The sequence below is a fragment of the Panthera pardus genome, unplaced genomic scaffold (assembly GCF_024362965.1).
Source record: "Panthera pardus isolate Hobbes unplaced genomic scaffold, ASM2436296v1 HiC_scaffold_26, whole genome shotgun sequence".
Classification (NCBI taxonomy): Eukaryota; Metazoa; Chordata; class Mammalia; order Carnivora; family Felidae; genus Panthera; species Panthera pardus.
The window spans coordinates 28,833,947-28,976,851 of record NW_026526832.1 but is presented as its reverse complement, the minus strand read 5'-3'; the positions used below and the strand labels follow the sequence as shown (position 1 = coordinate 28,976,851).

General features: G+C 50.4%; 1 long non-coding RNA gene across 3 annotated transcripts; it reads left to right on the top strand.

The window, feature by feature from the left end:
* The first annotated feature begins 25,581 nt into the window (after positions 1-25,581).
* LOC109268288 (uncharacterized) lies at positions 25,582-78,006 on the top strand. 3 transcript variants are annotated; one of them, XR_008418099.1, is made up of 6 exons: positions 29,859-29,940; positions 30,796-31,022; positions 31,107-31,643; positions 31,937-32,089; positions 60,076-60,463; positions 77,808-78,006. It is a non-coding gene; the product is annotated as an uncharacterized LOC109268288 (long non-coding RNA). The 3 variants fall into 3 exon arrangements; XR_008418098.1 differs by lacking the exons at positions 29,859-29,940; positions 30,796-31,022; positions 31,107-31,643 and adding an exon at positions 25,582-28,560; XR_008418097.1 differs by lacking the exons at positions 29,859-29,940; positions 30,796-31,022; positions 31,107-31,643; positions 60,076-60,463; positions 77,808-78,006 and adding exons at positions 25,582-28,560; positions 53,419-53,604.
* Positions 78,007-142,905: the final 64,899 nt, after the last annotated feature.

Sequence of the window (142,905 nt, the reverse complement as noted above, 5' to 3'; positions counted from 1 at the left end):
AACAAGAAGGCAGAGACTCTCTGTGTTTTGCCTTGGCTGGGAACCCGGATGTGGGGTCACTCAAACTTGTCACTTTGTGCATGTCAGCGAATGACCATGAAAGTTCCTTGAGCATCGGTTTTGAGGTTACAGATACATTTTAGTGAGTAGGGAAATTTGCAAATAAGGAATCCGTAGAGGGTGTGCATGTGAATAATGTAGGACATCGCATTAGTAGCGATGATTTTCTGTTTTGTTTTGTTTTGTTTTTTAAGTTTATTTGTTTTGAGAAGAGAGAGGGAGAGAGAGAGAATCCCAAACGGGCTGCGTGCTAGTGGCACAGAGCCTGTCACGGGGCTCAACCCCACAAACCGTGACATCATGACCAGAGCTGAAACCAAGATTTGGATGCTTAGCTGACAGCCACCCAGGTGTCCTGATGCTTCTCTGTTTTAAAATTTTTGTTAATGTTATCCAGTTGGGTTTTGTCCCCTACATTTAAACATAAATACGCCTCAGAGAAAATGAACATGCAGCCTGCATGTCGCCTCCTAAACCCTCCCTCTCCACCTACTTTGTCTCCTCAGCTTGGTCAGCGGGCTCAGAGATGGTGGGAATGAGGTGTCAAGGTCAGTAGCTCCCAGCCTGGGCAATTCCACAGCGACTGAAGTTTCTGGAGTGGCAGTAAGGCCAGCCACAAATGCTTGTAACTGCTGTCCCGTGTAGCTGCCGTCCCGCCCTGACGCAGGACCCCTCACTAGAGAACAGCACTGGGCAGTTTCTCTCAGGTTGTGATCCTGTCCTCTCTCCGCGGCTCCCAGGAACACAGCCCCGTCAGAAACTCCCATTTTCCTGTGTTTTGACGCTGATTAAAGGTCTTCCTAAAACTTGGACTCTTTGGAAGAAGGATTGAATATTCCTTTGATTCAATATGTCTGTGATGGAAATATTTAGAATTATTGCTCTAAATTATGTAAAAGATACCCTTTTCTATTCCTTTTTGAAGTTATTTGTCAAGAAGCCAGCTTACCTGTTGACGGGACCTCGTGTGCTCCATTGGATTATTCTAGGGGTCCATTTGAAGGGAAAGATCCAGAAACATCTTCATCAATACTTGCAGGGGCTAGGAGCAGTATCGTCCTAATTCCTGACTAGGGGGGCAGGAAATTCCAGGCCACAAAGGTTGCTAACATTTTTACCTGATTTGCCTCCGGATTTAAAGGTACGTGAATGGCTTGTTTGTCTAACTCAGCTCTGCTCAAATCAATCTTTCATGGATCCCCCCCAGTAAAGATCACCTTGGGTCAAAGGTCACAGGTCATCATGGTTCTCAAATACCTACCCATTTTGTAAGAGTTCCAAAGTGGACAATTACTCGGAAATTAGTACAAAATAAAAGCAAGTATTTCCAAAAACTAATTGGGAAAAAAAGTGAGTACAGCAAGCACGGTGATGTTTCTGATGTTGTCTTTACGGCTCTTCCAATTAATTTCCAGTTTTTCTCCAACTTAACTTGCAATAACATAGAATATGATAGAAGGCACCTGCTGTTGATGTAGAGCTCCCTTGTGCTATGTCTGCTGCATGATTCTTGAGCTACGATCTTCACCCTTCCTGTGCCTGTGTGTGCTCGTACACACAAAGCATTCTTAAACACGTGTGAGCCCAGACAGCCTTCAATATTCTAACAGAGATTCCCCACAGTCGTTAATTCAGGGCTACCATTGAGAAAAAAAACCGAATCAAATCCAGCCAAACCAAACCTTAGAAGGACTTTCCAAAAATAACACAGTTTTGTAGCTCATTCTTAGGGTGCAAAGCTATTAATTTTGACTTAATAAAAAAGTCAAAGTGTTCCTAGAAACAAGCAAGAAATAAATAGGGGCATTAAGATTATATGGAGGGGAAGAAACTGAGAAGCGAGCGAGGGGTTGTGTGAATGGAGTGTACTAAGGCAGCGTGTGCAGAGTGAATAGCCCAGGTTGGTTAAATGATGCATTTTATTTTATTTTATTTTTAAAATTTTAGATTATTGATTTTTGATAGAGAGACAGAGTGAGAGCGAGGAAGGGGCAGAGAGGGAGGGAGACACAGAATCCGAAGCAGGCTCCAGGCTCCAAGCGGTCAGCACAGAGCCTGAGGCGGGGCTCGAACTCATGAACCGTGAGATCATGACCTGAGCCGAAGGTGGACGCTTAACTGACTGAGCCACCCAGGCGCCCCAATACATGCATTTTAAAAGGTAGGTGCTCATGCCCACAACTCGTGGCCTTTGGAGAATCAAGGAGTTGGGTTTGGATGAAAGGAAGTAATTTTTTTTCCATGGGGAATGAGAAGGATTTTAAACTGTTGCTTCTTTGAAGGGAGACCTTCAAATCTTAGCATTGAGATGCCTCATATTTGCCTCATGGTATGCTTTAAAATTAATTAATTAAAAGAAATTTTAACATTTCTATTATAAATTTTTAGGGCAAGAATTAAAAAGAAATCCATCTGTTGATATTTATTTTTCTTGTCTTTTGTTAACCAAAGATTTTTTGGAATGTTCCAGCGTAAAGTTACGACTTTTATCCATCTTGGATAGGGACAGCTTCTGCAACTTGGGTCGTCCTGCTAGGGGAAAGGACACTTTAGGAGGGGCAGAACTTGGTGACCTTGCCCAGTGACCCTGTCTCTTCTTCATTCAGCAGAGGGAGTTTCCAAAAAGTATGGGCATGGCTCCAAGGTGCCAAATGGATTCACTCAAATGGTTGTTTATTCCCTTGGCATTGAAGGTGCGAGAAGTACGTTTCGAAGCACCCACTGTGTGCCAAACCCCGATCTGGATGCCTTGTCAATCTTGTGTAATCTTTTTTTTTTTCAATATTTTATTTATTTATTTATTTATTTATTTATTTATTTTTAATTTTTTTTAACATTTATTTATTTTTGAGACAGAGAGAGACAGAGCATGAACAGGGGAGGGTCAGAGAGAGGGAGACACAGAAACTGAAACAGGCTCCAGGCTCTGAGCTGTCAGCACAGAGCCCGACGCGGGGCTCGAACTCATGGACCATGAGATCATGACCTGAGCCGAAGTCGGCCGCCCAACCGACTGAGCCACCCAGGCGCCCCCAATATTTTTTTTAAAGTTTATTTATTTATTTTGAGAGAGAGAGAGAGAGGGAGAGAGAGAGAATCCCAAAGAGGCCCCACACCCAGCACAGAGCCCGACACAGGGCTTGAGCTCATGAATGTGAAATCATGACCTGAGCTGAAACCAAGAGTCAGACACTTAACCGACTGAGCCACCTGGGTGCCCCTCTCCTATAATCTTTAAGTGATGTTGCAAAGTGGACATGAAGAATTTCCCTGTTTATGGGGCACTTGGGTGGCTTCGTCGGTTAAGCATCTGACTGCAGCTCAGGTCAAGAGCTCACGGTTCGTGGGTTTGGGCCCCGAGTCGGGCTCTGTGCTGACAGCTCGAGCCTGGAGCCTGCTTCAGATTCTGTCTCTCCCTCTCTCTCTGGCCCTCCCCTGCTTGTGCTCTCTCTCTTTCTCTCTCAAAAATAAATAAAGTTTTAAAGAATAATAAACAAACAAATAAATGCAAGAAGCTCCCTGTTCCAATGAGACGGCACAAGAGAAGTTGTAACTTACCAGCTACGTGGCTGAGCTGGTATTAAACCGGGTGTGTCAGTCTTTGTGGCTTTCCGTTGGGTCACACTTCTCAGAAGCTCTGGCATCACCATGCAGGGGAGATGGTGCCCCTGAAAGCCCACCAAGGAGGGAGGGGGATTAAGGCTGGTCCGGTCAAGCTAGGGCAGAGGTGGCGGTGCCCCAGCGGTCTCGGGTCAAATGAAGCCTGATCCTTTCGTAGCTTGATTTGGCCTCGAACTGGGAAACAGATGGGTCTGGGCTGCCTGAGGGTCTGGGGGAGGCTGAGCAGACAAATGGGTCCTGGCTGCAATTGCTCCTGCCCTGAGGGTCCGGGGCTGGGGGCTGCTTTGGGAAGGGGACTCCAGTGCCTATGTACCTTTTGACTTGTAAAACCTTAGATAGCAATTCATCTGTGAGGCTGCAAGGCTAGAGAGCTCACCCCTTCTGAGGGCAGCCGACTGGGAGACCTGGGGCAAGTTCAGGGAGGTAAGCAGATGTCAACAGGTGTGTTAAAAACAAGGTGGCTGGTTGCTCAAAAAGAAGACCCCAAGGGCCACGGAAAGATGCCTAATGGACTTCATGCTCTTTCAACCGCAAAGACTCATCCTTTTGCAATGCCGGTTAGTGGGGTTGTTTCGAAGAGATGTGGGGTTGCTTACCCGTGGGAATGCCCTGAAATTGGATAAGCAGGGACCCAGCTCACAAGCGTGGAATGAATGAATCGATGAATGGAAACTTGGACACTGATTCACTCACTACTCACTTATCAATAGGAAGGCCAACCATCTGGTTTGCCTAGGACCCAGTTGTTTCCTGGGACGTGGGACTTTCCGTCCTAAAATGAGGAACGTCCTGGGCACACGAGAACTAGATGGTTCCCTAGGTACTGAGAACTGATGATGGGCCAGACCCTGGGCCCTGACGGGGCATATGGGGCTAAATCGGACGCAGTCCCTGCTCTCAAGGAGTCCACGTGTAGTCAGGAGAGATAAATATGACACGATAGGGTCATGTTCAAGAGCAAGGCTGTGGAGTCAGAAGCACCATGATGGCTTTTAAGAGGAGGAGCAGGTGCCAGAGGCGAGTCTTGTTGGGGGAGGAGCCCAACAGATCTCTGGAGAAGCTTGGGAAGGGCTTTGGGACTCAGGGACAGCTGGGACAAAGGCCTAGGGTCTACAACAATGTGTTGCCGTAAGAAGCAGGGGGCACCATGTGTATGCGTTTTTGTGTGTGTCGGGGACAAATGGGGGAACACAGGGGTGATGGTGAGGTTGGAGAGGTCTCGGAGGGGCCAGGGGACAAGTTGTAGACCGTGTGAAGAAAAATGAAATTTGTACTGTAGGCAATAGGGAGCTACTGAAGGCGTTTTAAGCCGGAGAGATAGAATCCGATATTACAAAACGTTTCATCCATTCAACAAATGTTTGCTAAGCGCCTACTGGGTGTTAGGCATTGTGCTAGGGGAGTGAATGCATGCTTGCAGGCATGGCTGTCTGCCAAAAAGTTTCTTTTTAATTTTCCAGTTGCCGAGAGGGTCCTTGAAATCCAGGGCCTGGCTGATAGGACGTTCGGGCCTGTTGGCCTCTGTCAGAAAAATTGTTCCGCAGTGAGCAAATCTAAGGAGGAGACCGCCGGCACCAGCTCCAACCTCCGCCCCCTTATCTGTTTTTCTTTTTCCAAAAGACCTTGAGGACTGCAGCGGATTCCACTACAAAACGGTTACACAATTTCCCCCCAGAGAAAGCGAGCTTCCACCTTAGGGGATGAATAAGCCCTTTCTTTTCTGGAGAGCCGGCCAATGGAGGCCCCGGGCTGGGTACTGCAGGAGGCACGGTGCGGGGGCACAGCAGGCCTCGCTCTACTTTGGGGGTGCCAGTGTTGTCATTAAACAGAGTCTGCACGGCAGAGGCGGGGGCTGCAGGCGCCCCGGGGAGGCCGACACGGCGGGTAACGGGGGTCAGCCTGCAGCGGGCGGCCCCCCAATTCCGCGCGGCCCAAGCATCCATTTTTCCGGGGCTGCGGGTCCTATAAATGGTGCCTTTGAGGAGAGCTGCCCTGGTGACAGCAGGTCCCTCCCTGCAGCACCCACTCGGCCACGGGATTCTGAAAGCTGATTGTCCCTCCTCAAGCCCTGCCCTCCTGCGACATTGCTCACGCTGACCATTGTCCGCAGAAAGAGGCCATTGTCTGGGGCTTACATACCTGCTGACGGAGGCACATGAAACCAGCAGAGCTTTGGGGAGACAGAAATCCACCCAAAACAACAAAAAAACCTGAGCCTAGCCGGAGGGCAGAGTTTAGACGGGGCTTGTTGAATTTCCTGATCTGCTGGTGTTCTTTCCAAGAGGAAATGCCCCCCATTATGGGAGGATCAGAGTTTTATCTCTGGGCTGGAATGACACCATTTGTGCCTTTGTGTCAACAGCACAGAGGGGCATTGTTTAGGGTTATGTGGCCGGCGCTGGGAAGGGCTTGTTTGAAGAGAAAAAAAGAGAAAACCCAGAACAATGTTTACCCAGCAGGCAGCTCCTGCCAAAGCAGCCGCCACCCCGTGCACTGGGATGTCAGCTGGGCCGCCCGGGCCCCCTCGGCTGTGCCTCGGCCTCGAGTGCAGCCGCGCGGGCAGCTGGCGGGGACAGGTACGCGGTGCCAGCGCCTAAAACACCAATACCCAGCACCGCCCCCGAACCAGAGCCGAAGGTCAGTGCCGGGAGAGCAGAACCGCCGCTCCGGGGTGCAGGCAGGACCCTGAGGTCTGTCGAATCGCTTTGGGGATTCAGCCTCAAGAGAGTTGCTACTCCAAGTGTGGTCCCCGCGCCAGCGGTCTCTGTCTTACCAGGAGCTTGTTGGAAACGTAGGCTCTCGGGGCGCCTGGGTGGCTCAGTCCGTTAAGCGTCTGACTCTTGGTTTTAGCTCAGGTCGCGATCTCACGGTGTGGTGAGTTCGAGCCCCGCGTGGAGCTCTCTGCGCTGACCGTGTGCAGCCTGCTTGGGGTTCTCTGTCTCCCTCTCTCTGCCCCTCCCCCGCTCACGCTCTCTCTGTCTCTCTCAAAATAAAATAGCGTAGGCTCTCGGGCCCCACCTCAGATCTGTCCCAGCTGAAGCTGCATTTTATTTATTTTTGAAAAAAAAAATGTTCATGTTTATTTAGACATGTTTATTTTTAATGTCTATTTAGACAGAGACAGAGCACAAGTGGGGGAGGGGCAGAGAGAGAGGGAGACACAGAATCCGAAGCGGGATCCGGGCTCTGAGCGGTCAGCACAGAGCCCGACGCGGGGACTGAACTCACTAATGGTAAGATCACGACCTGAGCCGAAGCCAACCGTTGGACATTTAACTGACTGAGCCACCCAGGGGTCCCTTGAAACTACATTTTAACAAGATCCCCTGGATGAATTTACACCTTAAGCTTGAGAAGCATTGGTCTAAAGCAGGGGTTCTCAAACATGACTGCACGTTGACATCACCCGGAGAGCTTTTACAAGTTCCAATGAGCCGCAGCATCTCAGGCCATTAATGTCAGGATCCCTAAGGGAGGAAGGACCATCAGTATTTTCTAAGACCCCCCAAGGGATTCCAAAGTATCTCCAAGTTTGAGGCACAGGAGTGAGGACAGTGCCCTCTTTCTCTGTCCCAGCACTGAGTCTGCACTGGTTATGATGTGGCAGTTCCTGAGCATTTTCTTTTTTTTTTTTTTTTTTTTAATGTTTATTTATTTATTTATTTTGAGAGAGAGAGCACTTGTGTGCGAGAGCAGGGGAGGGGCAGGGAGAGAGAGAGAGAGAGAGAGAGAGAGAGAGAGACGAGAGAGAGACACGAGAGAGAGAGAGAGAGAGAGAGAGAGAGAATCCCAAGCAGGCTCCACACTCAGCTCAAAGCCCACAGGTCTTGAACTCACGAACCGTGAAATCATGACCTAAGTCAAAAGCGAGAGTCAGATGCTTTACCGACCGAGCCACCCAGAAGCCCCTCCTGAGCATTTTCTGTGTCAGAAATGCTGAGGCTTCATCGATGAAGATGGTATGTGTTCATGACTACAGTGCCTTTCTGGCCAAAAGAACTCCTATTCATCCTTCAAAACCCAGTTAAAAAGCCTCCTCCTCCGTGATGCATTCCTAGATCTCCTGAGGCAGGGAAAAATGCTTCTTCCTCTGAACTCCCATGGCCCTCTGCATCTCTGTATTGTTGCACTTGTCACATTAAGGTTTAGTGATCTATTTACTTGTCACTAGACTGGGAGCCCTGGCTTCAGGGACTGCATCGTATTTATCTTTGTATCCCTGGGCCTGGGGCGGGGCCTGGGCATGCAGTTGGCGCTCAATAAATGCTGTTGACTGACAACATGAATATGAAGACAAATACCTGAATGAACTCAAGCCTGAGTGAAGACACCTGCCCTGCCTTTAAAAAAACAAAATTCTAGGGGCTCCTTGGTGGCTCAGTGGGTTAAGCGTCCGACTCTCGGTTTCGGCTCAAGTCATGATCTCATGGTTTTGTGAGTTTGAGCCCCACATCGGGCTCTGTGCTGACAGCTCAGAGCCTGCTTGGGACTCTCTCTCCCCTTCTCTCTCTGCCCCTCCCCTGCTCACGCTGTCTCTCTGTCTCTCAAAAATAAATAAACTTAAAAAAGAAAGAAAGAAAGAAAGACCTAAAATTCTAGCAGAATAGATCACCTTGAACAGTTAATGAGACGTTGACTTCTGATGGGTGTTGTGACTGAGGTCTGACCAGGGTCCTGTGGGTGTGCAGAGCAGGGGAGAGGGGCTTTCTTAACCACCCCGCTCCAGGCTTGCCTGGAAGACGGTGGCCCACAGTCTGCTCAGTGCTGCATCTCTAGTCCGGACCCCAGAGATCGCACTCAAGGGGTCCCCTTAGGCCCCTTCCCTTATCGTATTTGGGAACAGGAAGATCCTCCAACGGATGGAAGCTAAAGATTCTGTTTTCGTTTCTGGACAATGCTGGTGTCGTTACCTTGTGCCTCCAGGACCCAAAACACGAGCCCGGAGAGCGTCCAGGGGAGTCTAATGGGTCTAGGTGACTGCTAAGCGGATGGTGTGGCCGCCTTGGCTGCTGTGTGTCTGTGGCAGCTTGGCTTGCAGGCCAGCAGATGACTGCAAAGGTCAGGGTTCAACCGGCTGCCGCCTTCCACGGTCGGAAGCAGAATAGACTGCCCAGGCTGCCCGTGCTCCAGGCTGGAGCCCGCTCCCTCACTGCCGAGGACTCACCAAGCCAGGGGTCCTCGGGGATGGGCAGACGTCGGCCGATCGGATAAATGGGTACAAAAGAAGCCGAGGCAGGTGGTGGGAGTTGGCAGGCAGAGGCCAGGGGTCAGAGGGCCCAAGGTTTGAGACAAGAGACGGGAGGCCGAGACAGGCAAAGTGGAGCGGTCTGGCTGCAGAGCCAGGAGAGGGGTCCGACTTGCCACTGAGTTTTAGACCCCCTCCCCCCACCCCAGTGGCCTGATGATGAAGAGTAGTGGGCCCGTGTGGTTCATTTGCTGGGAGGACGGGAGGGGAAGCCGGTGGGCTGCCGCCAGCCGTTACGTGCCATTAGGTGCCACATCAGGTTCCCGAGGGCGTCCTCTGAAGGTCTCTCCCGGAGCTCAGCAGGGACACCATTCTAGAGCCACGTCGTGGCTCTGTGGGGACGTTTGAGAGGGAGATTTCCCTCTGTCTTTTCTCATGTCCCTGCCCAGGCCGGGGCTCCTTCTCTGTGTCAAGGAAATCAGTTCTACTCTTCACCAGAGTGCATCTCCCTATTCCCTGCATGCCTCACGCCGGCACCTCGTGTGTCAGGGGGTCAAGACCTGCTCAGGTGAAAGTGACCCTTGAAGTCGTCAAATCCCCACACGTGCAATCCCCAAAGGTTCCTTCGGGAAGATAGCCTCAAGAACGGAAGGACAGGAAGTACCAGACAGACCAGCGAGGGCTCGACTTCCAGGAGAGGAAGAAAGCCTGGGGTGGGTGCAGTGGGTGTGGGGGGGTGGTGGTTCTTCTCATCTCGGGTTCTGTCCTTTCCAGTCCCTCCGATGCCGATGCCAGGCAGCTCCCAGGCCTGAGCAGGGCGGGGCACCGGGAGAGGCCGGAGCCCGTGAATTCCAGCGGGGTCCCCAGGTGATCATGAGGGTCAAAGTCCGTGTGCCTCATTCAGGGAGGTCATAGGGCTGGAGACGGAAGAGCTGCCGGGTAGTGGACCGCGTGTAGACGTTTTGCGCTGAGCTGGGAGCCGGCACCAAGGCTGAATGGGGGCCAGGGCGCCCGGTATGAAGTCTCCTTCAACGGGCAGAGGAAGCCCAGGGCGTCCTTTTATTGGCTACTGGGTAAGAAATGTGGGAACGTGGGACTCAGTTCAGGAACTCGACAGCTGAGTTCTCCTCCAGGAAGACTCCTTGATAACCGTCGAAGGAAATGACCACACCTAGGGGTTTACCCTGCACCTTGACTTTCCCCGTGGTTCCAGATATGTGTCTCCAGGCCCTACCATCCACAGGCCCAGGGCCTTCTCCGGGGCTGGTCCAGTCTTGCCCTCTCTCTGGTCTCCTGGGTGCCCAGCTTGGGACCTGGCCTGGCCTAGTACCGGGCGAGCATTTCCTATGCGGAATGACTTGCCTTTTGCAAGGGTGCACTGTCTTGGGGTTTGGTAGCAGGGGCACAGAAGAGTCTAGAATGCTGCTCAGAGCACCTGGCTTCTTAGATTTCTCGCCTGCTAGGTGGCCCTTCCCCCCACCCCCACACACAGGGTGCTCCAAGGAGCACGTAAGAACCTGAACGTCACACGTGAGAAGGCCACCAGTGATCTTACGTGAGAGGTGGCATCGAGTGATGGTCCGGGCCTAAACTCTGTCACCAGGCTCCCAGGGAGTAAATCTGGCTCTGCTGCTGGAGAGATGTGTGACCCGGGGCTGGAGGCTGGCTAGCCTTCCCTGTGCCGTGGATTCCTCATCTGTAACATCACTGGTCACGAGGATTCCGTGGGTGAGTTTATGTAAAGCCCCCGGAACAGTGCCTGGAGGTTGGAGATGGATGGAGGCGGGGGTGATCTGTGTTGCGAATTTGGCACCCCTTTCCTGATTTCAGCTTTCCTACATTACCAGCCTTTAAGACATAGAGCATTCTGTGCTCTATGAGCAGTCTTGATCTCACAGAGGAACAAAGATGGGAATAGGGCAGCACAGCCTCCAGGAGGGAGTTGGGTTGACCTAGATCTGGCTCCTTGGAGCTCCAGGTCAATCATTCTTCGAGCAGACTGTTTTCTTTGTATTGGGAAGTCAGGCCTAAGCACGTGTCCTTTGGGTGAAAGCATCCACTTCTCTGGCATCGCAGGCCTTTTGTCATTTCTCCTCGGGTCTTTTCTGATCGTATTCCTCGCCCTTCCCCTACACATTCTATAGTTGCTTGGAGTCCAGAATGGAGCAGGACGTGGCCCGTACCCATGTGAAAAAAGGAAGGTGGACATTGAACACATAATTACCGGGGTGCCATGTACTATCAGAACGTGCAGAATGTAAGGACAGCACACCGCAGGGCTTCACCACCTGAGGACGGGGGCCAGAGAGGCCTCCAGAGTTAGCCAGGAAAAGCAGGGGTGGAGAGTGTTCCACATAGAAGTGCAGCATGTACAAAGGCCCGGTGCACACCAAGAACTGAATGACCCTACTCACGGCCTGAGTTCTGTAGTCTGGTCTTGGGATGCTCGTGTGCTTGTCTGGTGTTTGCTCACCGTATCCATCTCACCATTTGCGGGGTCCTCCTTTCTCTCTATTCGTGGCCCCTGCCATGGGCTTTTAGTCTGAAACAGGGTTGATAAAGTCTTTCTAGAAAGGACCACTTGGTAAATACCTTAAGCCTTACGGGCCACACAGTCTCCACTGCAACTCCGGAAGCCGCCATTGTAGTGTGTGTGGAAGCCGCCATTATACTGTGGAAGCCGCCACGGGCGCTCTGCCAGTGAATGAGTGCGGCTGTGTGTCGATAAGACTTTATTTACAAAAACAGACGGTGAGCTGGATTTGGCTCATGGGCCACATTTTGCCAACCTCTTGTCTGGAAGGGAAGACAGGCATGGACCAAATCATTGTAACCAGGTGGTATTGCATGGGCATTTTTCTCCCACGGTGGTCAATGTGGAGATTCTATAGAACTCCGTGCAGAGGCTTGAGTCACGCACAGTCCTCAGTTCATGAGACATCTCTCACCGGTCCCTGCCAGGCTCCTCTTCCCACTGATGTGGTCAGCCCTCCTCGTTCCCATCCCCCTCTCTGCACAGACGACTGTCTCAGTGCATCTGCTTTGCACCCCTGAAATCATAGGCGCATCTCTGAAGCACGTTGCCCTGTGTGACGTATGTCTAAGTTATATAAATGACACTCCGCTATCCGTTCTTTGGCTTCTTACTTCTTCTGCCCGTTTGGCACTGCATTTATTTTATTTTCATTTTATTTTTTTAATTCGGCTTCACGCCCCACGCAGAGCCCAGTGTGGGGCTTGAACTCGCAACCCTGACATCAAGACCTGAGCTGAGGTCAAGAGTCAGACGCTGAATCGACGAGCCACCCAGGCGCCCCTCAGCACTGCATTTTTAAAATCTAATGCCGTGCCTACACCTAGTTCTTTGCTTCTAAATGCTGCAAAAATTTTCACATTGTACATCACCGAATTCTCCTTATTCATCTCCCGGGTGATGATCACTGTGTTTGGTGCTAGTTCTTTATCCCCACAAACAAGGTCACATCTTCCCCGAGTGGAGGTGCTCAGACCTGCTTTTCCCGTCCTGTCATAGCTCTTGTCCTTTGGATATCTGCCTCCACCCCGGACTGTGAGGTCTTGAGGTCTGTTGTCAGACGCATATCTTCACCCCAGAGTCCAGTCGAGATGCCTGGTACTTTGGAGAGCCAAATGTGTTTGGTGAACGAATCCGTCTTTGAGGAGAGAACTCTGTCAGGCATCTTTGGGACTTCCCTACAGTCTAGTAGAGCGCCTGGCATCTCCTGGCTGTTCTCCAGCAGCAGGCTGGTCATAGCTCTCATCCCAGTGGCACCTTTGCTCGTGGGACCCTACCCATACGCCCACAGAGCACCTTCCCACGATTGTTTCCTGTTTGGTTACATGTTGACCGTCTGAGGGGCTGATTTCATTTCGTGGTGTAAACTCAGGGAGTATGATGATTACTTCCTGTGTCACCTTGGCTAGGCTATGGTACCCAGTTTTTGGTCAGACACCAGTCTCGATGGCATTGGGAAGATATATCTTAGAGGTGATTAGCGTTGAATCCAAGACATTGCATAAAACAGATTAGCCTCTGTAGTGTGGGTGGCCCTCATCCACTCAGTTGAAGGCATTGACAAAAAGAATGAGGTCCCCCAAAGAGGAAGGAAGTCTATGTTAAGATGCCCTTTGGACTCGAGATGGGAGCGTCTAGTCTTTCCTGCACCTTCAGCCTTCTGACTTGCCCTGCAGATTTCGGACTTGTTGGCACCCGTGATCACGGGGTGATCCACTTTTCAATGAGCCAATTCCTTGTCCTCTCTCTTTTTCTCCCCTCTATACGTCTGTTCTTCCGGAGAACGCTACTAATACAGGGAGGGTCAGGGTAAATCTATTCTGGAGGAAGATCTTTTTCATGACTTTTGAAGCCTCAGGAGGATTTCAGGAGACTCTATCTGTGACCGTGTCTAGGAGTCCTCGCGGCAGACTGACACCACACACAAGCTCAGACACCAGATGATGATCCTGACGTTTGGGTTGAATCAGTAACATTCAACAAAGACCCACCTTAATTCCTTGCTATGTCTGGCTGTAGACGGTGCGAAACATCTAGTTGATCTGGGGACTGATTCTCATCTCAGCCTTGAGCATTATTAACCGCCCATCAAACCCAACTTAGCCATGATACAAGAACCACAACGGGCAGCCTCAGGAGGCTTTAGTGCACACCCCTGAGAGCAGAGAGCACCAGAAGATGGTGAGAAGGGAAGATCTACCAGCCGGTCCCTAGTGTTTTCTAAGTTTATGGCCCATCAGTTACTGGGGTGCCGACACTCGGTTATTTTCACGACGCTGCAAGGGGGGCCTGATTAGCCCCATTTTACAGATGAAGAATGGAGCCCGGAAGTGCTGAGTCTCTGTCGGGAGTGGTAAGGTAGTCAGCAGTGGATCTGGATTCAAGCTTGAGTTTGTATTGTGAGACCAAAGCCTGTGCTCATCCCATTGTGTCCTGAGTTTCACTCACTCACTCATCAATTCATTCAAGCACCCGAGATGGGGCTCGAACTCGCAACCCCAAGATCCTGAGTTGCATACGCCAGGCACCCCGAGTGTCTGGTGGTTTAAATGGGAGAGTGTGTGGCAGGGCTTCTAGCTCCTAGCGCACGAGGGAGGTTGTGCTGGTGCTGGAGGAGGAGAAGCCGGCCAGGAGGAGTGAGGATCCCAGAGGAAACAAGGATGTTGAGGGAGAGCATGTCCAAGGGCCAGGCCGAGACCCGGCCATCAGGGAGGGGTGCAGTAGGTAGGGGTGCAGACGCGGTGCCTATGGCTGAGGCCATCGGCAGTGTGAAGAGTGGAGGCGCTTGATGCGGGAGATGCGGGCAAGACCTTGGAAGGTGGTGCTGAGCTGTTGGGCTTGGGGTCACCTGGGGCTTTTGTTCAGACCCAAGACTAGGGCGAGGAGAGTGAGGAACTCATCCAGGGTGCAAAATCTAAGGAGGGCCAAGCAGCCCAGACACCGAGATAGAGAACATCAGAAATTAGCGTAAGCATATCCATGATGGACAACGGAGCAAACCTATAAATAAAGAATCGGACCCTGCACTTGCGTGACCCACGTCTCACCCCACCCCAATCCTGGCTCAGTTTCTGTTAAAAATCCAGGTTCCTGGTTCCCCCTTGGACCTACCTTCTCAGACTCTGCAGGAGGAGCCTTATTATTTCCCAGTGTCCGGCGGGGGGGGGGGGGGGGGGGCGGGGCTTTTATGGTGTGTTTCTTCTTTTTAAACTTGTCCATGGCCAATCACCACCTGTGGGCACTTGGTAAATACACAGCTTTGCACCTCACTCCCGGACCTTCTACATCCAAACAGGCAGCACGGGGACCTTGTAGCAAAGGGCCCCTAGGAGCTCCGCACCACCCAGGCAAGAAGGCAAATAGTGGTGATGGCAAGGAGGGTTTTATGCCAACGGGTCCCAGCTTTGGGGAGGGCGCGTCTGGCAGGCCCAGGTGCTAAGGCGCTGTTTCGGATGAGGTTTTCCAGTTTCCAGTTTCCAGATGGGGAAATACCCTGACTGTTCAACGCTGCACATATATTACCTCCCTGCAGCAGCTACTCCGGGAGGCTTTGGAAGAAAACCCTAAGTCCTGGCCAGAGAGCCAAGGCCCTCCACACCTGGTCCCTCCCTCTGCCTCCAAGCTCCTATCCCTGGCGTGTTCCTCCTGAAGCAGGGAGACGCTGCAGAGAGTTCATGGGCTTCAGAGTCCGCAGCCTTGGCTCCAGAGCTCAGCTCCACCTCGTCTGGGCACGGGTCACCTTGGAGAAGTCTGGTGCCCTTTGGGTTCTTGGGACATAATACAGTTCTTTCGGCGGGGGGTGGGGTGGGGGTGGGGGTGAGGGCCAGAGGAGACCATGTAAAATGCAAGGTGGGAAAAGCATTGTTATTATTCATAAACCACACAGGGAGGGCTTCTCCTCTGGCTGCCTGTGAACCAGTCCCCAGTGAGCCATAAGCCACAGACAGACTGAGTGCAGACCAGCCTCCCAGCCATCACCTCCTGCTTCTTCAGCAGCTGGCCACGGACGTGATGCTAGCTGTCCACTCCTCCCACGAGGGGGGCAAACCTAGGGTGGCGGTGCTCTGAAGAAGGTTATTTATCCCTTCCTTTATTCTAAAATAAGAAATTTTACAAGGATTGAAGGTGAGGTAGGGAAAGGTTTTTTTTTTAATTATTTTCAATGTGTATTTATTTTTGAGAGAGAGAAACAGAGTGTGAGCAGGGGAGGGGCAGCGAGAGAGGGAGACCCAGAATCCGAAGCCAGCTCCAGGCTCCGAGCTGTCAGCGCAGAGCCCGACGCGGGGCTCGCACCCACGAACTGCGAGATCGTGACCTGAGCCGAAGTCGGATGCTCAACGGACTGGGCCCCCCACGTGCCCTGGAGAAGGTTTCTTAAATTTTTAGCCTTCGAGGAGAGTCTGGGAAATGTGCTTTTACAGAAGGCACTGGGGGTGGGGGTGCTTTCTCAATCGCCGTGCAATCTTTCAAGGAGACGAGGGCCTCTCTCTCGGAGCACTCTTTTAGGAGGAGCAAATGCTGTCGGAGCGGCAGCCTGCAGCAGGGATGCGGGTGGGGTCAGGGGGCCCAGGCTGGAATGGGGGAGCCGTCTCCCAGATACGCCGGCTCTCCGGAGTGTTCCGGTGCCGGATGTTGGTGTGAGCTGAGCAGATTTGGCTGGAGGTTTCATCTGGGCAAAGACAGAGTCAGGAGGGGCTTGTTTCTTTGTGTTTCTACCCTGCTGATGAGCATGGCTGGAAAACTCAATTATCAGTGAGGTTAGGGGCAGGGCGGGAGGTCAGGGCCTAACGGCCGGCTCTTCCTCTGGGCGCTGAGAGATTTGATCTCCTCTCTGCTGCCCCAGGAGGAGGATGCATTGATCAGAGTCAAAGGTCATGTGTCATCAAAGGCGGTCCAGGAATAAAAGGAGCCCTTCCCAAGGATTCTAGAAGGGCCCCCCAGACCCAAAGCGATTCACTCCTTTCGTAAGCTCAGATGTGCCTTGTAGTCAAAAAGTCTAGAATTCTCGTTGCAAAATTTGCAAGAAAACGTTGCTTGATCCGAGGGTAGCTTTCAAAGATTTAGGATTTGAAGGGGGAGGGGCTGGAAGCATCCTCTTTCTATCCTCCTCAGCCAAGAATTCAGAACCCTCTGGGGGAGAGACTGCACATGTCTTCCTTTTTTTTTTTTTTTTTTTTTCAGGAAAAACAATTCATTAAAAAGTTCTTTGTATGAGTCTGGACACCTCAAAGATAGGACCCTAGCCACCCTCGTTTCACACTTATCTTTTCCCATGGGAATATTTCCTTTCTAGACAGGGAAAACCACACACACGCACACACACAGAGTAATTTGAAAGTTGAAAGTTAAATTTAAACCATCACATGGCCAGTGGATTGTGTAGAAAAACCATAAAGAGAGAAAAAAAAAAAAGTCTACCAAAAGACAGACAAATGGAAAGAAATGCAGAGGGACAAGGAGAAAGAAAGTTCATGCCTGAAACCGGAAGGTAAAAGAGTACCGTAGGGGCAGACGTGGCCCTCAATTATCATCAGGTGACTTAAAATATGACAAAATATCCCCAAATGCAAGATTCTGAACTATAGGGGAGGAAAGAGTTTCCCAGCAGATGTACCTATATATTTTCCTTAATAATTTCAGCAAAGTGTGGATAATGAACAAAAGGTCCGATGGCTCATCTAACTTTCCAGTTGTCAAAGCCAATTGGATGCAGAGAGGACGGAGTTGATGACACACGAGAACAGGTTTGCATTTCAAGAGCAGGTCTGAGTCCTGGCTGAGATTTGGGGCTGAGTTAGAGGCATCACCAAAACCAGCCATTGGGATCCACCTGCATAAATACTATTGTATATTGTATTACATGTAGATGTACATGTCGATGCTTGCCTCTGTCCATGCATATCCAGGTGTTAGCAGGAATGTGACCATATGTAAGAGGTCTAGATTACCTGCCTGAGAAAGTTGGCGGGTGTCCCACAAATGGGCCCCAGAGCTCATTTCTAGATGACAGAAAAATGAACACAAGGATAATGTGTGTAAGGCACTGTGTTCGTGGACCTCTCTGCATTTTATTGAGTGTAGGTTATTACTAACAACGTAGATGCAAATGCCATCTCACCTAGGCCATGACTCCTCTGCAGATGGGCTCTGTCTGGGGCTACAGGTCTGGCCAGTTCTTGATAAACTCTTGCTCAAGTCTCATCTGCCCATCGAGCTGGGAGGCTCCTGGGAAGGGATCACCGTGTTGAGGTGCGGCCGTGCTGGGCCATGTTAGGTCCCCTGTGAAGCCCCGTGGGCTAATTAGAATAGCGGCCCCACCTGGATAGCAATAATTCTGAATCAAACCCACTTCCTAGGTCCCAGTTTATCTCATAAGTAGGATAAGAATGTCGTTGGAATCATGTTGTTTAGTCATGGAAGGGCTAACACAGCACCACTGCTCATTCAGCATATTGTCTAATCCAGCTGTTTTGTTTTGTTTTGCTTTTTTCACAGCAAGACTTTCTCAATGAAGGGGGCAGGGCATCGGTTTACATTCTAGCGCGAGCTCCTTATTTTGTGCTCGTCTGGTGGCTTTACTCCAAGGTGCCCTGACCAAGGGCACCGTCTTCATTTTACAGACGCGGACTCAGAGGTCGAGAGAGAGGGAGTAACGTGTCCACGGTTTCACAGCAAGAGATAGAGCTGGCAGCCGGGCCTGGGCCTGCGGTCACCAAGGTCTGTGACAATAACGAAACAATAGTGCGGTAACGCCTGTAATTCTCGCACAAGATCACACAGCATCTGTGGCATGATGCTGAGAATGGGACGTGACGGGATTCAGTCTCCGCACGGGAGGAAACGGAAGCACAGGGACGACAGAGACGAGGCCTGAGGCAGAGAGGAGGATGCTGGCGAAAGACGGGATGCTAGTCTGTTCCTGCCTCAGGCCCAGCCCTCGTCCCGACACGTCCGGCTTCAGATGAGCGAACGTGGCCCTTCGTCCCCCAGAAATGGCCAAGAAGCATGGGGACAGGCCGAACTTCCAGGCCTCGTTAAGATAACCGCAGGATGACGGGGCTACGTTCCGGAAAAGTCTCAGCCACGGAAAGGCTCCAAGTGCTTGGAGGCCCCGTCTGTGATAGAGCTTAACCTCAGTGAGGCCTTACACCTGTGTCTTGTACGAGCCAAGCCTGCTGGTTGACTCGAAGCATCTCGGGAACAGACTATGGTGAAGATACACATGTCCATCATAATTTAATCTCCACGCGTGCTGGTAGCAAAGCAGAGTCTCTGACATGAAGCGCTTTGTAAACTGTGGCCCTGAAGCAAACGGTGGGTATTATTCTTATTTCTGAGCCTAAAACAACCAGCTGTTTGACATTTTCCAATTAAAAGTATGGGCCTGGGATACTTGCCCGTTAAAAATGTAACACCACCCATAAAATCTCAGCTTTTTTTCATTTTCGTTTTTTAAGAACACAAATTAGGCCAATTAAATAGTTTAAATGACTTTCTTTTTTCTTCTTTTAAGCAGAGGAAGCCATACACAGGAACCAATAGGTCCCTCACAAAGATTTGCTGTTTCCCCTGGAGCAGACACCCACAGAAGGGACAGCCACAAATAAATCTCCTTGCAGTTTTTACAACCGAGGGTCGGTCAAACTTTCACAGGCCTCACATAAACCTCTGCTTGCACGTGGTGATCCTGGGAACGCTTTATTTCTACTCCAACTTCCCGTCTGGATGCTAGTGCCCAGTGGGCCAGGGATGGGGGTCTGCGGCCTCGGGGTCCCCTGGGTGCCCACGGCTGCCTCATGAGGCCTTGTCTGTTGTATTGAAGTGAGCTGACCTGGCCGATAGGCCGATAGTTCCTTTCCTCTTCTCCCAGGAGAATTAGGGACTTCTGCGGAATGAAGTCTGGGCTTCGCAGAAGGACACTAACCTGCGTGTAGAGAAGGATGGGGAAGAATCTCTCTCTCTAGATGTTTTCTGATTTTTTCTGACTTACGTGCCCAACAAATAGAACTGCTCTAAGAGTATGCCTTTGATGTGTGGTCAGAGCTGCTGCGGAAAGCCGAGAATTCCGTGGTGGAAAATCCCTATTCTAATTTGAACGCTGCTTTGCAAAGTCAACTCCGAAGTTTTCAGAAAGATTTCATGGTCCACTGCCTCTGGGATAAAGTTGAAACTCCTGGGCCAGCCCTGGGTGGAGCCGGAGGAGGGTCAGGGCCTCTCGAGTGGCTGGAACTTGGTCCAAACTTGACTAGTTACTTCCCGGTTGAGCCTCATTTGCTCTTTTCTGAGATGAGGTTAACGATAACATCTAAACCCTTAAGGTTTTTGTGAAGATTGAAGGAGGTCATGAAAGTAGAGGGTCTGACCTCCCCAAACTCTGAAGTCCTCACTCTCTCTCCCCCCTTCTTACCACCTTTCCTCTGGACTTGTTAGGTCATACTCAGAGGCAGGCCCCGGCGTAAACATGGAGTCGTGAATTCCACGAGGTTCCAGTCTTCAAGGAGCACATCACACCTGCTAGAACGCACAGCCAAGGAGATTGGTAATGATGTGGCACCGGCTGTGCTGATGGAGTCAGAGAGGGAAGGTCTAATCCGGACAGTTTCCACTGTCCCTCTGGGTCTGAGCAGCACCTTCCCCAGCTTTTATGAATACAGCTGTTTTCATAGCCATTGCGCCTCTGCCCAGGAGCGTCCTTCAGCGTGTGGGGGAGGGGGTGTGCACAACAGAAGAGAGAGAGAGCCCACCAGGGGCTCGTGGCCTCCACGGAGAATCCAAGGGGATTCAGGCAGCCACTGGTCTGCTCCTGGTCCACCATCCATGAGGGAAGCGCTAAAGGGGGAGAAGATGGCTACCGTCCAGAGATGGGGACAAGGGGCCTTATGGGTGACCATCTCCAGCTCCGGCTCAGGGAAGACAGGCCTGCAGGAGAGTGCTTCTCATATGTGGGTCACTTCACAGTCAAGTTGTCAGAAGGGACGATAAGCTGAGTTTGTCTGGAGGCAGAATATTTGAATAGGGTGGGGTCTGTTGAAGATTCCACCTCTCCGATGGGGCCTCGAAAGGCCCTGGGGGTGGCTATCTGGGTGTTGGGCAGGCAGGGTTCCTCGGTGGTGGGGGCAGTGGCCAAGAATCAAAGGGCCTCCGTCCACCCAACTCACGGAGTCTTGGAGGGCACGAGTGCGGGCCCAGCAGGCCCTGTCCAGTGGATGCAGCCTGTCAAGTGCCCCCCGGCCCCCGTCTCTCTCCTGAGCACAAAAGCCTGTTGTCTGGGGAGCTCAGAGAGTGGGCACAGACCATCCTCTTTTCTCTGTGTCATTAATGTAATCTATTTGATCTTGAGGGTGGTTTTGTTCCAGTCTGTCAAGGGAGTGGGGGGAGGGAAGGAGGCATGTCTTCTGACTTTAGAGACTAGAAACACTTAAACGTGACGATTAAGGCCAAGAGGAAACACGTCTTGGTTCCTCTTTTCCTGGTCAGGAAAGAGCTAATACTCAACGTCTCTTGGACAGTCCCCTCTTCTTTGGAATGCAACTGTGTTTCGTATCATTATTGCTAACAACAGGACAGGTGTTTACATTTATTTATGCACCCCTAGCCTCTCTTTCGAGAGGGTTTTGACATACCAGTAAAATAGGTTTACAATGAATACATGAAGGAATCATGGCTAAGAGAAAAGAAAAATAGAAGAGACAAGACAATAACAGAGAAAAGGTAAGAAGACAAAATTGTCCCTCTGGAGGTCTGGGCAGTAGCTGGATGTGGGCCAGGACTCAATTCTGAGCTTCCTGGTAACCACGGTAATGAGGGAAACACTCATATACATGGTGTGCGTCATCAACAGGAAACGCGGCTGCCTCAAAAGCAGGCTCTTTATGATATATTAAGAAATAATATCAATAAAATTCTCTAAAAGATCTAGATATTGGGAGATAGGCTCCTTCGGGAACTCTTAAGTTCATAAATATCTTTAGGGCAGCACTTTCTGAATTGTGTTCCGTGAAACACTGATTCTGGGGTGCATCAAGAGGTGTCCCCCCCCAAAGAAGAAGTGTTCCCCCAAATCAGACACTGTGGCCAGATGAACATAATTAATATTCACACTTAATTTCCCTCTTGGAGATTTGCAATGCTTCCATTCTCCTGAGGACTTGAAAGAGTCTGAGGAAAAGAAATGGGGTAAATTTGGTTCAAATAATTATTTCCCAGAGTTTTTTGGTGACAGTACCAGAATTTGGAGGAAACTCTGGTTTTCCTGGGGCCCTTTTGTGGGAACTGGGGTACTTTCTCTGCAGAAGCATTTTTCCACAAAAAAAAGCCAGGCTCTGTGTCTTTAGGAGAGTTAGTGTGTGCATAAGATTCCTTCCTGGGCTTCCTCCACCTTCTGCCCTGACCTGGGTGGAGGGGGGCGACTGGGCTCCCTCAGCAAGAGCATCACAGGGACCATCAGGGTCTGATCCCAGCTCCTGCCGGCATCTGGGGGCCCTTGCAAGGCCTTCGGAGTTAAATGTCTACATGACGAACGAAACCCCCCTTGCCGATGTTGACCCGTCTTGTTTCATGAGACTTCTGCTGACAAGCTTCAGTCTCCATTTCACCTAAGACTCCCCAGGCGCCCCGGGGGCGTGGTGGGGAAAAGCAGGGCAGAAGGTGGGAGAACGCCGTCTTGCCACATCGAGGCAGCAAGATTAATAAATGATACATATCTGTGGGATCTCAACAGGGGCAGGAGGCTGGCAGTTCCGGGTCGGCTTCTTGGAGGAAGTGACACTTTAACAAAGATTTAAAAGATTGGCAGGAGTCATACAAAGGAGAAGGTATGGGGTCCCATTTGGGGCCTGGCTGGAACAAATGGTCAGAATTGGCTCTGGGGGGAACAAATGGCAGGGACCAGGCTGCTGGAGAGGAGCAGGAGACGGAGGGCCTGGCTGACAAGCTTGGGCTTCCTGGTCTAGGGACCAAGGGGAGGCATTGAAGGACCCCCCAGGGGGGATGGCAGGGCTTTTCTGTTAGAAAGAGCCTCTTAGTGATGATGGACTGTGACACAGAAGGACACATACGGACTGAGTGGCTGAGGCCAGGGTCCCCAGCCACCCACCCAGGGCGACGGCTGCAGGAAAGGGGTGGGGCTCCAGCCTTCACCCTCGGTTCCAGTGGATAATGGGAGGACATGAGCTCTCCGTGCTCCCTGGAAGATTGGCTCTCTCTCTGGCTGGACGTCAGAACAAATTAAGGGCACTTGTCTCACAAGCCCCACCTGGCCGGCAGCATGGTCGGGCCAGGCTGGCAGGGGAGATGTGTCCCGGGCAGCATCTCGGACCTTGGCCACTGGCCTCGGAGCGAGAAAGGCTGTTCCTGCCCTGCCTGGTTAGTGAACGGTAGATAAAAGTACAAGAGATATGGCAGCCAAAGACCTGAGTCCGTGTCATGGTCCGAGGTATTCTGTGCTCATCAACGTGGCAAACAGAAGCCTCACGCCCTACCAGAGTCCCGGCTGGAGTACAGAAGCAGCCAGAGGCTGGGTGGGCAGGGGCTGGCCACCACATCCCGTATTTCCATCTTGCAAAGTGCGCTCACAAGAATGGTCTCATTTGATTTCTGTCTTAGTCAGTTCTGGCTGCTACAATAAAACTACCATAGACTTGGTGGGGGTTGGGAGGGCGCTTAAGCAACAGACATTTATCCTTCACGGCTCTAGAGACTGGGACCCCCAAGATCGAGGCACTGGCAGATTCGGTGTCTGGTGAGAGCCAGCTTCCTGGTCCACAGATGGCCTGTCTTCTTCATGTGTCCTCACAGGGCAGAAAAGAAGAGAAGGGACCTCTCTGAGGCTCCACCCTCGTGACCTAATTACCTCCCAAAGCCCACATCTCCTAGTCCCGTCACACTGGGGGTTAGGATTTCAACATAAGGCTTCAGGGAGGAATAAACGTGTGTGCTACAGCACACTGCATCCTGTCCTCTGACGCTGATCCTCCTTAAATCCCCATCACTACATCCCGTTATCCGGGCGGCCCTCCTGCATCTCCCCCTCTGGGCCAGTGCACCTGCTCTGTCCACTTACCGCCTCAGGTGACCCCTCTCGTGGCGTTTATGCCACATTCAGATCATGGCTTCATTTGTATTTTTCACTGCCTGTAGGCAGAGCCCTCCATCAGCTCTCAGAGGTATCCCTAGCACCTTGCCCCATGCCGGGCACACACAGGGCTTCACCAATATTCGATGAATGGATGAATGAATGAATGAATGAATGAATGAATGAAAAGCTTTACTTTCTCCTGGTTAAAAAAACCTTGATGCTCGGGCCTCGGGAAAGCTTGCTCCACTCTTGGGGCAGCTGGGCTGGTAGGTCTAACTATGGGTGAATCCGAGCATTGGATTCACTCGTGTTGCCCAGCCGAGGACCTCGGTGGTTTCTGGAGTCTGTCCACCGGTATAAGCTTGTCAGGACTTGGGGGCGAGCAGTTATTTTGGTGAATTATGGAGAGTCAGATATCAGCCAATGCCTGCTGATGCTTTGAGAGGGTGGGGATATGAGGGGAATTTTAAAAAATGACTTATTTTGAGGAAAGTAGTATGCTTGCTACAGAAATTTTATAAATGCAGATAAGCAAAATGGATTTAAAAAAATAAATGAATAAAACGATTATGCTATCATTTAGGGCTATTGAGCACCTGGCCGGGCTACTTGGGCATCGTCTGCCTTTTCATGGTCCCTCTTACACGGTGACTTCAGAGTAGCCCAACTGTTTACACAGCAGCCCAGGGCTCCAAAGGGCCGTGTCCCAAGAGACAGTCAGGCAGAAACTCTATTATCTCTTGTGACCTAGCCTCAGAAGTCACTCGGATTCCACCGGCTTGCATTGCTGGGGGCAGTCACGATTTTCCACTCAGGTTTGAGTAGAGGGAGCCTGGACACCGCCTCTCAGTGGAGGAATGTGACCATCCCACGGCAGGGAGAGCATCCGGGAAGGAGACGCGCTGATGTGGCCATCGTGGGGGAATATAACTTCTCACAATGAAATCTCAGTACGAACTGTTAAGATGGTCAATGAAGCTACAATTATTTCAGCTGGGAGTCCTTTATTGTTGCACTAAAGTAAAAAAAAAAAAAAGAAAAAGAAAAAATCTTGGCTACATGGTGCACAACCGTCTGACCCTGTATAGCGCTTCTCGGGTTTCAAAAGCCACTTTGTTCGCCGCTCACAATTTCCCGGTGGGGATCATCACCCCCGTTTTACAGCCATGGAAACTGAAGTCTAGAAGGGAATAAAGAATTTCTGCAGTGTCAGCACCTCGCGGACTGGGGAACAGATCTAAATATTCTGCTTCAATCCCAGAGGGCTGTCTTCTCCTCCACGACGCCTCTTGCTGCGATTACAACCCCCCAGGGGTCACATTCCACACCCAGAAAATTGTAACACTGACCCAAAAGGTAAGACTTCCTTTTTAATGTTTTAACTTTAGCGTGGCCTTCAGCCTTTGACTCTAGAATGGTGTGTACTGAGTAAACATTCCCTCAGAGCTGGATGACCGGGGTTTGATTAGCGGAAGGAATGCTCGGCAGAAGGAACTGGGAGAAAGGGTGGCCCGGCATTTGAAAATGGCACCCAATTCTTGAGTGAGCAAATATCTGAAAGTCTTTACCACTGTCTGGGCAGTCTAGGTGGGTGCCTACCTCTTGGTGAAAGTAATAGGACTGAGCAGACGATGATCTGGACCCTTCAAAGTCCTCTGGAGACCCTGGTTCTCTCACTCTCGGAGACCCCGCCCCACATCCTGTCGTATGTGACGCAACTCCTTCGTTCCATATTATGTATTATGGGGTTTTTGTTATTTTGCTATAAAAAGTTCAAAAGAACTGTGCAGTTTTGCTTTTAAAATTATTTAGCTATGGGTAACTTGATTAATTTACCATAAGGTCTTTTTCTTTTCTTTTTTTTTTTTTTTCCTTCTCAATCTATTTGGAAATTCATGCCACGTGCAAATATATAACCTCCACACTGTTTTCTAATGCAATGAAATGCTCACAAGTGATAAATTTAACAATTACGAAGTGGCATGGGACATAGTGTTAGCTTTTTCAGACAATTAATTAAACATTTACCTACTTTGATTTTGCTGTTTTTGTTTTGTGTTTCAGAACCAGTTTTTTTTTTTTTTTTTTTTGTCAGCTCTCAAATTTTTTTTGTGGGACCCTTTAAAAAGCTCACAAGCTGGATCCTGGAGCTATGGAGCCTGGCCGATAAGATGATTCTGATTGCACAGAGCCTAGTGCTTTCTCAATGAAAAGGGTCCCCTAAGTCCCTATGGTTGTGTCGTCAGAGCTGAAGCCATGAAGAGAAGCCATTCCTCATTATGAAGTGTTTTTTGGGCCAAGGGTACACACTTGTCCTGCTCTAAATGCTGTTGCTGGCGGGGACCTTTGCCACTCAGTCAACGGACTGAGTCCAGGAGGATGACCAAATAATCCGGGAAGCTCTGAATTCTCCATCGTTAATTCAGATGGTCCAATTCCGGTCATCAGTTCAGGTCGATCTGAAATACCAGTGGGCCAGAGAGTGTGATGAGGGAAAAACTCTTACGGAGAAGAAAATGGGCCAGGGAAATGGACTTGCTTGAGCCCAGTCGTGGAAGGAATTTGGGATAGAGAAGGCCACTCACGTCATTAAAAAGCCTATGGCGTGGCAGAGGCTCTGATGAATTTCATCTGGCCAGTCCAACATCTTTTCAAGGGGAGCTTGAACTCCATTTCATAGATTGGACCCCTTGGGCTGAAATAGGCCAATATTTGCCCAAAGTGACCCGGTGACAGGAACCCAGTGCTGCCTAATTCCAAGGCTCTGCTATGTCTTCCTGCCGTTGCGATGGAGAGACATGCTTACGATTTTTTGGAGGAAATTAGCAGCATGTTTTGAGGTTTGTGCTTGGAATACCAGCAGGCTTAAGGAGATTGCAGGAGCAATGTCTTTTAGGATTTTCCATTTGCAGAAGCCACAATCCTATAACAAACAGTCGGTATGAAAGAACTGGAGAGAAGTAAATTAAGGGCTTACAAGAAGCAATCAAGCCTTTGTCTAGAGTAGTGGAGCCAAGAACCCAGTTGGCTAACAAATCCTCGTGGAGCACCTACCTACTCCGTGCAGGGGTCCCTGAGGGATGATAACCTCTCAGGTTTGGGTCCTCCGGTGCAGACAGGCACGGAAGTGGATAGAAGGAGCTCTGGCCTACGAGTCAGAAGATCAGAATTTGCAAACTTCTCTTCCACTCCCTGGCCGTGTGGCCTCGGACAAATGAATGCACCTCTCTGAGCCTCGGTTACCATTTTGTAAGATGGAGATGCTAATTCTTGCTCAAGCCACCATCGGGCTCGACATTCCTGTGGATCCCCGCGGAACTCCGGTGTGTGGTAAACTACTATCCTCTTTATGACTGTCCCTTTGGCAGACCCAGTCTGCGGGGGAAGAGGTATGTCGTTTCTTTGTCCTCGGCACAGGGTCTGGCACATGGTGGCCAGGTACTGGGTGGGCCCGGGAGGAATAAAGCTGTAAATCTTTTACATCTTAGCTAAAATAACCTCTCCTAATGCACATGGACCTTAACTGGAATCTTTCTGCCCTGTTGATACTTTAAATAATAAAGACCATTTCTTGTCAAGGATCCAAACTCTTCTTGCGCTGACCAGGAGTCTATCAATCCACAAGATGCTGCATCGAAATCAACCTGTTTTGCAAAACAGCTTTATGGTCTTTGTCTGATGAAGCCAGATGAATCCTGCAGCCATCAACCCGGGGAGGGCGTTTCTCCTTTCCTGCAGCTCAATGTTCACAAATAATCTTCTTTTTTGATCCATGCCACCGATTAGGCAAGGGTCCTTTGTAACTCCCGGAATCGCAGCATCCGGGACTGTCAGCTCCAAAAGGGCCCTCGAGAGTTACATATTCCTACTGCCCTATTGTAGGGGAGAAGGTCTGCTGCAGAGTGTGAAGGAACTTGTTCAAGGTCATAGAGCAGAGCCAGTCTTGCAAGGAGTTGCGTCTCTTTTCCTTAACTCAATGGAAATGGGTACTGTCCAGGACGTCTCTGGATAAAGCCAGTTGTCCTCTCTGGATACGCCGTGTCACCAAGTTGAGCCACGAAGCGGTTTCATCATCTGATGGGTTCCCAGCTCTGTCAAGACTTTTGCCAAGTGCTCTCTGATGCGGCACTCCGTGCAGACCCTGCAGAGAGGGACACACGCTGTGGATGTTCTCATGGCCCAGCTCACGGTGGGAACATCCGAGGGCTGGAGTGGCCCTGGGGTGCTCTGCAGCATGGGTGGAGGGGACTCTCGTTCTCCCCGGCCATAAACTCACAGGGCCGTGGGAGAGGTGGGAGAGGACTGGTGTCCTGGAAGGCGGGCCTGAGAACAGTGGTGGGTTGGTGGCCACAAGAGCTGTCCCGAATGGCCTGTGCAGTACCTTGATCTGGAACATGCCGGGGGGTTGTTGGCTGCAGTCACAGATTAGTCAGATTCCCAGCTGGCGTCTCTGAGCAGGGAGCTGCGGTGAAAAGGCCTGAGTGACTTCCTTCCTCCTTCACTAAAGCAGGCCTGGAGAGTGAGGCCCTCGCACTGTAATTACATGTAGGCAGGAAACAAATAGCTAAGACCTGTCTCCAAGTGAGGAAGGAAGGAAGACATCCAGGGCTCTGGGGATTCTTTATCTTCTGTTCTTGAGGCGCTGGGAAAATAAGAACTGCTATCTACTTTTAAATCTTTGCCAACCCTGGCGAAGTGGGTATTATTAGCCTTAGTCCACAGAGAAACGATAGAGTGAGTTCCCCACGGCTGCGGTGCCAGTGGGTCGTGTCACGGAGCTGGGGCTGAATGACACTTCTGCCTGACTGCAGCCCCCGCCGGTCTCTCTGCCTCGGCTGTATGTGGCCTGGACACTTTCTCTTAGAGCTCAGGGTGGCCTCCTCGCGTCGCACAGGACGCCTGACCAAGCAGGCCGAAGTCCAGTACATGCTTTTGTCCATACCTCGTGCACCCCGGGCTCTCTTCTGCTTCTGCTTCTGCCCAGAGGGAAGGGGACCTCCTCTGCACAGACTCTATCTGCTCAGGAGCCTGCTCCCACGGGGCCACAGCCTCCCCCCAGGGGCACCGTTTTGGTACCACGCAAAGGTACTGTGATGGCCTTATGTTAGCTGCGGTCATTGTAACTTCCCCGGGCCTCAGCCTTTTCTCTTGAAAACTGGCGATCTTACTCCGACCATCTGCTGCGAGCCCCGGGCCAGGCACAGAAGGGTTAGGGCTGCACGATGCACTCACTGTTTGTATATGTGTAACCTGCCGGGTGGCGAGGCCATGTGACGCATCCCTTAAAGTCTTACTCGAGTGGTGTTTCCTACTGGCTGGTCCAGTTCCCGGGGTGGGTTTCGGTAAATGCAGGCTTCCCTGCTGGACCGTGTGGGTACAAAGTAGATGACCCTGGCCTTCCCCTCGGGGCTGCCTGTGACCAGCAGATGGGAGAAAGCTGTGTGTGTGTGTGTGTGGGGGTGTCTCTGGTTTAGATACAGGCCAGGGGGAGACGCGACAGCCAGCACCTCTTTCCCCTCTGTCAGGAGAGTGACAGAGCCCCGCCCCACCTCAAATCACCTGCACTGGTGCCCCCTGAATGCACAAGTCCTTTTAAGGCAAATGTATTCACTTCCCTCTGCTTTCCAGGCGGGTTTCTATTCTTTGTCAGGATGCACCCTCTCGCCTCTGGCAACATCCCTGGGCCGCAGCCTTGGGGCTGCTTCGCCCTCCCCCCCAACCCCAGAGCGTGAACCACAGTGCCGTGGGCACAGTAGGTGCTCTGGTTACGTTGCTTGAAGAAGTGCCTAAGTGAACGCCCTGGGCTGTTCTGACCTTGCTCTGGCATCCCAGGGCTTTGTGACCTTGACTTGCTCCCCCTTCCCCACAGGGCTTCGGCTCGCAGGGCCTGGGCCTGACCGGCTCCCCTTCTCCGCAGGCCCAGGCCCATTAAGCCGCCATCTTCTCTCACCTCATTATCGCCTTGGCCTGGGGAAGCCTCCGGGGAGGCAGGGAGCCCCTGAGAGCGCCGAGGTTTCCCCTCGACCCTCCCCCTAGAAGACAGAAAGCCAGCCCCGGAGGGAGTGTCTTCTCTGCGGTTTGAGAGAGGCCTTCTTTCCTCGAGCTCAGTAAACACACCCCAGAGCGGTGGGAGCCGGGGCCTTCGCCTTTGGCTTCCCAGAGCCCGGCCTTTATCTCCGGGGCAGATAAGAGCCCAGGGTGGGCTCTGTGCTGCGGGAAGGGGAGCAGGGGAGGGGAGCGGGAGCCATAAAGCAGGGCGGGGCCGACGGTTTAGGACGGGGTCCTGGGGAGCCAGAGCTTTGAACTCTGCCCTCTGAGGAGAGGAGGTCTTTATGGCAGGAATGAGGCCCCCAGCCGGGCCCTGGGCACCCTGACTGCCGCTGCCGGAAACGGGGCTCCGGGGCTTTATTGACTTGTAAACGACACCGTTAAGAGGAAACCCTCACCTTGGCTGGAAACAGCTGTGTGAGTGGCTGTAAATCTGGCCGGACCGCGCGTTCCCTGGGCGGGAGAGGGGTGGGGGGAGGGGGAGACAGGGGTGCGGTGGGACGGGCCCGTTGTGACTGTGCACGGGAAGGGGGCTGATGAGCGGGGCTGAAGACAGATCCCCCCCCAAAAGGGGAGAAAAGCATTCCCAGAAATATACGAGTCATCGTCGGCAATGTCAACCCAGAGAAAGGGACATCGCGAAGCCCGGGACAACAGAAAACCGTGTGCGTGCGGTGAGGGGAGGGACTGTGGGTCGAGCCCATCTTGGCTTCCGCAGACAAGTCCATGAGCAGCCCAGGCCTCCCATAAAAACGAAACATAATAATACCCTTCAAAGGGTATAATAATTCAGGGAGATGATAGGAGAGCACCTTGCCCATTGAGAGGCTAGAGAAATGAATCTTCTTTCTTCTCCCTTTGATAACAAAACAATATGGAGATTTGGGATCTTGGCTAGCTTTTTTATTGGGGGGGGGATCTTTGTCATTTTGTGGAATTAGGTAACTTTGCAAAACAAAAGACAAGACTGCTAGCTGCTTAAGGGCAGTGAAGGTCCTGCCTTATTCAGTTTTGTTTGCTTAGTTGCTAATAAGAAACTTGATATGGAATACTGAGAATGTGTTTGATAAATGATTTAAATAAGAGAGGGAAGGAAGGGAAGGAGAGAGGAGAGAAGGAAGGAAAGGGGGAAGGAAGGAAGGAAGGAAGGGAGGGAGGGAGGAAGACAGGAAGACAGGAAGTAGACAGGAAGGGAGCAAGGAAGAAGGAAGGGTGGGAGGAAGAAGGGAAGGGAGGGAGGGGGGAAACAAGGTCATTTTCTTCTGGATCCAGTCTAGTAGTTGGAACCCAGAGGAGCGAAGGAAGTAAGATTTGCTGATTTCAACGGCCAGCCAATGCATCATAAAACTCCGTTCTCACAGCCACCAGGAAGACCCTGAGAATAATTGCCCAAGTGGTGCCATTTACTTATTAACCAAGAAGTAAATTTGCGTTATGGGCACGTTATTTACTCTGTTGGAAAATACCTTCTCGGCGCCCCTGTTTTCTCCTTTCTGATGGTAAGATTTAAATGAGGTAATATGCGTGAAGCTGTTAACACAGCAATTGGAAAACAGTAAATGCTGGGTGTTATTACCCTTCAGGATGGAGAAGCTGGCCCAGAGCGGTTAAGTAACTTGGCTAACCCACGAGGCTGAACGATGTCACAGCCCGGATTCCCACCTGGCTCCTAACGCTCACACTCGGGATTCTGCGCTAGGTTCTGGTGCTGCGGAAACGCCGTGAGCCGTCGCGGTGCGAGGGATCCCCGCAGCCGGATGGTCTCGACATGAATTGTCAGCTGTAACTTCTTTGGAGATACAGCTCATCCGCTCAGCTCGTGAAAAGTTCACGGGCCCTTGGGATCCTTATCTCTGCCTGAGGAATACCTTCGTTCATTAACGAGCAAACTACCGAGTAAATAAATAAACACAAGCAAAGGGGAGGCCGAGATGTTGGGCAAACATTTGCAGAGCACGATGCCAGGCCTTTCCGGGGCTGGGAGCTGCCGAGATCTACCCCCGCTCAGATGCCCAGGGCTTGCCTGGAAGACAGAAAGTCTCCTTCAGGAAACCCCTGGGGGCTACCTGGACTCTGTACCCCAGAGACGCCTTCTATCTCTGGGCATCAGTTTCTCATCTGTATGACAAGGACGCAGGGTGACCTGTGGCATTTCACAGCATTTTGATTCCTTAATGATTCACAGTGAAAGAGATCTGAACCCAGGAATCGCCAGGGTGCCTCCGTGTCTGAGAGTCCAGTCTGATTTTTGCAGTGGCCTGAGTGTTTTCAATGATTTGGGGGGATTATCAAATGCAGACATAGCTCTTACTGCGTGCAAGGCACTGTTCGAAGTGCTTACAAATACTGATTTATTCGCTCCTCACCTCAGTGCCATGAGGAAATCACCTTTATTCTCATCCCCTTTTTACAGATGAGGAAGCGAGGCCCGGACTTTGGAGAATCCGAAGCTGAGCAGCCTGGGTCCTCCAGGCTGAGCAGTCTCCTCTCAAAACTGATGAAAGCAGAATGGGTTTCAATTTGCCACATGCCTTTCAATCTTCCAAGGAAGGATGGAATAAAGGAGGTAAAGGTGGGGGCAGAGAAGAAAGATGGCTGATGTGTAGAAAACGGAGATGCGTTCGAGAGAAAGTGGGTGGGAGGGTCTGGGGATCTGGGCTCTCTTTTTTGGGGGGGGCAGAAAGGAGGATGTCTGGGGGCACCTGGGTGGCTCAGTGTCGTGATCTCACGGGTCGTGGGTTCGAGCCCCACGTTGGGCTCTGTGCTGACAGCTCAGGGCCTGGAGCCTGCTTTGGATTCTGTGCCTCTCTCTCTCTCTCTGCCTCTCCCCTACTTGTGCTCTCTCTCTCTCTGTCAGAAATAAATAAACATTAAAAAAAATTAAAAAATAAAAGGAAAGAAGGACGTCTGGGCACCTGTGCTGGAATCGGTCCTCCAGAACTCACCCTCCCCCAATGACTTCCTGACCATCCATCTAACAATTCCGTGCACCCCTCCTTGATTCTTGGGACGTAGCTGGCAGAGACCAACGCCCTGGGACCGCGAGTCCTGTTCCGGGTCCCAGATTGGCAGAGAAAACTTGGAGGAGAGGCAGGGCTTCTGATGTCCTCGCCTGAGCCCTGGCGGCCATACCTGCCACATTCCATTCTTCAGACTTTAAAAGCCTCCTATTCTTTACAAATCACTGGTTCAGGCCTAAATTATCCAGATAATTGAGCCGCCTGGCCCGTCACTTTGTTGGCATAGACACCATTTATGTGTAATCTGAGAATATTCTATCTGCTGCGGAGTTTCTTCCAAAGGCATTATTTCTAACCTTCTTTAAGAACAAATTTCCTGTTGCCATGGAGATCATTTTTCGGCTAATTTTATCGGGTGCAGGAGCCTGGGCTGGGAGCCCCTTTTGCACATTTCCCAAGTTGTCTGCTCTGGAGAGTCCTGGCTTGTCTTTGTCAAAGAGGCTCTGGACCTCAGCGTCCTTTGAACCAGACCAGTCAGGTGATGGCCAACACTTTGGTTTTGAATTCTCAAAGCCTTGACATCATTTGTATAGGCACTTCCAATTTGTTTTAATGAGAAAAACCTTAGAGATTGGGGGGCTCAGTTTTATAAATACATGCTTTCTGAGACCTGCTTGTGAGCAAACTGTTAAAACGAGACATTCCTGAGCTAGAAAAGACTAGAAAATTCCAAAAGCCTAAAAGGCGTTTCTTGAGCACCAAACCTGCTGTCGCCGAGGTGCAAGAGGGGAAGCAGAGGAATAGGTCCTGAAATCTGTCCCCAGCAAGTTTGGGGTGAGAATTAAATCGCTTTAGAGCTGGGAGGGCCCCCAAGGATCATGCCTTAATATTCTCATTTTGCTAGTTGGGAAGTTAATCCACACTCCCGGAGCTGGTGCTCGGGAGAGTTGAAAACCAAGGTGTCTTGGCTCCCGGTCACTTGGGACAGAGTTGGTATGAGCTGGACCACACCTCTCCTCCAGGCTCCGCCCCCCCTTCCCACCCGACCTGCTGTACTCCCTACTGTCCTCACCTCCGTGCCTTGTACATTCAGGTACCGCTCTCTGGAACCCACTGTCGCCCTTTTGGACACTTTGGTATCCTTCAAGGCTCGTCTCAAATGTCACCTTCTCTGAAATTCTTTAGCCTGGCTTTCATGTGGAGCCCGCACTCTGCTAGAATTATTTGTGTGTGCGCGCCATCTTGTCCAGCGAACGTGGAACCACTTGAGCATGGTGTTCTATTAATCTCTGCGTTACGGTGTCTAGGACAGGACCTGGCATGGAGGGTGCCCTCGATGAGTGCCCGAAGAAATCAATGATCCTAAAAGCCAACATAGAAGAACTTACTATGCACCGGACCCTGTATTAATGCATGAACTCTGTTTTGGTCTGTTTGGGCTGCTGTAACACAATGCCACGGACTAGGTGGCTTATAAACAGCAGAAATAACTTGCTTAAAGCTCTGGAAGTCTGAGGTCACGCTGCCGGCACGGTCAGGTGAGGGCACTCTTCTGGGTTGCAGACTGCTGATCCCTGGCCATGTCCTGCCACGGTGGAAAGTCCCAGGGGGCTCTCTGGAGTCTCTTTTATAAGGGTGCTGGTCTCACTCAAGAGGCCTCCACCCTCATGATTGGAGCACCTCCCAAAGGCTCCGCCTCCTAATACGGAAACCTTTGGGAGTTAGGATTTCAACACATGAATTCTGGGCGGACACAGGCATTCAGATCATGGCAGCCTCACTTAATACTCTCACGGATCCTGGGCGGTCGGTACGATTATTACCCTGTTGGGCTGTGGAGGCCCGGGGGCACCGCAGAATCACCTGCCTAAGCCGCTCAGGTGGAGTGTGCTGGAGTGGGGGTCCAGTCCCGGGCGATCTTGCCTCCAGCAGCAGCTACTCTGGATGCTTTTTCAGTCAAGTTCAGTCCCGTGCCGCAGGTGTAAACCTCCTCGTGTAGCTGAGGAAATGGACGCTTAATGAACAATAAAATGACTCTTCCAAGGTCACACACACACACACACACACACATCCGGCCACGGAGCTGGGATTTGAAGCTGGGAAGTCTGGCTGTGAAGCTGCTGCTTTTCATCACGTCAGCAGACCGAGCTTAAGGTTGGGCGTAAAACAACATGGTGCTGACCATAAATAATTTAGAGGCAGTTTCTCTCATGAGACTTTCTAATTTTCTCTTATAATCCCTACTTTAAATACGTCAATTGAGAGCTAGTTCCTACTCTGTAGCGCAGAAAACCCCAAGGCTTTTCTATTCTTTGTGTGTCTGAGCCACATAATAAGCGTGGGTACAGGGTGTGTGTGTGTTGGGGGGCGGGGGAGGGAATCAGCTCTCTCCATCAGAGGAAAGCGTCCCTGGTACTGAGAATGTGAACACATAGCTCTTGATTCTGTTGCTGCTATTTAAATAATATCTTTAACTTGAGATCCTTGACCGTGAACTTTTCAGTCAAAGGAATACATGGAAAGGAACCAAATTATCTCCCCTGGAGAAAGGAAGACGCTGACCCCCCGTCTGTGTAGGGGACCCCCAGGAAGGCCAGCTGCTTGCAGTGTGCCCGGGTGACGTGTGACGCTCGTTTACATTGCCCTTTTCCCCCACTAGTGGATCGGGAACGTCCTCTAGCCTAGATGTGGAAGGCTGACGGCAGGAACCGTGAGTCCTGGTCTTGTCGCTGGTGCCACCTTCTCCTGGGGACTCGGCTCGTCCAGGCCAGGCTGGTCACCACATGGGGCAGTAGTGGTTTCAGAAGGGAACTGGCTGTCGGGCTCCTCCTGTGCTGTTACCCTCACTGTGTATATGAATGGCTGCAAAACTAAGGGAATCAACACGCTGATGGCCTTGGCCGCAAGAGCTCAGACCTCGCCTGCCAGGGAGTCTTCCTGGTAAGCCCTTGCTTTGTCCTGATGGTCACATGCCTGCCCTTTTGCCCCAGCCTTTAGCTCTTACTGGGCTCCTGGAAGCACATTAATGTATTACTTCGAATCATCATGTTCACCACCAGACCCGCCTGCAGGGGTTGCGGTAGGACTCTAGTGAAAGCCCGCAAGTCCTTCTAGAGCAAATGTCCCTGATCCACGCTCTTGCGTCGTATGGACGGGTTTGCAGGAGCTGGTCTGGGCCCCGCCGAGTCAGGAGACAGCTAGTGGTCAGGATGATAGGTTATCGGGGCGTTCCTGCAGACCACACAGGCAGCTGCCCAGAATTTCCCTGCCGTCTGCTTTCTCCCCAGTCAGTCACCATGACCTCCTCCCAGCTGTTCTGACATTCCATTCTCAAGGCCTAAGGCGTACTCGGTGGCCAAGCTAGCTGTCCCATCACTCCCTGGATTCTTAGTGCAGGAAATGAAACAGCCCACCATGGCGGAGTCTCCATTTCAGGGATCCGGAGGACATAGTCATGTTTGAGGCAGGACCGGCATTGGCGAAGGAGGCAGGGCACGGTCAGCGTGGGAGCAGGGAGGACGCTCTGGAGCGTAGAGGAGGCACATGTTTAGAGGCAGCTCCTTGCAATAGTCAGGAACTCTGTAATTGTCATTTCCCTGACTCTTTCAGGAACCCGGTTTGGGAGACGTTCTCATTCCCAGCTAACAGGTAGGTAAAGTGAGGCCCAGGCCGACTGCCACCTGGCTACAAGAGACAGAACTGGCTGAGTCTGGTTGCAAAGCCCGGCTTCTATCTGCGCTCACAGCCCCGTCAGAATCAGCCCTTAAACAAGGTTCACATTCCGAGTCGTTCATTATACAGGGAAAGAGCTTCTGAGGCCTGTTGAGGTTGATTTGCATAATTCATTTTTAGAACATTAATTAGCCGGGATGTGTAATAGTTCTTGTGCCAATTTGTGTTTCAATTTCAAATGCAAATACAAATTAGCAAATGTTATTCCTGTGGCACCTTAAGGATGAAACATTTGCTGCTTGTAGTGAGTATTAATCTTTACATTTCTGAAACTATGACTGATAGAAGCAATAATATCCTCTAATTTGAAGGATCGAGAAAAAAAATCCAGTCTGGTGGGGGAGGGCGAGTACGAGGTAATTTTTTTCAGCAAAAGAAAACAGCATGTTAGGCATCCATCCATCCATCCATCCATCCATCCATCCTTCCATCCATCCCTGCATTCATCCATCCATCCGTTAAATAGCATTGAGTGTGAAATAAGTGTCAGACTGTGTGGTAGGAGACAGAGATGGTTCCAGAGAGCTCGCACACATAGCGGGAGAGAGTTCTGTCACTAAACAAGTACACTATGTAGGGATAGGCTTCAGAACAGAGCTCAGCTTTCAAGTGGTGGAACAGAAAGACCGGAAGTACCCAGGAATGGTGCCCAGGCAATGGGACACCGAGCGAGCCAAATCTTGAAGTGGCAGTTAGAGCAAGCCACGTAAAAGCAGATTTTGGTGGCAGGGCGGTGGTGGCAGTGAGATCCCTGTGGGAGAACACCTTCCGTGTGAGATCTGCCGTGCTTGAGGAACTCCAAGCCATTCTGCCCAGTTGAAACGTAGGCTCATTTGCAGGTGTGAAAGCAGCGGGGAAGGTGACGGGAAGGCTTGTCCGCAGGCTGCGCTGTTGGGAATTCACTCCGCTGACCTTTGAGAGCCACTGGTTGAAGGAGCAGGTCAAACTGACATTTCAGCTCTCTCAGGAGCCCTTGTGGAGAATGCCTGTGGGAAGGAGACTGCAGACAGGGCGTTAAGAGAGTATTGGGACAACCTTCAGAAGAGAAGTGATGAGCTGGGCAGTGGCAGAGGAAGTAGACAGGAGGGGACATCATAAAGAGATATTCCAGGAATGTCCTTACTGGGGAAGCTCTCTGGGGCCGGGCTTAAGAGCATAGGCTGGGAATCCTACGCACCTGCTCTCTTTCCATCCTGGCTCTGACCTTGGGCAGGTCCCATAGTGCTCTCTGCTTCCCATCTCATATTGCCATGGAAAATACACCAAGTCTGAGCAAATCTGAAAGGAAGGACAGCTTCACCATCATGTTGAGGACGGTGTCCGGGGGAGCTGGCTGAGACAATGTGTGCTTTTATCTAGATAATAGCCACTCAGTCATCGAAACATCATCACGGGCAAGGCCAACTTGCCCTATGGACTCTAAAGTTGAGTGATGGTGGGGAGACACCTGGGTGGCTCAGGTGGTGAAGCGTCCAACTCGTGATTTCGGGTCAGGTCATGATCTCATTGTTTCGTGAGTTCAAGCCCTGCATCGGGCTCTGCGGAGCCTGCTTGGGATTTTCTCTCTCCTCTCTCTCTGCCCCTCCACTGCTTGCGTTCTCTCTGTCTCTCTCAAAATAAGTAAGCTTAAAAAATTATTTTAAAAAATGACAAAGTTGAGTGATGGAACCCTCCACAGATGGTGAGAGCCTACCTTCTAAGGGCATATACCAGAATGTATAACCTTTAACTAGGTCTGTAGAAAGCCAGACTGGAATATACATTAATCAAATGTAGCAGTTAGTAGTGACATTTGATAAGCTGATGTCACATTCCCGTGGGACTTTCGGTAGGGATGACACTCAAGAAATGAACAAACAGGGGACTTTCCTTGAGTGGACCCGATAAGGGTGACTTCAACTTGAGCCTGCAAATGTTCAGCTCCCATTTCGTTTTCATAAAGTGATGGGAAGCGATGAAGGTTCTGATCAGAGCTTCTCTGGGACGCAGCTTACCCAAGTGTCTAAGAAGTTTAGGTGGGATGACTTTTTAAAGGTCCAGTTCTGTTCTTTCTGTAGTTTCTTTAAGAGTCATTTCCTGTGAATATTCCGAATCTATCAACCCATAATTATTTATGTATTATGACATGGTGGTCATTTTGTATTGCTGCATTTCCTCATGGAGAGAAGGACAGGGTGCTTCTATAGAGAAAAATTCCCAGGGTATTAGATAAATCTAGATTTTGACGTTTATCGAAAGTCATCTAAACTGACTTACTCTAGCTTTTGGAATGCTACTCTTTCCCTGTCAGTGTCGCATGCTCAATATGGGAAGGCTGTAAATTCAATTTATATTGTAATTCTGCAACTCGGGGAAATAAATTTTGGGTCTGACTTCAACCGGTGTCCGTCCTGAGAATATGAGGAATCGGAGATTCTTTTAGGGCGGGCACGGAAGTTTCCTGGTTTTCGGATTGTACTTTAAGCTAAGTATTTAAATGAATTTTTTTTTTACAGTTTATTTATTTTGACAGAGGGGGTGGGCAGAGAGAGAGGGGGAGAAAGGATCCCAAGTAGGCTCTGCGCTGTCAGCAGAGAGACTGATGTGGGACTCGAATTCACTCGAACTCACTCGAACTCACGAACCGCGAGATCTTGACCTGAGCCCAAGTCTGATGCTTAAACGACTGAGCCACCCAGGCAAGTTGCTGAAGTAACTTGTCCTCGCAGTGCCACTAATTGTCATCTACCAGTACTAGAAAGTAGTCTATTCCCCTGCCACTTTGACCAAATATCCAGATAACTGATTTCAGGCTGCCAATTTGGAGAGCTAGTTGCCCAGGGTCTAGGACTATCTGTGTCACCGACCTGCCGGTGTGGCTGGGGCTACCGTGGGAGCCTGCCGTCATTAACACCGCGGGATCTTGAGAGGCCACCACAGTGCCTGCTGCTGTAATGTTCCTCTAGAGTCAGAATCCTCGGATGCCATGCCACCAGGATGGCCGACGTGCTGCTGCCACTCCCAGTGCCACAGCCCGCGGGCGCTGTCCTGCTGGCCCGTCCCTTACCACACTCATCCCCAACGGAGCTGTGTTACCTGAGCAGACACCCCGGAGCCCACGTCTGGCTGCTGCGTGTCTTGCTGTTGCTAGAAGCAAAAGTAGGAAGAACAAAGTGGCTTCTCTCTTCCTCCTGCCTTTCACGCTCCTGGCAGAGCCTCTCACTGGCAGAACCAAATCCGAAGCCATCTGGCAAGGGAATCTGGGCTTGCATATAGTTTCCAGGCTTCCAGCCTCCTGCAATTCGGAGCGGGGAGGGGGAGGGGGAGGGGGAGGGGGAGGGGGAGGGAAGCTGTTAGCACTCAGTAAAATGGTTGGTGCATATGTTATCACCAGACAAGTGAGTAGGCACAATTTCGACTTGAAACAAATCAACCCCCCAATGGCAACAATGGCCCCACCTATTTCCTTCCTGTATCCACGCGATGTACCTTTTCAGCTTCTTTCATGAAGAAGTGGGGTCAGGGCGCCTGGGTGGCTCAGTCGGTTGAGTGTCCGATTCTTGATTTCAGCTCAGGTGGCGATCTTGGGTGAGTTCGAGCCCCACAGCAGGCTCCTCGCCGACAGTGTGGGGCCTGCTTGGGATTCTCTCTCTCTGCCTCTCTCATTCTCTCTCAAAATAAATAAATAGGCTTAAAAAAAAAAAAAAAAGAAGTGGGGTCTAGTTCCCCACCTCCTGAATCTAGGCTTTCTTTGTGATTTGCTTTGACCAATAAAATATAGTAAAAGTCAAATATGCAGGTTCTGAGCCTAGGCCTCAAAGGGCCCGTGTGCTTCCACTTACTATCTTTGGAATCCTGTCTCCACCGAGAGAAAAAGCCCAGGTCAGCCTGCCGGAGGTTAAGAGACTGCGTGGAACAGAGATAAGTTGTGTCAACTGAGGCCTCTCTAGACCAGTTAAGCCCTCGTCACCGGGCAGATAACCAGAGACACATGATTGACGCGGCTAAAAACAATCAGTCGCTCCCCCTGAGACAATTCATTGACTTGTGATTTTAAGTCACTAAGTTTTGGAGTTGTTTGTTATGCAGTAAGAGCTAACCGATACATGGGATCCCAAGAGTGCGAAATCTAGCAAAGCGAAGATGTACATGCTCGGAATGGAAGCAAATGGTGGAGCATCAGTGAATCGTGCAGGAAGCCACATCTGAAAGATTTTCAAGGGGGAGGCACACCCCGTGGACTGATTTTCCATGGAATCTTCCAATGAGAGACGAAACTTGAACTGGGCATTGAAACACAAGCAATGTTTCAGACAGATTCTGTGTCTCCCTCTCTCTCTGACCCTCCCCCGTTCATGCTCTGTCTCTCCCTGTCTCAAAAATAAATAAACGTTAAAAAAAATTTTTTTAAATCACACTTTTCATAGCAAACATTAAAAATAAATAAATAAAATAAAAATAAAATCACACTTTGAAGACAGTGTAATAAATGAGAAAGTATTTGTTTTAGAAGAGAAAGTGAAAAAAGCCACACGAAACTATACCTGGAGTTGTCACCAGGGTGGCCAAATATTTAGAGAAATGGTTATGTAACTTAACACAATTTAAGACAAAGAGGTCCGGCACAATGGGTGACAATTTTGAAGTCACCACTACCTTCTGTTTCACTCCGTAAGTATTTTTTGTTTGGCCTGTAACAGAGTGCTGTCCGTCTAATTAGACATAGTAACATCATATGTATATATTTTATTTTATTTTATTTTATTTTATTTTATTTTATTTTATTTTATTTTATTTTTTATTTATATAGTTTTAAAATTTTTATTTATTTTTGAGAGAGAGAGAGAGAGAGAGAGAGAGCACACAAGCGGGGTCGGGCCAGAGAGAGAGGGAGACAGAGGATCTGAAGCAGACTGATAACAGAGATCATGACCTGAGCCGAAGTCGGATGCTTAACCGACTGAGCCACCCAGGTGCCTCATAAAGTCTGATTTTAAATGGCTTCTTAGATTTCACCTTCTGAAAGAACCATTATTTCTTTAATTTCCCCCACTTTGCTGGGCATTTATATTATTTACCGTTTTGCTGTATTGTAAGTAGCTCCATGAGCTACTATACATATAAAACATTCTATATAAAATTCTATATAAAACATTTTGATTATTTCCTTAAGAGTCCTTGGTAGAAGTGGGCCAAAGTATACCCATTCTTAAAAGGGACTTGGTTTGTATTGCCAAATGTCTTCTTTTCCCAGAAAGGGGGTTCTAATTTTTTCTCCTTCACAAACGAAGGATACTGCTCGTTCCATGGTCTCTTTCCTGCGTCGAGCATCATCCCACATATACCATTTTGCTAGTTTACTAAACGCCAATCGGTAACCCATTGCGGCTCTAATTAACATTTCCTGAAGTTTGAGATAGATTGGACATTTCTCATGCAGTTATTGGCTCTTTGTTTCCCTTTTCCCGCGAACTGACTGCTCATGGTCTGGAGAATTGATATTGACATCAAAGTCCTTTTGTGGTTGTCCAGCTGCTCCTTGCCTCCCACGAGATACGGGCTGTGCAGTAGGAAAGCTGTCATCTCCTATAAAAATGTCTATAGGATGGGCTGCCACACACGGCCACTGCTGCAGCTGTCACCTGGGTGGCATTGCCAGGGAGCTGAGACACAGCCCTTTCTACAGGATGACTTGGAATCGCAAACCTGAGGCTCCGTTGTGTGTGTTTGCCTCCGGGGTCCTGCACTCGATAGCACTTCCGCCCCGGGGGTTGCGCGCTCCAAATCGTAGCAGCACGTCGAGAGCTTTCAATGTCCCAGTGATCCAAGGACCTGCTGTGGCCAGGAGGGAAGTGGACGCCATAAGGCTGTGCTGCTTGGGTGGTTTCAAGGCCACCGTAGGCTGCTTGGCCTGAACTGTCCCCTTTCATCTCTGGCTCCATGGTGTCAGATGCTGAAAGCTCTGGGAGAGAGCTTTCGAGCCTCATTACCCACCCGGAGTACCATGCAATTCCTCAGTAAGCCACCTGTTCTCGTCAAAAGAAGACCCGGCCTTGCGTGTACTTAGTGGAGGCGATACATCTATTGCGGGTCGGACAGACAGAGAGCTTGGTAACGTGAGTGAAGATCACACAGACATTTGCTTTTCGCTGTTCTGTACCCCACGGCATTTGGGACACCCTTTTATTACAGCATTTATCACTCTGTGGTGTAATTATCCATTTACTCAAATGCTTCTGCCTCTAGAGTTTGAGCTCTGCGTGGGGATGGACAGCATGTCACGAATCCCTGTATTTCCAATGCTCCTCCGCACAGGGTGCTGGCACACAGTACCTGCTCAGTGGACATTTGCTGAATCAAAGGAATGCTGTCATCTGGACCGTGAGGAAAAGGAACCCTTATACGACTTTGTACGAGTATGTTATTTGTTCACGAAGTTCTCAAAAGCAGGTAGTGATGGAACAGCTTTCGTGCCATGATCGCTGCCGACTCTGCCCAGAGCTCTGTCTTGGGCGTGGCCTGCACTCCTCGGCCAAAAGGCTGCTGCTACCAAGGGGCCGTGACAGTGTCTAGCAGTGGGAAAAGGAGACTGGGGTTAACGGATACTTGCCCAGCCCTTAAAACCAGCGATTTTTTTTTTTTTTTTTTTAAATCTTAAAATTTAAATCTAAATTTTTTTTTTTAAATCCGTGTGGTGTCACGGATTCAATTATGCTGCTTAGAAAGATATATAGGGGCACCTGGGTGGCTCCGTGGGTTAAGCGCCCGACTTCGGCTCAGGTCACGATCTCGCGGTTCGCGGGTTCGAGCCCCGCGTCGGGCTCTGTGCTGACCGCTCGGGCCCCGGAGGCTGTTTCAGATTCTGTGTCTCCCTCTCTCTCTGCGTCTCCCCCAGTCGTGCTCTGCCTCCGTCTCAAAAATAAAGAAACATTAAAAAAATTAAAAAAAAAGAAAGAAAGATATATGGAAGCCTTTAGCCCCAGTATGTTAGAATGTGGCCTTATTTGGAAATAGAGTCACTACACATGTCATTAAGTAAGTAGGGTAGGTCCTTATTCCATATATGACTGGTATCTTTAACATTTTTTTCTTTTATTTTAGAGAGAGAGAGAGAGAGAGAGAGAGAGAGAGAGAGAGAGAGAATCTTAAGCAGGTTCCATGCTCAGGGTGGAGCCCCATTCAGGACTTGATCCCACAACCCTGGGATGGTGACCTGAGCTGAAATCAAGAGTCCGACGCTTAACCGATTGAGCCACCCAGGAGCCCCTCTGACCGGTTCTTTATGAGAAGAGGGAAGTGTGGACATAGAAACACACAGGGCAGGCGGCCATGGAAGACAGAGGTAGAGACTGGAGTTTCACTGCTAAAACCAGTTTCACTGCTAGTTCACTGGGATTAGCAGAAGCTGAAAAAAGCAAGGAAGGGTCCTCCTCTGCTAGAGGCTTCAGAGGGAGCATGGTCAGCTGGCACCTTGATTTCGGACTTCTGGCCTCCAGAACCGAGATGGTAATTTCTGCCGTTCTAAGGCAACGAGTACCGAGTCTGTGGCACTGGGTTCAGCAGCCCTCGGAGGCTGTCACACACGGTGTGGCCCAGCCCACCCTCGGGAGGCAGTGAGGTTCCCTGTGAGCACCTGCACACGTACACACACGCTCTGACTCTCTTCTCCAGTGCTGACCTAGTTTCTGAGAAATGATCAATAAACCCGGGCGTGTCTGCAGCCTGCGACTCGTCTGTATCTACCCCGGAGTTGCGTTTTATTTCCCTTCTGTGGGTCAGACTGAGAGCTGGTTTTGAAGCCAGAGCTTTATTTTTATCATCCAACTCAGTGTGTGGGAGCCTGGGATTGTCCCTGCCGCGCTGGTTTTGCGTAGGCCACTGGGGGGATTTCTTGGGCTTCTCGAAGGCAGAGGTCCCAGCCGGCCTTTGCCTCTTAGGCAGCACCCTGACAAGAAGAGAACTAGAACCTGAAGTCCTGGATATTGGGTCCCATTCTGTTCCATACGGGGCTTTGGACAAGTAACTCCTCTCTGGACCTCACGCTCTCTCTCCATGGACACAGCTGGTCACAGTCTGTGCCCGCTAAATATTCTAGCGGCTATGTCCCAATGGGGGACAGTCCCTCCAGTGTGTCCAGGGAGGACAGGAATACCCGGACCCAGGTACAGAGGCCTGAGACAGGGGCGAGCAAAGCATCTGGTCGCACACAGAAACCGTGATAAGAAACCAGGCACTTCATTTCTTGGTGAAATTTCTTCTGCTTAAGGGACATGCTTAAGGGATCACAGGACCTGGCTTGAGTTCCAATTTGAACACCATCAGGCAGTGCAGCCTGGCGGTAACGCCCTCGACCTCTCTGAGCCCTGTTTTGCTCACCTGGGAAATATAGGTAGCAATGAACACCCAGCGGGGCTGTGGTGAATTCAGACGAGACAAGGGCACGAGCGTGCCTGGCAACCCTGAAGCCTTTAGAGGCCAGAGAAGGTGGTTCTTCTGTGTTTTCTTCTCTTCTGTGTCCCCTTCCCCCATCGGCAGAGCCTCTAATGGCTTTGGCATCTCTGCGGTCCATTTCCTGGAGGGTGTCAATTATTTAGTGGATGAACACATCTGCCAGCAGGCCCAGGGAGCCACCTACAAGCGTGCCCCGGGCCCGCTCCCTGCTCTCCGGAGGCCGCCTCTCGCCCGTGGCGACCTCCGTGATGGGGACTTCACGCTGCCTGCTGGGGCTGTCCCCAGGCTTGCTTTCCTGGCCTGGCCGGTTGCCCTCTGAGCCACGGGTCCCTCCCTTAGAAGGAAGTTTGGCCTCTTAATGGCCATGAATAATCGATGAGCTCTTAGAGAAGGGTTCTGATGAGAAACACTCCTTCCCATTAGTGACCCTGGCATAACCCCTCAGATGCCCCCTCTGCACACCGCCCCTGCCCCTGCGCACAGCTGCTGGGAGCAGGGTTTGTTTTGCGTGTGGATGGGCGGGCGAAAGGAAGCTCTGAGAGCAGTCAGGAGGCTCCCCCCATGAGGGAGAGGCCACAGCGGCCTGTCCACCCACCCGAGGACAGTGCAGGGCAGTTTTCCAGCAGGGAAATGTGTGCAAATATCGGACTGCAGTTGTCCTTGACCTTGGGGGGAGGGAAGGACAGTACATGGAGCGGGTTCTTTGGGGGTGATTCAGGAAGCTGTTGAGGCTCGTCCCAGAGAACTGCACACACGACGGACACCTGGCAAGCCGTCTTGGTTGGTCCCCAGGGGATCCCTGGCCTCCCTGCCGGTGGCCTCTCAAACCGGGTGAGCCCAGGTTCTGAATTCAGCTGGCTCTCTCCCCTTCCCCACCTTCACCCTTCACGTGCCTTCGGCCCCCCAAGGTGAGAGTAGGCCCCGTCCATCTGGCCTTCTCTTCTCTGGGACCTGTCATGCTCTGTCTTACAGAGTGACCGCTGGTCTTCTCCCCACCGCATCCCAGGTGCTCAGCACGACGATTGGCACATAGTGGGTCCTCAGCAAATGTTACGTCGGGCAAGTCGCATAACCTTTCAGCCTGCTGTTACTCATGAGAGGGCTGATGGGAATCCACTTTCTAAGCTGTAAGTAGGTGATAAACTGGGTTTCCATTTACCCTGTCATTATTTAGGTGTTCAGGAATGTGGTTATATTTTTTTCTGGCCTCCTAAGCTCGGGGGCGTATGGGTCAGAGCTGACTTGTTGGATCCTATCCCCAAGATGGAGACACTAAAAAGGTCCCGTCAAGGCACTTACCAGTTGGGTGATTCTGGCTTCTTTCCAGGAGCAGGAGAGCAGAGGTACTATGGTGATATAGCGTCTCACCAATCAAGGCAGGATTAAACAATGGATAAAGGAGATTGAAAAAGTTTGTCAGGTGGACTTATAATTTACCAAAGATTTGGGGCAGCGATTTAAGGATTTAAGCTGCCCTGGGGGCAGAGCAGGGGACAGAAATGAGAAAGGGGGGGCCACTCCTTGTTAAGCATCTACCAGGAGCCAAAATGGCGGTGGGCACTTTATTTTAATCAAGTTATTCGTTTCTCATACGGCCCCCAGCATGAAGTACTTTCAATATTTGTTTATGGAAGATGAAACGAGGCTCACAGTGGTCATACAGCCTGCCTGAGTTCACACAGGGTGCGGGAGAGGCTGAGGCAGGGGTTCCATTTTAGCAGGTGAGACGGGCTGAGCATGTACGCGTCATTTGAAAGGCCTTAGCCACAGGCTCCCAGCGCGGTCCCCTTTGGATAGACGAGGAAGGGGATGCTCAGAGAGGTGAAGTGACTTACTCAAGATCACATGTGCAGAGAATGCCTGGATGGCTGAGAGGCAATGTGGTGGCAGGGCTGAATGTTAAATGGAATCCCAACCCAGCTCTCCCTTGACCTGTGAGGGCTTGAGGGTAGCTTAGTGGGGGGGGGGGGGGGTGGGGGGGGGGGTGGGTAGGGGCTGGAGCTGGGGGTGGGTGGTGTGGGGCTGTTCCTTGCTATAAGGCTAATGTCCTAGGGAGCAAATTGGCATCAAAGTAATGTCTCCTGTAGGAACATTTTTGAATCTCAAAGCACTCTTGTATCCATGATCTCCTTTAAGCCTCCAAATAGCCCCGCGGCAGCATAGGCCCTTTTAGGCCCATTTTGCAGATGAGGAAACTGAGGGTCCACAATTTTGTGTGACCTGCCTGGGATCACACTGCGAGTGGGTCGCGGACCTGGGGTGTCCACCTACCCAGCTTCTGGTTGTTTACCCTCAAGGTCATCCCTTGTCCATCCACGTCAGCAACCTTGGTTGTCCTTTGACTTCTAGCGGGCGCCGCGCACGTTTTTCCCAGGTGGAGGGGCTACCCCTTCTCTTTGGAAACTCGGCTGACAAGGGAGAAATCTTCCCTGGCAAACTCGGAGACTTGCTCAGAGTTCCGCAACGGGAACGCCCATTCGCTCGGTGCTCACGAGGAGCCCGCGGGACCTCGGCTGGCTGCTCTGTGTCTGGATGACGGTATCTGGAGAAGTCTGGTTAGCTCCCTGCATCGCGCCAGGACGTGGCGTCAGCCAGTCACGGAGAGAAAAACACTTGTCCCTCACGCAGGCTGTAAGCTGTCTTGAAACCCAATCTCACAACTGCACAGCCCGTTTCTGTTTCTGTCGTATCTCTTCTCACTTTCTTTTCCCTGCTCGATCCAACGGGAGTAAGTGCTGACTATAAGTGACTAGTAGATTCTCCTGCCTTTTCATTCAATCTTGTCATGATTTGCCAGTGAGACTCTGCTTTTGGTATTGATATGAGGCATGTCACAGAGGCTTGGAAGCCTTCAGAGGCGGGAAGCTGACTGATGGGACCACAGAACGCACAGAGCTGTGCACCTGCCGAGCGACTGAGGCTCCGAGCCTCTGCCCACGGTCCCGTGAGTAGCACTGCAGGGACACGGCAAGGCAGCATCTGGGCGTCTCCATATTCTCACGGTTGGCACGACACCATCTCTGCTCGATGCTGTGTTTCGCCATGGCCCACATCTCCTTTCTTGCCCCTCCGAGTCCTCTTTCCCGCCTCGGGTCAGGACTTCGTCAGCTCTCGCTGTCGGCACGTGCATATCGGTCTTTTCTCCCCCTCGCCTACCCCACCACCTGGCTTCCAGAAAGCCGATCCCGAGCCACCGAGTGACCCTACCAGCCTCCTGCTTCTGGGCGGAGCATTCGAAGCTTCTCACTAGGCCCCTGCTGGCCTTCCCAGCCTTAAAATAGCACCTAACATTTGCAAGATTAATGCGCTTTATGAAAGAAGACTTCACATATGTTAACCCCAGCAGCTTATCACACTTCTTGTTCTCCAGCCAATCGGTCTAGGCACTGCTCTCTGAAAAATCTTTCATGTGTTCCAGACTCGTGGCATTTCTTCCTGAGCTTTCTTCTGCCTGGAATGTATTTTTCCTCTGTTCATATTTTCTTCTTCCTCCGATGCCCTTCCTGAAAACCATCTCCCGCAGGAAGCGCTCCGTGATCTCTTCAAGCTTTCAGGGGTGAGGATCTGTGTCCAAGGCTTTACTGTCCCTCCCAAGATTCAGAAAAGTTTATTTAAAAAAACACACCCACTAAATGACACTGAATTAATTAATTACGATCAATCAATAGACACCATTGCCTTCTGAATGAATGCCAGTGGATTGAATTATTATTATTAGCCCAAGACTATAACATACGATGGAAAGAAAGGGATTGCTTTCTGGAAAAAAAGAGGACAGTAGAGATGTGCCCACTTGGGTGGACGCCTCGTGAAGTCAAGGGGCGGGGGCGTGCACAGTTTCTATTTGGACCAAGGGTTTCCAGAGGCAGGGCGAAGGCTCCACACTCTACGGGACCAGCCCTACCTCTCCCCCAAGAACCTTCCAGGATACCCATTAGCCCACATCTCTCCCCCATTTAAAACACATAGCAGTACTCAGCGTACCTAGCGTCAGCAGAGGGGGCCCTGGAATAATAATGGGGAGAGTTGAAATAATGGCCACCAAAGGGTAGCAGTATGTTACACTCGCTATGTGTTTTGCTCCTCTGTGATCTGTTTTCTTTTCCGCTTTCTTGTTAATCACAGGGACTGACCTATCTTTGCATCATACGTACCAGCAATGACGATATTCATAAGATACAGAAAGCAGTGGGAGAAGAGGAAAGATGAGGAGTGGGGAATGTGGGGAGTGTTGGCACACATGCACAAGCATGTGCATGCACGCCCATGTCTGCACACGTGCGTGCACACACACACGCACACACGCTCCCGACCATTACCCTGCCGTCACCTCGGGAGACCACGCTGCCAAGCGGGGGAAAACAGGGAAAATGAAACCCTGCAATGAAGCAGAAAGGCCAGGCTGGGCCCCTGGGCTTTGTGCACAGTATGCTGCTCGGGGCGAAGACTTTAAGGGTGAGATCGAGGCAAACCACTCACCGGACGCAGACCCCTTTCCGGAGCGGGGCTCTCTTCCCGGCCGGTGTCCGTGCCTCGGACCTGCAAGCTCAGCGCGCCTCTCTGTCGGTTAACCGGATTCCGCCCGCTCGGAGCGGGCAGCAACATCTCGCTGGTCTCCAGAACCCTGCGCTGGGCAGACCGCGTGCTGGCTCCCGAGGTCCCAGGGACACCTGAGAGGAGACTCCGGGCACCTGCAGGCGGGAACACGAAAGGCAAACCCTCCAGAAAGGCATTCTGTCCTGGTCGTGCCCACAGGTCTTGTCTGAGCCTCTGCTCAGAACGGAGCGCAGGCAGGGTTGGTGGGTCCCGGGCCACTGGCCTCAGCGCGCTTGTGTCGGGGGGACCCTTCTCTCTCTGTCTTCACAGACCTACCTCGTTCAGGTCTCTGCCGAGCGTCGCCTCCTCAGGAGCCCTTCCTGACCCTCCGTCTCCAGGATCTCCCCTCCCCTTACCTTATGTAAAAATGTTGAAAAGCTATCTCCATAATTGACAACGTCCTCAGCATCAGAACAAAAGCGTCGCGATGTCGCGGCTTCTGCTTGTTTTGCTCCTGGATGGGTCCCCAGAACTCGCGGCGGCAATGACATTTGGTGCATCCGGGATGGCAGATAATTATTCCGTGTTGTAACTTACACTTTCTGCATCTAATTCTCAAGACAAAGTAGGGTATGGGGGGCACTAACGCCTTGTTATAGAGGAGAGGAATTGGAGGCTCAGTGCCGTTAAGTCACCTGCTCAAGTCACCTGCTTAAGTCATCATCAGTCACACAGCTGATACTCAGGTGAGCGGATAAAAGTGGTCGGATTAAATGCCCAAATTCCCTAGAGAAGAAGGCCTTCTCCTGAAGGCGATCTGGTTTCTGGAGTGGGGGTAGATAGAGTGATGGGGAAGAAATTCTGGGTGGGAGGGGCCTGGGAGAGAGGGGAGGAAGACAGTGTCCCTCACTCTGAGGGTGACGAGCTGGGGCCTGGAGACACCGGAACCGGCTAGACTGATCCTTCCCCCAACTCCCTGTGCCGCCTTGGTCCGTCCTTTTCCTCGCAGGGCCTCCGGTTCCTTATCAATACAAGGAGAAGATGGGATTAGATTCGTTGTTCTCAGAGAGTGTTTTTGAGGCCGCAGGAGGAAGTGGGGGTTCTCGGCACCCCTGCATGTGAGGACCACTGCCTGAGCTGAAAAGGGATGTTCGCACAAGAGGAATGGCCTCAGGGATGGGGGGCGGGGGTGCTGGGCCGTGGGGCCAGGGGATCCGAGCACCAGTCCAGTGAGGCCTGTCACTGACGGTGAGGCTGGGAGTCCTTACTTGGCTTGTCCTCAGTTTTCTCCTCTGCGACATAGAGCTGACCATCCCCGGCCCCAGGGTGAATGTGCTGGGGAACGGGGAGGGCTGGGCGCTCAGAGGCAGGTGTAGCGCAGGGCCACTGCGAGGGGGTGGCTGGACAGACATGGCCTGGCCGAGAGGGCTCAGAGGACCAAGGGCCCGCAGTGTGTCTGTGGAGGGATCCCGTGGATCAGTCCTCCCGCCTGTAAAATGGGCCACATCAGACAGACCTCAATCTAACCCAGTGGGGTGACACAGAGCCCCCACGGCCTCAGATGTAAAAGGGTGATGATAAAGCTAACAGCCACCACTCATAAGGTTGTGGCCCACACCTATTTAACCATGCTGTGTATGGTTAGGAACTGTCTGTCTGTCTGTATATGTTTTCCGCTTACCCTCCTACCTCCCTGATGAATTCGGAGCTAGTACGTTTCCATTTTACAAATGGGGAAACTGAGTCACAGAGAGGTGAAGTGACTTGACACACCCCTAGGGAGGGGTGGGCTGGGATTCAGACTAGCCTGGTGCTGTCACACCCGGACCTGTGGGAGGTGAAAGGAGATAAGCCCCTGAGCACTGTTGGGGCTCCTACATCCGGCCGCCTTTCTGCTGCTGCTGCTGTTCCTGCTGATTTTGCTGGGGCGACAAGGCTCATGTCAGACAAGTGTGCATCCCTAAAGGCATAGATGGTGACCTGACTTCCCAAATTATGTTCTGTCTTCTCTCAGACCATTTTTCACGCTGATGTCTTTCTTTGCCGCTTTGGGAAAATCGTAATTCTTTTGAAAGAGATGGGTCAGAAAATTTAGTGTCGACTTCGACGTGGCCTTTCCTAGATGGCATCTGGAGACCCAGCGAAAGGGAGAAAACGTGAGCAGGCACGGCAGCGGCCACGTTGCCTGGCCTGCTGTGTGCACGTGGCCGGCCACTATGAAGTCTGCGTGTCTGCACACAGGACCTTCTGAGTACAAGTACAGGCGGGTGGATGTTTCATTTCTCCTTCGTTGCTTCCCTGGCTCACCCTTCACGGGGAAGGGTCTTTAGCGTGGTGGCTCACCAGTACGATTCGGTGAAAAGGTTTCAAAATTATGGAAAAAAAATTCTAGGTGCTTCTCTCTGAAGGATCTGGAATCTTGAAGCCCACTCTCGGGACTGGGACCAAACAAGTGAGGCAGCTGGGGCACACTTAGTTACTAGCTCTCCCGAGAGTGACGTCTCCGTGAATTTGTGCCCTACGTGCCTCTCTGGCCTCACCCCAGTTCCCGGCCGGGGGTTCCAGTGCCTGCTGGCTATGGGGAGCTGGGGTCACCTCTCAGGATGGAGTCAACACTGATCTTTGTGGCTTGCCTGAAGAGAGATCCAGGAGGTGGTCCTTGGCCAGGGATGACAGAAGGGCCAAGTCACAAGAGGCTGTCTCTGTGTGGACCATTGGGTGACTCAGCGGGCAGGGCACTGTTTATGAGACTCTGGGCTCTTTGGCTTCGGATCAGCCAATAAATCTTCCTGGCAATGTTATGTCTGCATCAGCTTTCAGACTCTGCGGGACATCCTGGAAAGGTCATCCCCAAATATGAAAAGAAACAAAATGAAATTTAAAAAATGAAATTTAAAAAAAATCCGAGCCACGTTTGCCCCAGCAGACCAGCTTTGGCTCTGTATAGGCTCTGTATAGGCCGGGTGCTTCTGCAGGACGGGGGTCTTCAAACTCTGCATCATTTATTGACTTCATGGGAGCCCCACAGGGGGGAGGGGATGAGAGAGAGGAAAAGAAGGTAAAACTTTGGGCTCCAACTCCTGAGCAAACCTGAGTTTAGTTTTAATAAGTTGTATCGATTAAAATCAGAATATTGGATTGAATTTTTCATACGTCAAGAAAACAGGTTGAAAGTCACTGTCTTAAGAGATATCTTATTGGGGCGCCTGGGTGGCTCAGTCGGTTCAGCTCAGGTCATGCTCTCGCAGTTCGTGAGTTCGAGCCCCGCGTCAGGCTCTGTGCTGATAGCTTGGAGCCTGGAGCCTGTTTCGTATTCTCTGTCTCCCTCTCTCTCTGTTCCTCCCCCGCTTGCACTCTGTCTCTCTCTCAAAAATAAACAAAGATTAAAAAAAAAATTTAAGATATATCTTATTAATTCCTTTTGAGGACACTTCTTGGCTTAAAAATCACCTATTTCCCCTTGATTCCTACCCCCCCCCCCCGCCCCATTGAGGACAAAGACATGAGATAGTTGAGGCCAGGCTGTCACAGGAAGATACTAGACTAAATGTTCGTGAGACAACAGGAGGGAAATAAACCCAGAAAAGCTTGTATTGAGGTAGCCTGGCAGCTAAGAGCCGGCTCATTTCCTAGTACAAATTCAAGGAGACACCCCTGAGCTCCCTACCTTGGCCACTGTCTCAGTGCCTTCCTAGGAGCTCTTCCGGACTCAAAATAAGGCGAAGCCTGGAGAACTTTGAACTCAATGGAAAACAGTCCCCTCTGCTTTGCATGCAAGACTCAGATTCTGTGTCAGTGTCCCATGTGAGGCCCACCTCTGCTTACGGTAGATAACATGGGGATGTCCACTCTTTTCGGGACAGACCCTTCCTATCCTCAGGGGAATGGCCTTCGAGACCTCTACAGGGTGCTCCTCAGAATACAACCCGGCCACGTCCACTTGCAAGTAGGGTGTCTCTTTTACTAGTTAATCATCACCAGGGTGACCGTAAATTCTGGTTTTCCTGGGACGGTCTTATTTTACGCCTGTTGCCCTGGTGTAATTATTAATAGCGCTCTTTTCACTCCCAAAGTGTCTTATTTTGGGCGATAAATTATATGGTCACCCTAATTATCATTTTTACGATCAGAGTGCTTCCTGACCCTCAATGCCCGCCTGACAGTTACCCTTCCCCCGCCCCCCCCTCCAGGAAGCCCTCCTCCTGCCACGCTAATTCGAGCTGATCTTCCCTTCCAGGAGAACTGCTTTGCTGCTTCTCGATCCCACCCTGCCATGCCTTTCCCTCCTCCACTCATCCAACCAGGGCCGTGTGCCCACCTACCACCACCCGGAGTATTCCAGGCCCTGGCAAAACAGGAGGAGCCAAATGCAGAGACAATAAGTGTATAGATATAGATTATGTTTCCTGAGGACTACGACTATGGAAAGAAGTAGAGCTGGGGTGGGGTGGGGGCGGAAAGTGATGGGAATGTGTGTGTCCTAGTTTTTTACGAGATGGGCAAAGCATTGCATAAGAAGACGGTATTTAAAAAAAACTTTAATGTTTATTTTTGTTTTAATTTTTTAATGTTTATTTTTGAGAGAGAGAGAGAGAAAGAGAGAGACAGAGCGTGCGTGGGGGAGGGGCAGAGAGAGAGGGAGACGCAGAATCCGAAGCAGGCTCCAGGCTCTGAGCTGTCAGCACAGAACCCAGCGTGGGGCTCGAACTCATGAACCGCGAGACCGTGACCTGAGTCAAAGTCAGATGCTCAACTGACTGAGCCACTCAGGTGCCCCTAACGAGGTGATATTTGAACAGAGGCCTGAAGGGAGTGAGGGAGTGAGGGAGCCCGGTGGGGAGAAAGCATTCGAGGCTAAAGGAGTCGCGTATGTAAAAAATCCTACAAAGGGAGGACTAGCAAGGATGGCTGTGTGTGGATGTCAATGCCAGGAGGGAAGAGCGCGTGTGGATTCGGAGTACCCGAGGGCCACTTTCTCTGTTCTCCCCATAGCCTGGCTTGACACGGAAGCTCACATCTTGATCACCTGGCTGGATGTGCGGCGGTTGGATCACAGGTCAGCGGTGGCTCTGGGTCAGAGTTTCAGGGGACAGCCTTGCCAGTGTGGTCAGACTGCTGACATTTTGTTATGGGCTTACGGAGGTTCCCAAACAGTCTAAACCCCAAGCCATCCCATCCCCCCGCCCCCGACCGTCACTGATAGCAGCAGACTCCGGAAAGAGTGCGTGGTACCTCTCTATAGTTCAGCCTGCTCCACGGAACTTGACCGGGCACATCTCCGGGGAATGGCCTCTTCACCTGACACCATTCTGCAGCATTTCATGAGGCATCTACCAGACTGTGTGTCCAGAAGGTGAGGAGTGTGGCCTGCTCCTTCGGAGAGGGCTCATATTACATGCTTGCTCCAGGCCACTGAATTTGGTCATATTGCATTCTTATTTTTAAGTGTATTTAAGTGGATCTTCTCCGGACAGTACAGGACAGATTTTGCAGCCAGACAGGGCTCATCAGCCCCCGGGGACCCTCGGTAGCAACCGGGCGGGGCCGACCAGTGTGAACTTCTGGGAAGGAACTAACCCCGGGCTTTGATTTGCTGTACCTTCTTTTGCTTTTCTCCTAGATTAATTTTCCATCTTAGTAAACCAATTTGAATCTTTTTGGAAGGGTCCCGGGTCTCAAATGAATCCTTAACTAATAACTTTTTCAGACATCTTCATGTATAGGGTCATTTCACACACCCACTGCGTGAGAAAAGGCGTGTTAGGATCGCAGGAGATGGGGAAATGACCAACAAGTGTTGAGGGGTCCCTGCCCTCCAGCCTCAGCCCCCATCCGTTTCTCATGGGTCAAATCGCAGCGAACGCCGGCATTCTATAGAAGGAAGAAACTGACCCCGAAATTCCATCCTTCTAAAGGATTAATTATTTGCATAATTTACTTTGTTAATAATGGTGCTGGGCCTAGTACCTACGGAGAGGAAATAGGTTTTTAAAAAAGAAGATGGTTGGGTCATCGTTACTTCACTATGTCTGCGTTGGTGTCTTTGTCTTGAATGTAATTAAGAGCCTTAGTGTGAGTTTTTAAACGTCTGATCAACCATCCCCCACACTTTCACCCAACATGGCCACAAAGGGAGGTTGAGACTCATTCAAACCAGAACTTAGCAGCCTCATACAGTCCTATGCATGAGGGGGGAGGGAAGGGGCTTGGGGAGAGAATATATTGAGATCTGCCCTTTGATCGTGTTCAATGCGACTTTGCATTTACCTGAGGGATTAAAAGTTCTCATTGACCAAGGCTCCCGGCTTCCTACTCAGCCTTTGACGGGACAAGTGTTAATTGGACAATATAATGGGGACAATGTTAATTCCCCTCTTAGAGTTCCTTTTCTTGTTCAGTCAAATAGAAAGGCCCTTTTAAATGGCAGAGAGAGGAAGAAAGGAGCTGGTTTATAAGGGTAATAGACTGCACATCTTCCCCCTTGTCTCAGAACAAGTGCAATGGAGTCAGCATAAAGCAGGCCCTAAACAGCGAAAGAAAGGGAGCGATGTGGTGGTTTGCCTGGAATGTCACCCTGGATTAGGGATCGGGGAAATATGGCCAGTAGGCTCTGTCTGTTTTCGTAACAGTGAGGGGTGGTGGTTTGCGGAGGGGGCGAGGGACACCTAGGATACTCGGGGTAAGGAAAGGACGGTTTGGCGAGGGTAGGAAACGGGGGTGACAGGGGGTGACAAGGACAATAGGATATAGACGATCAGAAACGTGGTGGGATCCCCTGAGCAGCTGGGCTGAGTCGGACACTCCCCAAACCTGAAGAAGTCACGACTGCATGGGGGAGATGGGCAAGAGGCAGGGATTCTAGAAACGACAGCCCGCGTTCATGGGTTCCTGTAATTAAAATTTTCCTCCCGCCCAATCTTAAAATAGGCTGAAGTGCAGTTGTCTGCAGATTCCGGGAGCCACGTGGAGAAACTAACATTTTCCCCGCAGTTTCCATCTCTCTTCAACAACCCCGTCTGTTTCTCTGCTAACGAAGTCTTTCTGCTGTTGAACTTCGACTAATACTTCTTCTATCCCTGGTTTTTATGAATGATGACAAAGGCCCATTCAGTTTTTCAGTTGCTAATTTATTCAACAGGCATTTTCAGGCATCTACCATACGGCAGGTACTCTGCTGTGTACCCTTGAGCAAGTCACTTAAACTTCCTGTGCCTCGAACCTTCAGTCATGGGAATAATTACCCCGGCTTTCAGTCTACAAGGTTCTTTTGGGGATCAATGGAGATGATGGATATAAAAATACCTTATAAACTGTGAAATACGTGAAATGAATTATTCTCGTTATGACTTTTATTCGCTGGGGAGGTAAAAGGAATGCGTAAGAAGCGATGAGGAACAAAGACAAGAAAATCTCTATTGAAAGACAAGCCTGCCAGGCACAGACAGAGCACAATGCAGGAAACTAAGGCCCGAGTGACTCAAGGGAACCGCAGTTGTCCAAGGCGGGTTGCTTGAGGGAGGTCCCAGCCCTCGCGGGCAAGAGTCAGCGTCCTTCTCCGCAGCTGCAGCTCCAGTTGAGAAGGCACCTTTCTGGTGCATCTGGAACCAACCAACCACCATGTCTGGTAACTCAGCATCAGGAACGGGCTTTGGCCCAGTAAGGTGTTAGTAGCATCTAATCTCTCTGCGTTACCCTCTGATTCCCTTAATTCTAACAATGGCACCTCTTTCTTATTTCGTCTTCCAGTCCTTCTACCTTCTTTGTAAGCGATTTCCTGTACTGACTTCCCACCATTTGAAACACTAGAGCCAAAGATTTCTTATCGATGCAAAGACAGTACGAACACTCTTTGTCCTTTCCTTCTGGGGCAGAAATGGAAACGATCCTTGCTCAAAAGCGAACAAGTTAGTTAACGTCGCTCCCTGCTGACCCTGAAATCCAGGGTGATTCCTTCCACCTCGCTGGGCCTCAGTGTTGCCACCTCTGAAAATGCGCACAGTAAGTTTGTGTTGGTGGATTATCACTCACAGACAGAGGAGCCCCACGTGGCTGCGCAAAATCTCTGCTCTGTGTAGCCGGGCGTCCAGGTGCACTTGGGGCCAGCACACCTTCCCATCAACTCGTCTTCATGCACCTGCTTCATCATCCAGCATCCGGCCTTTGACGGGGCCCTTCTTGCTCTGAGCTGAAAGCTGCACACTTCAGACTCACCAGCCCTTAAATATTTTATAGCAGACTGGCTGGAAATTAATATTTAATCACAGACTCCTTGGCACGTAAATATTTAATCATTGATATGGCTGATGAGTAATGAATCAGCACCCAGGAAAACTTTTGGTCTCTGGTGCCAGTTTTGAAGGATCTCTGGTTCTGATCTCAGAGGACAGAGGTATCAGTGGTGATTTTATTTCTACACCGAGCTTAATATTTTTAAGGGCTCTGAAAAAAAAAATGGGCTTAATACCAATCTGAGGTTCTGGATCAGAAAATCGCATCTTCAAAGACCATAAGCAAATTGCGAATAGCCGTAATTTGGAAAGAATTGGCTGGATGGCTACAGTAATCAACATTTCTGTCAATTTATATCCTAAGAAAAGACAGGGGCTGGGATGAGGAAGGGATATCCTTAAAGGCATAAGATGGGGGCTTGGGATGGGAGACTGGAACCCCTTATGTTTCCAGGGGTTATTTGGAATATGAAGTGAAGAGAAAAAAATCAGGAAAAAGTTAGGAAATTCTTTTAAAAATATTTTAATGTTTATTTTTGAGAGAGAGAGGGAGAGGGTGTGTGCGCCTGAGCATGCGCGCAAGTGGGGGAGGGGCAGAGAGAGAGAGAGAGAGGGAGCCACAGAATCCAAAGCAAGCTCCAGGCTCTGAGCTGTCAGCACAGCGCCCGACGCAGGGCTCGAACTCAGGAAGTGAGTGATCATGACCTGAGCCAAAGTCGGTCACTCAACTGACTGCGCCACCCAGGTGCCCCTAGAAATTCCTTAAGTATAATAGTAGGTACAGACAGGAGGGGGAAAATTGAGGTTGGAAGGACTCATGGAGCTTTAAAAAGTAAGAGCAGTACAAATTTCATGAGTTACACAGCAAAGAAACTGCCGGGGTGCATGTGCTCTGATCAGAGCGGCTTCCTCACCAGAGAGATTTCTATTATTTTTTAAACCATACACTTTGATGACTCCAGGATAACTTGCACCCTACCCTGCTTAGCTTTGCGGGGCCATCACCACAAGCGTGTGCCACAGCCCTGGGCTACTTCCAAAGACACCCATTCTGCGAGACCTGACTTACTTCTAAAAATCTGAGTCCTGTCTTATTTTCCCTGAAAATGTTTCTGCCCCCTCCCGGCCTTGCTCTCAGCTTCCCGCCTCGTGGGGGCATCTCGCTGTCTGGGTCACACGGGCTTGGTGCCTGTTCTATGGCACCTGGGGTGGCCTGGCTGGCAGGCAGTCATGTTAGCCCAGCCGGCAGGTCCCCAGGGGCACCTGCGGACACTGGCCTGATGAGGGGGTGCTGCTGAAGTCCAGGGTAACTCACAACCGTCACTTCCAACTGGCAGACTAGACCATAGGACCGCCACACTTCACCTTCCCAAGTTACGAGAGGGCTCCGGGCCTCATCACTCTATTTACAGAGGATCCACTGTCCCCAGGGGCTTCAGGAGAGAGGACAAGGCTAAGGGCTGCCGCTATAAGCCAGGGCTCTAGGGGGGCCGCTTCCCTGCTCTGTCCACTCACCTCAGAGGCCCCACTTACCTCTCCTCCCTGACCTGTGCAGCCAGCAGCCTCAGACACACTCTCCTCCTCCCCCCCCATCACCCTCCCCCCTCCCCTCAACCCCTCCAATGACATCGACTTTCCTTTCCTCCTGAATGCTGGATTGGAGGCAGACTTTTTTTATTTTTTTTAAAGTCAATTTTCCATTTCTGCATTTTTAATTTCTTGGGAGTCTCAAGAAATAGGAACAAGGGAAGGAATGAGGGGCCAAGGGAAACTGTCATGATTCCTAGTACAGAGTCATGATTCTCCTGCCTCAGTTTCCCCTCCGACTCCAGTCAGTGCATGTGAAAGTGTGTGTGTGGGTGTGAGGGGTTCCTCACCTCAGCATGGGAGTCCTAGCCAGCCCTGGTGCGCACAACCCCCTGTGGCTGATTTGGAGGGTCGGGATGACCGTAGAATTCAGTTTCTAGAATTCAGCCTTAAAGGACTTCATTTCTCCATTGTGATGGGCACTTACCTTGCCACTGGACAGCCATTATCCCCACTCTTCTTTATTGTTAGAAGAGTTCCAATTTTGGTGGTGGTGGGGGAAGGAGTTTATTGTCCCATGTGCTTAGGGGCAGGGGAATCTTTCTGTCCCCATGGGTGAATGTTGATTAGTCTAAACTGACCGTGGAAATTCTATTCCCTTCTTGTGATCGCTTTAGTCATGGGTACGTAGAGCAATCCTAACCAATATGGTATGAAGGAAAATCAGGGACATCCGTTCAGGAGGCTTCTGGAAAGGGTATTCCTCACTGACAAAAAGAGACGGAGGAAGAGGAATTGCCCACCTGCCTTCGGATGCAGCGGTATGAACTCAGTGGGGCAGCGACCTTGTCGCCACGAGACAGACAAGGACCAAAGCTGAAGATGGGAGAGAAAAGTGAAGCATATGATCCTAGTGCCACTACACTGACCGAATCTAGAAGCACTTTACCTCCAGGCTTCTTAGAACGTTTAAGCTGTTTCTAGTTGACTCTTTCGTTATTTGGGTTCGAAAGCATTCCAATTAATGTACCTCATGAATAGGGGAGGTGGGACCGACAGCTAACAAGCTAAAGACTCAAGACAAATGACAGGGAAATGAGAAGTCAAACAATAATGAGGAACTTTTTCATGCCCATTAGGTTGGCTGATAATCGAGCCTGGTGCCTGCTGACCTTGGGTGAGACTGTGGAGCCATGGCACCTCCCCCACACTGCCATCACTTCGGGAAACCAGCTGGAGTGTCTTTATATCAGAAGATGCTCACAGTTAGTGGGCCAGCCATTCTCCTCTTTGGCAAATAAGTGGAGATACCCTTGTACACATGCAGAAGGGAACGTGCATAATAATGCTCTTGACAGTATTTTCGTAACGGAGGAATTTGGACACAAGCCTTGATGGTCATCAACTTGAAACCAGACTGCTTCTCCAGACTTTGGCCCCATGAATAAAGTGCAGCTACATGTATCAGCATGATTAAATAGCAAAAATACAATTCCAAGTGAAGAAGAGTACGTCTCAGAGATACAGGTAGGATCTGAAGTGATTCATATGAGGTTTCAAAACACACAAGCAACCTGATAAATACGTAAAGAAATGCATCGGGAGGATAAGCACCTTGTTCAAAATGGTAGCTTGTTCGAGGAAAGAGAGAGGGGGACGGTGCATGGGGAGCTCCATTAGACCTCAATGCTTTTCTTCCTTAAGCAGGATTGGGAGTAGATGGTGGATGGTGCCTGGATTAACAAGAGTTTATGAGAAAAGGAGCCAGAGAGGTTTGTTTTATTTGTACCACGAGATTCTTGTGAACCAACAGGATGATGTCGTTTCTAAATAAGTTGGTGCCCACTTGGGTTAGAAGCATAAAATTACAGTGATAACTTAAGAGGAAGTGAGTCCAGCCTTGTTTCCCACTGACCAGATGTTGCCCGGAGGATGATGTGCAGGTCCAGATTTGTCACATTACAAGGACTATTTTCAGGGTAGAATAGGTTAAAAAATGAATAACGTGGTGAAAACCCTCGAGACGATGTCATGCAGGACGGGTTGGGGAACAAAGGACGTAGCCGCAACACAATGACTCTCGTCACATCTTTGATGAAGTGTCATGGAGCAGAGGGAGAAGATATGTCACGTGGGACCAGAGACTCACCCAATATTGAAAGATATCAGGTGCATGTGTTAGGTGGGGTGCTACTTTTAGCTCAGTATGAACTGGAGCTGATTAATGTTAGAGGTATCCTATGATGGGAACAGTGGCCCTGGGAAACAGTTGGCATCTTGTCACTGGGAAAGTCCAAGAAGCCTTTGTGGAGGGGTGGGGTTCCGGCGCTGAGTGGGTGGCTAGACTAGATAGCCTCTGAGGTCCCGGTCCTATGGTTGCACAGTCATGGGACAGAGCATACAATACAGATATTATTGGGAGATGCCAGCAGCTATGTGACGAGCAATGAGACATCCTGGAAGTAATTCCATCACTGTTTTGGCCATCGGCTTTGTGATCAGGAGCATCAATCATTCTTTGGCCTTTCTATTTGCTGAAAGGTGGAAGAGAAGCCTAGGACATAGGTGAGGGCTTGTGTCTACATAAGGGAGATGGCTGAAGTAGGGGCTGTGGGCGGATACGGCCCACCCTCTGTTACCATAAGGAGGCAGCCCTCAAGAGCACGGTAAGAAGATACGGTTTCCAAGGACGGCTGACATCTATCCGTAAGCTACAGCCTGTGGATGCAAGTCCTGCCTTATGGACTAGCCGTTCCCAGTGTTGAAGAATGAGAGAAGTAGTGGGCACGTACAAATAGATGCGTAAGTAGGCTGGAGATAGGACTTGGAGGGTCTCTGCTCAATTATAATTTTGAGGAATTGAGATTTCCACCAGGGGCTCTAAAGTCCTGGGTTCTGGTGGGTACAAAGAGGTAGATGGGAAGGTAAGAAGGAAGCACTTCTCACAGTGTGAGGATAAATATGCCTTTCTTTATCCACCAAATTTTCTCAATGGGTGGTGGTGTGTATTTTGTGTGTGTGTGTGTGTGTGTGTGTGTGTGTGTGTGTTTTCCCCAAAGGCTTTGGGAAAGTTTTGTTTCACTGTTGTAATAAGGTCTCAGCTGTGTTTGGTAGAGTGTTAAAAGCAGAATGCCAGATGACAAAAAGTATTAAGGATCAGTGAGAGATGACCCCTTTCCAACATCCACTGGGCCTGTGCGATCTCTGCCCAGAGGGAACCCCTATGGCCCAGTATGACCTTCCATGTCAACTGTGGAGTCTACAGATGCTGTTTTCTTTCCTCTTTCTCCTCCTTTCTTTCTTCATCCGTCCCTCCGTCCCTCCCTCCCTTCCTCCCTCTCCTCCTTCCTCTGTCTCTTCCTTCCTCTCTTCCTTCCTTCCTTCCTTCCTTCCTTCCTTCCTTCCTTCCTTCCTTCCCTCTCACCTTTCTTCTTTCTTCCTTCCTTCCTTCCTTCCTTCCTTCCTTCCTTCCTTTCTTTCTTTCCTTCTCTTTCATTTGGTTTGATGTACTTTATTGATGGAACATCCCAGGGCATCTGGGATGGAAACTGTCAACATGGGGAGATTCTCAGAGTGCTGGAGGAGGCATGGCGGCAAGGACTTCCCAGCAGCTGAGGACCTCTCTGTTGCTCTCATGCTCTCATGGAGGCTGGTAGTCCAGGGAGCTTTTACTCCTTGGATACCATGTGGACAATATGGTCTACTACCTGGTTGCTATAGCCAAATTCACTTTTGTATCAGGAAATGAGCTTGACAAAGTGCTTGAGGGCAATGCGCCAGCCCCATGGAAGCCATTCTTTTTTTCAAAGGAAATACAGAAATCCTCCTAAAGGCATGTTTGCCTATAACTCAGCATCTTGGCCTGCTTCTGCTTTACCTGCTCCTGGGGGTGGGGAGGGGTGCAGTCATCTCTTTCCTCTAGCCATGGATCTGGAGGCCATTCAGTAGGGATGTGTTAGTTATGTATTACTGTGTAACAAATTACCCCCAGACTTAGTAGTTTAGAACAACAACCATTTATTATCTCTTACAGTTTCCGAGTGCCAGGGGCTGGTTGTGGCTTTGCTGGGTTCCTGCTCAGGGTCTCACATGACGTTGTGGTCAAGCCGGGGCTGCAGTCTCTGAAGGCTGGGATGGGTCCACGAACCCACTCCAAGCTCACTTACGTGGGTGTTGGCAGGAGACTCCAGTCCTCACCACGAGAGTGTCTCACGTCTCCTGTTCCTGACATGACTTCCCCCCTAGCAAGTGATCCAGAAGCAAGACAGTGACAGAGAAAAGGTGGAACCTGCAGTCTATTGTCACCTAATCTTGGAAGTGATGTATCATCCCTTCTGCAATATGCTACTAGTCACAAGACCGACCCTGGTTCGGAGTGTAAGACGTGACTACCAGGACACAGCACTGGGACTTGTAACTCTAATTGCGACATGAACATCTAAATTAGCTCCAGAAAGATCTACATCTGGGCAGAAGGAGTGTTAATATTTGTTCATTCAACGGGCTCTTATTAAACACTTCCTTTGTGCGAGTCACTGTTCTAGGTGCTGAAAATACCACGGTGAACAAGACATTCAGTTTCCGCTTTCAGGGATTTAAATTTTAGTGAGAGAGGCAGAGAATGCACAAATAAAATGAGTGGTTCTAAGTACTATGGAGAAAATAAAATGAGGGCTGTGACAGTGGAGGGGAGGATACATCCGTTTGGCATGTTTACTTCCAGCCTGATCTTTCTTCACAACAGCCCTCGGGGCAGTGTTCCCAGCATCTCCGTTTGCCGCGTGAGGACGCCAAGTCTCACGGGAGGTGATGTGATTTTCCCGGGATCCCAGTTACCGAGAGACAGGGCTGGGGTTTAAACCGCAGTTCTCTGTCTCTTTCCCAAGCCTGCGTACGTCACCTCTGCGTGCTTCTGTCTACCCCAAGAAGAGACCCTGCAAGCTGGGTTTGTACATTAGAACATCCTTTGAAGGTCTCCTATGGAAAGGTTCAAATCCCTGCAAGTCTGTAGGCAGCTTGAGGGCAGGCCTGGCACTTTCTTAGACTCTGCATCCCCCCTAGACATCTGGGTATTCTCAGATGGACTGGTTCTCAGACTCCTGTGTAGTCTTTTCTGGGCTCTGTTGTGTCTGTGCTCACCCCGCCGGCAGTTTGTCTCTGGGAGGGAAGCATCCCCCCGAAGCTTTGCTGGCTGTCTCCACTGGCCGTCGCCCGCCAGAGCCAATGTTGGGGGGCTGTGGTCACATCTCGTGGTCTCATTTTCAACAAGAGCACTTTGAAAGAGAAAAGCATCAGCTGGTTGTCAGCCAAAAAGGGTAGTCCACTAAAGTGCTTTCACATTCGTTATCTTGCCGCCCCTCGAAGCGGACATGTGAAGTAGGCAAAATGGGGCTTATGGTTCAATTTCAAGGATGCAGACACCAAGACTCAGAAGGAGAAAATCACTTTTCCTGAGGCCTCGCAGCGATGACTGGAAGGGTGAAGGCTTTCTGATCCTACCACAGAGATGTCTCTTCCCCTCTCTGTAACTGTCCAGAGATTACGTTCTGCGAAATAAAGCTCCATGTGGTCCAGCTAGAGTCGTGCTTCTCAAACTTCGATGTATAAATTAATTACCTGGGGATCTCACTAAATTGCAAATTCTGACTCTCTGGGTCTGAGATGGTGCCTGAGATTCTGCATTTTTTTTTTTTTAGAGAGAGAGAGAGTGCCAGAGGGGGAGAGGGGCCGAGAAAGAGAGAGAGAGAGAGAGAGAGAGAGAGAGAGAGAGAGAGAGGAGACAGAGAATCCTAAGCAGCCTCCACGCTCAGCATGGAGCCCGACTTGAGCCAAAATCAAGAGTCAGATGGTCAACTGACTAAGCCACCCAGGTGCCCCAGAGATTCTGCATTTCTTTAATATTTTTTTAATGTTTATTTATTTTTGAGAGAGAGAGAGAGAGAGACGGAGCACGAGTGGGGAGGGGAAGAGAGAGAGGGAGACACAATGTGAAGCAGGATCCAGGCTCTGTCAGCACAGAGCTGGACGTGAGGCTCGAACTCACGATGTGTGAGATCATGACCTGAGCCGAAGTCGGATGCTTAACTGACTGAGCCAGCCAGGCACCCTGAGATTCTGCATTTCTTAGCCCACGTGCAGGGGGGTCCCGTGCTGCTGCTCCATGGTCTACGCGTTGAGTAATAAAGGTCACCCTCTGGCCCGTTTTCAGATGTCAGAATTCTAGCCATCCTTTGAAATGCAGGCTGATGACCCCTGCACCTAGGAAACGTCCCTAATGTCTTCTTCGGTTGGGAGTGCAGCCTCCTCTCTCAGTGCCATCCTGTGGGGTTGTTGCTCCCCTAGGAGGGCCCAGGTCCCCTGCTATTTACACTAACCTGACCCGTGATCTCAGACGCTCCTCGCCGGGCATGGCTCACACTGGGTGGGGTTCACAGTGGCTCTGGATTTCTTTACTGTAGGCGACATCAGTGGTGAGAAAATGAGCACTGGGTTGGGCAGCTGAGCTGATGTCTTCATTAGCCATTTCTTTTCTGCTGGGACGTTTCACTAGGCGATAAAATCTTACGGTAATATTGACAAGGCCACGCTTTCGGGCTGTGGGGCTGCTCTAAGTTTAAACTGATAAGACGGCTGATAAACAGACGCTGGGCTGTAAGTCTGCCTCTAATCTTCAAAACTGACGAATTTTGAGTCCATTGCCACTGGTCTGTACTTAGGGGAAAATCTCTTCTCAGAAAGCGGAAGGCCTGAACATACGTAGAGCTTCTTTGCTCTACCAGGCTCTGGTCTGCAGCAGATACAAGCTTCTCCAGGCAGGGACCCGCTGATATTCACGTCTAAATCCCAGTATCTAGAACGTGGAGACCTACTCAGTAAGTTCTCAGGTACTGACCGCACAGGGCCACGGACGTAAGTTACGACTAAAAAAACAAAACAAAACAAAACAGGGAAGAATCATAACACATCCTCAGAGAATCTCAGTTTTTGCATTTCTCTTTTCATAGTTTAGGATTAGGCAATCTTCTAGATGAGGAAGTTGGTTATTCCTTTTTGCTGGACAGATGGGCACACAGATGCTCTGGGAAGTTCATTAACCCCACCCTGACATTTTTGCGGTCCTGGCTTTGTCTTACAGTGGATCTTGGAACATATCCAAAATATACTTAGACATACTTCTCTGGGAGAAAAGCTTTTACACTTCAGAAACACACACACACACACACACACACACACACACACACACACACTCTTAATTTGAGGTTGAATTTTTCTGCCCTAATTAGCTGTGTCTTTGAGCTTCAAGAGCTAGTTTTACTGTGGTTATTAACGAGGCCAATCTCTGATCGCTGGTCTTTTTCAAAAGCATTCCAGCCTGCTAAACAGTGGCCTTTCATGATTTACAAGTTTGGAATCTTTGAGAGTTTTCAACAATTAAGGTGTTAACTTTTCGCACTCGTCCGGTCTCCAAACTTCTCAATCACAAAACCTTGAAAATGGTCTGTGGTGAGGGGAGCTCGGTGCTCCCGCAAGTCCCTTTCTAGACGTGGGAGGGTCTGGTGAGCTCATCTAGTCCGGCAGACATCGCTTCTAGAGAGGAGGTTGGCAAGAAGTCACTGGCACTGCTCGTGAGCACGAAGCCTGTGCTAACTTAGCATGAAGCAAGGGCCAAGGGCAAGTGCTGTCGGGGAGTGACTCCAAAGGCGCGAGAGTACACAGCCCTCCCTTTAACTCAGCGTGTTTTCAAAGTGCTTGGCGACTTGAAAGCTTACATCATCCTCACAACAAGGATGTGTGGTGCACCCACAAATGCTATTATTACTGAATGGGCAAAACGAGGACCAGAGAGGGAGAGTGACTTCTTTAAGGACACACAGTCAACGGCAGAACCGGATCCAAGGGCTTTCTGGTTCCCAGTCCAAAGCTCATCCCAAAAGGCGTGTCAACTCCTTCCGTCTAGAAAAGCACCCCTTCCTTGTGAAATAATTTCAAGTGCTGGCTTAAAACGTCTCGGCCCTGATCAACAAATCACACTCTATGTTCAGAAGACATCCGGAGACCCTGGGCATCCTAAGGTCCCATTTGATCTGATGAATCCTAATGAACAACACCAGTAACAAGTCAAGAGATCAATCACTCAATATTTACAGGCATGTTTCCCTTCACAGAAGGAGCTTACTGCTAGTTTTGAAAAAGAAGCACACAGATGACGTGTTATGGAAATGTGGAAAATACAAATGGGTGACTATATATCAACAGCAAGACCCACAGGCTCTTTTATGAATGTGTGATTTTTATCAAGACAGAAACATACCTAGAATTCCGTTGCCGTGTAGGTTTCTATTTATCTGAAACAAAGCGAGGGAAGATGGCTGTAAACGCATGGGTGAAGGGTTGTTACATTTCAGCCGTTTTCTTACTCTGATCATAGTTCCTGATACCTATCCAGCTCTCGATATACCTCGGATTCGATTGGCTAACAGACTAAAGAGAATTAATTGTTCCTGTGACAGGTGAGGTCTCGATATTTAACTGGAATCTTCCACTTCTCGTCAAATTACCTCCCAAATATCTTCATATCTACCTGCTTCTCCCCACACCCAGCTGGTCTAAGTCTCCACCGTTTCTCGCTCAGGCATCTGAGCGAGACTCCCCAGGGGTCCACCTCCTCCCCCCTTTGCTCAGTCCGTCCGTTCTCTACACAGCAGCCGGAGTGGTCTTTCAAGCCACACCCTCGCTTAGAACCTGAGAGTGGCTTCTCACCACATTCAGAAGAAAATCCAACCCCTGCCAGCATCGACGCCGTCCCGCAGGATCTAGCCTTTGCTCATTTGCCGTCCTCACCTCCTACCTCTTGGCCCCTGGTGAACTGAGGCTCAGTAGTGCTCCCGGAGCATGCCCTTTGCCTCCCACCGGCCCTGCATTGACCTTCGGGGGTCTGTCCCTAGATCGCCACAGGTCTGGAGCCTCCTAATCCTCAGAGCGGCTTCCCTGAGCCCGTCGTCTGAAGTAGCTCTTCGTCTCCTCTCTTATCAGTGTCCTGTCTTTTCCTTCTGCACACTTACTCTCACTTGAAAAGTACCTTCTTCGTCGTCTGTTCCCTCCCACTAGATGTAGGGCCAGAGAAAGTAAGAAAATGGTTTGTTTTATTCACTTCAGTATCACCCGTGCCTAAAACAGAGGCTAATATATAGCAGATGCTCGGTAAATACCGTGATGCACTGGGCCACGTGCAAATGTAGGAGAAAACACGGGGCACATTTGTTGAGCATCTACTATGAGTGACATCTCCTTCACCTTCCTTATCTTTTACGCCCCAGCAATGCGAGGTGCCTGTTGGCTCGCCGGGCCCAGAGGAGTGAGGTGAGTCTCAGGGAAGCTGACTGACACTTGTAAGGCTTTGCAATTATTCCCAGACACATAGGGTGGGACATAGAGGCCAGTGACACTCGGCAGCATGTGGCTCTTCCACCGCAGTGTATGGTTCGTTTACAATGTGGAAGGTAGCCAGGCATCCGGTGCTGCTGCCCCTGTGAACATCAGCTAGCAGTCACTAACAGAATATGCACCGAGGGGGAAATGTTACCATATTATGTGCAGGAGCAAACCAAGGACTCGTAATTCGAACAAACCGTAAGAATAAAAATGTTAAAAATGACAGGCAGCAGCTCCCCTGGCTGGCTCAGTAGGGGTACGCCATCCCCCCTCGGTGATCTGCGGGGATTTGGATAATAATCACAATTATGGATTGGGAGGAAGGAACGCACGCCCCCCTTCCTCTATCACAGTTTTTCTAGCACTATCTGCTCAGCAGACGTCCAGGCCTTGCTGTAGCCACCCTGGTTCTCTCGCTAGACAAGGATCCCGAAGGGGACAAGGGGTCATGCCACACCTTTCAGCCCGTTCCCAGGGCCCGACGGAGGGGAAGCCCGCGGTACGTGTTTGTGGAGTGGCTACGACACCTCGTCTCCAGCGCCTCAGGAAATCAAGAAGGAGCTTGTAGTTCTTGTCGTCCGAATGGGCTGCAATTGGGGTGCCTGGGGGGCTCAGTCGGTGAAGCGTCTGACTCTTGATTTTGGCTCTATTCATGATCGCAGGGTCGTGGGATCGAGCCCCGTGTCAGACTCTGTGCTGAGCATGGAGTCTGCTTGGGATTCTCTCTCTGTGTTTCAAATAAATAAATAAATACATAATTTAAAAAAAAAAAAAAAAGAATAGGCTGGAATTGAATTTGGGATGGAGACCCGGTGTGGGTGACATGACCCCATGAGGATAAACCTTGAATAAACCCCTTCAGTGAGCCCCGTCTTCTCTGTCCAGCCTGAGCCAAAATCAGCTTTCCTGCTGCCAAATGGTGAGTGTTATGTCAAGGATGGCTTCAGATAAAGCTGCAGATTGTTACGTGTCTTTCCCAGCTCATGCTTATGCCATCGGCTTGCAGATGCTACGGTGCAGATTCAGACCTGGTGTCACTGGTTGAATTGTGTCCCCTTCAAAGGAGAGCTTACAGCCTTAGTCCTCGGGCCGTCAGGTACCGCCTTGCTTGTAAATAAGTTCACGCCAGGTATCATTAGTTACGTTAGTTAAATGGACTATGCCGTGTCTGAAATCTAATAGGACTGGCATCCTGGCAAGAAGAGGGGGATTTGGACACAGAGACGCACAGGGAAGGTGGCCATGGGAAGATGGAGGTAGGGATTAGCGTAGATGCAGTCACAAGCCAAGGACCACCTGGGTTTACCCAAAGCTGAAAGAGGCAAGGAAGGAGCCACCCTTGGAGGTTTTGGAGGGAGCACGTCCACCAGCATATGGATTTTGGACTTCCGGCATTTAGCACCATGAGACAACATGGTTCTGTGGTTTTAAACCTCCTGGTTTGTGATACTTTGGCAGCCCTAGGAAACTAGTAAAAATCTAGGAATAAATATCACCATTGGCTGGTTTGACTCTTCTAAGGCAACCCAGACAATCCATACCGAATAAATGAACAAGTCGGAGAAAAGGGGACAAAGAAGGAAAGGGCATTTATCTGTGGATCTCTCCACCCGGGGTGCTCCGAGAAGAGCCCTTTCTGTGCAACATCCCCAGATCTGGAGAACCGTGAAGAACGTGACACAGCTTTCCACGGCTGCTGACCTCACTGTGCCAGCTCACGGAGTCTGTGCCCAGAAGAGCTGAACCATCTTCCGGGAGCACGGCCATATCGCAGACCTCCGTGCGCATTTGTTCATGTTTAACGTCAGTCTCTTCCCACTCGCTTGTCTAGTGGCTCGAGTCCGGTTCCCAACTCCATTGTGCCTCCACGTCATCCAAGTCATTAATTCAAAGCATGCTTTCCATCATCTTCTTATGTGACACTTAGCAGCTTTCAACACTGTTGGCCATATGCTCTCCTGGGGCCCTCTCTTCTCCTGTCTCTCTGAGCTCTCCTTTTCAGCAGTCTCCTCAAACCCTACCCTTAAATGTTGAGTTCCTGGAGACTCTTCTTCCTACTAGGTCAGCTCGTCCATACCCATCTACCCTGTAGACTCCAGCTACCACCCAGGCACTGACGACTTCCCAAATTTCAAGACCCACCTGTCCAGTCACTCATGTAACATCTCTACTGGGGTAACACAAAAGCTCCTCCAATTCAGTATATCCAACAAACAACTCAGAGTGTTTTCCTTAACCTCATCTTCCTTGGGGATTCCTAGCTCAGCGAATGTCCCTATCATCCTATTTTGAAATCCTTAAATATCAGGCTCATCGTGGATCCCATCCTTTCCTTCCTTCTTTCCACCTTTCCCATCCAATCAGTCACCAAGTCCTGGTATTTTGACCTTTTCTTATCTCTGAAATCTTTGACTTCCCTGCCATCACTTTTACGCAAGTTACTTTCCATTTTGTACATAATCTGCCAAAGCAGTGTTTTAAGAGCACAGATCTCTTTAAGGTGCTTCTCTGTCTAAGATCCTTCAATGATGAGCTATTGTGCTTAGATTCCTTACATGTCCTATGAGGCCTCGAATAACCTGGCCCTTGAAACTCATCCAGGTTCTTTCCATGTCTCTGCTCTTCATTCCAATGTCGGCTTCCCTCATGATGCCAAAATGACTGCAGAAGTCTTTTAGGCTTTATATCCACTGACGCCTCTGTCCAGAAGGAGAGTAACAGCTGGCTATAGCTCCCTTAAAAGAGTGCTTATTCTTGCCCCCTCTTTTCCCTGCTCAAGAGACCATGGCAAATCTCCTTTTAGGTCTTTTTGGAATACACTGCTGATTCCTGAACGAATTCCTTGGTTGAAGGAGTGCCATGTATGGATTAGATTGGGTCTAAATTACCAAAATGGATGCCTGGTGAAAGGAGGATGAGGTTAACCTGATTGGGTTGAAATAATGAGGATCTACTCCTAGACCCGGGAGTAAAGGAAATCCCTTTCCTCCCACCCTACCAACACACACAAAACCAACCACCTGCATTCTCCAGTCTTGGAGTGGGTGGCGGGGAGGGGGAGTAGATGGGGTACCAAGGAAGCTCCAGAATGAAATACCACCATATTGACCTCTTTCTCTTTCTTATCTAGGTGAGTCCTACTCACTGTTCAAAGCTGAGCATGAACATCACTTACAGAAAGCCTCTCCAAACCCTTCTCAACACCCGCTACGAACACACTGGACCTCTCTATTCCTCACTAACACAGGTCATCACTCCCCCTTCACATCGCCTGAGGCCACGGCCGTAATTGGTTGTACAGTTACTCTGATGCCTGCGTCCTTCCCTCCCACCGTCGAAGAATGTCGGCTCCAGAGGGCAGGTCCATTGTCTGCTTTCGTCTCAGTGGTATCTCTACCTACTAACACATGTATTACACATCATAGATGTTCATTAAAAATGTGTTGAGGGGCGCCGGGTGGCTCAGTCAGTTGAGTGTCCGACTTCAGCTCAGGTCTTGATCTCCCGCTTCGTGAGTTCAGGCTCCGCACCAGGCTCGCTGCTGACAGCGTGGAGCTGGCTTCGCATCCTCTGCAACTCCCCACTATCTGTCCCTCCCCTGCTCACGCTGTCGCTCTCAAAAATAAAAATAAAATAAAATGTGTTGAAGAAAAATAAAAAGTAAAGAAAAATGTGTTGAAGAAAGCAATCAAAATAACAAATAAATAAAATCTGTACCTTATAGAAAAATACGAAGAAACAGCAAATCCTTCAATCATCATATCCTTGTCTGAAGATTATCAATGCCAACCGTTTTTTTTCAAAATTTCTCCTGGTTCTTTTTTCTATGCATACATATATTTGTATGATTGGGCTTGTACAGCGTACGTAATTTTATATTTTGGGTGTTTAAATTGACATCGTAACACTGACATAGTTTTAGAACCGTTTCCCTATTAATGGACCTATCCAGTCTCTACCATCTAATTTTTACTTATAAGCAGCATTGTGATGAACATCCTTTTGCAAACAACCGTTGTCCTTTATCTCAGACTGGACACATTTTTGGAAGTGGGCTACAGGAAAAAAGGACATGACTACTTTCAGACTTTTTCCGCAAATGCTAACCGTGCTACTGGGGCAAGAACCATATACACCAAAACTATATTTTAGGTCAAGACATGGAACCAGCATCTATTTGCTAAGCGAAGTGAAAATCTGTCCTTCAGGAAAACATACATATTTTAGCCTCTGTTTGGCAGTAATAGTGATATTCTAAAACATCCCTTGTATTTGGGAAGGATCAAATTCCTTATCAGATTATGCAAATCTGGCATTATTTATTTTGGGATGCACTGGCAATCTTGGAAGATGTAGCCATTCTTTATAACAGTGCTAAAAATACAGTTTCGGTCTCTTTTTTAAAAAAAGTATTCCTTATCATCCTTGTCACTTCCAAATCCCTGTATTCCTTCACCTAGCTTTTTTAATTTGCCCTTCTTTCTCTCTCTTGTCTTCCAACTGCTGTGATAAAGCACAATCCTGGGGGCACAGGCATTTGGCTACATTCTGACTGACACAAAGTCTGGGCTAATTTCTAAAAAAGAAAAAAAAAAGGATAAATGCTGATCTTTCCTATAAAACAGGTTGGAACTTGGTGGGATTCTGAATAAGAATCTGGGACTGGATGAGAGTTCTTATTTATAAAATATATATATATTTTTTTTTTAATTTTTTTTTTAACGTTTATTTATTTTTGAGACAGAGAGAGAGCATGAACGGGGGAGGGTCAGAGAGAGGGAGACACGGAATCCGAAATAGGCTCCAGGCTCCGAGCTGTCAGCACAGAGCCCGACGCAGGGCTCGAACTCACGGACCGCGAGATCATGACCTGAGCCGAAGTCGGCCGCTCAACCGACTGAGCCACCCAGGCGCCCCTAAAATATATATTTTTTAATGTTTATTTATTTTTGAGAAAGAGGGAGAGAGAGACAGAGGGTGAGCAGGGGAGGGGCAGAGGGAGAAGGAGACACAGAATCCCAAGCAGGCTCCAGGCTCCGAGCTGTCAGCACAGAGCCCGACGCGGGGCTCAAACTTGCGGACCGCGAGATCATGACCTGAGCCGAAGTCGGACGCTTAACCAACTGAGCCACCCCGGTGCCCCAAGATCTCTTCTTTTCCTTTGTGTTTCCTTTCCATCCCCCGCAAGTGAGCCCACAGTACTGTCATCTTTCTCCTCTGACTCTGATCTCTTCCGAGTGGAGCTGCGTGACTGCGCAGGTGTGTGCAGAATCATTCTCTTTCTCAGAAACACCCCCGTGTTGCCCAAGAGTCACTCCCCCTTTCACTCTTGCAAGAATGTTTAGTGTGCATGCGATTTCCCAGGGCCCCCGCTGGGCACAGAGACGCAAATATGACAGATAAGTGCTGTCCTCAGGGAGCCTGCAATCCAGCGAGAGCAGGACTGAGAGTCCTCACAAATGGGACAGGAAGCTGGCATAGGGCTGCCCACGGCAGAGGAAATCAGGGTGAGAGCCCCGAGGGGGCGGCATCTGAGGGAGGTCTCAGAGGCTGTGGGATTCCTAGACACAGCAGAGCGTTTATGTTCCCTGACGTGCCATCACAGGGCGTCTCTGGGCCCCATTGTTTCAGATGCAAATTCTTAACCCCTCCTTCGGAAGCCCGGGCCCGGGGGCCCCACTGTGGGCAGTTGCAGAGTAGGCCTGAAGGAGCACAGGAGTCTGAGAGCCCTGGGTTCGAAGTTTAGTACTGCCCTCTCCTTGTGGGGTGGCTTGCAACAATTCCCCCGAACTCACAGAGCCTCAGTCTCCTGCCCCGTGAAATGGGCCTCCTAAGTGCTACTGGAGAGCGGGAGGCGCGAATAGGAGCACAGAGCACTGTGCCTGGCACTCGGAGACGGAGGCGGGGAAGCGTTCAACTTCCCGGGCTGCTTCTCCGAGCTGCGAGTCTGCGAACGCTGCCGAAGGGGTGGGTGGCAGCACGTAATCCCGCCCTCTGTGAACCGGTGACCTCCCTGGCCACGGAAGCAGACAGGTCATTTAAAAAATGTAATTTTCGCATTGACATTCTTCGTGCTGAGCCCGGGGGCAGGCATGTCCATTCTGCACGGGGAGAGCTCCGGGGCAGTAACCCAGAAAGAAGAGGCAGCCCTCACTTTGCCATTCTGCGCCCGGGCCTCTGACAAAAGAATTGTGCAAATGAACCTTTAAATCCGTAAATAGTGCCCCCACGATGCCGGGAAGAATGCAGCCGCGACAAAGGGCAATATTCACAGTTTATCTCAGGGTGATGGATCTGAATGGACGCATGAACACGGGTTTGTTAGAGAAAGAGCAGGCCACAGCCCCCCGCCGGGAGCCCAGTGGCCGCAGTCTGCAGTGCAAACAGTCAGTCCAAATCCCGAACAATTAGGGGAAACCAAGCTGCCATTATCTGAACTTCAACTTGTTCTCATGATTGATATGGGAAATGAAAAGTTGTACGCGGCTCGGGGAAGGCTGTGTTCGCCCTCACGGCGCGCGGGGCTCCGAGAAGGTGCACGATGTGTGTCTCGTACCCACGGCGCGAGCGGCCGACGCGCCCCCCGGGTCGGCGCGGGGATGGGGCGGCCCCGCCCGGCAGAGCACCCGCGCGTCGTTCCCATCTCTGGCCCGTCACATACTCTTCTTCGGCCTCGGTTCTCTGGAACCTCCCCCCGCCCCCATAACCTCAGCACATGACCGAATTCTTAAAAAATCGTTTTTGGGGCCGGGCGGGACTTTTCCCTGGAGACGGAGGATGCGTTAGACGTCAGCGCACGACCGCGGTCCAGTCGGCAAGTCTGTCTGCGCCTCAGTCTTGTGAGCTGTAGAATGGGGATCAGACCCACCTCACAGAAAAGTATGTGACTTGACCAGTTTGGCCGCTGGCACCGGGAAGTTCTCCATAAATGTGACGGGTCCGTATTCATTCCTTCAACAGCCTGAGCGTTTGCTGAGGACCAGTCACTCTGCTTGGCGGGGAGGGCGGCCCAAGAATGACTAAGACAACTCTGGCCTTTGTGGGGGATGCTCTGGGGCTTACAAGCAAGCTCTGTACCTAACAGACGGTTCAAGCGTTTCAAGGCCGGGGGGGCTGTGCCTCTTTTCCTCTGAGTCTCCGGTTTCGGGGTGCTCCATGGGGTTTGCGGAGCCGAGGTGAGCCCAGTGTTGCAGGGGAGGGGCACGGCACAGGGAAGATGAAGCATTTGCCCTGGGCCTCGGAGGGTGGAGGGATTTGAGAAGCTGGTGTGCAGAGGACATCATCCCGAGCCGCAGTAAAGCCGCAGCAGAGGCTGGGAATTAGGGCTGCACAGGGCCTGGCGGCTGGAGGGTGGGGTTCCCGGGAGGTGAAGGTAGGAGAGGAGGTTGAAGACAGAGGCAGATCATCCAGGGTCCAAACGCGAAGAGGAGGTTTGCCTTTTAACCTGTAGGCAATAGGGAGGGATAAAATGTTCTGGAGCAAGGGAGTGCCGCCTGACTCAAGCTCTGGGGAAATGTGTTCTGAGGCTAGGCCCGCGATGGGGCAGGATGGCCCGCAGAACGCAGGGTCAACAGGGCTCGGTAGTGCAGTGGATGCGGGGGGGGGTGGGGGTCAAAGGTGACAAAGGTTGTGAGCTTTTGGCTCCTTCTCTTCCAATCCATTAATTAATGAAACTCTTCTGATTCCCTTCCATCAGAGAGGAAAGGCAGGATTCCACACCAGTTGCCAGGAACTTATATAATCAATCGATCAATTAATTGCACCCCCGCACACTTTCCGGGTGGGCAGCAGAAACGTACTGTCTTTAATCCGTTTTCGAAATATGCCCGGGTGAGGGTACTCTTTGCACCTGGGTTTCACGGATCGGGAGACTGAGGCCCAGAGGATTCAGTGAATGCTTTGCTCAAGTCTGGGCTGGGATTTGAACCAGGGTCTTTCTGCTGAGAAAGCCATCCACTTCCCTTTATGCTAAGCCGCCTCTGGTGAGGCTGGCCCCTGAGGCATGCATGCAATTGCACACACACACACACACACACACAAACCCTGCACTCGGGCCACCAGGACAGCGGCTGAAACAGAGACTTCCAAGAACCCTCTTCAAAGCGGCCAGAGGCATTCAGCAAGGCCTGGCATTCAGGCTGGAAGGATTTCTCCATTGTCTCCACCATCAGAGGTAAGTGACATCTTGAACGCCTCAAGAAGATTAAATAGCCCGGCTCCGTCGGAAAGCTTACAAAAAAAAGGGTGAGAGAGAGAGAAGAAAGGACGCAAGTTGGCTATTATAGAGCTGGTCCTTTTTTGTCGCAGAAAGAGCTTTCAAGGAGCACTATTGGAAGAAGCGGGCCCAGAGAAGAAGACAATGCCAGAGAGCCAGAGAGAACTCCTACAGGAACCCGGGGCTGGGCGCCGTGAATGCGGATTACTGCGGCTCCGAGCCGCCAAAGAAAAGGGGAACCCTGGTCAGGATGAAAATGAGGAATTACTTTTTTTCCCTTCCCCTCTGAGCCTCCAGTTCACTGCGCAGCGACAATGCGTGATGGGGGGCACTTGACATGCCCCTCTTCCAGGCCATGTTGGCGCCCCATGTGGGGCCCCCGGGGAACAAGGGCGGCGCAAACCCAAACAAAGCCGATTTTAACCCGATAAACTCACCCCACATTCTCCAATAGAAACGACGGGCGTTTGGGCTGCTGAATGTCTGCGCGCGGTCCAAACACATGGGACAAATAAGGAGCTTGGATTTGCGGATGTTTGAACATATGTAAACTTCTTCATCTTTTTAAGAGAACGGTTTCCTTTTTTTTTCTTTTCCTTTTTCTCTTTTTCTTTCTTTCCTTCTTTCTTTCTTTTTTTTAGTTTTCAATGGGAGGAAACTGGGGATGCTGATGGCCCTTTTTGCAAAACCTCAAAAGAGCCTGTTTCTAGTAGGTGATGAAGCTATAGACTGTGAGGGAGAAAGGGATCTAATTTGCTCAGATCCTGGGAACATGATTTGCTTTTGAAACACACTCTATCCTCACCCACCTCTAAATGGCCCCCCTGTACATTCAAAACGTGCTCTGGAAGATGCGGTGCAGAGAAGCTGTAGAAAACGGCCCGAGCAGGAGATCCGACTTCGGGTTTGTTGTCGTCTTAACTGATGTTTTGTTAAGAATCACTTAGCTTCTTGGAGCTTGGGCTCCTGCCCACATTGCTCTGAGCACTGGGCTGCTTGGATGAGGCAGCCTGGAGCCCACACGGTACAACCCCCTGCATGCCCCAGGGCACAGGACACACGGGGGGCTGCTGTGGCCGAGACCTGTGGGTGATCAGCGCTCCCTCCTGCCTCCTTCTCCAGGGAAAACCAAGTGAGGGGACTGTTGCAAAATTGCTTCCGAAACTCTAAGTGTGTTTTACAAATCTGAGCTATTCTCTTTACCATTTGTCTTCTCTTCGGCAGAAATCAGTTATCCAGACCTATCTGTTAGGTCACGATCAGTTACCGAGCCCAAGTCCTCGCGTGAAACTCAGCCCAGCAAGAATTCAAAATCATTTTCATTCACATAAAGTCACTAACGGTGTTAAAAGTCTCATACTACCTTCAAAAGAAACACGTGGCCGGTGTTGAGAGCGGAAATGTAACAGAAAGCTGAATAATGAGTTTGCTAAGTCTTCCTCCCTCCTGCGGTTCTAGTCCCGTATCAGGTGGTTCTAGTCTGGTTATCTGTCATGAGGTGCCCCGTGAGTCCTGGAATGACATTTGCCTTTTACATGTCGTCCTGACTTGTGTTTTCAAATTCGGGTTTTGCCTTCTGTGTGTGTGTGTGTATGCGTGTGCGTGTGTGTGTGTGTGTGTTAATGATTAGACCTGGCATGTCTATCAGAATTGAAGGTCACAGTGGAAATGGGATTTGGCGTCTGAGATGGAGAAAAATGCTGTTATGACTTAAGAATTCCTCCTTTCTGGAATGCGAATGCACATGCATGAAACGTAGCGCCCCCCTCTGAGAGTCTCCTCGCTGAGACGGTCTGACCTTCACAAATGGAAGAAAGGCCCCTTTTCTCCAAGCTGCTGCTTTATTTGGCCCCAGATGTGCCCTCACATGAACCCAAAATATCTACCGTAAACAGGAAGCTGTGCGACTCGGGGGGAGGGCGGTGAGTTTGGGCACAAGGCGGACCTGGGGCTGACCCCTCCCCCCACCACACGCCTCTCTGGCCACGGACCATCTTTGAGCTGTGGTGAGGACAGAACGGCCTGGTGTCCCTGACAGCTCTGTGAGGAATTTGCGGAGCAGGAAGGGCTGCGGACGGTGGTCAAGCGTGTGGTCTGGCAACGCCACTTACTACGTACAGAGTGTCCTGTGCCTCTGCCGATTCATCTGGAAAATGGGGCTACTATTGGAAGCTTCTTCGCGGACTGTTTCCCACACCATGCCCGCCATGTGGTGAGGCCTCAAATGAATGTTAGCTACTTTTAAAGCTTCTTGGCCAAGGAGCCTGGAAGGAAGAGGGAGAAAGGGTGATATCCAGGAGGCAGATCGGCTGGAAAAGTCTGACCACACTGGTTCCAACCACATCTCTTCCTCTGGGAAACCGGAGGCTGTCGATGAGGAGGGCGAGGGGCCGCGGAGTCTCCGACCCTCTTCCTCTGCTCACCTCCCCCTGCCCCACGTCCATCCTCTGGGATCACAGGTAGAAGCTCTCAGGGCACGAAGATTTTGTGCCCGATCCTGACAGAGATACAGTGGGACTGAGCTGTTGGAGGGTGGGGAGGGGACAAGATCATGACCGTTAAAATTTGAACACGTTGTTCCAGCCTGTTAGTCGTGGAAATGTCTATTATTTTTATTATTTAGCACGCCGTAGAACAATTGTTAGCTTTCCCTACGTGTGGGACTACACGCTGCCTCTCCCCAAATCCCCGCGGCCCGGGCCAGCCAGGGCTCCCCGCTCTCCCTCAAGCTGCCCCTTTGGCGGCCGTTTGCCAGGGCTCCGCTTTACTTCATGTGTCTTTTTTCCAAAAGCTGTTTCGATTAACCCACATTTACAATAGGAAATAATATTAGTCTCGTAACCAGAGGGTATGGAGCCCTCGTTATGTAGAAACAAACCTTGAGCTTCAAATATTTCTGCTGGTGAAACGTCTCACGTAAAACTTTTATTACAGTGGATGTTATGGGGGAGACATTTTAAATAGTAAAAACCAATATGCTGTGTTCCTGGATTATTTTAGTTAACAACAACGAAAATAGTCTAAATGCACTACCTACAAATTGAATAAAACAGAAGCGGTTGACTTGTAAGATTCATATTACATAGCCTACAATTGCAACACATTAAACTAACAACTGTCGCCTACCGTGTTTCTACAGAGCTGTGTCACGTATGATCCCTGGATAAAATAATACTAAAAGACAAAATAAAAATTTTTTTGGCGAGAAAGAGAGGGAAAAAAAAAACATCTTGCTGTTATTCTGGGATCTGCCAGTAAGCTCAGCGGGAGGCAGACCAACGAGGAAAGTGACCCACTTCTGTTTCCAGGTTATGAGACCCAAGAGCTCGTCCAGTGGTGGTCTTGGGGAGTTTCTTATTGCCAGGGAGGCTAGCGTTGGGCAAAGCAAAGACCCTTGGTGGAGAGGACTCTTGGAGAACGTTGTCTGGGCTTTCAAGTTTTTTATTTATTTCAGATGTTTATTTATTTTTGAGAGAGAGAGAGAGAAAACGCAAGTGGGGGAGGGTCAGAGTGGGCGGGGCAGAGAATCCCAAGTGGGCTCTTCTTGGACCCTAGGAAGCCTGATGCGGGGCTCAAACTGCAAGATGATGACCAGAGCCAAAGTCAGACACTTAACCCACTGAGCCACCCATACGCGCCTGTCTGGGCTTTCAAAATAGAGGGAAGCACAGGAAGATCTCATCTCAGGAACTTCTTGTGGGGACACCTTTCCACCGTCTGACCTCTGGCAGCAGGAAAACTGAAGGACCAGAGCCTAAGCCAGCTGCTCCCCTGGCATTTGGGGGCGGGGGGATTGAGTCAAAGGAAGAGACTGAGCTTCTGACTGCAGAGAAGAACTGAGACTGTCTTCTGCTTGTGGAGAGCCTGCTGACCCAGGGTGGGGTTGGCCAGACTGGAGGGCTACGAAAAGTGTCCCACCGTCACCACCTGATGCTTTGCCTTTGTCGGGGATCCAGTTGTTCAGAGGGTCCCTGGTCGACCTCTCAAGCCTCTGTCAAATTCCCCATTTGGAACAGCAAGGACAGAAAGATACTTTTTCAGAACCTTTACATTTAGCTCAATCAATTTTTGTGTGGTGTGTCCATTTCTTTATGTTGTTGAGGGTTTTTTTTTTCGTTTTGCTTTGTTTTGTTTCTGAGCTGGCAGAGTTCTCAGCTTAATATTGTGAGCTCTACTTTTTTTTTTTTTAAGTTTATTTATTTATTCTGAGAGAGAGAACCAGCAAGGAAGAAGCAGAGAGAGAGGGCACAGAGGATCCAAAGCGGGCTCCTTGCAGACAGCAGAGGGCCCGAGGCAGGGCTCGAACTTACGAACCGTGAGCTCATTACCTGGACCAAAGTCAGATGCTTAACCAGCTGAGTCACCCAGCCGCGCCCCCCTCCCCGCCCCCCCATAAACTATTTTTTTTTGTTGGGAAATAAGGCGGCTTTGATATCATGCAGTGATCCTTCTGAATTTGTCCGAGATAATTTTGGCCTGAATTTCACAGGTGAGAACCCCTGCATGTGCATTGCTGATGTTTTCATCTGCACCGGAGAGTCTTCTGTCTATTTTGGGGGTAAATTCTCTGTAAATTGGATATGGGCTAAACATTTCTTTTTGCTCATGTAGTCCAGGAGGGATTCGATTATTTCTGCTGGAGTCTGGCACGCCCCCTTTCCAAAGGGTTTGTTTTCTGGCCGTCGTGAGGCTTTTGGTTTGGAGGGTTTCCGCGTGACCTCTCAGTGCATCGATTACTTGAGCTTCTTCAGGTAACGACGCGTTCATTCCGTTTCTTTTCTGTTAGAGGGTTTGTCAATGAATATTTAACCTCTGCCACATAAATCGGTTTCTTCACAACTCCCCTGATTCATTTAGTAAGGGCTCCCCCTCTACGAGGCGTCTTCGATATGCCTAATTCTAAGTTCTCATGCTGTCTGTTGATTCATCACGGCCAGCAGCCCAGTGGCTCCTCTTCAGCAAATGTCCACGTAGAGGCTGGACCCTGATTCAAGAGAATTCCGGAGATTGGCGTCTTTCTCCAAACCCCGTGTGAGTGTCGCCTACACTACTCTGCACACCGCTGATGGGTTTTGAAAGACGTTTTGGGTGCAGCATTTGCTATTGGATTTGCTTAGTCGAGTCTTCCAAGGACTGAGGCTTACTTGTAATGTCAGCCAGCAGCCCAACTTGCTGTAAGCATTTAGATTTCTCTTCTTCTCATGCTATTCTATAAGGGTCTATTTTAAGACCGAGTGGAGAATGGTCACGTTCCAGCTCATTGTTTGTGGTTTTCACATTTGCTATTTCTGATAGTTTGTTCTTGAGTCTGACTTCTAGAATGGTTGATTTAAGAGCCCCAAGTTTCCATTCAATGTGACTAAAGCTCTCAGCACATTGTTGTCCTTCCTCCAGAAAGACAGAAACTCCAATGGCCAGTTCTCCGTCTCCCCTTGCATTGTAGTACAAAGTTTTAAGCATGCAAAGCTTCCACTATGACGGGGAAAGCTGTCCTCTCCCCCACAGTCCTCGGGGGTCTGGCCCTGGGCTAAGCTCTCCTGGCAGGACCGCCATTGCCTGGCACAGGGTCTCCAGCATCAGCATCACGCAAAGCTCAAGGCCATCAGAGGACCCTTTGTGGCTCCTAAGGCCACTGCTGTATTTGCACAGCCTAGGTTGCCAGGACAGGACCCTGCTGGCCACATCAGGTGTCAAAGTCCAGCGGTGAGCATTCTTCCCAGGACCCTCTCTGTGCCTGGCAACCAGGGCTGACCCCTGTGGAAGGGGAGTGGGGACATGAAAAACAATGTCTCCCAACTCTCCCACCTCTTGACCGATAAGGAAAATGATCAGATCACTTGGACTATAGGCTAGGCTCTGTAGGCGAGAGGGAATGGCCAGAGGCTCTGGCCACCTCAGGTCTTTCCTGGCTGCCCCCCAAACTAAGGACATCAATATGTTTCCAAATCTATAACCATTCGGGGTCACTAGTTGGGAAGTTCCAAGCTGGAAGATTTGTAGACCCCCAGTAGTGACCACTGCTCCTTTTTCTCTCTCTCTTCTGAAAAATTAAGATGACATTCATATGATGTAATGTTTTAATTATTTTAAAGCTTTTTAACTATTTTAAATATCTTAACTAATTTAGTGGAATTTAGCACACTCGCAATGGTGTGCAACTACCACCTCTGTCTAGTTCCAAAATATTTTCATGACTCGAAAAGGAAACCCCATAACCATGAATCTCCTAATTCCCCTCTCCCCGCTAATCCCCGGCAACCAGTGATTTGTGACCTTTCTCTCTGCATCCGTTTTCTACATATTTCATACAAATGAAATCATACAATATGTGACTTTTTGCATTGGCTTCTTTCACTTAACATAATGTTTTTGAGATTCATTCATGTTGTAACCCCTACTAACACTTCATTCCTTTTTATGGCTGAGTATTAGCCCCTTGCATGGATAGATCACAATTTATTTATCTATTCATTCATTGAGAGAACATTTGCACTGTTTCTACCTTTTGGCTGTTGTGACTAATACTGCTATGAACATGCATTTGTTTGAGTACCAGTTTTCAGTGTTTAGGTCTATATTTTGGGATTGTACTGGGTGAAATTTCTGGGTCATATGGTAATTCTATGATGAACTTTTTTTGAGGAATAACCAAACTACTTTCCACAATGGCTGCTCTCATTACAATCCCAACAGTCAGATAAAGTGTTCTAATTTCTTCACGTCTTCACTAACACTTGGGATTTTCCATTTTTAAAATGATAGCCGTCCTAGGAATGGGAAACAGTACCTCAATGTCAGCTCGAATCCTTTGCCCATTTTTTAAGCCGGGCTGTTTGGTTTTTTGTTGCTTAGTTGTAAGAACTCTTTACATATTCTGGATATTAGACCCTTGGCAGATATATACATTGATTTGCAAGTATTTTCTCCCATTTTGTAGGTTATCTTTTCACTTTCTTGGCAATGGCCTTTGATGCACAAAAGTTCTTAAGATTGATAAAGTCTAATTCATCTTGTTGCCCATGTTTTGGGTGTCAAAACTGGGAAATCACCATCAGATCCAAGGTCACGAAGAATTACCCCCTCTGTTTTCTTCAACGTGTTTTGTGGTTTCAGTTCTTGGGTCTAGGTCTTTGACCCGCTGTGCGTTAATTTTTACATACGGTGCGAAGCCAAATCTTCTTCACTCTAGGATCCAGGCTAAAAGCACGTCCTCTGTCTGGGACACGACATCCTCATAGCAGAGGGAAGAGAACAAAAGCCACACCATCCAACGGCCTTGAAAAACTCAGCCCCAACATGGTGTGTGGTGTGTCTGCTCTCGTTGTCTCACCGTTCCTGGTGTCGATGGTGAGTTAGTATTCTCCCGGAGGAATCACGGAAGACGCTCGTGGCAACAGCAAACATGTATAATCTTCCATTCTTACGTGATCTCTTACATTACAGAGGAGAAAGAAGCTGATCATGGGAAATGATGATACAATCTACTGTATGTGCCCTAGAAATTATAGCACATGAATCAAAAAAATAGAATTCAGAGTACAAATATTTTACAGGAAACTTTTTTAATTATTATTATTTTTTTTTTTTTTGAGAGAGAGAGGGGGAGTACGGGTGGGGGAGAGGGGCAGAGGGAGAGAGAAAGAGAAAGAGAATCTTAAACAGGCTCCATGCTCAGTGTGGAGCTCAATGTGGGGCTCCATCCCATGACCCTGGGATCATGACCTGAGCTGAAATCAAGGGTTGAACACTCGACCGACTGAGCCACCCAGGAGCCCTTTCCAGGAAACACTGGAGGTACCAGCTCCACAATCCCTTACCTGAAACCACTGGGGCCCAGTGACTTCCGAATTCAGAATGTATTGAGTTTACGTATAATATATAATGCTCCCAGCAGGATCCAAGGCTGTCCTTGTAATTAGCAGATGAGTATTTTTGCAAAAAAGGATGATTATCCGCAAAGTAAGAGGCCCAATTTAGTTTTAGGTCAATTTTACTGGCAAACAAGCTTAGGTCAATTTAGGTCTTGCTGCCAAATGAGCTTAAAAACCAACAAAACCACTTTTCAAAAGAGCTTTAAATTTTGTTTTTATTATTTAAAAAAATTTCGAGGTTTATTTATTTTGAGAGAGTGAGAGAGAGAAAGAGCGAGCAGGGGAGGAGCAGAGAGGGACAGAGAGAATCCCAAGCAGGCTCTACACCGTCAGCACAAAGCCCAACATGGTCCTTGAACTCAGGGACCGTGAGATGATGACTTGAGCCGAAATCGAGAGTTGGATGCTTAACCGATTGAGCCACCCAGGCGCCCCAAGAGCTTTTTTTAAAGGTTGTGATGGCAGATAAGGGGTTGTTGACTTGTGTTTTGGAGAGTCAGACACGTTTCTTAAACTAATTTAGGAGGAAGCAATCCACAGTCACATACCTCCTTTCCAGAATTTTCTAGGCAATAATCAAATAAGAGTTCTCTTAGACTACTGGATGACTTAAAAACACACTTTTTGCCGGGTATTATTTATCAGCGGTTGGAGATTCTTTGGTGGCCCTACCTTGACAATCTATTGATACATCTACTCTGCACAAAGGTCTCTGTGAGGGTCCCCGTCCTCATGACCCTTGAAATCTGGGTGGGGAGAAGAGACGGTAAGTTTTACGGTATGTGGCTCTGCAGTCGGACCTGTGGGGAGAGGTTGCTTGGGGAGAGGTCTGTGAGGGCAAATCAGGGTGGGGTCCGGCAGAGTTTGGTCCTGTGAAAGGAAGGTCTGTGAGCATTCCAGGTAGGGAGGACCCCCGGAACAGGAGAGCCGAGACAGGGCCTCGCAGAAGAGGCTGAGGGTTCGGGGTGGAAAACGCCAATGCCACAAGACCAGTTCAGACGTCCATCTACTTTCTTCCAGTGTTTGTGGACAGAATGACCTCTTTGTAGCTGTTCCTTTTCAGGGGAGTTATTACAGAGCAAAAGACGTGTTTGCCGGAAAGTTTAATTAAAATGTACTTCCTCGGAATTATGTTCAGGGAGCAAATGAGTTTAAGCAGGTTACTTGGCACACACCAGTTGGGAGGTGACGATCTCTTCATTCCTGACTCGAGAGAGAGGGGAGGGGGACAGGAGAGGAAGTGAGGTGGGGGCTTGGGAGGCAGTGAAGGGAGAGGTTCCTGTAGGTACTTGTCTGGGGAAGGCTTTGCAGGCTGTGGGTAAGCAATTATTCCTACAGTCTGGGAGCCAGCCTTCTGTCGGGGCTTAAAATGCAGCAGACTCCTGTTTCCGAGATTTCCAAGGGAATTTTCCAGACAAATGCTCCCTGTCTGCTTGGTTAGGAGTCAGGTTCTCCTCCCTGGTTATCTATGACACCTTCCTCGGAACCACGGGAGCCTTAGCAGTGTGAAAATTGCCTGATGGAACCCAAACTGAAAAAGGGAAAACTCTGGTGGGAGAGGAGATAAGGACGACAAATGAAAACCTCAGCTGGGCATCACTGAGCACCCGTGACCTACTTGGTGCTAGAGAATATCTGACAAGGTATGAGGGACACTTGATGCCTTTGTTCTGCTCTCTTGTTGGGGAAGGAAGGTGTTGTAAGAACATCTATTGAGTTCTTTCCATGGTCGGAGCCCTCTCCAACGTGACTGGGGTTCGAGACCAAAAATAATTGCTACGTGATTGGTTTGGCATCTATGGTACATTTTTGGAGAATTCTGAAAAGGCTGCTCTGATCCTCCACTAGGATTTCCAAGGAAGAGAAACCGAGGCAAGGAAAATCATGTCCTTACTTGGGTATTTCATCTTTACAAACTCTATTTCTTCTGCTGGAGTTTCCTGCAAAGATGTCCAGGTATCGTTGGAGACTTGCCCGGGGTCCACAGAGCCGGCTGCACGCCAGCCTGTCAACATCCCCCCTTGCGTTGTCACTGGCCCTAGACTTTGAGCTTCCTTTACAGCCTCTTCATAAAGGACAGAACGTGCTGCTCTCTCGCTCCAAATCCGTCAATGGCTATCCGTTGTCTGCTTAGTATCGTGGGATCTCAAAGTGGGATGCCAAATCCAGCTGTGGGAGGTTTTCCAGAGGATGGGGCATGTAAGCTTGAGTCTCAAGTAGATATTTATAAGGTAGTCAGTGGGGACAGTGGGAGTGGGGCTGAAGCATTTCCAGAAAGCATCCTCTGCAAACCATCACGTGCAAAAGCACGGAGATATCACGCAGCAAAGCATGATAAAGCACTGCCAGGAATTGTGGGGTGGCTGAAATCCAAGGGTCTGGAGGTGACGGGGGCTGGATTCTCAAAGGGTCTTGTATAATAACCTAAGCTCAGATTTCAATGGGATGTCCGAAGGTCGTTTCTTTCCTTTTATGATATCACATGTCAAGTACAAGTTTAAAAAACAAAACCAAAATTAAGGTTTTGCTGTGCTTGGTTTTCTAAGCCCTCTTTTCCACTCAACATCACATCATGAGTATCTTCACGCATCCTCAACAAATCCTTCACGACTATTTCTGTGCCTGTGTGATGGTCAAACAGATACATCTAAGCATGTTTCCCATTTTCAATTTTTGGATAGTTCAGCTGTTCTCATTTTTTAATACTAAAAATAAAGTGGTAATAAACACCATAAGGATGTATCTTTGATTTGCATCTCTAATTATTTCCCTGGAATTGATACTTAGAACAAAACAATAATGTTACACACATTTTATGTTCTCTATCTTTAGGACACCAGAGTATCTGTCTCATTTTACCCTCTTGGACAACGAGAGTGATCACTTGGAAAAGAAACTGATATTTTGGGGGTGCATGGGTGGCTCAGCCAGTTGAGGACTTGACTCTTGATTTCAGTCCAGGCCTTGATCTCATGGTTCATGAGATCGAGTCCCGTGTGGGCTCTGCACTGACAGTGTGTAGCCAGCTTGGGATTCTCTCTCTCTCTCTCTCTCTCTCTCTCTTTCTGCCCCTCCCCTGCTCTAGCATGCTCTCTCTCTTTCTGTCTCTCAAAATAAGTAAATAAACTTTAAAAAAAATAAATGAAATTTAAAAAAGAAATCGACATTTTTAGAAAAAAATAGTTGTATTAGATTTTCCTTAATATTCGAGGTAAAAAATTTCTTCAGATGTTCACTTAACTTACGTATCTCTTCCAAAAATTGTTCCTTTCCTTTGCTCAATTTCTATAGGATTATTTTTCTTACTTATTTGGAGAAGGACTTCCTACACCAGGTCAAGTCTTTGCATTTGTTTTAGTTTCTTCCCAGTTATATATATATATATATTTTTTTTTTTTTTTTTTTAAATTTCATGTGCTTTGTAATTTAAATAGCTAGACGATAGCCTTTCTAGAAGGTAAAGACTGCAGGCTGGTGGGATAACAGGCAGGGAGGGGAGGGAGCCCTAGATGGTTTGGTGGTTTCCTGCGTGGAAGCTCCGGGGGGGCGGGGGGTGGTGACTCAGGCTGCTCAGAGGCGACACCGATGTGCAGGTGAGATGCCCAGAAGAGCTAGAAACAACATCTGAACCTCATTCCTACTATGTGGCCGAGGGCCGTTTGTAGAAGGAATGAGCGCCCATCTGGATCTAGAGCTTGTAGAGAATTGTAGGAGGAGGCACGACTCGCTCAGAATGAGAGCCCTGGTCTCTTGACTCCGAGTCCCGAATTCACTCCTGACGATGAGTGGACAGCTGGGTTGTGAGATGGCAAGGCAGGGGGACTGACACGGCCCAATCTAGGCACATCTGATTCTTCAGTTTCACTTTTTTTTTCTTTTAATGAAAATCTCATCTTCACACTCCTTTCCAGTCTGCAACTGGCTTCTCCTCTCCCATGGGGCGGTGGGCTATGTTTTGGACACCTCAAGCCCACTTAATCTTGGAGACTGACAGGAACCTACCAGGTGTTTATTATGACGAAGCTGCTCTCCATCGGCGTTCGTTACTTTAGTTTCTTCTACAAGGGTCATGAATGTGGCACCATTGACTTCTCCATCACCCTGGATTAATTAATAGAAATCAATATGGCGAGAACAAGGAATAGAGCAGTTAAACGTCTCACGATTAGCGCCCATCCTCTTGAACTTCTGTCACGGAGGGAGAAAGATGAGCACCCCCACTATGAACATGTCCGAAACTTCCTGTGTGAACAGACATTTTTCTCCTTCTTCCCCTCCTTCTCCTTCTCTTCTTCTTCGTCTTCCTCCTCCTCCTCCTCCTTCTCCCTCTCCTTTCTCATGACTTGGCAGAATTGGATAAAACCACGTATTTTATTTTACAGCATGCCTGTAGCTTGGCATCGTTGGCATAAAAATGTTCCCCTAGCAGAGGAATCATGTGATAATGGCTTTTCCTTTGGGCTGGATCATTTTTAAAGATATTATAATGGGGGATTCACAGTAATGTGTGTTGCAGCCTGGAGTGTGTCTGTGCAGGTGGCCAAGTGAATGTCGATCTCTCTGTCATTCTGCTGTCCAGCCACCTCCTCCTTGGCGGGTGCTGCAGAAAGGAAGGAGGAACTGCACGTGACGTTGGCCTCACCTCTGGGCTGGTCTAGCCGGTGGTGCTGACCTGTGTGCTCTGCTATGCGACAGGAGCCTGCCCAGGCTCAGGCCTTGCTACAGAGGGGACCAGAATCTGCGCTTAGATGTCTGCCTGTGGTCTCGTCTGAAAAAATCCCACAGCTGATTCTCCTCTGGGCTTCCTCCCTGTGGGTGGTGAGCCTTATAGCAGTGATGGGGCCCGGGGAGTGTCTCTCAGCAATTAGGGACAGATCCTTGGGGGGAACCCTGGCCTCCACCAGCTCAAAAAGGATAGGAGTTTGGAAATAAATGCCCGGAGGGTCCATTCATAGCAATATCTACACCACTCTAATTTTTGGTTGAAAGATCATTTCCAGAAAGCGAGGCTGGACCTAGGCTCACAAATAACATAAATAATGACGATGATTATTACTAGGCAATGGGTGTTGAATTTTTGATGTGTTTATTTCCCGTTTGGTGTTTCTCATCTATTTCCAAACTGCGGAATGCCATTTGGAGTCTCAAAGGCACCCAGAAGTGAAGAGGGGGGCCTGAAGTTATGCCTCATTCGCCGCTGGGCCCACGGATCAGGGCCGGGGAGGCCTCGGGGGAGGCTGGTGGGGGGGCGGGGGCGGGTGGCGGTGCGGCCCGCTGGCTGCTTCGGGGCCGCCAGCCCCGCCGGGGCCTCCGGGGCGTTGCCTGGAAACCGCGCAACAATGCCTCCCGAGCAGCCCCGCGATGATCTTTTCTGAAGTGGCAGCCCCTTCAATTATTTTATTTCCATTATATTATGTTAATTAAATCAGCAAAAAGAACAGAGCACATGCATGTCCCAAGTGTAGTGGCTGTGAAGGGTTAATCGGAATGGCCCTGGCAGCCGCTGGGTGTGCAGAAGCAGCAGGCAAGGTGCGTTAAGATGGACCGGTCCCCGACTGGTCCGTCCCCGGGTGACCCGCGGGAGCCAGAGTGTCCTCGCAGCTGCCTACATTTTGCCGGCTGTTTCCACAGCTCTCCCGAGCCACCGGCTGCTCCCGGTGGGGCAAAGGCCGCCGGGGCACCCGGCCGGCCGTACAGAAGGGATGCTATGACCCTTTGAAGAACAACTTAGTACCGCAGCCGGACTCTGCAGAAGCCACTGTGCCTCAGTTAATTGGTGGTGACAAAAGACATTGTAGGTGCATCATGTGAACACCTCAGGCAGAGGCTTTTAAAACATTAAGTGCTTTGCTGCAATAAGATCTTGTATCAAATCCCCCAAATACAACCCAAGTGACAGTGAGGCTGCTTTGATTGGCGTCAGAACTGGGGACCTCATTCCCCTTGCCCCATCCAAGATGCAAAGCACAGTTTGAAAACCCACGCCTTGGAGCGTCCCAAGCGGGTACGAGAACCATGGGTTTTGTGGGGGCGGTCTGCTGTCGGGCGTCTGATGGCCACAGGGGTCTCCCGACCTGATGCTCCCATGCCCTGAGAAGCGGGTCCTAGAGTCCCCAGGGGTTTCTGAGGTTGAAAACAGAAGGTACTCCCCTGCCTCAATTTACTTGTCTATAAAATGGACATAAAAATTCTGTGTGGACTCCCGGGCTCCTAAACTTTAAGAACTGACACATAATGGCCACTTCCAGGCCTGTGGTAAGCCCTCCTGGGGAGGTGAGCCCCCTTGCCCTCAGAATGTCTCTTGAGGGGGGTCTCTGTGTTTTAGGAAATGCTCAGAGCATCAACCCCCCGCGTCTTCTTCTTTTGCGGTGGGGGCCGTGGGGTTGCTGTTTCGGGCTGTGATTTTACTCTTCTTTGAGTTCTGCAGACACCTGTCCGGTGAGCTGGAGACCCGCAACCTGATTCTGGTCTCTCCTCTGACTCCGGGAAGCAGGCGGCAGACCGTCCCCTCTCTGGCCTGTGGTTTTCTCCTGAGTCAAGTGAAGGCCCTACCATCGGGGATCTGTTAGCTCCCTGCAGCTGCGGCATATCCTCTCATTTGAATGCCATCAACAAAAATAGCAGTGCAACGCCTTCTGTCAAAGACGACAGAGCAATTACTCTAAAGTTTATTTCCTCTCCCCTGCGTCTCCAATATTGCAAATCTCCTCCGTTTTAAAATTAAGTTGTAAATGAGATTTGAGTCCCACATCACTTACTTTGTTCTCTCTCCAACAGAAAGGGTTGAATAACCAGTTCAAAGAAAACGGACACATAACTGAAATTCAAAGGGGGTTGGAGGGATTTTCTTTCTCCTAATCTTGGTTACTGGGCTCGCCATCTGATTAACCTTCCCCCGGGGCACCACTGTGAGGGTGGGATTCCCTGACCCAGCTCTCTTAGTAACGCCCCTCTGTGTACAGGAGGACGCCCCCAGACCCGCATCACCGCTGGCATCACAGAAGTCACAGAAAAAATAGTTAGAAAGTGCTCACCGTGGGCCAGGCATTTCACACATACTCACTTCTAAAACGTTCACATTTTGAAGTATCTGAGCTTCTTCCTACTTTACTGATCAGGAAACCGAGGCACAGATAGGTTAAGTGACTCGGTCCCGGTTTTACAGCTGGTAAGTGACGAGCCAGGGTTCCAACCCGTCCTGTCTGCCTACCAAGGTCTTTGCTCTTAATGCCTGAACTTGACTCACATATAAGCTCTGTGCAAGAAAGAGGGGCTAAAAGACCTTCTGGTCAAATCGGTGTGTGGCCTTCAAACCTTCTGCAAGGCTGCCTGACAGGCACTTGTCCAGCCTGTACTGAAATACTCCTGCTGACGGGGAACTCTTTCCCTCTGAGGGCAATCGTTCATCCATCCCCCAGACAGGCACAGGCCCCACCTACGGGCTCAGTGCCGGGCCATCAAGAGGAACACATCGTAGCTCCTTCTGCTGAGGGACTTGTAATCCACAGCCAACCTGTTAGGTCCTTGAACAGCTCCGGCTGCCAGAACACTCTGCGTTTGCCAAACTCGAAAACACCTCCCTCTCACTAAAGGGGTTGTATAATTACTGTCCGAACCAGGACCCGGCGGGGAGTGAACAGGGACTCCTACGATAATTTTGTCACGGTGACAGGCGTAAACGGAGTCTGTCGCTGGCAAACAGGGGTACGCATTCCCAGCCCACGATCCACAGCCTGGCGCTTGTCTGGTCTTTGAGTCCCCTCCGAGTGTGCTCCTGTTCTCCTCCACGCATCGGCCCTTTGAGGACTCGACATTTGAGGACCGGTGTCTGGCCAGCTCTGAGCCTCCTCAGAGGACTCCACGGGAGTCCTCGTGTCCTTAGTTTGGAGCCCGGCCACAACGCCCTTGCTCTCCCCTGAACATGTCTGAGAGTCTCAGGTTGGCTTTCTGGTCCTGCCCTGCCCTACCCTGGCCCTCATTCAGTTGGGAGAGGAGCGAGCCTAGGTCTGCAGCAGAGGGGGGGGGGGTTGAAGAAGGCTGGCTGCTTACCAGACACATTTGGAAAGCCTGGGACTCAGAGAAGATAAAGACAACGGAGGCAAGAACATTGCCATCGTGGCTCTGTGGCTGACGGGGGCGCAGGACTTAGAAATTTAAGACAGAAAAGTTTGGGGAGAGACGATAGAAAAATACGTTTCCCTGATATTTCTTAGAAAACTTCGGACAAGCATATTTGTTTTTAGGTGAGCGATCATTTTAACCCATCAGCCTGGAGAGCGAACGTCTCTGTACGTCACGCAGTCAGTCAACAAACATGCACTGACTCACAGTTGTTTGTAGGGCACACAGATGACACCACGCTTGCTCTCAACGAGCTCAGCGCTCAGATGGGGGCAGAATGTTAGGTGTTCAGGTAATACGTGCCACAAGGGGGGCGCCGAGGGAGCATCGAACTCACCCCCTCGGGGCTGTCGGACAGCTTACAGGGTAGCTAATCACTGAGCTGGTTCGCAGAGGATGCGCAGCAGCGTTCCCGGCAGAGAAGGGAAGTGAGCGACATTCCAGGCAGAAGGAACAGCATGTCCGAGAGACAAGAGGCAGCAGGCACGTGACAGCGTTGTGTGTTCAGGTGGCTGCTAGGGGTGGGGGTGGGGGTGGGGGTGACGGAAGCCGGGAAGGACCCCGAGGTGGACCCTGGGGCTGTTGGAAGCGTCCGGGCCCGGGCTGGGGAGACCCAGACGTTCAGAGGCCGCTTTGCACGGCTGAATGCCGGCGCGTGGATTTAGATGTCCCCGTAATTAGTTAAAACGAGTGCCAGCGTGAAGCCCCAATGAGAAAACGCCGTGTTTGCTGAGCGTTGCCGAGTTGCCGGCGGACTGCGTGCTCGGGCGGGAGCAGCAAGCGAAACTCTGCTTCCTTCAAGCTCCATTAATCTGCCCATTTCTTTCTGCCTCAAATTCCTCTTCAAATATGCAGAGGTTCCTCAAATTCGTAAAGGAGGCAGTGATTTATGACCCCGTGGGGGGCCGGCAAGCCTCCAGGCAGGTGGTTAGCGGAGGCTGGGTTGGTCCGGTTGACCCTCCTCGGCTGTCCGAGAAGGACAGTGGCTCTCCTCTCCTCCCCACGTGTGCACGCGTGCACACACACACACACACACACACACAGGTGCGCACAACCGCTCATCCCCAGCCCGTGTCTTCAGGCCCTCCTGCTTGTGGCCCTGTGAGGGCTCCTGGGAGAGCCCAGAGACCCCGTGCAAGGGACGGCACCCCCAGTATCTCCTGTGGGTGAGCGTCTCCCCTAAACAGCCCTTCTGAGTCTGAAACTCCAGCAGCCATCGCTTCCTGTGCATTTGCTGTGTGCCTGGTTCCAGCTTCGGTCCTTTATTCGCCTCCTAGCTAAGTTCATAATATCACAAGGCAAGGATGTGCTAGCTCCCATTTTGGTGAAGAGAAACTGAGGTACGGAGACGCCAAGGGACAGGTGCCAGTTTTCACTGAGCCAGCAGGAGGTGGAATAAGGTTTCGAACCCAGGGCGATGAGGCCTTTCCCTTTACCCTGGGACCGCCCCTCCCCTAGCCCGGACTTGGGGCTGGGATCAGGAAGTGTGTCACTGCCATTGCTTGTGGCAAGGGCTTTTGGAATCAGGATCAGTAGAATTCATTAACTCGCTTGTCAAGCAGCTTTTTCTGAGGGCCTGCTGGGGTGTTGTGTTCACTGGTGGGGGTGCAGAAGGGACGGATGAGCCACGGCCCTCAGAATGTTAGTCCACGGGGAGGGAATTATAGACGCCACCCCTGTGATCCTGTGAGCTGGGTGCTGGGCTCCAACAAGCGAGTCAAGGCAGAGGGGCCGGGGATCAGGCCTTGCTCGTGCCAGAGGGGCTCCCCAGAATGGGGGGACCTGGTGGGGAAGCAACGGCTGTGCAGAGAGGCACAGAGCTCATACGGGGCAGAAATGCTGGGGTGGGTGGCCCTGTAGTTTATTGTTTAATTTAGGACTTTTCTTCCAAATGTTTATTTTGAAAATTTTCGGGGCGCCTCGGTGAAGCTTCCGACTTCAGCTCAGGTCATGATCCCATGTTTCATGGGTTTGAGCCCCACGTCTGGTTCTGTGCTGACAGCTCAGAGCGTGGAGCCTGCTTTGGATTCTGTGTCTCCCTCTCCCTCTGCCCCTCCCCCACTCATGCTCTGTCTGTATCTCTCTCTCTCTCTCTCTCTCAGAATAAATAAACACGAAAAAATTTTATTTTGAAAGGTTTCATACGACGTAAAAGTTGAAAGACGAGAACAAGGAACATGTTGTATATCCTCTACCTGAACTCGGCAATTGCAAACGTCTTGTATGTGTTTCTCTCTCAATCTATGTACATAGATGATGCATATATGATGTACATATGTGTATATGATGCGTGTGCATGCTTTTTGTATGTATGCCTTGTTTCTTGCTGAACTCTTTGAAGATAAGTTACAAACACACCAGTTTGCTCCTAAGGCTTCTCCTCTATGTATACAATGCCCGCGGCTCTGTCTCCGTGCTGTGGAAATGACTAATGGAAGATACTGTGTGCAAGAATCCGGGCACGATGCCTTGAACCTAGCAGCTACTCAGGAAAAGTTACGTCCTTCGCTCTTTCCTTGAGGATAGCAGGTCTCCTTGAGATGGGGACGGGAGATGCACCGGTGGGTGCTGACAGGTGGGGTATCAGGTCCCCACAGAAAGTGAGAGATGGAAGGAAGAGCGTCGGGGTCACCTGGCTTGGGATCCCAGGTGTCTGGGACGTATTCTCCTTGGCTCTGTATCCGATAGACCTCCACGTCCTGGCGAGTCCACCTTGAACGGCCTTCTGAACCCATGTTCTCCTAGCTCTGGCTTCCTCTGGTCTTGCCTGCCATTTGTCATAGCTGCATCACCGTCTGGTTCATCTCTGTGCCCTCCACTAGCTTCTCTGCTGACCGGTGGGCACCAAAACTGTTCACCGATGACGAGCACCCAGGATGAATGAACCAGTGGGTGGCGTCCTCCCTGATGTCCCCACCTCCTCCTCCCCATGGTCATGGCAGACAGGCTCAGCCATCCCAGGGTAAGGAGGTTGCAGCCAAAGTGAGCAATTCGGAGGGCAGCAGAAAGGACGGCAGAGTCACGGGGAAGCCCTATTCCCTCTCAGCAAGGTCTCCTGTTACAGCTCCCAGCACTGACCGCTGGGCCAGACCCCGGTGGCCCTGGGAGCCTGAGATCTGCCTTTGCGTCCCATCAAACAGGATCAAGACAGGAGCCATTGTGAAGAACCCAGCGCAGGGAGGTGCACACAAACAGTTGATCGTGTTCCGTCTGTTCCTTCTGGGCTGGTGCATCCCCATCTGAGTATTTCCACAGTTTCTCTAGAAGGGTGTACATAGCTTGAAAGAGACTCTGTCCCTCATCAGCCATGGGACTTTGGGCGAGAAGTTTCACTTTTCTGAACCTGAGTTTCCTCTCCTGTGAAATGGCATTTCCTTCCCCAGTTGTGAGGTTCCCACGAGCTTGGCAACATGAAGTTCTTTGTGTGGAGCTCAACTCGTTAGACCTACTGATCATTGGTAGCTAACGATCAACTCTATTTGTTCTGATTTTGAGATGTTGTTTTTTTCTGAAATACCGACAATAGCTGGGAGTATAGGAAATCCAGCCATTTGCTTCCTGAATCCATGAAGACATTGGCCCTGGGACCAGAAAGACACCGTGAAGCATTAGCATCTTTATTTTTTATTTTAAAAATTTTTCTTTAACATTTATTTATTTTTGAGACACACAGAGACAGAGTGCAAGCTGGGAAGGGGCAGAGACGGGGAGACACAGAATCCAAAGCAGGCTCCAGGCTCCCAGCTGTCAGCACAGAGCCTGGTGCGGGACTTGAACTCATGAACCGTGAGATCGTGACCTGAGCCAAAGTCAGCCGCTTAACTGACTGAGCCACCCAGGTGCCCCAGCATTAGCTTCTTAAAAGGGTAAGGAACATTCCACCCTGGTGTGAGAAGGCACACAGTTAATCTTTCAGTTTCCGCAGGAGGTTGCCCGGGAGAACAGAGGACAGAGGATCCAGGTGGATGAATTCTGTGCCAAACCCTTGGAGTTCTGGGCAGCCCTTGATCTCCGGGTCTGTGGGCTGTGGGCATCCCTGTAATGGCAGGGATGGGTGAGAGTGTGTGTGTGAGCGTGTGTGTGAGTGCGTGTGTGCATGTATGTGTGTGCACGTGTGTGTGAGCACGTGTGTGTGCTGTACAGAGCCCTCCCCTCGAGTCTCCGCCAAGCCCGGTGCAGCAGGCCTTTCCGTCTTCCGATCTGCGAAGCTGAATCAAGAAGCACAGGTTTTTCTCACGCTTCCTGCGGCAAAGAGTGTCTCTTTAAACCTTCCTGGGGGCTTGTTGTTCTGGAGAAAGGAAGGATTGCTTGTGATCTCTCTCTGACACGCACAGGACCCGAACGTCCAATGAATACGCAGAGGGGTCTTTGGAAATGCATTCCCTGGGGACGTGGGGCTGAAGACCTGGGAAATCCTGGGCGATGCCCCCCAAACTCCAACCGATGGCATTCGAGAGGTTTTCTCCATGCTTGAGCCTTGGAGAGCAGGCTCCTGTCAGGACTGCTGAACTTTCCATGGAGCCTCTAGTTCAGGCTTTCTGTGGATCTGCAACTTCCCTGCAAAATCCGGCTTAGCTAGCGTCCTGTTTGTAGACGGGCACACTCCCATAGCACAGGGGAAGAAACCGTGGCTCAAAGAGGAAGTGTCTCGCCCCCAGTCTTACAGCTGTGGAGTACCGAAGCTGTGTTTCAGCCCAAGTCTGCCCAACCCGACGCCTCTGGGTAGACGTGAATTCTTACTCTGTGCTTGGGATACACTTTCCACGCAGGGGAACCAGGCTTAGGCTGACTTTGGCTTGACTCGAGGTTCACATTTCATTCTCCATTTACACTTCATTCGTTTGATCTTTAGATGGTAAGCCCCGGAGAGGCTTGTAAATGGCACAGGGGAAAGAAACACACTTTTGTTCCAGGAGCTTCTCTGGAATCCTTCGAGGGCTGCGTGTGTGCAACTCTCTTAGCAGGGTTGTGGCCGTAGTCTGATCTGGAATAAGGTTACCACCTTTGAGATGCTCCCACTTTTTTTCCTTTAGGGAGGTAGGGGGGGCATGATTTTGGGCGGGGACCTCACCCAGCACTTGTCCCAAAAGGCAGAACATAAGCCTCTGTGAAATATAAGCTTCAGGAGGGTAGACACTGTGCCTTGTTCACCTCGGTAGCCGCAGCACCTAAAACAATGTCAAGCACATAGTAGACACTCGACGGATATGTTCTCAAAGAACTTAGCAAATTATTGATCATGACTCTTAGACAACAGGGAGGCATGGGGGAGGAGAGGGAGACTTTGTCTTGCCTGGGGCCGCAGCACGGAGCCTGCTGACCGATTGGAAGGTTAGATGGGTCACTATTATACCCCAACCTTGACATTCATCTTAAACTTCACAGTATGATCATAATTCATTTTCACTCAAACCAAATTTCCTCTGAGTGATGTGACCCAAACCTGTATCAGTCAGCTTTCACCAGATTATGCTGCAGAAACAAACATGACCCAAATTTCAGTGGATGATAACACACGTTATTATTGTTAGTATTATTTATTTATTTATTTATTTTGCAGGTTCTCCTAGTCCTGAGGCTCTGATCCCAGCACTTCCTCATTCTGAGACAAAGAGCAGCCTCTTATCTTGACCTCGTGGCAAAGGGGGACAAAAGGCAATGCACCCAGGCAATGCATCTGGCAGCCTCCGCGGGAGGCAGGAAAATCACTTTTGCTCTTGTTGCACTGGCAGAGGCGGGTCACATGACCAAGCCCTCTGGCGGTGGGGGTGGGGTACACATTACTCGCGCAGGGGCTCCTGCAGTGTCGTGGCAGTAGGTGGGGGTGTGTTCTCATACAGGCCGGAAGGCTATAGTCCACTCCACTGGCCATAAAAATACTTTGTCCCATTTGGAGGGCCTTTTCTCTTTCAACCCCAGGATCCCAGAATGTCTGGCTGGAAAAAACTTTAGGATGAAGTCTCCATTATTATAAATCAGGAGCCTGAAATTCAGAAAATAGAGTGGACCATCATGGCTTCCTCGCACGGCATCTCCTCCTGACTTCGTCATGTTTAAACCAGAACCGCAAAAGTGAATCGTGCCTTTTGAACCACAAGGAACACAGAGGCAAAGCCCCCTCCTCACCAAGGCTGCCTGCACCCCTCCCTTCTTGAATGACTTTCTCTGTGTTGCCCCCAGGGGACAAATGGCCTGAGGCACACAAGGCGCAGGCACTCAGGGACCAGGAGACGCATGAGGACACCTTCGATGACAGCACAACGTGACACAGTCACCAAGCCTGGAAGCTCGGAAGGGGCTGTCCTGACCTAGACGTGAGGGTGGGGGAAGGCTTGCTGAAGAAGAGGGTCTTCATGGAGCAGCTGAGGTTTGCGTGTGCAATGAAGTGTGGAACTTCTGAGGCGGGGGGTGGGGGGGCAGTCCAAGGTGGGCTCCAGATATAGTGACAGGCGTCAAGGGCCGCTGACGGGGCTGCAGGGGGTGGGCGGGGGATGTCGAGGGACCTGAAGCTCCATGCGGTTTGGACTGGGTGATAGGGCGCCATTGAGGGGTGAGATTCTTCCTACAGAATCATCCTTCTGGCACCCTCTCTGGAGAGGATGTGGCGAGGGGTGGGCTGGGGGCTATGGCCTGCTCTGGGCCGTGGTTATGGCTCTCCCATGGGATCACCACACCCTTCCACTTCCTGCACTCGGGCTCTGATGGGATCGTCACCATCCCCTCCGTGTAGGGGCTCCTCCTGCCTTGCATGTGAGGAAACTGAGACTCAAAGACACACGGTGACATGCCCAAGGGCACACGTAGTAGGTGGGTGTTCGTGCTGGAGAGTTCTTCCAGGTCTGCTGGATCCCATATCCTTTCTTTCCAGGCCATTCGCCACCTCCTTGGCCGTAACGAAATACCACAGACTGGTTGGCTAGAACAACAGGAATTCATTTCTCACAGTTCTTGGGGCTGGATCTGGTCAAGAGCAAGGCATTGGCGGATTTGTTTTCTTCTCAAGCTTCCGTCCACGGCACATAGATGGCCACGTTCTCACTGTGTCCTCACATGGCCTTTTCTCTGTGCCCACACTCCTAAGTGTCTCTTCCTCTTATAAGGACATCAGTCCCATTGGATCAAGGCCCCACCTAACCCGATGTAGCCTCAATTAAAGGTACTGTCCTTAAAGGACTTAAAGGTACTCCTTAAAGGTACTGTCGCCAAATACAGTCACATTGGGGGTTGGAGCTTTGACACAGGAATTTTAGCAGGACGCAATTCACTGCATACTGGGCAGGTAGGCGATGGAGACCATTTGCCCTTCCAGTTGTTTGTCTTCAATTAATACACTATCTTCACATCGCTTGTTTTTTTTTTTTTTAATTTTAATGTTTATTTTTGAGAGAGGGAGAGCATGAGTGGGAGAGGGTCAGAGAGGCAGACACAGAATCTGAAGCAGGATCCGGGCTTTGAGCTGTTGGCACAGAGCCTGACGTGGGGCTCGAACTCATAAACTGCGAGATCATAACCTGAAAGAAAGTGGGATGCTTAACTGGCTGAGCCACCTCGGTGGCTCTGAGGCGCCCCCTCACCTCTGGTTTTTGATCAGACATTAGTAAGGTGTTGTTTCGCCCCTCAAGGACCCTGGCACGCAGTAAATGCTCAGAAAATACTTGTTGAGTGAAGGCATGAGTGGTTCTAGGCTGCACGAAGCCACGTGCCAGAGGCCCCTTCTGTGATCCCAGTGTATTTAGCAAGGAGGCTGGTCTGGGTGAGGCTTTGGTTTGAAGGTGTGCAGCTCTAATTTGCTTATTTTTAAATTAAGCTTTCAAATTTTGAGATAATTGTTGGTTCACGTCATTTCGTCTTAGCTTCAGATCCCCACTTTATTGCCTACAGGCTGGGAGGTCTTGGGGGAGCTGCTTGACCTGATGTGGTTCTGTTTCATCACCCGGAAAATGGGGCTGTGAATGGTGTGCATGCCATCCGGTGTCCCTTGTAGAGTTCCCACTGTGTCAGTGGCGTTATCACTCTCTAGGAGTGCTCGAAACGTCGTATTGGCCTTGTCCCTTTGAACCTACCTCCTGATGATGCAAAGCCTCCATAGGAGACAGCAGAACAGGGAGAAGGGCATGTGGGGCTGGAAACTGAGCAAATCTCACTGTGGACACAGATCCCGCCCTTTATCACCGGTGTGACCTTGGCCCATCTGAACTTCCAGCAAAGCAAGCTTAACAGCGCCCTCCTTAAAGGGTTGCCGTGAGAGAGAAGAGTTAATGTGTGTTTTGCACCTCAAAGTCCTAGGAGGTGTCCAAGTGAGGGAAGACCATTCACTTCTGTCTCCTCTTTGGAGCTAACTTGCCTACCACCCCTTGTCCCCTTCAGCCCTGCCCCTTGCTGGTTAATTCCGTAATTAGTTGAGCTAAAGTGTGAAAGATTGGCCATGGATTTCACACTTTAATAGGGGGCATCCTATCTGACTCCCAAAGGAAAGCTAAGCTCCCGTGTTTCGCACGAGTATCAATGAAGGGAGAGGTATGTTCAGGCATGGGTAAAGGCAGGAACCCTGGAAACCTTCCCGTGTGGGTGGGCTACCTACTTCACCCAAGCCAGGGCCTTTGCTAGTCCCTATCACAAATTTATGCAAATTAGATGCCAAAGAAAGGCTGACCACCTACACACTCTACCAGGGTTCTTGTTCAGTGCACAACCTGTTCAACTGTCCAAGGGTGACCTGCAGCCTGTTCAAGCTGCATCTGGCTCTAAGGTGTCTCTTGTCAACTTGCCCACCATTGCACCTCCCCCTTCTGACAGAGGACTCCTGAAGTCACTGGAGATTGGCCGTGGCTGCTGCCTTAAAGGCTGCTTCTTTCTGGACTCAGCCAGTCACTCGCTGGAGACCAGCAGACTCAGAACCCCACTGACCCTTCCTCCCAAATTCGCAGTTCAAGTGACTTTTTTTTTTTTTCCTGCAGCTTCAGGAGTGTCTGGATTCTAGTTGTGTGAAGAAAGAGGGACAGGCTTTGTCCCTTCCCAGGCTTATTTCCCACAGAGCACGGAGCCCACTTTCCCTGCATCTGCCCTTGTGGTCGTGGTGTGAATAGTATCCTCATTCCCGTTCATCATGAGGACGGGGGCTGGGAGCACAGGGGTGGCGGTCACATCCACTGGATCCTGCAGGTGACTCCTGTCCCTTTCTTCGAGTCCCTGATAGAATGAGTTTCCCTGTTCTGCCCGCCTCTCTCACAGGGCTGTAAGGCAGAGTCAGAGAAGTTACTAGGTGTGTGAGGGCTTATAATTTTTAAAGCCCAGTGCAGAAATTAATGCCATTTTTTTGCTGTACCATCCAGTCACTTAGACTTGTCTCCTTTAATTTTTTTAATGCATATTTATTTTTGAGAGAGAGAGAGAGACAGACAGACAGACAGACAGAGAACAAGCAGGGGAGGGGCAGAGAGAGAGAGAGAGAGAGAGAAAGGGAGACACAGAATCCGAAGCAGGCTCCAGGCTCTGAGCTGTCAGCACAGAGCCCGACGTGGGGCTCAAACCCATGGAACGGCGAGATCATGACCTGAGCTGAAGTCGGACGCTTAATCGACTGAGCCACCCAGACGCCCCTACAGTTGTCCCTTTGAGGAGAACTATATAACAGCACAAACTATTAAGAGCATTTCTAATTACAAATTCTAAACTGTAGATGCAATTGTCGGCATATGCAGATGACTGGAACAGCTCTGGTGTCAGAGGGGACCACAAGAAAATCTCTTTCCTTTAAGTTCCTTAAGAACCAAATATTGGCGTCCTTCTGGACATTTCTGGTCCTGTGTGATGGGGGGGCTGGTCTAAAGGGCCTTGGAGGGCTCCTTTCGACCTTCTGCCACCAGGATCGATAACAATTCTGGATGAAAAGAGACCTGATTTTCATCAAGAGTAATTTTGTGGGGCAATTTTCCTTTGCAATAGTTTTTTTTTTTTTTTTACAGTATTATTAACAATGTTTTCAAATAACTCTGATCTTTATCTTGGCTGCATTAAGGAAAAAAAGCAGTCACTTACGTCTTTGCCGTCTACACGGGCCAGTCCTCTCCCTGAGACTTGAATCAAATTTGAGTGATGTTTGCTGTCTGCCAGGCCTCTGCTAGGCTTGGAGGAAGATATGGAAATAAATAATGACAGCTCCTGCCCATGGGGAGTTTGCTGTCTAGTAAGGAACACGGGATGTATCCGGAAAAGGCTGTAACAGAATTAAAAAGCACTTTGGGAACAGTGGCAGGGATAATGGGGGAGGTGTAGGTGGTGGGTTATTTTTAATTGGGAGGTTTGGAAATGACTTCTGAGGGGAAGAGGCATGCAAGATGGGCCTTGGAAGATGCTAGGATTTTGGTAGATGGATGTGGAAGGGGAGCGTGAAGGACATTTGCAGAGGAGGGGGACGTTTCAGGTGGGCTGGAGGGTAGGGCCACTGGGGGGCTAGGGGGGCTATGAAAGCAGAAACAGACACTGGGCCCAGGCTATGGAAGGTCTCAGAGGTGTGGAATTAACCCACTCACTCGCACCTCTCTCGCGAGCCAGGTTCTGTCCGGGTGTTAGGGAGCCTGAGTGGCTTGGTAGGTCAAGCATCCAACTCTTGATTTCAGCTCAGGTCATGATCTCACAGTTCATGGGACAGAGCCCCGTGTCCTGCTCTGTGCTGACGGTGCACAGCCTACTTGGGATTCTCTCTCCTCTCTCTCTGCCCCTCCCTCGGCTCGTGCTCTCTCTCTCTCTGTCTCTCTCCCCCACCAAAATAAATAAACAAAACATTTAAAAAAATAAAGAGAAATAATTCACAGTCCAGTCCTTGAAGAGCTTACAGTTGAGTTTTGGGAGATGAAACACTAAAGAACCATAAGAATATAATGCATGCATTCTATGATAGAGATGAGGTCAGAGGGGGAAGTCACTTTTCTGATCTGGGAGAGGAAGAGCTTTACAGAAAAAAGGCCACCTTGGCACTGAGTCTTGAAGAAGGATAGGAAGTCATCTGAATTTTTAAAAAAATTTTAAGTTTATTTATTTATTTTGCGAGAGAGACAGAGAGAGCAAGTGGGGGAGGAGCAGAGAAAGGGGGGGGGGGAGAGAGAGAATCCCAAGCAGGCTCCACACTGTCAGCACAGAGCCCCATGCAGGGCTCAAATGAGCCGTGAGATCATGACTTCAGCCAAAACCAAGAGTCAGACCCTTAGCTGCCTGAGCCACCCAGGTGCCCGGAGAAGTCATCTTAATTTTGCTTGAATTGCAGCTAACCCAGTGATTTCCAACCAAGGGCGATTTTGCCTCCCAGGGGGACATTTGACAATGTCAGGAGACTTAGCCGTCATGCCTGGGAGGTCGGGGTGGAGACCAGGGATACCGCTAAATGTCCCACAGGGCATGGGACAGCCCCGCAATGACTTCTGCTCAAATGTCAATAGTACTGAGTGAGATGAGATACAGCATCGTGGGGCCCAAGAGACTCAAGAGTAGCTAACAATTTCCTGTGACTTTGGGCGGGTCCCGGGTGCATCTGGCTTGACCCAGTGCTATGAACTGCATGTCTGTGCTCTCCCAAATCCGTATGTTGAAGCCTGAACCCCTATGATGGTATCTGGGGGTGGCACCGTTGGGCATTAATTAGGGTTAGACGAGGACGGAGGGCAGAGCCCTCATGGGGGGGGGGGGGGTTGATGCCCTTCTATAAAGGGAAGAGCATGAAATCTCTCTCTTTCTCTCTCAGCTATGTAGGGATTCAGCAAGAAGTCCTCCCACTGCAAGATAAGAAGGGGTCTCCCCAGGACCTAGATCTGTCGGCCTCTTGGTTTTGGACTTCCTAGCCTCCGGGGGTATACGTAATAAATTTCTCCGCACTGTCAGCGCAGAGCCCAACGGAGGGCTTGAAGTCACAAACCGGGAGATCGTGACCTGAGCCGAAGTCAGACACTTAACCCGCTGAGCCACCTAGACGCCCCATAAATTTCTGTTGTTGAAGCCACCAGGTTTATGGTACTCTGCTCTAGCCCCAGTTGACTGCACACCTCGGTTTCCCCCATCGTTTCCTCTCGGATATGAGTCTGAGGCTGGACACTTCCACGAAGCCTCTATCACGTCTCTTGTATCGTGAGAGTCTGTCTGACACGTTTAGCTCACCCATCTTCCAGGAAGGCATGATATTCCTCTGCCGAGTTTTGCCTCATACGTTTATAGAGTTCCTGGTCACAGTCTTATAAACCATCCTGGTGAAGTTGCTTTGTTTGTTGCTTGTTAAATACAGTGGATTGCTTGTACAGTTGGATTCCTACAAGACCCTGGCAAAAAAAAAAAAGAAAAAAATGCAATATGATGCAGTATGAGGATCCTCCTTCTGACCCCACCTGAGCCAATTTTCTTCACACTGTTCTCCACGGAAGCCACCCTCCCGGTTGGAGGGAGCTTCCTCCTGACCCAGCTTCCGAGAGCCCCCCCTCTGCCCCGTTGCTAAAGCTGCATGCCCTGGTTTCACCTTCCCAGCCCTCTACCATCCAACGTGTGATCAGTGTGCTTCGTCTATGCCTCCTTCCCCCCGACTGCTCCATGTCCTTGCTGTACCCACTGCAAACCCATCACCGATCTTTACATCACAGTGGCCGGAATGGAGTCTCTCGCCCAGCCCCAAACAATCGCTGGCAAAGAGAAATGGAGTCGCCGTGACTGAATTAGACCAATCGTGATTCAGGCCTTGAATCAGAGCCCTCATCCCCTGAGCCCCAAGTGGAGCGGGCTCCCGGGAGGACCGTATGCGGGTGGTGGGCGTTGAATGGGCACCCGGCCGTGTCTGCCCGAGCCCTGACTCTGGTCACAGGGGAGTCACCTTCTCTCTCTCTGAACCTAGACTTGCACTAGCAGATTTCCGTGGGTCTTGGTCTGGCAATCTGCTGGGACTTGCCAGCCCTAGTCTTCGTAGCTATGACTTCTGGCCGGAATACTGTCCTTGCTCATCCCTGCCATGCCAGCCAGCCAGCCAAGGGCACTCTCGCTCCAGGCACTGGCCGCGTAAGCAAACTCACGTCCTCTTTCCCTGAGAGCGTCCCCTACGAGGAGCTGCGCCCACGGACAGCTTCAGACCCCGAGAGCAAGGTGGACTCTTGGCAGGACACCACTGCACGGGGCCCACAGACCGGGCTCCGCTCAGATTGGCTGTGTTGCCCTCTCCTCGCCCAGAGACTTCCATTCGGACAAGGAGATCTGACAGGTGACCTGAGCTGGCAGGCAACTGGAGGACCAGAGAGGTTTGGATTATTTTACCCCACACCCACCTCTTTGGGTTTCAGATCCTCCACTCAGACATATTCTGGATGGTCGGGATGTTGGCACATTTTCTTTTGCAGGCAAGTAAATGGGAAGCAGTGTGCATCTGGTAAATCTTGTCTGTATTCAGTCTCTTTGAGGAGCCAAGTCTTTCTCTCTCTCTCTCTTTTTAAATTAAAATTAATTAAGTAATTAATTTATCGAGAGAGTGAGAGAGAGTCCCAAGCAGACCCTGAGCTATCAGCCCAGAGCCCGACTCTGGGCTCAAACTGGCAAACCGTGAGATCGTGATCTGAGCCCAGACCAAGAGTCTGGTGCTTAACCAACTGAGCCACCCAGCCTCCCCTCTTTGGGCATCTTTTTATCTTTTCCCTTGGCAGACCTCTGGCATCCTCCTGTGAATGCCAGAGCAGAGCTCCTGAGGTGAGGCGCGAACCCTAGGTTCTAATCCTGGCAAGACCTCTGCATTGTTGTGTGGCTGGAACTTTTGCAACTGGGGGAGACTTCTTCTTAAAAAAAAAAGACTATGAATTATAAATTACTAATAAGGTAACAAGGCTGTGATGATTAATTTTATGTGTCAACTTGGCTGGGCCATAGTTCCCAGATATTTGGTCGAATGTTACTCTGGATGTTTCTGTGAAGGTGTTTTTTTGTTGTTGTTGTCGTTTGTTTTCTGTTTTTTTTTTTGATGAGATTGACACTTAAATTGGTGGACTTTGAATAAAGCAGATTGCCCTCTATAATGTGAGTGGACCGCATTCAATCAACTGAAGGCCTGATTAGAAAAAAAGACTGACCTCCCCGAAGGAAGGAAGAATTTGGCCAGCAGACAGCCTTTAGACTGGAACCACAACCCTTCTTTGGTTCCCTAGCCTGCTGGTCTACCCTGGAGATTTTGTGTTTACTGTAATCATCATGTGAGCCAATTCCTTAAAATCTCTGTCTCTTTCTGTTTCTGACTCTGTCTCTGTCTTCCTCTCTGTCTCCACACACACACACACACACACACACACACACACACACACCCTGTTGGCTTTCTTTCTCTGGATAACCCTGACTAATTCAAGGGCCTTGGAAGGGTCCCAGCAAGTGAAGAGCCCCAGTGCTTAAGGTTCATTAGCTCCACTGTGAAATCCTCTCTGCGAGCCAGCCTCTTCCCGCTCTGCCCCTCAGCTTTCCCTCCATAAAACGAGGGGTTGGCCCACATGATTTCTGGGCTCTTCTCAGCTCGGACTGTGGTGACAAGGCCTCCGCACACAGACTGGCCGCGTTGCCATGGCTCATGCCTACAAGTCTTGGAGCACTTTCCGCAGATAGCAGGACGTCGGGGTCTCTCGGCTTGTGTCCAGCCCCCACCTTCCATGCTCCACGGCCAGTGCAGTGGGAGGCTATGAGGCAGGGAGAGGCAGAGCACAGGGTCACGGTCTCACACTAGGAGCTACCAGCAGGCTGAAGAACCCAAGGCTACCACAGACCCTGCTGGGCCCAGCCACGTTTTCCCCGTTCTTCATGCGAGATCTTGTCCGTGGGCCACTTTCTGAGTGCCATCACCCGTAGTTTGGGGGCCACGCAAAGAAGAATGTGGCGATTCTGTGATGTTCAGCTATAATACAACACCTTTGGCCAAGCCTGATGTTGTCGGTGTGTTATGACAAAAAGGAGGCAGGTCGTAGGAGGCATTCTGACGTGGACAGGAGGGCCGGGAGCTGCTCGCAGGGTGTTGCTAAGTGGCTGTGCGACCTGGCCCGTCACTTCCCCTGGGGGCCCTCAGCGGAGTGTCCGGTCTCCACTGGATCATCTGACGTCTTTCCAGTCAGGACCTGCACGCACACACTTTGCAGCTTTGCTCTCCTGCCACCATGTGCCTGGTGACCTGGCCCTTCTGAGAAGCCAGTGGGGATGAAGACTGTGGCCACTGAATTTGGAAATCATCCCGGGTGGGCTGGATTGACCAAGAAGCCAAACGTACTGGAAAACAAACAAGTAAGGGTGCAGACGAACAAAAATCCCCTAGTTGAGAGTGTTGGCAAAGAAGCACCGCTCTTGTGCTGTGGCGGGTGTGTGCGCGCGCGCATGCGCGCGCATGCGCACACCGGCATGGAAGCAGGGAGGAAATGACCTTTTCCTGGCTCGGTTGCATTTTGCACGGAGCAACCCCCCCCCCCCCCGCCCCGCCCTCTGGGCAACCCTCCAGCAAACAGCCAACTTGCGGGATGCAGGAGAGGGTCATCGGGCCTTCGCCATCAGAGGAAGAATTCCTCCGTCTGGCTGGAGAGGAGACAGTGCATGAAAAATGGTGGCAAGGGGTCAGGAGGCGAAGGCAAGTGAGAAAACACTTTCATCTATTATCCTGGGGTCAATGGGCTCCCATCAGGGAACCTTGAGGCCGCCATGAATGGCCCGTTGCAGGAGGGGCAGCATTGTGTGGCGGCCGCCCCGTGGACCTGACAGGGCAGCTCGCGGGCCGGAGCCCCACATCACAATCCCCCAAGTGGGGACAATAGCGCCTAAGAAAGTGGTGGGTGGCTCGCCTCCCAGGAGCCTGCTTCTTCTTATCAAAGGGCTTTCACGGGGGGGACGCCCCTGCCGCCCGGGAAGGAGGGAGAGCTGTTTGTCCAGTACCGCGAAGGCATGTCAGACTCATTCCAGAGTCCCCGTCATGGCGATTAGCTTGGCCTGTATTGAATTTCGTCCAGAACCCGTGTGGGTTTCTCAGCTGTTGCTGCTCCCTAGAAGCCACACATATTCTTCGAATTGAGTAATTTTTGTTTGACAAACAACACATTCTTGTTTAAAATGAAGCCCAAATCCTCTGATGAAAAGGAGACACGCATTCCCTCCAGAGGAGATGTCCGGAGGGCCATGTATGTCCGTTTACCAAACAACTGGCCTGTGTCCCCGAGAAGAGGGGGGCAGCTCCTGGTTTGGGCCAAACTGGCCTTGCCTTCTTCCTGGCACCTCCTTGTCAATAACCCGCGGCTACGTGTTTGAAAATACCCTGCAAATTTGTTGTGAGTCTGACACTGTGACTCCTTTATTGAGTTAGGGCTGGTTCGCTTCTGTGTCTCTAGAGATAGGTCGACTGAAGGCAGAGAGCGCGATTTGCCTGTAGTGCCCCCAGACTCCCTGACACCCTGAGCTTTGGGATCTAGCCTGGGAAAGGAGGGAACAGTGGCCAGAGAAGCGATTTTGTGGCACTCTTATCATATCTGGCACCAAGCCCAGGAACTCGCGTCCCAAAACAAGACGCAGGGCACTGAGCAAATCCCCAGCTCTTGGATCCAGAACTGATACTTTCCCAGTGGGCCAAAGTGATCGTGCACAGGCAGGGATGTGGTGTGAACCCAGTCGCTGGACCTTGTAGCCTAGAGGCACTGCAAATGGCAGTGTACTTAGCAGGACTGTCGGAGGGCTCGCTCTCAAGGAGCTCGAGATAGAAAAAAAGAAGTAAGAGTTGGTTCCTACCCACGTGGGGGACAAATTAATGTATAAATGAATGCAAACATATGTGACGAGCATTATGAGAGAGGGACGCGTAAAGTACACCCTGCACTTTAAACACCTTGAAGGAAGAATCGTATAGAATGTATTTCCAGAGCACAGCAAACAGAATTATGTAGATACCTGAGATACGATGGCAACCTCGATGTGGTCTTATTTGGAACTAGGATCTTTGTGGGCGTAATTAGTTAAGATGAGGTCATACAGGATTAGAGTGGCCCTAGATCCAATGACTAGTGTCTTTGTAGGAAGGCCAGGTGAAGGCAAAGGCAGAGACTGGAATGGTGTGGCTAAGGAATGGCAAGAATTCTCAGCCATCACCAGAAGTTAGGAGCCAGGCATGGAGCACTTTCTCCCTCAGAGCTTCTAGAAGGTACCAAACCTGATGACATCCTGAATTCGGACTTCGGGCCTCCTGAACTGTGAAAGAATAATTTTTGTTATTTTAAGTCACACAGTTTGTGACTGTTCTTACAGCAGCTCTAGGGAACTAACACACACAGTGTATTGTCAATAGAATGTCATCGAAGGCATTGAGTGAAAGTTCCCACAGCTGCATGGAGGGTGGCGGGGCCGGCACACAGATTGGGGGGGGGCGGGGGATGGAAGCAGGGAGGCTCAGAAGAGGCTGGAAGCTTCGGCCCGGTGGCTGGCATGTGACAGAGTGGAGGAGGCACGTGGGAAGTTGGGAGGTGGAAGTGAAGAAAGTACATCATAGCGGCCTCGTGAGCCATACGAAGGAGTTTGGAATTTACCCTTTTCCTACCTTCCTCACCCTTCTCCATCCAACGGAGTCTCTTGTCACAGAGATCACACAGGAGGGTAGTAGGTTGATGGGTGTTGCAGGGAAAGACAGAAAGAGCCACCTGCTTCTCTATTACACAATGTTGTAGAGATAAGACAGGTGCCCGGTCGCAGCGGTGTGATACATACAGTCAACAATTTGAAAAATGAACTAAAATGGCCTTAGAGTTGACTATTTACCTTTCCCATAAAATGCAGAGCTAAAAAGGAAACAACTCCCTCCATTGGGAGTAATAGAATACCAAAGTATTCTGCAGAAATTTCTCTTCGGAGAATTTTTTACTCCCAAATAGAGATGCATCTGCCTTGGGTCTTTCCAGCATGGCTCAAGTTACGAGGATTTGAAAAGGATGAACTCAGAAGTTCTGTGAGGGCTTAAAGGTTGGGAAGTTCCGCATTAATGAGTTAACAAATTAACTAATGAATCCATCCATCTATCAATTGTCCGTCCATCCATCAATCATTCATCCAGCCACCCACCATTTATCCATCCATCCATCCGTCCATCCATCCCCCCATCCATCCATCATCCCTCCATCCATCTACCAAACTATTTATCCAGAAGTAATTCTTGACTTCTGTTCTGGTCAGACACTGCCCAGGCCTTCTAGGAAATGCAGAGCATCAAGCTCTCGTCCCGGTCCTTGAGAAGCTCACAGTGGTATCCAAGGGGTTAAGTCATATACTTGATGTTTTATGTATGACAAAAGGGACAGGTAGACCCACTGAACAATTTGTCAGTAGTCTTTGAACTTGTAGTGCCCAAGATTTAAGTATTTTTTGAAAAGACATTTCCATAAGATTCGTTAGTGGCTTCTTTCTCCTGGTGCAGTGGATTTTTTTTTTTTTTTTTTTGGCCTTGTCTTTTGTAGAAATGGCAAACAGACATGACCTTGAATTGCTCTTGTATGCCCTGCATATTCTGAGCCCTCTGTCAAGTCTTTCCTTGGCTTATCTGACAAATGCCTCTTTGCTTTTCAAGCTGGATCAGGTGGTCAGGTGACCTTCCTGTGTGACATGTTACCTGACCCTCAGGGAAAGGCAGAGACTCTGTCTTCCATGTCCTCAGAGCACCTAGAATTCCCAAGGCCACTTAATCCTGCATGGTCATGATCTTCCTACCGTCTTTCTTCCCATTGCACCATGAAGCCTTTAACAGCAGTGACTGGGGGGCGTGCCTGGGTGGTTCAGCCGGTTGAGCCTCTGATGCGTGATCTTGGCTCTGTCCATGATCTCATGGTTCATGAGCTTGGGCCCCACGTCAGGCTCTGCACTACCAGAGTGGAGCTTGCTTGGGATTCTCTCTTTCTCCATCTCTCTGCCCTGCCTCTGTGGGCTCGCTCCCTCTAAATGAATGAATGAATGAATGAATAAATACATAAACAAACAAACAAACAAACATAAAAAGAGAGAGAGAGAGAGCAATGATTGTATCTGATTCCGCAGTGCCCAGATGAACAGGAGGTTCCAGCTCACTGTGGGGTACCAGGACTGGCTAATAGGACCAGGAAAGACCCTCCCTGGGAGATGGAAGCTGGGGTCCCATGAGGATAAGAGTAGGCTGGAGAGACCAGGGGTAGGGAAGAAAGGGTTCCGACCGAGAGACAGACGGTGCACCACGACGCGAGAACAGGATGTGTAGTGTATATCTTGATAGAGGAGAGGAGATGTGGCCCTAGAGGTGATATTGAAAAAGTCCACTGGGGTCCCCTGGGACGTGTCTTAAAGTGCAGGCAGGGGAGTTTGGGGTTCCTTTTACAAATGAGAAGAGACATTGATGGTGTTTGTGCAGGGTGACTTGGCTTCTTTGGGTTCTTAAGATCGCAGGACCGATGGAGTATGAATTTCCTCTCCCTCACGTACCTGGTCCCTAAGCTGGAAACACTCAAATACCTGGGGCCCCAGGAGCTGCGCCTGCATCATTTTCTCCGGTCTTCTCAGAGTCCGGTCTGCGATGATCAGATTGCCCCTCAGTGAAGCTCACAGGAAGATTTACCTTGAAGCGAACAGCCCTGAATCTTCAGGGACCCTCACGAGCAGGGAGCCCTTCCAAAGCGTTTCTATTGTGTAAGGTCCAGGCCCCACTGCAGGCGTCTTTCTTCTTCTGCGATCTTTCTTCCACGGGAACTGGATTAGGGCTCTAGACATTCAGCTGTGTGTTTGCTCCTCTCCAATTTGCTAGACAGAGCAGGATGCTGCCTGCAAAGGTCACAAACTCCAATGCCCTCAGGCTAAGCAGGCAGCACAAAGGTGTGAAATGGCCTCAGATAGGGCACCTGTGAGGGGCGGAGGCTTGAGTGACTAAAAAACGCCCTACAGGCATTCACATTCGCATTCACATTCGCATTCACTGTCTTTTGTGGTTTGTTTTTTTTTTTTTTTCTTTTTAAACACTTGACACCAGCCAACAGTTGCTTTGGATCAGATTCAGCCTGCAGGAGGTGGTGATTTGGTGAACGTGACCTAGATGGAAAAAAAAGAAAAAAACACCTTCCGCTCAAGATTCCCCCTGCAGCCTGCCTTCTCCAACCTTCTGCCCACACCACCTTGTCAGCGCTGTAGGAACCTTCGAAATCTGCCAGACGGGAGTGTTGCTTCCTTCCTCCTTGATCTTGGTTCTGCTTTCTGTTTGCTGGATCACTTTCTCACCTGCTGTCTTAGCCCAGCTCAGATCTCCTGTCTTCTGGAAGCTCCCCTGGACTCCAGGATGGGTGTGGTTCATCTGCATAACCAATTCATCAAGGAGCCTCTGGGGTGTGTCTTCTGTTGCCTTGAGGTACTGACAATGATTTTTTTCTGCCTCTCCCTTCTCTCCACAGTAGAGCGGGAGCTCCCTAAGGTCAGGGGCTTTAATTTTATTAAGTCTCCATTCCACCACTCTTCTAGGGATCTGCCACAAAGGCTGGCTCATAATAGATGCTCAGGAAACCCCACGATTTGACTGATAGTACTTGGCTGTGTAATTTTTTTTAATGTTTATTTATTTTTGACAGAGAGAGAGAGAGGAGAGAGAGAGAGAGTTCTGGCAGGGGTGGGGCAGAGAGAGAGGGAGACACGGAATCTGAAGCAGGCTCCAGGCTCTGAGCTGTCAGCACAGAGCCCCACATGGGGCTTGAACCCACAGACCGCGAGATCATGACCTGAGCCAAAATCGGACGCTTAACCGACTGAGCCACTCAGGCGCCCACTGGCTGTGTAGTTTTAAAGTTTCATTTCCAGTTTCATTGGAAACATGATCTGAAAACATCAAAATAGTTTTATCAGTTGCTTTTTCGAGTTGGGCTTTGGGTTGAAATGGGTTTACTTACATCGTATCCTTGATGTTGCTTTGTTGTCCTGACCCCGCTGGTCTGCGGGGCCCTTTGGCTGAGCCTGCTGCTTCTCTGATCCCCTGTGTCCTTCTGCTGCTTGTTTCCCTCCCCGTGCCTCACCCAGGGCAGAACACCTTTGTAGGTGCCCAGTGTTTTCTGACTCGGTGGTTTGTTTCGAAGCAGGGAAGTTTGGCTTCATGCCCAATTGTAATGGAAAATTAATTCTCTTCTGGAAGAAACTCCGATAATCTGAGGCCTGCCAGTCCTTGGAAAGCACCTGAGCCTTGGAGGGGGGCTCCAGGGAATCTCCTTCTGGGACCTCTGTAGAAGATACAGCTCATGGAAAAGTTCTGAACCTTGCTGGCTTTTTGATGGAGGGCGTCCCGAGCATGTGTAGAGTCTCTGGGTTGGCCCTTAGATGCTCAGAAGGCTGGAGGTCAGGGCCTGGAGGTCACTGAGCTTGTGTACACATGGGAAAACCCACTCCTAGCAGGGAGAAATGATATGGTCACTTACTCATTTACTCAACAGCTAAGAACCTACAGAGAACAGAAAGACCTCTGGTGCCTGCCTCATGGACTTTGATTCTAGAGCTGAGAGGCCGGTGGGAAATAGATTATGGGTCCCACAAAGAACACAGAATGCTGTCCTGTGACAGAGTGTCCTGTGACTCAGGAGGCAGACACCTGTTCTGAACTATAGCTCATCCACAAAGGTCACTCTGAGGAGCCTACTGAGGTGAGGCATGAACAGGGGAGGATGGGGGTCAGGTAAGGAGTGGAAAAGAGCATTCCAAGCAGAGGAAGGGCACACACGAATACTCTGAGCCAGGACGGGGCATGGGAAATTCTAGGAGTGTGGATGGAGCTTGGTGAATAAGGGGTCCCGAATGAGGAGGCCAAGGGAGAGTAGCAGGAAGGGGATGGGTCCTGTGGGCCTTTGTAGCCCAAGCAAATGAATTTGGACTTGGGTTTTAAATTCAGTGCACAGTTATTGCAAGGTTTTGAGCACGGACCTGATATTTTAAAGGAAATCAGATTCTTTGGGGGAGAACAGCATCAGGTTGCCCACAAGAGGAGATGTCAAGAAGGCAGTTGCGTGTATCAATCAGAAACTTTGGAAGGGGTCTTAGCTGAAGAAAGGGATTGGGACCCTGTGGCAGGGAAGCCGATTAGGTTTTTAGGATTTATTTCTCCCATCATCTTAGTAATAAGAACTGTGGTCAGATGATAAATTACATCCCTCAGCTTGCCTTATAGCTAGGCATGGCTGTGTTTTGGCCATTGAAATATAATCACAGGGAGTGATTCTTAAAAAGATCCTTACTATCTTTCCCTTTCCTCCGTCTTGATATTTGGAATCTATCTGTGTTGGCTGGTGCCCTAGCAGTGATCTTGGGTCAGGAGGTTGAGGGCCGTATCTCAGATAGGATGAAGGAGGCAGACAGAGAAAGCCTACCTGTTGGATAACTGTGTTGACTTTATTCCGGCCCTAGAACCTTGTATCTGGATCTCCTTTATGTAGGAGAAAAGTAACCTCGTATCTTTTTTTTTTTTTAATTTCTACTTTTATTTTCAAAGTAACCTACAGTGAAATTGATCTTTTGGGAAGTGTAAAGTTCTAAGAATTTTAACATGTGTGTAGATTTGTGTCACAGCCAGCACAATTGGGATCCAGCACGGTTCCTTTGCCCCAAAGAACGCTCCTGTGCTGTATCATTGCACTGATCTGTTCTTTGTCACTATAGTTTTGTCTCTTAGAAAATGTCGTATGAATGGAATCATATAGTATGCTAACTTTTTCGGATTGCCTTCTTTCACTCATAAGAACTCATTTCACATTCATCCGTGTCGCCGTGTGAATCAGCGGCTCACTCCTGTTCATTCCTGAGTAGTGTTCCATTGTTTGACTGCACAATATTTGGGTTTTGGGGGTGCCTGGGTGGCTCAGTTGGTTAAGCGTCTGACTTCGGCTCAGTCATGATCTCGTTGCTCATGAGTTCAAACCTCACATTGGCCTCCGTGCTGACAGCTCAGAGCCTGGAGCCTGCTTCGGATTCTGTGTCTCCTTGTGTCTCTGCCCCTTTCCCACTCACTCTCTGTCTCTCTGTCTCTCTCTCTCAAAAATAAATAAATCTTGGGGCGCCTGGGTGGCGCAGTCGGTTAAGCGTCCGACTTCAGCCAGGTCACGATCTCGCGGTCCGTGAGTTCGAGCCCCGCGTCGGGCTCTGGGCTGATGGCTCGGAGCCTGGAGCCTGTTTCGGATTCTGTGTCTCCCTCTCTCTCTGCCCCTCCCCCGTTCATGCTCTGTCTCTCTCTGTCGCAAAAATAAATAAAAAACGTTGAAAAAAAAAATTAAAAAAAAAAAATAAATAAATCTTAAAAAAACTAAAAATATCAGTTGGGTTCTCTATACTGAAGGATATCTGACTTGTTCCAGGTTTAGGTCATTATGAATAGAGCTACTAAGAACATATGTGTAGAGATGTTTGCATGAATTTTTTTCCCTCGGGGGGTGGCGGATATCTAGCAGTGGGATTTCTGGTTCATGTGGTAAGTATATGTTTGACTGCTAAGAAACTGTTAAGCTGTTTTCTGGAATGCCTGCATCATTTTACATTCCTCCTGGCTGCACGTGACAGAGTCATTTGCCTCACACCCTCCTCAGCACTGGGTAGCATCACGATTTTGTATCTTAGCCATTCTAATGGGTGTGAGGTGTTACCCCATCGTGGTTTGAATTTATGGTTCTCTGACGGGGAGCGATGCTGATTGCCTTTTCGTGTGTTTATGTGCCGTTCATATATCTTCAGTGAAATGTCTGCTCAGGTCTTTGTGTCCATTTTTAAAACGGCTTGTTTGTTTTCTTGTTGAGTTTTGAGAGTTCTTTGTGTGTTCTAGAAACAAGTCTTTTGTCAGGTGTATGACTTGAAAACCCTGTCTCCCAGTCTTTCACTTGTCTTTCGTTTATCTACTAGTTTCTTTGGCAGAGCAAAAACGCTTTGATGTTGACAAAGTCCAATTTATCAACTTTTATTTTACGGATCATACCTTTGGTTTCAGCATCATTTTTTAAAGCCACTAGTTTTCAGGTCTCTGTGACTTAGAGAAAAATCTAATTTTGATTAGACATGTCACCAGCATGTAGGCTCTATTCAAAGACATGGGATGGAGTGAGATCCCCTGGAAAAGATAGGACTCAACAGAGCTGGGCCACGGTTGAGGGTTTCTCATCTTCCAAGCTGAGGCACTTTCCGCCTGTCACTTACGGTGAGTTTTGGAGCAGGATGTAGAGAAACATCGCCTGTCCTCTCAGACAACAGCACCATCAGAACCCCAAAGAGGTGCTGGCGTCTACACTAGGGGCAATGTCCAGGCTTGGTCTTTGCTTTCATTTAGTCAGCCCACAAAGGCTTATCGAGCAACTGCTGTGTGCTTCTAGGAATCCCTGCGGGCGATACCTGAATGTACGGTGTCGATCAAGTCAGCAACATTTCTTACCTCCTAGAAGAGCAGGACAGATAGCAACCAATGAAATAAATAAGAACATGTCTGCTGGTAAGTTTTATTGGAAAAATAACATCGCGCGCTCTGATGGCAGGTATCTGGCCTGGGTGGCACAGAGGTGGTCTCTCAGAGCTGGACCTTATACCGTCACCTCTCACAGGTCCCATACTCAGGGCCAGCTTCACGGTGGTCACATGGGCCCTGAGCTCGCAGGGGCCCCACCTCTGTTTATTGCTCTGCCACCTTCTTGGAATATTTCCATTGTGAACGAGGCATCCCACATTTGTATTTTGCAGTAGGTCCCGCAGAGTATGTAGCCAGTCGTGCCTACACTGGTCCAAACAGCAAACCAGACAGAAAAGCCCGTATAGACTTCAGCTACCTTTATAGGTACCTTACAGGTCAGCTGCCCTGGTGCGCAAACCGGACTGCTTATTTTTTTTTATTTTTTTATTTTTTTATTTTGTTAAAGGTTTTTCTTTATTTTTGAGACTGAGAGAGACAGAGCATGAGCAGGGGAGGGGCAGAGAGAGAGGGAGACACAGAATCCGAAGCAGGCTCCAGGCTCTATGCTGTCAGCATAGAGCCCAACGCGGAGCTCGAACTCGGGAACAGTGAGATCATGACCTGAGCTGAAGTCGGTCGCTCAACTGACTGAGCCACCCAGGCGCCGCGGACCGCTTATTTTGATTGCAAGAAAATAAAACCTTAAGACGCACTCACCTTCAGAAATTCACTAGACAAATAGTCCATCCAGAGTTGTTGGGTGGGCCCTACTCCTACCATTCTTTACTGTCCCTCTTCTATTTCTACAAGTCTCTTTTGCTTGGTTCGATTTTCCTTACTAGAACTGGAAGCCTCTGATTCATAAACACAACAAATGTTTACTGGTGTTGGGGGGCGAAGATGAATTCTGTCCCCAGAAGGACGTTCCGAGGATGCTGTATCAGACAGAATGCCGGTCACTTATTTATTTACATTTTTATGCTCACTGGAGCTCACTTTAGAGCTGTAGGCTCTGCGGCCCGGAGAGGCTACGTCATTTTGACAAAATCATATGCCTAGAAAGTGAGGGAAGTCCTGTCTGGCTTCAGTACCAGGAGGGGTCTTTCTGATGTTATTCGTTTGAATTCTGATTTTCTCCGCTGGGGAGGCATGGGTATTTCGGACATCTTTCACCATCTCTTGGATAATCCCGGGCAACAATTCCTAACAAAGCTAGCATTCCCTTTCATGACACTTTGAACATCTTCGCTGTGTCGCCAAGTGTGATTGTTGGGTCCAGAGTTTCAAACATCTCCTAGCGGAGTGTCTGAAGGAGAGCCATTATCCCTTCAAGTGATGGCTATCCATATGAAGAAACCTATTCATGAAGTCGGGAGTCTCCTCTTCTGCTTGGAAAATGAAGCTTTGTATATTTTTCTGTTTTGGCTCATAACTGTTCTCGAAAAGGGAGGAATCAGGCAGAAGTGACGGGGCCTTAGGTATTCCGGGCAACGGAAGCTGGCGGCCCGCCCCGCCCTGCCCTTCACCCAGATTCCTCCCTGGTCCCCGGGCTCTTTTGGAAACCGGCTTCCGGAGCCTGACACATGTTTCTTTGTCTGGCCCCAGCTGTTAGAATCTGTCTTCATTCATGAGGCAGGAAGGGAGTTCTCAGAAGGGCTTCTGCAGTCTGATGTCAGGGAACAGCCATGCTCAGACCTCAGCAATTTCAAACGAGAGATGTCAAAGTAAGCCGGGGACCATCCCCGAGCACCACCCCGCCTCAGGCAGGTGCTAGACGCTTCTCCCCGGTCTGACCTTTGGTCCCCATGGCAACCCGCAGGGTCCACGCCGCTGTCTTCCCCGGTCTGGCCTTTGGTGCCCACGGCAACCCGCCGCTGTCTTCATTTTGCGGAGAGGGAAACTGAGGCTCGGAAGTTTGTTGGGAGTCTCAGAGCTCAGGCGGGATCTGAGCCCGGGTTGGCACGACCCCAGAGTTCTCGCGGTACCCCGCTGACACATCAACAGAGAGCTGCAGCCATCGTCCCTGCTCGTCAGAAGCAAAGGAACAGGCCCCTGTCGTGGACAACGCTGGCTCTCCCCACCGGCACTCTCCCGTCCCCGTCCCCGGGCCTGGCCCACCTCTCCGCTGGGAGGAGCCCCCGCGCTCAGCCCGGTGTGGAGGGGCTGCGGTGTATTGTCACCGATAATGGTACGGAGCCATTCATCAGCGGGAATCTTATTTCAAACAGCTCTCCGGCTCTAATGGCACAGAAAGCGTGAACTAAGCACAGTTTAATGAATTCTGATCTCACAGACAGAGGCTGCCTGAGCAGGGACAAGGGTGCTCACACACGAGGCAGGAGAAAGCCGCCGTGGGCCGAGAAGCAGGGATGCATTCAAATGATCCCCTCGTTCCTTCAAGATGGATAATCTGGTTTTTTAGCAAATTTGTCGGAGACGTTCTTTTTAACCATGACTCGCCCTCCGCTTGCTGGGAAAGTGTACCTTTTAACCCGGGGAACAATAAAGCCCTGTGATCTCATTCACACCGACGGAAGGAAACGAGCCGCTTCACTTTGGGCCGAATAACGGTACCCCAGATTCTTGTAGATTTTTATAGGAAATCTTAAACATCTCAGAAAATCCGTAGATGCAGTCTAGTCACCCAGTCGTCTCCGAGAAAAAGCAGGGGGAGTTATCATCGTTTGAATCCCCAAAGCAGAAATATATGGCAGGAGACCTGCAACAGCCTTATCTTTCTTCTGCCCAAGAGCCCAGAGGCCTCCATCCTGAGACCATCTGGCCACCTTCTTGGTGCTGCTGTGAAGGAGAAAGTGAGGGTAACATCTAGAGACAGTGTCTCCGGGATTCAGAGGAGTGGGGTCTGCCCAGGGCCAGGGCCAGGGCCATACCAGGAAATCATCAAGGTTCTGCCCCATAAATCACCTCATTTACACCTTACAACTGCCGCACAGGCAGGAAGGTTGCCTTCATTTTATAGGTGAGGCTACCATGGCATGGCACAGAGAGGTTAGGCAACTGGCATGGGGTCACACAGCTATAGAGCGGCAGGGTCAGAGAACGTCCCCATAGCCCAAGTGGACCCCTGACATTTCAAGCAAGCCTCGTCCCCTCTCCAAGTCTCAGCTGTCCCATATGTAAAAGGAGAAGGCAGGGCTGTCCGAACCCTAGACAGCTTTTGCTCACAGTGATCGCTGTGTCATAAGAGCTCTTGTCTTCTTCTGGGAGTGGAAAGGGCATGCTTTATTCCTTGCAGAAGGCTGGGGAGGAGGGCAGCCGGGGAGGGAGGATCAGAGTTCAGTTTTCACTTCATCCTTCCATTTGCTCACCCCTGTTGTTGCTAGACTCGTGTTCAGAGCTTGGGATTCAGAGAGGACAGAGATACTGTTTCCATTCGTGAGGGGCTCCCAGATCTCTGGAGAAAACAGGCACGTTAAAAATAAAACCATCGGACATGGGAGTAGATCCTCCGACAGAGACGTTCACAGGGGGCTGGCGTGGGGGGACAGATTCGACAGACCAGCTACCTCCGACTGACCTTGAGGAGATCATTCCAGTGATTCGGGGCCTGAGCGTCCTCGTCTTTAAAATGGAACACTGACTTCACAGGGTTGCGGGGCCGTGAAGAGGCCGGTATGCTCCGCCCACGGTGGTTGTGTTAGGAATCCAGTGAGTAGTTCAGGGATCTGAGGAGGGTCGTGGATTCTTCTAGGCCATGTCATCTGGGAGGCTTTGGGAGGCCCCGAGCATGCTACACGGCGTCCTCGTCATCCACTCCCTGACTGGTCCCTGCGAGTTTCCCTCTGGCCTTCTCCCCAGGCAGCTCCAGCTCGGGCTGGCTAACGGCTGGCACCCTGGAGTCACACAGGTATTGGCACTGAGCCAGCTTTTGCTACCTAGCTGAGTGTGGAACCTGTCAGAAGCTGCCTGACCTCTCCAGGCCTCCGTTTCCTCCTCTGGGAAGAGGTAATGAGAACACTTCCCCATGTAGGGGCTGTGGGGAGGGACAGTGAGGGCACGGCACGAAGCACTGAGTTAGCAGCAGGTGCCGAGCGAGGGCCACCTTCCCCTGCTCTCTCTCCTTTCCCACTACCCCCTCCCTCTTCTCCTGTCTGCCCCCTCCTCTCCCGCAGCTGCCCCGCCTCGTCCTCATTGTTATGATTAAAGGCAAGGACAAGAATGGCAGGACTGTCACTCTGTACTCACTCATATGCTGAGATGGGGTTCCCAGAATCAAGGTCAGGGTCAGGAGCCTACACTTGTTCTGTCTACCCAGAGTCCTGAAGGGCAGGTTGTAGGCATCCTGGAGGCATGCTAAGGTGGGAGTTTAAATCCGTATCAGCTGTGTGATCGTGGGCAAGTAACTTACCCTCTCTGAGCCTGAGTTACCCCAATGGTAAGATGGGGGTCACGGCAGCTTTCTCATGGGTTTGTTGTGAAGAGCAAATGAGATCATCCGAGTCGGGACCTTGGTGGGTGACGGGCACTTCCTTCTCTTCCCTTCCCTGGGTGGATGCTCAGTGCCTGCTCTGTAGGACACACATTGGGTTGTAGGTATCTCACCGCCCATCGCTGTCCTGTCCTGGAGAGGTCCGGGCGCTCCCAGTGAGGGTCCTCCTCCAGGACAGCACCTCTCTGCGGACTCCCTGCTCGTTTGCTCCATCCACAGGGAGCCCGGGTCTGAGGAGCTTGGCTTCTCAAGGATCATGTGGCTAAAGGTGACACTGCTTTCCTATGGGGTAAGGTTGCGTCTTGAGAGAGTATCTTCTGGACAATCCCTTTTCGTCTGTGGGCATCTCACCTCTGTTTATGGGATAGGTATTCGATAACAGAGATGGCAGTGATAATAGTCTCTAACAATTATTAGGGCTTGTCTCCTGCCAGGCACGGTGCTGACGGAGGGATGGAGAAGGGGGTTCACAAGGCTTGCGACGGACGTTCAAGGTCCATCTTCTGGCCGCCCTTGTACCCCAAGACTCGGAGGCTCTGCGGGAAGCAGAAACCCAGCTGCTAGGTCTGGCTTTCTTCCAGCCTTCTGCTCTCTGGCGATGCTACCTGGGATTCTTAGGTAAAGGAGAAGAGGAGGACAGAGGACCTGAGCTGGGGGTGAGTGGAAAAGTTTTACTCGCTCACCTTCAGGTACACCTTACGGTTTGTTCGTCATTGGCCTCGGGATCGTCATTTGGGTTCGTCATTTGTCTTGGGAATGCGGTCTTGGGATCCGTGTCAGCAAGAATTCCGCATCCTGGGTCAGTGCTCGCTCAGGCCACCACCCGCCATGTCCCATAGGTACTCCTCCATGATCTACGCTCCAGCTCCCTGCTAAAGCCTATCCCAGCCATTGCAGATGGAGGAGCTTCTCTCAGACACAAGCGTTGTGGGCTCTTGAGGCTGGATTAAAGCCTGGTCAAGTGAGAGACCAGTGAGGTCAAGCCTTAAGCAGTGAGCAGTTTCTCCCATGAATTGGGCATGCCTTATTGCCTTGCCTTGCCTTTTCTGTCCCTGTCTGAAGTCCCCTTCCCTCTTGCTCCGTCGGCCAAGTCTTGCTCTGTCCTCTGGGACGCTGCATGTATCTCCTTTCCCCAGGAAGCTCAGCTTGGCACCCCGAGTCTGGTTAGGTGCCATTTCTCTGTGCTTCTACAGCCTTGGGCTTGTGCGAGAACAAGCCCTGGGACTGTGTCATCTGACTGCCTCCTCCATCAGACTGTGAGCTCTCTGAAGGCACAGGCCTTAGTCATCCATATGTCCAGCCTATTCTTAGAACAATAGCTGTAGCTAGTCAGACAGGGCCGGCTATGCGCAGAAACAAACAAACCCTGACCTTTTGGTGGCCTCATATGACACGGGTGAAGTTCTCGAAGACGTTAACATCTGCCGCTGGACACGGAGTCCTCCCTAGTCGTGTTCCTTTAATGGTTGCCTGGGGGATCCTGGTTCCGTCCATGTGGCCGGGCCATCAGGAGCACGCGGCTTCCTTCCTTCCCAGCGGCCACACGGGATGATGTCAAGGACCTGGCCTGGGGAGGACCAGACCCCACTGCTTGTCCAAACTCAGCCACAGACTCCAGCCCAGCTGCACAGGAGGCTGGGAAATATTGAGGGGCATGCGGGACTTCAGTGAGCATAAAAGGTCTCGAAAGGTGGCTCACAGAGATTGGCTTCAGCTCTGTTTCAGCGACTACTTCTTGACGACCAGAGTTCGTGATGCAACGAGAAGGTTCCCTGGCTCAAGAGTTTTCAGACTGGCTAGCGGATGGCAATAAAGTTGCTTCCCCTCACTTCAGCCTGAAGCTTGAGTTCAGACAAAATTCAGCTTTCTGAAAACAAGGGGCCGGGCCCTGGAAATTCTGTTTAGCCCTGTCAGTCCTGAAGAAGCGCCGTGTTCCCAGCTCCGACCGTCCTTTGTCCTCCGCGAGCTCCCGAAGCCTGGAGAGGTGACTTCTTTATTCTCAGGAGCTGCTATTTATAACTTCCAAAGGACCCTTCCTCCTTTGGTTCTGTACTGAGGCTCAGAAAAGCGAGTCTGCCTCCCCCAGCAGCCCTCCCCCCACCCCAGGCCTCTCTCCCCCCAGAGCAGTCCCGTAAATAAAGGATAAAAGGCCCCGTAATTATTACCATTCGACAACACAGAGACTGTCAAAACCAGGAGTCCAACAAAAGCCTTTACATAAATCACAGCTGATACAATGGCTCTCGGCTGAAGGGGAGAGAGGCTCAGAGGCTCAGTGTTGCCGAAAGAAGGTCTGTGTTTGGGGGAGGGCCTGCCAGAGTCAGCGGCCCCTGGAGAAGAGACGGGGCCTGGCGTCTAAACACAGGGCAGCCCATCCACCTGCTCACTGGACCGACGGTAGAGGCCATGGAACGAGAGTGAAAGTCTGGGGGCAGACTCCAGATGTGAAGGCTCCATGGTGCCGAGTGGCCCAGATGTTTGGGACCGGGCAGGCACAACAACGTCAGCAGCAGCTGATGCTAGCCTGGCAGAGTAATGCACCCAGAAAGACGCGCCAGCCTGCGGTGGTGCCGTAGGGGCCATCAGTACCCCGCGAGTGGTGGAGACATTCAAGGCCCCGGGGTGCAAAAGAGGGGCACTGGAGTCGGCTGTCCTGCTCGGAGGAAGCTTCCTGAAGGCAGACGTGCCTTGTAAAAGAGGAGACGGCCGCTGTGGAGTCGAGGGATGGGGCTGAATCAGTTCTCCTGCCCATCGAGGACCACACTTCTTGAGAACGTGGGCACAGAGCTGGAATACCAGTGATCCAGTGCAAGAGTCCTGTTTCTGAAGGACAGGGACCCTTCAGGGGCTGGAGCAAGTCCTGAGAAGTGGGGAAATAGGTAAGAGACTTCCTATCTCTGAGCACAACAATCATTCGTTTTGAATAAGCCATTCAGTGGCACATTAAGAATTCAGTGGCATTTACCAAATGCCAGTGGCCCTCACGCTCTGTGCTTCCCCTGCTACTTCTTGAAGATGAATGAGACATTGTCCTTAAGGTTTTCGGTCTCGGGCGGGACGCACACATGGTAACAAGAGCTGTAATGCAAGGGGCGCAGGGCAGACAGACGAGCCGGGGGACGGTGCGGCAGCGGGGGGACGTGTGGTGCCGAGTCCGGCTTCCCAGCCCTGCTGTTTGTGGGCTTGGTGATCTTGGGTGATTCATGTACCCTCTCCGGGGCCTCAGCTACATCAGGATATTGATGGGGGTGATGAGGGGAAAAAGAGAATCAGAACAATGTTTGGTATCTCGTCACGACCCCGATTATAAATTGCGTAGAGAGCCACAGTTTACCAAGCACGTCAACATCTGTTGCTCACGTGACAGGGCTGATCCAGTCTGCCCATTTGAAGGCGAGTAGACTGAGCCTCCAAAAGGAAAGCCAGTGTCCCCAAGCTCACGTGGCTGGAGTGGCTCGTCCCGCATCGTGTGTCTTCTGTCCTAAGGGGGATGCCACAGGTTTGCGTTTTTGGTGCTGGGGTGGTAAACGGGATGCTCTGAGCTCCTCCTGCACCGTTCGGGAGGGGACCCTTCGGGCAGCTGGGAGCCTCGCTCACTGTGGCTAGGCCCTGAGGCAAGTCCGATCTGACCCTTCCCAGGGTTGGGCTCTTCTGCCCAGGGGCTGCCCTGATCCCATGACACAGGCACATCCGTGAGCTGGGACACCTGCCCCGGATGACAGGCAACTTGCTGGGGCCGAAGGAGACCCATGGGGCTCAAGGTCTGCTCCCTGCTGCATGTGGATCCCTGTGGCCCAGGATAGAAGCATGCTTCTGGGGATGCTACGAGCCCCGTTGATCTCTCTCGGGCCCCGGATAGCCTCATCCTCTCTCACCCGGGATGGCCTCACACCCCCCGCCCCCAGATCTCTCCACTGCAGTCGACCTCAGTGGAACCCCTACGTTATCCTCTGGGGAACCCGATGTGAAACGACCCCTTTGGATTTGTAAAGCCCCACGCCATTACCACCAAGATGTAGTCTGGCATTCAGAGGGAAAGCAGGACCAAGTGGGGTACGTGGTGGCTCCTTCCACGGAAGGTGAACCCCGGGCAGGCAGCAAGGTGTTTTCCAAACAATGGTTGTGGCTTTGTTAGTGAGTCCCGATGTCAGCTTGGCAAGTCAAGAGCTGCGTTGGAAAATATGGAAGAGTATAGAGTAGAAAATAGAGTGCGTTGCACATGGTAGGGTCTGAGTTATTTCAGTAAGCTTCTGTGTATCTGGATCTACAGTGGGATATGAGATAACATATATCTCTTATCGCATGATTAAGAAAGGTTTAAATCTCTTGTGTGGGGTTTCACGTTCTGAAAGAGGCTTCCTCCCTGGCCCCGCCCCCACCCGAGCTGCAGCCGGTGGGGGCGTTGGCGGCAGGGCAGGCTGGTGTTCAGTCCTTCCCCTTCCTCCACCGGCGACGTGGGGCACCCCGGCCCCACGGCAGCTTCTCCTGGTGCCAGGCTGAGCTGTCGAGAGCTCTGTCAGAGGGCCCCGCGCCCTGGTCTCCCCGTGGCTAAGATCACCCCCGTTTCCACGTGGGGGCCGCAGGCGCCGGGCCATCCTCCTTCCCCGCGCGCATCAGACGGAACCTGGTGCTGAGGCTTGGGGTGGGGTCGGGACTAGAGCGGGCCATGTGTCCGTCCGCCTGTCTGCGGGGCCACACTCGTGACGAGCCCACCCTCTGCTCTCCTGTTCTCTCCCCTTCCCGCCACCTGACGGACTCACGCGGAAAGCCAGCCTCGCCAGACCTGCCCCCTGAGCTGGTGGCACGGGGGAAGACGAGGGAATTAACTTCTGGCCTCCTGACAGTGCTGCAGCCTGCCAAAGCCGCCCGGGTAATTTGGTTCCTTTCCTTTGCTGACTGTGTGCCAGCCACAAGAGCGGATTAAGCAGGGAAACGCTGCGTGGAGAACTCTCCCCCTTGGCGCCCCGATCCCATTGTCTCTTGAGAATGACAGCCGCTGGTGGTGCCAGCGCGCACCGCTCCCCTGGCACGTCCCCAGAACAGATCAGCTTCCCGTTCCTGAAAAGAAGGATTTGTTAAAGAACTGGGGTTGAAAGAAAGAAGGAGACGCAGGAGAGGATCAGGCCACGGAGTCAAAGTTAGGCCGGGTCTGTTAATTAACGAAGCGAGGCCTCGGAGACCAACGCCGATGCCGGGGCCCCGCAGGCTGCTCTGAGGGGGAACTTGGGCCCTGCCCACCCTCGCTGAGCACCTACTGCGTGCGAGGTGTTGGGCTTGGTGCTGGGCGGTAGGGCAGGGCTGAATTACCAGCCCCCTTGGCGGGGGGGGGGGGTGCATACAGAAGTCCTTCTCTTCTTGGGCTCAAGGACACAAACGCCCGGGATGATAACACCTAACATTGAACACTCACTGTGTGCCAGGCACTGCTGTAAGCTTTTTATTCACATCAATTAATTTAATTATAATAACCCTACGGGGACCACAGTGTTGTTATTCTTATGGACACCTCGAGCGGAGAGGACGGTGGGCTGTAAATGTCAACAACTGATCTCTGGGAAAGACATAAAAACAAGCCCTTGGGGCGCCTGGGGGGCTCAGTCGGTTGAGCGTCCCGACTTCGGCTCAGGTCATGATCTCACGGTTCCTGAGTTTGAGACTCGTGTGGGGGCTTTGCGCTGACGGTGCAGAGCCTGCTTCGGATGTCTCTCTCTGCTCTCCGCTCGGACGCGCTCTCTCTAAAAAATAAACATTAAAAAATTGTTTCAAAAGGAAAACAAGCCCCCATCTGCAGCATTTGCCAATTTCCGTGACGTCCGTATGCCTACCACGCCCACTTTCGAGGTCCCAGTGTGACATTGGTGGGCAGCGACTTGGGAAGACACAGGCATGACCAGCCCATGAACTGGCTCCAAGAACTGGCCAATGGATGTTCAGGAGCTCACCCAGGCTTATGCAGTAAGTGACAGAGTCAAGATATGTACCCAGGTCACCTGGTTCCTGCACCCACTCTCTCAGTCACTGGCCAGCCCCCGCCGTGGTGTTCGAGGGAAGGGACTGAAGGAAGAGGAGGCTGCTTTGGAGAGTAAATGATGTGGGGTGTGACGTGCCCGCCTCGCCGGTGGTCCTCCCTGTCCCTCCTCCTGTTCATCCTTCTCCCCTACGAGCGACCGGACCCAGTAACCCCTGGTTCAGGAAGACTTGGTTGCACCACAGCCAATTTTTAAGTGGAGAACAAAAAATGTTGAGACACCTTTGGTCGCAGGTAAAAAATTCTGTGACCACTGATGAGATCTTTCAGTTGTCTTTTTGTACATCATTTTCAACTCATTATCACGGGATGCTTGTGAGAGCTACAGTTACAGTTTGTCAGTACAAGAGTGAAAAAATAGCGTCCTGCTGCCAGACCCCCTTTTTGCGTCTCCTGCATACTGGCTGATTTGCCTTCTTAAATCCAGTTATCATTCCCACGGTCTCCTATAGGAAATCTTCGGTAGCTCCCGTTACCTCCAGAACGAGTCCGGGCTTTTTAGTTTGGCGTTTCAAGAACTGCCAAGATCTTAGGCCCCCACAACCATCCGTCCATCCATCCATCCATCCATCCATCCATCCATCCATCCACTGATTCAACATGCACTCAATAAATACCAAGTACCTACTATGGGACGGGCAGGTACTCTACCAAGTGAAGTATGACCATCCCAACTTCATCTTCTATTACTTTCCATTCATTTATTCCTACAATCTGTCAGTCATCACTGAGCATTTATCATATGCTAGCTTCTGGAGAGGCAAAGATAAATGAGACGCTGACTCTGCTTTTGAGTGCTGTATATCTCAGGTACATCTGATTGTTTGCTCTTGCCAACATATTTTCTTACCTCTGTGCTTTTGTACACACCGTTTTCTCCACCTTTACATTTCTGAACCTTCAAGTTTCATTCATCGTTCAAGTCTGCAATGATGCTTCCTTCATGAAGCTTCTCCCAGTTCCCTGAACTTCCTAGTCAAGCTGGACCCCGTCATGTCTTCCCCGAAGGGATCTTTTCTTCCCCTTATGACCCTCTTATTTAATGTTTTGTCCTAAACCCGTTTGTAGCCTTGCCTCTTCTAAGTTGCTAGAAACTGACCTCCCGGAGCACTGGGAGTCAGTGGACTCACACTCACATCCCCTCTGGGACCGGGTGAGCAGGAAGTGCCCATTGGATAGATGATGAAGAAACCCTAACGGTGCGAAAATGCTGTCTTCTCTTTGTTGCCAAACCCCTACTTTGGCACAAGAGTACAACTAGGGCCTTTGCACATAGAAAACCACTCTAGGGCCATTTGGGCTCCTTACAAGTTGCCTGGTGTGTCTTTTATTCCTCTCTTAAATTTTTTTTTTTTTTTTTTACAGTAGCTTTATTAAAATGACACTCCTGGGAGCAAATTAGGAAATTCAAACAGAAGGTATTAGAACTTGAAGAGACCTGAAAGATCCTTTGGTTTTCGCCCCTAATTTTAGATCTGAGAAAACCCGGCCCAGAGTGGTAGAATAACTTACTCAGATTACCCTGTGGGCGGTCACAGTTAATCGTATAGTACACCGCCGTGATCATTTATAGAAGGTCACTCGCTCGACGACGCCACAAGTCAACTGGGAAAACCAGGCAAAAGATGAATCTAAACCACAAGAGAAAGGTAGAAGGTACTGGTGCGTAGTCTCATTCCTTAGAAATGTTTTCATTAACAGTAGCAAAACTGAAAGCAGTAACTTTCAGTAGTCTGGACAGATAACCACGTAAAATGCCCCATTTTATGTGCTAAGAGAGCAGGAAGATGAGGCCGTATAAGCCGGTGACTGTGTTTCTGGGTGTGCAGGGGGCAAGTGCAGGTTGACCCTTCTTATCCCAATACAATTATTAATAGTGCCTCTGTCCACTCTCAAAGGCGTTCTGGTTTGGGCAATAAATTGTATGGTCATCCTATGTATAAAGCTGCATAGTTTGTGTTCAATTTGTATCTCTGTCACTGCAAAAGGAGTTCTCTATTTGTGGCATCTCTGAGCAATGTAGAAGGTACGAGTGGTCTTGGGGGTGGGGTGGTGGAGGATGTTGCTGGAGGGTCACAGACCAAATGCAAGTCATTCCAGGCATTTTTACATAAAAAAATCCACTCCCAATCTTCGTACGTGAACTTGTCATTAGGTAAATTGCTTCAAAGAATTAAATGAACCATAAAATTGTCCATTTGGGAGTCGCTAAATTTCCAAAAATGTGCTTTGCCAATTTTGAATACCCAAAAGGTTTGAATTCTCTTTTCTAGTCCAACTCCTTTTCTCTGGGGTTGGTGGGACTAAAGATGTTTAGAAAGCAGCAGACGGGATAACGTACCTTAGGGCTCTTGAGAATGCTTATGAGAGGCCTCAAATGACATCATGGAGGCCCTCCTTGAGTGCATCTTTGTAGGAAGGATGGTGTTGTGGACAAGGGGTCCTGGATGGTTGGAAAACTATTAGGACCAAAGTTCCGTCTATATCTTGCTCTGTGGCAGTTGTTTCCTAGCTGGGCTCCAGTCGCTAGTGATTGGACAAATCACTTACTCTCTGTAGGTCTCAGTTTAATAAGCTTTAAAATGGGAATAATAAAAATTGCTCATCCCATCTCATAGAGTAGCCGTGAGGTTCAAATAAATGTCTAAATGCCTTATGACCATAAGGTCATAGGATGTTCTGCTGATTCATCCGTTCCCCGAACGTTTACCAGGAGTGTGCTCTGTGGGCGAGACGGCGTGTTCGTGTTGGGGATCCAGATTCAAGTCGACACTTCCCACAGGGAGCTCAGAGTGGGCAATAGCCATGGAACAATCACCATGCAGTGTGAGAAGTACACAGGGAGAAAGCAGCACAGGGCGGCATGGGGACAGGGGGAGGGGGCCCTCAAACACAAAAATCAGGTGATTTAAAGGAACCGGTGCAAACACATCATATTCTGTTCTCTGCAATGTTTTAAGAACTTTATATTATTTTTTTTATTTTTTTAAGTTTTTTTCAACGCTTATTTATTTTTGAGAGAAAGAGACAGAGTGTGAGGGAAGAAGGACAGAGGGAGAGGGAGACACAGATTCGGAAGCAAGCTCCAGGCTCTGAGCTGTCAGCACAGAACCCGACGCAGGGCTCGAACTCACGAACCGTGAGATCGTGACCTGAGCTGAAGTCGGACGCTCAACTGACTGAGCCACCCAGGCGCCCCTAAGAACTTTAAATGCATTAACCCATTTAATACTCACATTTATTACCCTGCTTTAAAATCAGATACACTTATTATCCTATTAGACAGATGGAAAAAACTTCATCCAAAGGTGGTATGGACAATGAGTGGTAGAAGTAGGATTGAAACCTTTTGCACCCTTTGTAAACAAGGGCCACTGAGCGGGCATCACACGTGACTGGGACAGAGTGAGAGGGAGAGGCTTAGCATGGCCAGAAGAGGGGAAGGTCGACAGGAGGGAATAAGTCAAATCCTTGAGGTCATGCGGCATGGCTGAGGAGTCTCTAGTCCCTAAGTCTTCTCAGAGCAGGGAGATACGGGGCAAGGTCAGGCCTTCTGTGAACTTGGATCTTGCTTCCATTCTTATCCTCCCTGCAGCCTCTCCTTCTATTCCTGGGGACACAACCACACTCTGGGCCATTGGCCTTGAATAAGGTGGGTTTCAAACAATGGTCAGAGACTAGACTCTGTTTTGGTTTGGCCAGTTCTAACATTCCCTGGCCATTGCTAACATGTCCTGACCCTAACACAGAGGAGGAGGTGTGGCCATTCTTCTAGATATTTCTTTACCTACTGGACTCTTACACAACGTTGCCAAGTGGCTAAGTGACAACTTTTCTTTCTCTTTTTGTCCTGATGACCCTAAAAATTTGGGTATTTGGCATCATTCCGTCAACAATCAGTGTGATTTGCCCTGTGCTGCTCTTTGCTAAGATTCTAAGCTGGGTTAAATCAATGCTCTCTTTTCTTGTCTCTCAAATTGGATTGCTTGGGGGAATTTTTCTTTGAAAAGCTTTTTATTGATTTTCCCCAAAAGAAGAAGTGACACACTGGTTTCTAAATGAAATCCCCTTTTGGAGGAGCTGTGAGGTCCACACAGTGAGTCCTGAACAACCAGGGTCTTGAAATTGAATGAGCGCACAGAAGCCATCCACCCGCAGCTCTCATATCTGCTTGGTCACCGGCGTCATGTGGGAGCTCCAGACACAGACAGAACAGCCTAACAGCAGCACAATGAGCAAATCAGAATCTCTGGGGGAGGGCCCAGGACTCTGCATATGAAGAATGTCCCCACAGCACCTTGTGTGGGGACCCCTGGAGCTGCTGGTCTACCCAACGGGACAGCCACCAATAATTGTGCACTTTTGGCACTATACACATGTAAGGAAGCAGGTGGGGTGAAATCCAGCTGAAGCTCCCGAGAAGGGACACCTTTTTCCTGGTGACTCTGTCAGCTGGCAAGATGTGCCTGTAGGGGTACGTCCACGCAGAGGGGGATGGTTTCCTAATTTGTATGAGAACTCCCGATAAGCTAATAGGGGCATTGCTAAGAGCTCTAATACTGTGATTATGTTAAGGACCCTCCTGACTAATGGTCGTGTTGAGTCCAGTGTGCTCCCGAGGCAGCCCATTCCTCTGTGGGAACCATGTGATTGTTAGTTCTGTCTCTTTCTCTGCCTGTTTATTACCTGCAACCATGATTCCTGCTCTGAGCCCCTGGAGCTCCAGGGAATACATACAGTCCTGCCTCCCGGGTGGACACCCTTAAGGACTTGAGAAGAGTCAACATGTTCCCTTTGGTCTCGGTTTCTTGGTGAAAATAACCCCACGTCCTTCAACCATTTCCTGAATAACCAGCTTTGGCTTCTTTTTCCCATTTGTAAAAGTCTTCCATTACTGCTATCATCCACATGGATGGACACTTCATTCATTCATTCATTCATTCATTCATTCATTCATAAGTTCATACATATGCCAAATATCTAACAGTTACTCAACAGATATTTCTTTAAGTGCCAACTATATTTTCACCTCTTCTCCAGCCTCTGGGGATATAGTGGCAAGCAAAATAGAACATGTCTCTTATCTCATGGATCTTAAAGTCTAGTAGTAGAGAAGACAGATAATTGACCAGCAAACCAATGAATAAAGAAAACAGTGCTGAGCCTGAACCGCTGTGCAAAGCATTGAAGGGGTAGGAGATGAACAAGATAACATTTTGTTTACAGTCTAGTGGGGAGATTCATTCAGTCCTATAGCTCCCATCTGGCATGGTTAATGCTGAATTTGAGGCTCGTAGGAGGGCTGTGGGGGGGCATGGGGTGGCTAAAGTCTAGGGGAGAGAAAGATCCTCTAGGATCAGGCTTCTGCAGTCACCCAGTTAGAATAGATTTCTCCTTTTCTGTCTTAACTTTAGTTTGGTGTATTGTTTATAAAGCCATGCTGGGTGGACCTGATTTTAGAGTCTGTGTTCTTTTGGGGTAGAGGGAGTTTTCCATGAGAAAAAAAAAATCCCATTTTGCAATTCCCATTTCAGTCTGCTGGGCCTTGGAGCCAAAATAGTTTGTGCACTAACTACTAAGCTACGTGGAGATGTGAGATGCTTGGCCCCTTCAATCTGGTAGGCTTGGCAGGGCAAGCTCTTGGTAACAATGACTTCCTATATACCATCCACAGTATAAAAACTGTGGCCTGTGTTTTGTCTTGCTCTGTGCCCTCTGGGGCCAATTCCAGCGCCAAGCTCCCTTTGAAGCCTCCGTGTCTGGACCAGCTTCACAGGCTCTGAAGTCAGATGAGAAATGGGCCCATTATTAATGGGGGCAAAGCATTTGCACCCTTTTCATACAGTGTGGGTGGCACTCGGCTTCCATGGGATACCCTAGGGTAGAGTAGCAGAGTGCTCAGAGCTCTGGGACTGGGCGTGGCTCTGGCTTCTTTTGGGACTGGTTGGCATCGAGTGCCACTGGACCAGCCGTGCCTTCCCTGTGTTTAGCGGCTCAGCGATGAGCAGTTACTATGGACAGAAGATCAGCTTTGGAGATCATACATTAGGGGAGAAGCTTGATTCATCGTTTAATTGATGGATTCATTCATTCACATGTTGGCTAAGCATCTACTCTCTGCCAGATTCTGTGTCTCTTCTTTTCTCAGGGAACAGAGATTAATAAGATTCTAGTGGAGATGGCATGTAAGCCAACTGATGCAAAGCAGAGTTATGAGGATCCTGGAAAAATTCTGGGGAGATGGCTATAAGGCACAGTGGAGGAAGCTGTCAATTCTCCCTGACTGAGGGGTGGTCAGAAAAGTCTTCATGGAGGAGGTGGTGTCCAGGGGTCGAGAAATCTAGGTATGTTCATTGCGATCAGACACATTCTAAGCCGTAACCAAGCTTCCTGGGTGACTCGCTTCTGACCACACAGAGCGTATTAATAACACTGTTCTATTTAGCATGATGTCACAAAGATGAGAGAGAGCCCCGGTCTCATAGTCCAGAAACCTGAGTCTGGCATGAATCCTCCCCTCCCCTCTCTGGGCCTTGGCTTTCTCACCCATAAAATGGCTGGTGCAGATGACGTCGGTCATGTTTTAGAATTTAATAAGAAGAGTACAATTGTTGATTGGGATGGGGGGCTCTGTCTCCTGCTAGGTTTTCCCTTGGCCCCTGAGGGGACCCCCTTGAGGGAAAGCTGGGTTTTCAGAACACATCTCATCACCTGTCATGCATTGATTTCTAAGATCTGTCCTCAGTTTGAGATCTCAGCTCTAAGCTGTTACCTCACAGCTGTGTGACCTTGGACCTGTCCCTCCCTCTCTCCTTCTCTCATTTCCCCATCTGTATGGCGATGGGGTTGGACAAAAGAATCTGGGAGCTTGCCCTCTCCTGGATTTACAGTCTAGGACCTAGAGGTCCGGCCACGCTGGCTGTGTAGGCGGGTTTGGTTATCAGGAAAGAAAATTATGCTGGTTATCAAATACTTTCTGGGTACCAGGCACAATGCTGGGGGTTCGCATATATCACTTCACGTAGCCAGCACAGACTCCTCTCCAGGTAGTTATCATTTTCATTGTTTTAGAGGTAAGAACAAAGGAGGCTAAAGGACTGGACACAAGTCTCTGGAGTGCTGTGGAGGAGCAGGAGAGTGGGAGCCAGGGGCCCTGCCTCTCCTTCCTGGCTACTTCTATCATTCAAACCCTTGGTCCCGCTGACTGTCTGGTTCTCCTTCCCAGGTTGTCTTTTCAACCCCATGGTCTCTTCTACATGGGTGGAACCCTAGACCGAGCTCCGGGGAACCCCAGAGTACCCTGCTGTCCATAGTCCCTGCTGGCCCAGGGCTGGCCTGGCCGGGCAGTCAGGCCACACACCCCAGGAAATGCGACGGCCCCACGTGAGGGATGCACCTTGCAGGGGTAGCCTGACCAGACGGACAGACAGAAGACGAGGTGCAGTCCCGGATGGGAGCGTCCCGGGCTCTGAGTTCGGGAGCCCTCCACTTCTTTACACGGAGGGGCAAGCGTCTTGTGTTGGGGAAACAGAGACCGCGGGTCCAGTCAGAATCACCCTTGAAGTTAGTTTTTGGAGCAGGAAATGTTGCCTAGAAGCTCAAGGGAAGGAGCTACAGCATAAGCAAGAAAGAGGGGTGTGCAGGCCGGCTGTGTGTCTTAACCTATGTACCATGCATAGCGTGTTCCTATGTGCATGGGGAACACACATATGGCCAGTATGAATGGGTGTAAGTAGGAGTGTTTGTGCTACGGGCTTTTATTACATGAATATGTGTGAAGACGTCTATGATGCATGCGCATATGTTTGTATTTTTAGAAGTATGTATACACAAGAAGAATGTGCCTTGGCGATACGATATGGGTTTGTGTGTAACGTGTGGGCCCTGAAAAAAATAAGCCTTCAAAACATGGATGTGAAAACAGGCCCATTATGAAGGCATGCATTATTCGGGAAGAGGGATCTAGTTTGTATTTATTCTTAGTACATTCTTCGGGACCTAGGGAGTAAATAGTTCCTATTTTGGCTATCACCATAGGCACTGTATGGAGGACAAGCCGGGCTGTCTAGAACAGGCTGTCAATCTTTGCTGTGAGAAAAGCCCCTGATTCGAACCGAGCAAGGCCAGACTTGGATGCGATGTATTTTCAGCCCCCACAGAGCGAGCTCAGAGCAATCTGTGGAGTGTGTGCTCTCGGAACCCCCGGACGGGACCACGCGCGTCAAGGCGGGTGGGATCACTGGTGCCAGATCCCCCTGGGAGGGGGGAAATGGGAAGCAGGAGGAACCTTAGGGGCGTTCTGGTCTGGAGTGATCTGTATCCAGCCACACAGGTGACTCATGGGGCCTCATTTTCCTCCCAATGGACCACACTTGCCGGAACTAACTGCCTTCTCTCTGCCAGAGAGAGGATTAATGAGGTAATGTCTTCTCTGGGCTTTGAGCTCCTTTGGGAATGTTGCTGTAAACCCATAGGGTGTTATTAGAATGGGGGACACCGAAGGGTCACGGGGATGGGGAGATGAATGTTGTGGTCTGCAAGGCCTAAGGGTGTCTGGGTGGGTATACTTCTTACAATACCTCTGGTGGTTAAGCACACCCATCACTCAGCCACTCTGCTCTCCTGCCTTCTGAGGAAATGTGCGATCCGGCCTGATGGGTGCCTTACAGGCACAGAGATGGGAGAAACGGATTTGGCTGAAGAGGCTGGAGAAGTTTAGAGAGGGTGACAATGAGGCTGGGCACACTGGATGCGGTATTTACTGTTGCCAAAGGCATCAGAGCCAGGTCAGGCCAGCCCCGTCTGCCTGCCTGCCTGCCTGCCTGCCAGGACTAAGATGTTGGGGATGGACAATTGGTTATCGTTATTCAGGGTACGTGTGTTCTATCCAGCCACCGCAAACACTGAATTAGCGAATCCAGAACCATCACTCTGGGAGAAACGCAAGGTAGGTCCCTGGGAGCGTCTGGTCGCAACATTCTCATCCGCTAATCAACACCAAACCTTGTTTGTGTTTCTACCCAAAGGCTTGTTACTTAATGCATGGATTTCGGATGATTCGTGAACACTGAACTCACAGCCACCAAGGCTGTAACGCATGCCCGAAGGAAGATCGCCCAACACACTTATTTTCTCTGTAAGACACATCACAGCCTCCTCTTGCTGGAGAGCACTAGACGACACTTCAGCACTATGTTTGAAGGCCAACACCAACAAAAAAGCACAAAAACGTGAAAAACGTGGCACTGAGTAGAGCACAAAAAGGACGCGTGTTTACAGTATGAGAGCTGAGATAAGAAGGCAGAGTTTCATCCCGTTTGATCCCAGCTGGGAACGCGGCATCGGGTGAATCCATGGTTTGCAGGTCTGTGCGTGTCCACGGAAGACCGTGAAGGTGCCGTGGGTACACATGTAGGGAGCAGGCGAATTTGCCCTTACGGAATCCGCGAGTCATGACGATTGACTCTGATCAAAGGCAGGAGCAGAGCTGGGTGTTAGGAATTCCTTTCACAGGAACGCGGAGGATGTTTCCCAGGGGTCCTGGCCCACCTAACCTCCAAGAGGGTTGGGGTGATGGCTGAGATATCCCCCCCAAGGGAGCCACTCCCGTTTTCCCACAGAAGGTGCCCCGAATTGGCAGATGGGGATTTAAGTGCTGGTTTTCCTCCATAGGAGCTTCCCCTATGCTCTGTCTTTAGATTTTTGCAGCAGCCACAGGAATCAGCCTGGGAAAGAGTTACCCTCCCTGGAAAGAATGGAGGCTGAGTCTGAGGTGGGTGAGAGGCCCAAGGCCACAGCCCCAAGGAGGCGAAGTTGAAGACACAGGCCCTTCTCCAGAGCTGCATCAGGCTTTCCACTTTATCCTCATGTCTCCGATATTTAGTCAAAATGATGCCTTAACTGTGAAATTGTTTCCCTTTGTATAGGAAGGGGGGGCATTCAGTAAAATGAACTTGCAAAAAAAAAAAAAAAAAAACAGGAGCTACAGATATATGTCTTAAATTCTAATCAACTGCTGTGTGTGTTCCCTACACGGACAGGCTAAAGCATGTGCAGCTACATTATTGTTCTTGGAGACGGAATTTATTTGTATCCCATAAATATCCCAGCATCAGAGCTGTGGTTACCACTCACGGCTGCTGTTTTAAATAAACTTCGGATCTGCAGACTTTCATGACTACCGAATATAACTGGCTCCTACATTTCTTGGTAGAGTCATTTCTTGATGTGTTTTAAGTTTTGGAAATATTTCAAAGCATCCCTGACCTCAGCTTCTCAGACTTAAGTATATGAGAATAAGTTATGCTTTGTCTGGCTAAGCCTTCTCACTCAATTTATTCAAGCGTTCCTGGGTGGCGAGGTGGGGGGGGGGGTTGGGGGAGGTGCAGTGACTGGGAAGGTTTGGAATTCCAAACTGGGAAGGTGTGGGATTCTGGGTCAGCTTGAGCGTTTTCAGCACGGAACATGGATGCGCTTTTTAGGTATGCCCTCCCCCCTCCTCCCCCTGCCCCCAACTCTGACCTTGCTCTGCAAAACAGGAGAAGACACCACCCCATCCGTCCCCTCTAGCATTGCTCTGAGCTTTGCATCCTTGAATGAGGTAAGTGAAAACACCTTGTGAGTTGCAAAGGGCTATACTCTTCTGTTTGTTAGACAAGAGTCTGGTTACTGGGTCTAGCAACGTGAAGGTTAACTTTCTGGAAAATGTCAAAAAGAGCAACATCATAGCTTAGCAAATGCAGGTTCTGTTTTTTGAACAGAACAATTAAAGTTCTGTACCCTAAAAGATGGCTTTGGGTTGGTTTATCAAGTGTGGTCTGGAATTTATTTTGAAATCGTGGTCAACGGGATCCTGGTTATGTACAGATGCAAAGTAGGTGTGTCTTATGAATAATGCACGCACGCGCACTTTGCATATATGTGAACTCATAGATGTGTGTTCTCTTTTGTATTTGAGAACTACCAATATGGAACATATATAAGAAGGAATAGCATTTATTTTTAGGCTGTGAGTTCTCGAGCCAGACTTGCAAATAGGTAGGCAGCCCCTGTGAACACACGTAGAGTTTTAATACAAGTGTTCCTACGCATACAGGGCTTTGATGCTCCAAAGAAAAGGCTCATTGTCTCAATGGGGGGAACCCCAAAGCGGGATGGTTCCACGCTAGCTTTTCCGGGGACCGAACTCTGACCTTATGGAACGGACTTACTTCTCTGTCCCAAGTCCCTCCTCTCCAGACCTGTCCCATTTACAGAGGTGCCATTCTTATAAAGGCTTTCACCCTCCTTTGGGAGGGAGGCCCGGCAGTCACACCCAGTATTCGTCTCCTTCTTGTCTCGGACTGTAACTGTAATGCAGTCAAGTTGGTTCCATGAACGCCCCCCAAAGGTGCCCGCTATCTGCAGACCTTCAGGGCAGAGAAGCTGGAAGGACCCAGATCAGACCAGGGAAAAACCCTCTCCCGCCTGTTTTCAGTAACACGAGGAGGAGGCTTAGTGCCAAAATGGAGGCATTTCCTCAAACATCCTCTGCTCCAGAATGGCCCCTTTTACAAACCTGGCTAAGAAAACACGGGCAGAGGACTCTGGGAGCTTCATGCCCTCCTGGCCTCGCCATTTATCCAATTTACACTGATCAGACCCACATTGGCAAATGAAAGCCTCCTCTTTCCTTCTGTTTGTATGAGTTACTCACGGGGGCAATTTGAACGGATTGGATTTCCCCTTGGAAATGCTGGTATTTCCATGATTTGAAAAGTCTGGCTCAATTAGAATAATCTTCAGGCACTTCCTCTCCTTTTATGCAGGTAAATCATGGATAATTTAAAAGCAAAAGAACCTTTCGGACCATTGGGGCTGTTTCTTTCATCTCCTCGCCCTGGTAATTGCCTTTCCATTGTGAGACCTCCGTGGTTAGTTGGGAGCTTGATTAAGAGGTGAAGGGCTGGGCCGAGGAGAAGGGAGGGTCGAGGGCCACCACACATGGCCTTCCCTTCAAAGACACTTCCTCTGCAGCAGGTATGGTAAATACCAAACCTGAGTCGGGTTACGCTCTCAATTGATGCCATATGATCCCAAGTGCCCAGACAAAGGCAGGCCATGATTAGAAAGTTCAAGACTGTGAATGCTTCTGGGGGCAGGGGGTAATCAAGTGCCCGGAGACGGAGAGGCAGCCGGCAAGGAGAGCTGACACTGGTATGTGACACCCCCCAAAACATGTTTGGAACAAGAGAAAATTGTTCTTTTACCTCGGCTGCCCACGCTTCCATCTGGCATACGATGAAAGCTCACTTTGCCCCACTTTCTGCAGCGTCGTGGGGATTGGGTGAATCACACCGAGAAATGCTGTTTTGACTTCCAGCTTTAATTAGGCGTGTTTGCATATTCTCTGCTGCATCCACCTCCAGAGGGGAATGCGCTGTTGGGACTGTGGTGGGGGCCATCGAGGGAGGGGGGGTTCCAGTTGTGCCCAGCTGGGAGGGTGCTCCCGGAGCGGCTAGGCTAGGGCTGATTGCCTCTAGAATTGGAGAAACTGAGGCCCAGGGTCACTCTGTCTGTGGACGGTGTCTGAGCCGGGCCAGATCTCAGTGTCCTGACCAGTCCTCCACCGCAGGCACCCTGGCTATCATGGAACTGGAGGCGGAGACAAGGCCGTCTGACTTAGGCCTGGGCTCCCTCCTTTGGCTCCAGCCCCCTTTGGCCCCGGCCTGGCGGGCTTGGGCAGCAGCAGCCCGCAGCATCAGCCACGGCAGAATCTGAGAGTCACCTCGGAGCTGATGAGCGGGGAGCCAGGCAGGAGCAGGCGACGGCCAGTGAAATAGGCCACGTGTTCTCAGTGCAGTCAGGGTGACTGCCTGGGGCAGAGGAGGGAGCCGGGGGCGGGGTCAGGACCCCTAGACTCAAGTCCCAGCTCTGCCGTGCACTTGTTCAGATCCACTTTGGAGGCGTCTCTTTCCCACACTGATCTCGTTTTTCTCTCTGTAACATTGTGGGGGTGGAATTAGTGATCTCGAAGGATCTCACAAGGGCTCCGATTCAGTCACTTATAGGGTATGTGCAATTGAACCTATGGCTTTAGCGAGAACCCTCCGTGGGGCTCTAAAAAAGGCCTTGAGACATCAGGGCACCCTCCCTACGGGAGGTGGCTCCACCAGCATGCCATGCCGGACACAGGACACCAGGAGTGAGTGGGAAAGAGCAGGTGACGAGCAGAACCACGGTCAGCCTGGTCCAGGCCCGAGGGTCTCGGACGGCAGACCCCGAGCGGTGGGAAGGCCCCGGGAGGCCACGCGGTGGAGGAACGCGCGGCCCGAAAACCCCAGCCGTGGAAAACGACATCCAATGCAAAGGAGCTCAATACATATTTACTGGACGACCTGCTAGGCAGGAGCTCCTACTCTTGAATAGATGAAAAATCGTGCTTTCTAACCCTCTTGCTTCATCTACAGAAACGCTGGGAACCAGGGGCGATAAACTTCTCGGGGTCTCTCCCTTGGTTTTGTTGGATTCCTTTACTACGTCTGCTGTTTCACTTGTTTCACTCGTTACGTTGTGGCAATATGCGCAGGGCCCCTGCGGCAGGCTGAGCGCAGCTGGTGGGCGGCGGCTGGGGCTGCTCCCCCAGCCCCTCCCGCCTGCACCTGTCCGCACAGCCCCGGGAGGTCCTCCCGCAGCCGCGATTGCTGAACTGCCGAGCTGCCGTGAGCTTTGTTTCACGGGTGGGTCCAAAGGTCCCCTTTGACAGCAGACCAAGCTTGGGAGCCCGAGACCTTCAACACTTGCATCATGAGTTATTTCCTGTGAGATTGTGGGCCTGTCACGTTAGCACTCCCCTTGTTGGAAAGGGTGTGACCACACGCACCAGAAAGCTCCGGGGCAAGTGCTCACAATAACGAGAGATGACCTTCGCTCTCGCTGGGCACTTTCTAATTGCTAGGTACCACTCCGAGCCCATAGACGCCTCATGTGTTGTAATTAGCACCGTAGTTCTATGAATTAGTTACGCTTAAAATCCCTGTTTTCCGAATGAGGAAGCTGAGACACAGAGAAGCTAGGGGGCTTGCCCAAGGCCACACAGCTAGGAAGTGGTAAAGCCAGGATGCAAGCCGCACCAGGCAGTCTGGTGTCAGAGCCCGTGGCCAGGCCTGGCACACAGCAGGTGCTGAGAAGCAATGGCTGGTTCCTGGCTCTTTATTAATTTCTCTGGGTCACGGGGGTGCGGGCCCCAAAAGCGAGATGGGAGCCTCTTGTGGAGAACATCCGGAGAGGGCCTCGGGACCACCGGCCGGGGAAGGGGATTGCCGTTCCCCTATCATTCCGAGTCTGGAGAAGTCCATAGCATCCTTGCGAAAATCCCCTCTGCCCCGCTCCCCCTGTTCCCCGCAGCCCGAAGCTGCCTCTGCATTGGAGCCGTCAGAGCCCTGGGCCTCCAGAGAGGAGTCCCCAGGGTGCACACCACTCCTGCACACCCCTAATTAAGTTAGAAGAAGCTCCAGGCCCCTGGGTGCTCTTTTCTCCGGAAAGCACTTGAAAAATGCAGAGAGGCAAAGAAGTTCAAGGTCTGGGTATCTGCTGCCCTTGGTTCTGCTTAGGAATTCTTCAGCTGATTACACGGCTCTCAGTTCAACAACACCAGCTTTGTGTCCCGGGCTATGGGAAGGCTCCTCTCTGCCACCATCGCGGCCACGGAGGGTCATCCTGTCGGGAAAACACATCTGGAGAGAACTATTTCCATCAGATTTAAAAATACATCAGGGGCGACGTTTTCTTGAGCATTTCTTTAATATCTTCTTTTTCCTCTTTCGTTTTTCATACAGGCTAACAGTTAATGCAGGGCCCCTGCATTCCTGGAAACCCCTGGAATGTAACTGGGTTGAAAGCCATTGAGGAAGCACGTGGCATGCCTGGTTTCTCAGCCCTCGAGCCTGGTGGCATCCAATTTGTGCTCAGTGCGGAAGACACAGCCTCTCGGGGGCCCAGGAGCCCGCGGTGCCTCATCTTGCTGTTGAGAAGCCCCGGCCATGAGCTGGGCTGCGCCCGCCTGGGATCTTTTTGGCTCTTTCTTTGGGCAGGTTTTTCTGGAGCACCCAATATTTTTGAAAAGTATATTCAGGCAATCGTCCCGCGCAGTGCCCGTCGGCACAATTTTTTCTCACTTCTCTGACCGTCCTCTGTCTCTTTTACGTTCTGCAAATTCCTGCACTAATATCCCGAGAGGAACGTGTGGTCCTCATCCTTGGGGGGATAGAAGGAGCATTCGGTTCCACGTGTAGGGCCTGATGAGGCCCAGGGAGGGGGGGCGTCCAGAGACAAATAATGCCAACAAACATTTATCCAGCATCTACTTCCGTGCCGGCCACCACGCTCGACTTGCTTTACTCAACCTGCTTTACTTGCTTTATTCAACCTGCATGAGAACCCGTGAAGGCGACTTTTAG